The sequence below is a fragment of the Pogona vitticeps genome, chromosome 2 (assembly GCF_051106095.1).
Source record: "Pogona vitticeps strain Pit_001003342236 chromosome 2, PviZW2.1, whole genome shotgun sequence".
Classification (NCBI taxonomy): Eukaryota; Metazoa; Chordata; class Lepidosauria; order Squamata; family Agamidae; genus Pogona; species Pogona vitticeps.
The window spans coordinates 150727621-150849516 of record NC_135784.1 but is presented as its reverse complement, the minus strand read 5'-3'; the positions used below and the strand labels follow the sequence as shown (position 1 = coordinate 150849516).

At 44.7% G+C, this 121896-nt stretch overlaps 4 protein-coding genes and 1 long non-coding RNA gene across 10 annotated transcripts in view; 2 read left to right on the top strand and 3 right to left on the bottom strand.

Moving 5' to 3' along the window:
• Positions 1–253: 253 nt before the first annotated feature.
• On the bottom strand, positions 254–56755 carry ESYT1 (extended synaptotagmin 1). 2 transcript variants are annotated; one of them, XM_020785511.3, is made up of 32 exons: positions 56285–56755; positions 31263–31304; positions 31036–31170; positions 28031–28104; positions 27011–27083; positions 26014–26103; positions 24102–24157; positions 23454–23577; positions 23188–23364; positions 22896–22978; positions 22531–22579; positions 22051–22140; positions 21419–21511; positions 18954–19025; positions 18239–18325; positions 18007–18156; positions 16281–16433; positions 14620–14796; positions 13101–13183; positions 12486–12534; positions 12300–12389; positions 11070–11165; positions 10392–10463; positions 9237–9323; positions 7915–8058; positions 7671–7834; positions 6852–6911; positions 6216–6314; positions 5507–5638; positions 3591–3693; positions 3435–3484; positions 637–2666 (listed from the first exon to the last, which is right to left on the bottom strand). In XM_020785511.3, the coding sequence occupies exons 1-32, from the start codon at positions 56645–56647 to the stop codon at positions 2633–2635; spliced, it is 3351 nt and encodes a 1116-aa protein (XP_020641170.3). In that variant the 5' UTR covers positions 56648–56755; the 3' UTR covers positions 637–2632. The 2 variants fall into 2 exon arrangements, with proteins under 2 accessions (XP_072846951.2, XP_020641170.3); XM_072990850.2 differs by lacking the exon at positions 6852–6911 and having other exon boundaries at positions 254–2666; positions 56285–56754.
• A 3092-nt stretch (positions 56756–59847) lies between these two features.
• Positions 59848–61834, bottom strand: LOC140704606 (uncharacterized). The gene is made up of 2 exons (XR_013541100.1): positions 61495–61834; positions 59848–61174 (listed from the first exon to the last, which is right to left on the bottom strand). It is a non-coding gene; the product is annotated as an uncharacterized LOC140704606 (long non-coding RNA).
• Positions 61835–67673: 5839 nt separating this feature from the next.
• On the bottom strand, positions 67674–81969 carry INPP1 (inositol polyphosphate-1-phosphatase). The gene is made up of 7 exons (XM_020785543.3): positions 81672–81969; positions 77937–78333; positions 75963–76169; positions 75058–75118; positions 73575–73775; positions 72868–73042; positions 67674–71108 (listed from the first exon to the last, which is right to left on the bottom strand). Exons 3-7 carry the CDS (start codon positions 76164–76166, stop codon positions 70610–70612), a joined length of 1140 nt encoding a protein of 379 aa, XP_020641202.3. The 5' UTR covers positions 76167–76169; positions 77937–78333; positions 81672–81969; the 3' UTR covers positions 67674–70609.
• Positions 81970–82005: 36 nt separating this feature from the next.
• On the top strand, positions 82006–106378 carry PRKAG1 (protein kinase AMP-activated non-catalytic subunit gamma 1). Of its 3 annotated transcripts, none has more exons than XM_020785554.3 (12): positions 82006–82129; positions 90485–90533; positions 91564–91673; positions 93580–93661; positions 93915–93973; positions 97494–97539; positions 97895–97949; positions 100438–100564; positions 100739–100904; positions 102395–102432; positions 102976–103122; positions 104737–106378. In XM_020785554.3, the coding sequence occupies exons 1-12, from the start codon at positions 82115–82117 to the stop codon at positions 104842–104844; spliced, it is 1002 nt and encodes a 333-aa protein (XP_020641213.3). In that variant the 5' UTR covers positions 82006–82114; the 3' UTR covers positions 104845–106378. The 3 variants fall into 3 exon arrangements, with proteins under 3 accessions (XP_020641213.3, XP_078240499.1, XP_078240498.1); XM_078384373.1 differs by having other exon boundaries at positions 82097–82412; XM_078384372.1 differs by having other exon boundaries at positions 82120–82318.
• A 1916-nt stretch (positions 106379–108294) lies between these two features.
• Positions 108295–121896, top strand: part of DDN (dendrin) — a 16689-nt gene continuing 3087 nt past the window's right edge. Inside the window, exons 1-2 of one of the 3 annotated variants that reach the window (XM_020786305.3) lie at positions 108295–108431; positions 115475–115558. In XM_020786305.3, coding sequence (XP_020641964.3) covers positions 115485–115558 — 74 coding nt within the window. In that variant the 5' untranslated portion in view covers positions 108295–108431; positions 115475–115484. Of the gene's footprint in view, positions 108432–109762; positions 110087–115157; positions 115559–121896 lie in introns of those variants that run through there. The other 2 variants (XM_078384371.1, XM_078384370.1) reach the window with 2 other exon arrangements.

Below are 121896 nucleotides of genomic sequence, written 5' to 3'. Positions count from 1 at the left end.
AAGACTGTGTGTTGAGTGACAGTCCTGCCTTGGTTTGCTTACATTTCAACAATTTTGAGGAAAGGAAAGAAAGAACCTTTCATTGACAGCAAGTCATCTCTTACAACAATGGACTGGGGAAAAAAATTAACACCAAATAATTGTCCCAACCGCCTTTCCTTGAGCCCCCTTCGAGCGCTGAATTCCCATCAAGCGCTATCTGGTAGCAGCGGTGATGAGTTTGTGTGTAAATAAAAACAAACACCTTATCATCTTTTTTTTTTCTCCCGTCTTTATTTGCTACAATGAGTTGCAGTGACTGCGATGAGAGGCACGGATGCAAAAAAATTGCACTCTTTACAGGAAAGCCTGCTTGAGGGAAAGCACGAGCGGGAGCCTTGCTTTGGCACAGAAGGCAGCGCGTGATCAGAGCTCTTTACGGGCATGCACCCTCTCCCTGCTGGCATCCTCTTTCTTGGGGCAGCAGGGCCTGATTCACAGAGAGAAGATGGTCTGTTTTGCCGTGTCAAACACATTCGCTACGGTCGTACATGTAGAAATACACAAAAACAACAACAACCTTCATAAACAGACTAGAAACAATGTTCTTGGCTTCTTCAGAAATGTGAGAGAGTGTGAGGAGAAAAGGAGAAGGGCTGGGGATCAGGTTTCCTCTTTCCTGGCTCTGACGGCGAGGTGTTCCTCATAAGGAAAGGGTTTGCTTAGAGGTGAGATTCATAGACTGTAGAACTTCAGATAATGCAGCAACGAAATGCCTTCCCTCTCTATTTTGGGAAGATTAGAAGCATGATCCTCTTGTTCACCCTGAGATCCTGGCCACCTGCCTTAGATTACCAGGTCTAGAAAAGCAGAATAAACCTACAGCTCAGAGGCCTCTGTGAGGATTTAGCCTCCTGAAGGCTTATCTGTGTGATATATATTTTTTTTAAATCACTAAAGCGGTATGATTCTCTCTCATAGCAACACCATACAAATAACAAACCTCCATTTAAAAACAAAAACCTCAGTGCAGCTGCCGGATAACACCCTGAGGAAAAGCCCAGGCTGCCCACTGCTGTCGGGAAGGCGCCCCTCATTAAAGCCAGCAATTAGCTCTGAGGTGCAGGCACGGGCAAAGATCTGGAGGAGCTGTTGGCATTCCAGTGTGTTGGACAAGAGGCATCAATCCATGTCCACCCAGCAATAAGCCACAGAGCACGACAAAATTACATGCCGCGATTTTTCATTATGAAAAAAAAGCCAAGAAGGAAAAAGGGGCTAAGCGCTTTTAAGTTTTTAATGTGCGAGAAAGCCTCAGACACAAATATTTAAAATTCCCTGCACTAGCAAAGAAAACAGTGTATGCTTAGAGAGCAGCCTCAGAGCATCTGTCCTATCCCAAGGCCACCTTTTGCTCCTCTCCTCACAAACTTCGTTGTCTTTCTTTCTCTTCACCTTTCGAAGTATATTCCAAGTCAGTCAAAATGCAAATATGGCAGGCTCATTCGGTAGGTAAATTCTGCCTATCTGCACATCTGATCTGGAGCATGTAATTAATATACCCTAGCTATAGGGTGCCAACAGCCCTGGAAGCCGGTGAAGGAAGAGTGAGGATTGGAGTGTATAAGAAGGCACCAAACAACATTCATTTGTAAAACGTAACAGAAAAGTGATGTCCGGGCGTACGCACAAACAAATACTGCAAGAAAGCTGCCTGTCCTTTTGGATTAGACGCACAATATGATGCAAGACAAAAAGGGGGGAAAAACACATGAAATGATTCCATTAAAAGTAGCCAGGATCAGAAAGAATGGGTTATGCGTTTGCGTGTGTGTGTTAATCATAAGTTGCTGGCAGGAGAAGAGATCTGCAGGCAAGCAGGGATGGGGAAATTGTGCCCGGTGGGGCACAAGGTAAAATGCACAGAGGTCAGAGCCAGGGACTTCCCAATTAAGGAAAAGATGTATTTTGAAATGCAAATGAAAACTGCTTGGCTACTTTCACCTCCTTTCTCATGCCTGCTTTTTAACCCTTTCATTCAAGTCATCCGCAACCTGCCCCTTAGTGACAGGACTAGGGCAGCATTGCAAACACTGTTCCCACGACCATCACGAGAAAATACTTGGTCCCTCTACGTGGCCTGGTCTCCCTTTATCCTTCCTACTAATGCCCTGGCACAGGCTAGAGGCCTCCGGTCTTTTCACTCAACCTCTTGTCCCTGGGCTATGAAGCATCAGCTCACACAGCATCTGCAAGCTTGAAAGAAACATCCTCCTCCATAGAAGGATGAAAAAGGTCCATCTCTTTGGTAAGAAGAAAGGCAGCATGCGGTTTGCAATGTTGACTGAAGCACACAAGGGTGAATGCAACAGATGAGTCTCCCCTGTCCACCCCCTCTCTGACCCCTCTTCCAAAACCCACCTAAGAGTCATTTCTTCACCTCTACCAGCTTCACACAGAAAACGCAGATCCTAGGAACACAACACTACGATTGGTTAAAAACAAACAAACAAACAAAAAATACGGAAAAGGCCATCCAGCAGAGGGAGGTGAGCCTGGATCCTGCAGTGAAGGGTGGTGGCGGGGCGGCGTTCATGCCAGCTCTTTTAACTCCCTGCAGGGTTGCAATTCAAGAAAGGAGGAATAATGGAGACTAAGAGCTGGATTTGTCATCTTTTAAGTCGTACCTGCAAGACAAAGAAATCCTGGTTAAGAACAGAAGAATCCTGCTAGTTCAGATGAGAAGCCTAGGAGGTGGTCTCTCTCCGGCACTAAAGTTCCTACAGAGACTGAACAAAAGATGCCTTTGGGAAGCCCACAAGCAAGTCATGGCCGAGGCAGATCCCTATAATGATCCTGGTTTTATTCTACCTGTGGCTTTGAGACGTTTGGTATAGCAGTTCACAGAATGATTTGTCCAGAGCTTAAGAAATGCCAGGAAGGTTGGAAGACTCTGGGTGCTGTCGTTTACCGAATTAACTTATTTATGCTCTGAGAAAAATCCGTCCAGAAAGCAAAACCTGTTCTGTGGGGATCTGCAAGATGAGAGGAAGTAGGGATCTTGCAGATGAATTCTCAGGCTGGTCAGATTGCAGCAGGGAAGCCAAAGAGGCTGAAGGGAGGGGAGGCAGAATTTGAGGAAGTTGTTTGATTAGATTAGCCTCTGCCTGCCCACTGATTCTGGTATACAACTGCCAGAATCCTACCACTGATTAATACTTGTTTAAGGGAAATCACATAAGTCTTGGCAGCAAACTGCTACTCATTACCAAAATGCTGGACACATTCCCAGGGACACACTATTGTTAACGGATGGAAATTCCCCACCAAGACTTGTGCAATTTCTGTTAGGCAAGCGAAGATCAGCAATAGGATTCTGGCCCGTTAGAGGTAGAAAGGCAGATCCGTTCCGCACACTCCACTTCCCTGTTCCCATCCGTCCCTCCTGTACTCACCACTGGGCAGCACCCTGAGTGAGGTCCTTCTGTGAGAGGTCAATTTGCACCTGGGAAGCACAAAAACGGAGGAAATCATTACGGTGCTTCCTTCTCTCCCAAAGGGAGCCCACTTGCTACCAGAGCCGAAACTATGGCAGTGCCCACGCCATGTACCTTCCCAATTGGCTCTCCTCGAGACATGAAAGACACACTGTTTTTGATGTAGGCCTCCAGCTTCCTTCGCTGAGCTTCTTCCAGGGTTATATCCCATTCAAACCTGTTGCAATGTTATTGTATTGATTCAGTTATTTTTGTTTGCATAACAGTCACATAAAAATGGGCACAGCCTCAGGATCTCTCCTGGAGGCAGTGTGCTTCAGAACTTTTAGAAACAAATTAATGAAGGGTAAGTACAGTGGTGCCTCGCATAGCGAGGTTAATCCGTTCCGGATTAACCTTCGCTATAGCGAAACATCGCTGAACGGGACAGGGAAAGCCACTGATGTTTAATGCGTTCCAAAAGGCTCCTTTACTCACCGTTCAGCGAAGTTTCCTATGGCCGGCAGCTATTTTCGCGCCCTCAGTAAGTGAGGGGAGGGCGCGAAAACGCTGTGCGCGACCATTTTGGGGCTTCCGGCGGCCATTTTGTCCGCTGAACAGCTGATCGGCGGGGCTTCGTTTTGCGAAGATCGGTAAGCGAAATGCTTACCCATCTTCGCAAAGCGAGTTTCGCCTATCTAAAAGTCGTTGACCGATCGCATTAGCGATCCCAAAAAAGGGATCGCTATGCGATTTCGTCGTTGTACGGTACGCTCGTTAAGCGAGGCACCACTGTATTGGGGTCATTTAATACTAACTGCCACACAGGACTACAGTATAACACTCCAATTATTATTATTTTTGGAAGCAAACCATCACAACTTAGGGGATGCATGATTGTCCCTTACCATATCAATTCATGATTAGAGTGGAATCATGAAATTGAATGGATGCCAAGGACTTGAAGTATGGGAACAGAATTATTCCCAGCAGCTCAGTCAGTGATCACCCTTATGCTCCTCCTATTCCAACTTCTCCTTCCTTCTCTTATTCCCCAAACAAACATTCGCTTACTTTACCACTTTACACAACAGCAGAGATCTAGCAGCGTAGCTTCTGCCCATGTAGGGCTGATGATGCCATCAGCCATAGCTGCACGCTGCCTTGTTTTTCAGAAATCAAACATTCCTGATCTCCCACCCGCCCAAAGATCTGGAGACTTCCCCCTTTGTCATGGGGAAACCGCTGCAGTCGGTGGGAAGGAAACCCTTTAATTTCTAAAAGCACCACTGCCGGGATGAGTTTACCGGATGACTTTATCCGCAGTGGTGATGTTGAGAAATTAAAGACTCCCTCCCACCAGCATCCAACAGCTTTGCCACAACGAAAGGGATCCCGCAGGAGTCTCAGGACCGTCGGGGTGGGTGGGTGGGACGGAATCTGAAATTTCTAGCTTCCCCAAAACTGGTAGGCTGCTGGATTTCAGCCAGTTAAGTCTCTTGCCAAGCTCTCTGTTCCTTCCACCAGCGCAAGAGGTTCACATGTGTCTCCCCTGTGCTGTCAGATCCGATGGCGGCTAAAAATGCTCACAGCCGGTCAAGAGGGCTAGCTTTGGCTGCTGAGGATGGGGCAGGTAAAAAAGAAGAAGGAAGGGCTACCGTTTCCTGGCTCAGCCATGCAGTGCAAAAAAAGGAAGCAGCAGCAACTCTGCTGGTTGGGGAAGAAAGCCCCTGAAGGCACTCTGCTTCTCATTTCTTTATTTAATTCTCTCCACTTACACCCCTCTTTCTACTAACCTCTCTGTTGACCCATTCATTTCCCTCTTTATTTTGTTTCTCCTCTGTTTACTCTATTTTCTCCTCCCTTTCTGCTTCCCGCATTTCCCCCTTGCTTCTTTATGGCTGTCTTCCTTCTTTTATTTCTGCTCTGTTTATTCAGCCCTCTTCTGCTCCTTTTCCTCCTCCTGCACTTCTGCCCCGTCCTTTGCTTCTGCCCTTGTCTTTCCTTTCCTACAACCCATCTGTCTATGAGTAATGGCACCCCTTTCTTACTTCTCATTGAATTCAGGATTAACAGTCTTTTTCCTCACAGTCGTCTTCCTCTTGGTGACACGGGATTTGTCAGGCAGCAGGATCATGGAGACATAGGGGTCAGGAATGTCCTTGGCACTTGACTTCAGATTCCTAAAGTGGGGGGTGAAGACAAGCAAGCAAAGGGAGTGAAGTCTAGGGCATGATACACAGCTGGGCTCCCCAAATGACCCCACCAGTTAAAAAGCAAATCCCTTTTCTCCCTTACCCACTAATTTGCGTATGTGTGTGCATGTGTATTTTTTTTGGGGGGGGGAAACCTATTGGAAGCTGGTTCTTCCCATGTTGCACCACCTGAATGCAGGAGCACTCACCCAGCCCTGCAAAAGGCAGGGGTGCCTCAACATCTTGGGTTCAAAGCAGTAGCAAATATAGGGCCAAGGGAAAAACCTGCATGAATCCTCAGCAAAGCTTAACTACGCTTAATGAATTTCCACCAGTGCAGAGAGTCCAATGGGAGAGATTAAGAGGGGCATGCATCAAACAAGAAGCATTTAAAACAAAAACCTTGTGAAGAAAGAAAAATCCATCAAAGCAGAGGGAGCTATCCTGGTTTTCACTCCCTGTACCAGAAAAAAACTGAAGCACCCCATCCTGGGGTCCACATCAAAGCTGTATCTTCGTCAGCCCCCCTCCCATTTAACCCTCCTGCTAGTCTGACAGCCATTACCTGCAGGCGTGGATGATGGCAATCAGCTTGCGTGCATCCATGTTGTACCAGATGGTGAGGTGCAGCTGCCCCAACGGTGAGTCTGACAGCTCTAAATTACTGCAATGTGGGAAGACATATAATTGTACATTATTGGGTGTGTGTCTGTGTGCTTTTACAACAGCATGTGGGGCTAGGGTGAAGAAAGGGGGGCATTTTAAAATACTGCTTGGTAGCATGTGTAGGTAGGAAAGAAATGGATTGGCTTCAGAGACATTTAAGAGAAAGAGATGGGAACGAAGGCATGGTTCTGAAGAGCTGACTCAGTCGCATGGAAGAGAACTCAAGGCAGGACGGCTTGTTTTCCATGTTGCACTCGCAAATGCAAAGAGTAGTAGTTCAATGACGTGCATAACTGGTGGAGAGAATGTCGTCAGCAATGAGAAGGCGGCTGTGCAGGAACAGCTGCTTCGTCAAAATGGCAATGAGGGCAGATGGGAAACCTCCCTGCAGCTCTTATTATTGCTACCGGGGGGGGGGGAGGTGGGCAGGGGGGAAGACTTGCTGGCGTTCCCAAAGCCCAGATGAGCATCGTGCTTCAAGATGTGCCACAGCAGAGGAGTGCTCACCTTTTACAGTGTTAAATATATTACGTACATAAACAGCAAGCGTTGTCTGTCTCTTTCTGGCAAAAAGCTCCAAGACCACTCATCCGATCTGCATCAACAAGATGTTATTCAGAAGCCAGCTTCAGTGGACCAGCTTCAGTTTCACAGGCTGACCCCTGACATCTCCCTTTCCCTCACTGCAGGCTGGCAAAGCCCTCTGTGACCTCACAGAAGCTCGGCCAGTGGTCACCTGCAAGGTCTACCATGCCTCCTCCAACCACAAAAGATCATTAAGACTTCAGAACAGGTTAAGGCCAGTAGGGCAAGCAGAGAGGATAGAAGTAAAAATCAGATAAAGAGGTAAAAAAAAAAGAAATGGGCTATCAGAAAAGGGGTTTTATGACCTTCAGCCAATTATACTGACCTATCTTCTGCTCGACTGCATAAATGTTTAATATGTACAAAATTATATTGGTGGGCAGGTGGGAGTCAAGCCACTCAGCACCTTTCACATCACAGGCCACACCCAGTCAGAGGCCATCCCATTTAGTGGCCAGCACCCTTGTGCAAAAATCTTGCACTGGGCAATGAAAACACACCAGCTGCTCTGTCCACAGGAAGAAGAGATTTGCTTCCAAGACAGATGGCTGGTCTTCAAGCGCCCTCCACAGGGGCAATGTCCTTGCGGCTAGAGGCAAATATGTCAAGGAGGAGACGGGCAAATTCTTTATAGGAATTGGTTAACAATGTATCTGGTGTGCAAGAGCAGAACTGTGTGGAAGACTGCCCCTTTCCCAGCTTGCCATTTCAGGATCACATCTCTCCTGGTGACACTGGGTTCCACCTTCCAGGACAGAGCCTTTCCTACCTGTTGGCATGTGGCGTACGATGGCGAAGCTCATGCACGGAGCCAGAGTCCCCATCCTCCCGGATGTATAGCTCTGTCTCAGACCCTCTGTGAGAACCTCCCTCATTCTCTTCAGCGGTGACAGTGTGGAAAGACTCCACGCCGGAGTGCTGAGAGATCAGGAGCTGTGGGAAACAGGAGCAAAGCGCTCGGGAGCACGTTCAGGCTGGAGCCCCAAGTGGCTCGGCCCCGCAACCTCACTTACCCCAAGCTGCACCCTCATCAGGACCTGGGCAGTCGGAGCAGAGTTGCTGAGCTGGAACCACTGGTCAAGGACAAGCCCATCTGCCGCCAGCAGCTGGGAAAGCGGGAGGGACAGCGAACCCAGGCTGTGCCCATCATCTTTCACCTAGCAGGATGAGAAATGGTCAGAGATGCCTCAGCACTGGACAAGCAGAAGTGGAAATGGCAGTGGCAGGTGGAGAGCCTTAGGATCACAAGAGATCTGGCTGAGAATATTTAACAGAGCTTGGAAACACAGGAAGGGAACCTCGATAAACTTGGATAAGAAATCATAAAACTTAACATATATGCAACACACATTAAAGATTTCAAGCATGTCATCTATAACTAATCCTCACAAGAACCCTATCAGAAGGTTTTAGACTGAGAAAAGGTACTTGTTTGCTTAATGCTATTTAGGAAATCCATGCTTGAAACATGCAATTCCTCACTCATGGTATGAAGGAGTACATGCCACAAAAAGCTTTACCTTCTGACCTTCTGTTGTGCCACTCAGACCTGCCTTGAGTTCTCAACCAGTGGTACATGTAACAATTCACAACAATTACTAAAAACACACTTTCTCACTTCTTCTGTCCTCTTGCAAGCCTGATGTGCTAAAAATTTATATTTCTTAAGGCTTTGGGGAGTTACAGTTCAAGGTCACCAGGAACCCCAAAGTTAGAAAGCATTGCATCGTAAAGAACAAAGTGATTGCATCTGGTTCCACTTTTTCAGCATAACACTATAAGATGTTTTTTCTGGAAAGGTTAGGTCTGGTCAGAAGCTGGGACACAGAACTTGACAACTGGATTCCAGGCAGCTACTGAGATCATAGGCAACTTCATTTTCCTGGCACACAAATCTTGGCAACAGCACCACCTCAAAAAATACTGACTTACATCTTCATTTTTTTTCAATCTCTTTGAAAAAAAATCATATCGTTGAAAGCAAAATCACAATCTAGCAGCCTCTGCGCCAGATGGAGCTGGGATGATTTGCGTGGCCCCTTTCCTAAAGGTTTCTATCCACTGTTAGAGAACGCCCAGCTCATTGTGAAAGGCTTAGATGATCTGCTCATCACACGGATGACTGAGAATTTGACTATTTGAATGAAACACAACGTGAAATGACTGACTAATGTACATGGAAAAGTAAAAAAATACAAGTTATGATGTACAAGAAAGAACAATTTTTCACTTGCAGTCATCTGTGGTGGGATGGTCAGAAAGAGGTACTGTAGATTCAAAACAGTGAGGGAGAAAATGAGAGAGGCAGATTTGAAAATCTACAGAAGGAGCCTACCTGCAACTCCAGAGATTCTGCATGGGGTCTCTTGATCAGGAAGGAGAAAGCTTCCTCCCACACCGGCTCTACAGACTGAGGGCAGACCTGAGGGCAGAAAGAGAGGCCAGGACATAAATCTCCCAACACTTGGAAAGAACACAAGGGAACAAAGGATCACACTTGGAGGCCGGGCTCCTGTTTTCTGTCAGTCAGCCTAAGTATTTTTGAGCACAGTGTCACAATCAAGCAAAATTAAGAACAAAGTAGTTGTGCCCATCCTCAAGCATGAGTCGAGGGGGGGGGAGAAGAGTAACTTCAAGTTGTATTACTCTAGAGTAGCCATTCTCAATGGGGGCCATAGGGTCCTGTATGAGGCCCTGACAAACTCAACGGAGACCACAGACTGGAAACAATTTCTCACACACCAACTTATAAGGTTCCTTCTGCAACTTATACAGTCCTGATTCAACCTATATTTTCTTTCCTGTGGTGTTTATGGCCATAGCAAAAAAAAAGAAAAAAAAAGGTCGAGAATGGCTGCTATAAAATACATATATGTTGTGACTGAATTATGACAGTAGATTCAGGAAGCTATTTTTCTCCTTAATAATTTTTTTTACTTCACCTGTGGATCGATCTCTTTAAAGTCCAGACTCGCTTTCATTGCTACCCTTCTATAACTCCAAAAACTATTTTTAATCTTTTCTTACAATTGATGTGCTTATTAACAATTTGAGTAATGATCCAGTCATCTAACTATTGCTACTGATTGGTCCCATCTCTTGTGGGTTTAAAATGAGGATCAGTAGATATACAGGGAAGCATCATTTGGGGTGTGTGTGTGTTACAATACCATGTTACGAAAGTGATGTGTGAGATTTGTTTTCCATAGCCACAAAAAAGTCCTCACCTTATGATACTGACACACACACACACACACACACACACACACACACACACACACACACACACACAAAAGTGAACTATGCCACAATCCAGTTAACTCACTGCGGCTTCCTCTCATTCTCATGTTCCCGTGTCACCCTCTTTGCCAGTTTCCTGAGACTGCCAGGCCATCACCGCTTCTCCCCAAAAGCAGTGACCAATCGATCACCTACGGCAACTTGATCTGATCTCTCAAGACACATTTTCTTTCCCGCACTACAGTATTACCTTAGTCTTATAGGGGACATCCCGGACAGAAAGGCTGATGTAAGGACTTGGGAGTTTTGAGCCTTTTCGTAGCTGGCGAGGCAAGAAAGAGAGAACATGAGTGAAGGTTGTTGTTGTCAATAGAAGGCACTGTCACAAAGACATCAACTTGCTTTGCCCATCCATGAACGCGTGCATTCATTCTTGTGGCACGCCCTACTGCATATCACTTGGTGCTACGCAGAACTTGGAAGAGGGGGACACATCACAGAAACATTTGCATGAAGAACCATTACTGGACTGGATAACGAGGAACTGGGGAGCAAGGATCGTACTGCGAGCAAACATGTGACACAGCCAAAATAGAGGCACAATGAGATCATACTGAAAAAGGGGATGGGCTTTGCTTCTCCTCCTCAGAAAGCATGTGACAGATCACAACCCTCGCTTCTGATGCAAGCAGGGCAAACGTCAAGACTAGTTAGACTCTCAGTCTACACTTGAGTTGACACACAAAGCCTGGTTAAGGGCCGACACCATGTTCTGAGCTGGAGTTCCTGCCCTTTCACCCGCTTGAGTGGCCCTTAAGCAGCTCTGGCTCCTGGCAAATGGTGATCCAGCTCTAATGACCTCTGAAAGGAATGAAGAGGAACAGCCGGACACATCTGGCAGGGAGAAGGGATGCCGATCATCACTCACCGGCAGGTCGGCTGCCCTGTCGATGAAGACAGACAGCAGAGCAGACGACAATTCCTCACTCTTGGGTGTCTGGATCAAGCTGTTCACTTTCAGCACCTGCCAAAAGGGGAAGAGAATTAAGACTAGGCTTAAGAGGGAGCATCCCAAGATCCGTCCACCATCAAGATGCTCTCGGGAGCAAAGATATGCTGAAAGGTTTATTTATCCTTTGACTGAAATCCTGTTGTTCAGCATAGTAAGTCTCAGTAGAATAGGACCATTGACTCCGTGGGGATTTGGTGACCCAACTGCTCCATAAATGCCATCAATTCAAAGGGGCCAACTTTAGTTACAACTTATTATGGTAAGCAACAGGAATTTAGCCAATATGTCACTTTCAAAATGATGACTCACATATCATGTCATAGTCTAGGAATCGGCATTCATCGTATATTGATTAATCACACGTCTTTCTATAGTCAGAGAGGTCGCCACCTGTGGAAGGCTTGCCAGTAACGATCACATGAATCAGCTATTAAGAAGCTATTTAAATTCACCCACCGTTGCATTAAGAAGAGCAAAAAGCACACATTTCTGGGCCTTGTTCTCAGTCCTCTCCCCTGTCACATTGGCTGTTTGGAAGTCTACCATCTGCGACAGTCTTATATTTCCAACATCCTCATAGTTCGGGAAAAAAAACTATTGTTTTTCGCACTACTACTTTCAAAACTCTCCCAGAACTATAAGCAATTCTGTGATAACTGCAGGCATTGTAGTCCAAAAAGTAACTTGTCCAAGCTCTCTATCCTCTGCTGCTTCCCCAGCCACAGTGGCCCTCAGTCTGAACCTACAGCTTCCAAAAGACTGAGCGGCAGATCTCACCTTGATCACAGTCTTCCCCCCCATAGAGGCACAGACCTTTATGCCTCTACAGAGAAGTCGGAAGACCACATGGGAATTCAGTTTTCACCATGCCGTAAAAACAGTGCAACAAAATAGGATTTTTTTTTTTTTTTAAAAAACCTTCAAATGTTGCTGTTGCCTCTTACCTCTAGAGTGGAAAAATCTGGTGAGGAATCATTCGTTTCACACTGAAATCACCCAAACTGAGATTTTTTGGGAAGGGTTTATTTGGTTTCTCTATATCCATATAGGATGCGTTAGCCACTTTAGAAAGCAACAGTAATATTTCCTCCAGGCTTTCCCCAGCCCACCTGACAGGGCAACGACATTCCTAGTGGCTCCCATTACCTGCTCCAGCTCAGCTGCACTGGGGGTCGGGGCCAGACACTCCAGCTTCACATGAAGACGCCCTGACTTCACATCTTCCAGAGGGAGCCACTGAAAGAGAATGAAGGGGGTGAGGCTGGCATAATGGCAGACAGGCATCTTCTCTTTATCCTCAGTTCACACACCACTGGCTAAGATTCGTCTCACCTCGTCGACAAACTTGCTGCTCAGCACTCGTCTCAGAGGGATCTTGCACCTGAGGAGTGAGGGAAAGGAGTGACAGAGAAGGTCACTTCATGAAGCAAGCGGTTGTCCTTGTGCCACCAAACCATTTGCTGGGTCCTCTGGACGGAGGAGATATAACACTACGAGGCCTAATCCTATCCATTCCCCCTTGTGATGAGCTAGTCCAACATGCACTCTGGGGTCAGCAAGAGATAGGAGGGCTCCCTTCCCATCTAAACACTCTAGCTTTCCCTAACCTCTTCCCTGCCAGGTGTTTTTGACTACAACTCCCAACCCCAGCAAACAGGGTCAGTGGCTGGGGATCTAGTAAACAAAGATTCAATACAAGAGCTCAGGAGAGGTAGGTCTACCCTCTCTGAACAGTCGTTGGATTCTCCATCTTGCCAGTGCTCTGGCTCTCCTGCCTAGGCTCAGAGCCTACAACCCTTAGAAAGCCAGCAGCTATAAAATGGATGACACCTATGGGATGATGTGGCCTCTCCTCACATCCCGTGGGGTGGGTGTTCAGGTCATTCTCCTGTTCTCTATGTACACCTTTTTTCTGCTGCGTCCATACTTCCTCTGCTCCGAACATACCTTCCCAGGAAGTCATCTTTGTCCACATCTTTATCATATAGGTCAAACTCCACGTCTTGTCCTGGGATGTTAGTCACCAAGACCTGTAAAATTGGGGGGAAGTGGGACATATTAGACAGCAGCATGCACCCGTAGCACAAAACTACAGCCTTTATTGGGCTCCCATAGTTGTGAAAGCAAAGGTCTGTTCTGGACCAGCTCAGGAACATCATCTTGTGTGTGTGAGGGCGGCAACAGAGAAGGAAGGGTGGAGACCCTGGCCTCCTGGATCCTGCCTCACCTCTTTGAGAGAAAAAAGGGCCTAGGGAGGGTGGTTTAGACAATTCGTTGCTAAGACTAATTTATTAATTACTTTTTCAAAGATTAAAATACACCCTCTATAAGGTATTGCTCAAAGACCAAGCAAGAGACGCGCTTCAACCAAATTTTGAGGGAGTGCTCCCTGCCCCGGACATGAGTCACTTGTGCCCTTTACTAACTATTGGGCAGCGTATGTAGATAAAAACTTTTTAATGTCCTTACTGAGAGCTGAAGCCGAGGGGACTTGGTTCATAAGGTGGATGTTGACTTAAAGACAGGAAAAGGCTTTACTGATCTTGTAACTACTTTGTCTTGCTGTCTCAAGAGAATTCTCAACTGACATCTATGGTGTGTTTCTTGTGTGTATATGTGCTGATATGTTAATTTGGCTCCTTATTTTTGCTTAGCTTAATGGGGCTTAGTGGTGCATTAAAAACACCAAGTTATCTGTTTACCGGTTACATGTCTGTCTTGCCCTTTTCTCTAATGAGCTCAGGATTCCCCTCCACTGGTTCCCACTTCATTCTCTCCAACACCTCTGAAAGGCAGGTTGCTATGATGGAAAGAAAGTGACTGAACCCCAAGGTCACCCAGTGAGTTTCATGGCTCAGTGAGAGCTAGACTCTGGACCTCCCAAGTCCCCATCCAAAACTTTGAACCATAGCGTCACACTGACTCTTAACAAAACTTTATCATAGGCACAAGTGTCTGTCTGTATGTATGCATGCGCGGACATGGATATCTTTAAGATTTCTAGTGGCAGACTTAGATCATTCCAGGGATATAAATACTGAAAGACTTGTGCTTAGTATTCTGGACTTTGGTCTTTTGTGCCATAAAAAATGGACTTGACAGGTACTATTTAAATAAGATTTCACTTTGGCCACCAAGCTGCACATTGCAGATGGAAGATAAATACCTGATAATGATGATGACAATGATAATAATAACAGTAATAATAATGTATTCTCAAAGGCTTTCACGGCTGGGCAGTAATATTATATTAATATTAATATAATAATAATATTAATATAGTAGTAATAAGATTAATAACAGCCCTTTCCTGGCTTTTCTAGGTATAAAGACTCAGAAATGGTTTACAAGTCCTTTCTTCCCAGGTGCTCTGGGTCTGTGAGCTTGCCCAAGGCTGAACAGGCTGGCTGTTCTCCCAGGGCAATCTCAGGGGCTTGATAATGGGGGTGGGGAGGGATGTTCTTACCTCATAGATCTCACTCCAGCGGGGGTTGAGCTCCTCCTTGATGACACGGCTGCGAAACTTCTGGCCCCCCAAGCGTATTTTGACGTAGGGGTCCGATTTGCCCTTGATCATCCCACCCATGAAGTTATCCTTAGCAATGAGATTCTCAGCTTCCAGCAGATGAATACGGATGATGCTCTGAGAGTAAAATTGGATGACAGGTATAGAGCTTATCTGCTAAATCTGAAGGCATTATTATAGCAAGTAACAGACAGGCCTCTGTCTAAAACCATCCTGAGTTTTTACTACAGTAACACAACATTCTTCAGTCAGAAAGAGGCTGGGTGAAGAAATTGTGATATACAGTGGTGCCTTGCTTAACGAGCGCACCGTTTAACGACGAATCCGTATAGCGACGCGTTTTTTGCGATCACTAATGCGATCACATTGTGATGTTTAGATAGGCTAAACATTGCATTGCAATGATCGGTAAGCGTTTCGCTTACTAATCTTCGCATTGCGATGTTTAGAAAACAGCTGATCGGCAGTTCCAAAATGGCCGCCGGGTGCAGAAAATGGCTGCCTGCAGCGTTTTCGCGCCCTGCCCTCGCTTACCGGGCAGCGAAAATGGCGGCCGGATGGGGGAATCTTCGCTTACCAGTGAGTTTTTCCCCAATAGGAACGCATTAAATGGAGTTTAATGCGTTCCTATGGGTCCCCCCCCGCATAGCGACGAATCCGGATAGCGACGTTAATCTTGGAATGGATTAACGTCGCTATGCAGGGCACCACTGTAATTGAAACAGGAGGCTACAATGTCTGGCTTTTTCATCTCTTGAATTTTGCTGTAAATTCGTCAGAAAGCCATCAAAATAAAAAAGCCCAGCTATACATTGATGTGGATTAGGATTTCTTAAAAGGGCTAATATGATTTTATTCACTTTTTAAGAGCTATATTCCACACTTTAGTCAAAATAATAATAAGACACTGTACAATAATGGACTGCAGACCAGAGTAGATGCAAGCAGGAAAGCTAATTTTTGGACTACAATTTCCAGAGTCCCCCAGAAAGGATGGCCATGGGCCTAATCCCTGGAAGATTCTAGAAGTTATATTATATTATAAAAAGTAATATTTCCAAGTTCTGGCTAGATAGACTTTTAGTCTCAACCAAGAGTGCAAGTCAGATGCCTGTAGGAAGCTTATGTTATTTTTTCTTTTTTCATACCAGCAAACCTATTTCTGTTATTATAGCAGCTGGGGAAAGATTATTTGAGATTGGATAAGACACTGCATTAGGTCAACTCCAGTTACAACTGGAAATAAATGATGCATCTGACCAAAAGATGACCTGTTCTTTTGTAAAACATCCACTCTGAATGAATGTAAGCAAGAGATTTCAATCCATTTTTGTGATTTGTAATGGCTTTTTTGGGGGGAGTGGAGGATTGTATTGCTTTATTTTCTGGTGCCCGTGCTGGATAGATCAGAGTCATGTATTTATATCTTTCAAATCCGTGAAGCAAGGATACGAGTAATAACAAATCCTCATCTTTGCCTGACTTAGAAGGGCCCCCTTATTCTTATTTCATATGGTTTCCCCGACAGCGCTTCATTTCATCTAGCAAGGCTGCTTGGTCAAGCAACATCAGCCGCCTTCCTCTAGGGGGTGGGATCTTACCTCGGTGCCAAACTCAGCATGTGGGCTAGCTGTGGTGGGCCGAGGAGGCTGATCAACACTGCTACCAATGTTGGCACTCTCCGAGATATTCAGATTTCCTGGTGGACATGGCCGAGGGTTGATGCAGACCTCAGGGGCTTCCAAATACAAGACCTACAGAAGCATTAACATACAGCAGAGGATCAAGTTCAAACAGCAAATGAAATATGCCTTTCTTCATCAGAAGTCTCTGAAATTCACACATCTGGCTTCTCAGCCTACACAGAACTTGGCCCAAAATGATCTAGTGCAGAACAAAATTCTGAGATAGAAGCCCAACCCTTGTCCCCACACTGATCCCATGTGCTCCAAAACACTGGCTTGTTGAAGAGAACATTACAACCTGCAGAGTTGGAATGTCTTCTCTTATTTGCTGAGAGAGCCTACGATGCAAACCTACCCCCATAGCAAAAGGGGGACAAGATATTAGGTATAGATCTGACAAGCAGCTGCATGACTGCTGACTCCCATCTTCTGTTGCCCCAGTCTCCTTGCTTATCTGTCCTGTGTCTTGAATCTTAAGCCCTTCCAGAACTGCTGGGTTCTAGGCTCAGTGATTTAGGTCTCTGGCTGCAGAATCAGAGGCTGGGAGTTTGATTCTCTAACTGTGCCTCCTTGACAAGGACTGGACTTGATGATTGATAGGGTCCCTTCCAGCTCTGTAGTTTTAAGATGATGATTAAATATCCAGGGCCTTGCTTAATGCTATGTAACAACAGCTAACCTTGGTTTAACAGGATCGTTTTAACCTCTGGTTTCCAGATTTGTGTGTTAGCAAACTATGGTCTTCAACTGGTTCCTACTCTGGACCCATCTGGTTACTATAGATAAGGGACTGCAGAACGTTCACCTTCTTGCTCCAGGGACTGACTGATCATGGATGGAGGTGGATGGGTTGTCAAGTGTCAGGAGGATTGTTGTGGAACTGAGTGCTGTATTCTACCTTCTCCACCACCCCCAAAGTATTTTCCACAAGATTGCAAGGAATCCCAGGACAAAGTTTTATTTTGGAAGTACAGTTTGACCACATGTATGGCCAGCCTGAAGATGGGAAAAGTTACTCTGTTGCACTACAAGTCCCAGAAGCCTCCAGGTGGGAGAGTATTTAGAAGACCTAGCATGAAAATAAGAGCCCAAAGTACAAAGTGCAGAGACTGTAGTTGTAGAAGGGGTAGCAATGTTAGTCTGTGCAAGTGTTACAGGGAAAAACAAAATAGAAATAAAAAGTAAATGTGATTCAATTGTTTTAAGCTATTTACATTTTTGGTCCTAAGAGAGGGGTGTAAAAATTGCAAACCATACTGCTTGAGACCGCATCCCCAGAGGATTTGCATCAGCCCTCGTGGACATGTACCATCAACTTTTGGACTCTTGTCTACAATTTTTCTGCGCTATCATGAAGGGGTGGTGCTAAGCCTGAAGAAGTGGAGTTTTCTATATGAAAGCTTGCAACTTGTTTGATTTTCCTAGTAGCCCAATAAAAGATAATCACTCACATTTGTGTAAACTTGGGGATCACCTGGCCTTTTCCTTTTTCTTTCTAAATTCTTTCTAAATTGTATTTGCACTTAATTGATTATACCCTGCCTTGAGATTTGTGGGTATAAGTCACGTTAGATATAGTTCACTAATGAATAAATAAATAAGAAATAAACATGAAGTCCCCCCCCCACTCCATGTTTTTTACCCGCATAACAAGTTTCATATAGATGCGGCTGTTGGGCCCTGAGTTCTCGAGCTGAAACCACTGGTCAAGGGTCAGATTGTCAGCATTCAAGAGGCGGGACAAGCGGATTGTGAGGGAGCCCAGGGTCGTCTGTCGGTTATCGTCTTTGACCTGCAGGATAAAAGAAGAGTTTGCTACTGGCTGCGTCACAGGAAGCTGGAAAGCAAACTGAAGAAAGGCAGCCAAACCTTACCTGTATATCAATGTCTTCAGCAGTTGGGTCCTGCAGGAAGAAACGGAAGGCATCATCCCAGACAGGAGAGACTGTGCTGTTGACCACCTGGTCGGAAAAGGAAAAAAATATAATGACAATAGAGCCCTGCACCCTCTGCAATCAGGGACAGAAGTAACATCTGCCTCTGTAAGCCATTCATTCGACCATCAGGCCTATTGTAGCTGCAATGGTTAAAGACAGAGGAGAGAGCAGCCGGGAAGACCTCCATCATCCCCACCTCCATCAAGCAAATGTAATTCTTAAGCTTCTGCATTAAGGAAGGCATAAAGGCTAACGGTCAGTATAACCACCACGCATGCATCCTGCCTGGGATACAGTTCTCCATGGGGCAAAAAAAAAAAAAAGGCAAATATATGCTCTGAATATCAGATATGCCACTTACCCACCGAATGTTTACAAGTCAAAGGCCAGAATCCTATTATAGATTTACACCGCTGTAAGTGTAATTGTGGAAACTGTGGCAGCAAATTGCTCACATTCCAGACTACAAGCCAAGCTGCCTGACTGGCCCATGATCCAGAACACAAGTAGGAGATTGTTAATTAACAGCAATTCACTGCTGTGGTTTATACAGAAATACTTAATGTAGCATCAATCTCCCATAGGATCCGGGCTAAGATGTTCGGTGAAGCAAATATTTTCAAGAGTAGCATTATTTAAACAGACTCCTTACCTTGCTCTCCCGGGTAACATCATGGATGGAGAGCTGTACCATAGGATTGGGCTCCTTACTTGATTTCTTCAACTGAAGTAAAATATTTATTCATTATTTAGTTACATTTATGTCAGAGATTATTTGTTCAGTAAGATCAAAATGATTCACATCCTCCCTATTTTACCCCTAAAAATGGTCCGTGAGGATGATCAGGCTAAAAATGAGTGACTGATCCAAGGTCACCGACCCCTGAGTTTCATTGCCCAATGGGGACTTGCACCTGGACCCCCAAAATCCCAGTTAAACCTCCCTCTCTCTCACTCTGATAAATTAATATGACCTCTAACGAACTGAATAAAATTTTCACATATACTGACTAAATGACAATGAGCAACACAGTCTTTAAGAAAATCAACTCAACCAAAGATAGACACCACTTCCTCCTTTTCTGAATTCTGGAGGAAGGAGGGAATTAATTTAATTGAAATGGGTCGAAGATGAATCAAGGGCTCGAGAGCCAGCCACACCCACTCCATTCTCCAGCACAAGCTGACACTCCTCTTCGTGGAGTTGAGCAAGAGGTGGCCAAGCAGCTGCCACAGCTAACTTGGCAAGCGAGACTTGGTGGGCCTGCAGCTTTCACCCCTCCTGTCTGCATTTGCCACCTGCAGCACAGCAGTAGGCATTTGCCACTCTGCCTATTTTCACAGTTGGCTCTGATGTGTGAATACAGCCTATCTGCTTTTTTCTTAGTCAGAAAAAAGCAGATAAGGTGCAAAACTCAAAGCCATGATATTAGGCAAATTAAGAAATTTAAATGCATGCCCAAAGGTTTGATTCACCCTACCAGCCCTGGCGAAAAGAAAAGGTTATGAAACGGCTCACTGGTATAATCAAGAAATTCTTCCTTATTTAAAAATGTTATATGCCAACCCCCTCTGTCCCCAAAATAATTTCAAGACAGTGCATATAAACATTTAAATGTCAGTACAATAAAGCAGCTTAAAATCCAAGCATAAACAATAAGGGGATTAAAACTTTTATCAAACAGCACCAAATACAGCGAGGTCTCGACCTACGGAATTAATCCATATCGGAATGGGGTTCGTAGGTCGAAAAGTCCTCAAGTCAAAAATGCATTCCCCATAGGAATGCATTGAAAACACATTAATCCGTAACCCGCCCACGAAACACCCCCCACACAAAAATAAAATAAAATATTTTAAAAATGAACCTTACCTTTTTGAAGTCTTAAGGGGTTCCCCACCGCAGCCATGGCCACTGCCGGAGGACTCTGAGGGCTTCGGTGTCCCTGTCGGAGGCCTCTCAGAGGTCCCCTGCCGCCACCGATAGTGCTTCGGAGGCACTATTGGTGGTGGTGGTGGGGACATCCAAGAGACCTCCCATGATGGTGGGGAAGGCCTCCATACATTCCCGCGCCACCGCTGCTGGGAGCCGCACCGGGTGATCCCAGCCAGGCTCGGACTCCTGGGAGTCCGAGTATGGCGGGGATTGCCCGGCGCTGCTCGGCTCGGAGCAGTGGTGGCAGTGGTGGGGGACCTCCCGATGCTTTCCCGATGCTGGGAGCCTTCGGAGCTCTCAAAGGCCTGCCTCCAATGTCGGGGGGGGGGGGAAAGCCCTTCGAAACCTCCAAAGGCAAACTCCAAATTCAAATTTCCCAGCCTTTCTCCCTGCCTGTTTGCCTTCCGAGCTCCCAAAGGGCTCCCTCCAATGTTGGGGTGGGGGGAAGCCCATTGAGACCTTGGAAGACTCCCAGCAGCCACTGCAGCTGTGCCGCGCTGCGCAATCTCGGCCATGCTCGGGCTCCTGGAAGTCCGAGCATGGCTGGGATTGTCTGGCATGGCGTGACTCCCAGCAGCGGCGGCGGGGGACCTCTGGATGCCTTCCAGGGCTTCTCCGCCCCCGTGGGAGCCATCTCGGGAGGTTCCCCCCCCCACTGCCGATAGTGCTTCGGAGGCACTATTGGCGGTGGGGGAGGTCCTCCGAGATGCCTCCCATGGCGGCGGAGAAGCCCTGGAAGGCACCCAGAGGCAGATCCGCGGCCTTCAGACTGGAAGGGGGAGGCGGTGAGAGTGCCAAATTTGAATTTGCCGCGTTTCCCGCCTCCCTCTTCTGGTCCCTAGGTCGATTCTCCGGCCGCAAGTCGAAGTAAAACTTTGCGGCCGGAGAAGTACGGATCTCGAAAAGTTCGTAAGTCGAGACTCCACTGTATAAGTTTCATTTACATTTTTTTTAAAAAGTCCATGATAACAAGGTTTTGACCTGACACCAAAAACATTACCATGTTGGCACTGGACCCATGGAAAGGCATATTCGAGTCAAGGCCCCACTCTAGAGAAGGCCTGGCTCTCCTTTAGTGATTGTAAGCATACTTCACTTCTCCTCAGAGAGCAAAAGAGCTGCCTCTGATGAGTTGACCATGCTTCTTATTGATGGCAGGTGGGTTTCTTCTGACTGCTTACCGGGAGTTCTTGTGCTCTGTCCAGATAGACAACCAAGATGGCTGCAGATGGAGGTTCCGGTTTGGAGGAGATTGTTTTGTTCCACTGAAGAACCTTCGGGCGGCAGACAATATGTAAAACCAGCATTACAACAGATCTAATATTTACTCCCAAGGAATCCATCCATTTGCCCGATCCCCACCCCACTCCAATATCTCCTCACTGTGGGTCACAATTCACTCTCATTGGAATGGCAGATTTTTCCAAACTGTATCTCTTCTTTCTGTCTTCCTCCTACTGATCTGTTCATCTCTCTCAAGAAATGCTGGGTCGCTCAGTGGTTTAGGCAGCGCCAGAGGCTGGGAGTTCAATTCCCCACTGCGCCTCCTTGATGGGCTGGACTCCTCTACAATGCATGGCTCTAGACACACCAACCGATCCTTGATTTCTCCCATTGAAAAGAGTCTTGAAGGACATGGGAGGAGGGGAATTTCTATGCCTCAGAATTTGGAGAGCTGCTGGCTGCCATTCTTAGGAGACCATGCTGGGCATGATTATCGTATATGAAGAGTAATGGCTCATAGGCAGCCAACTCTAAAATAAAAAAAACATCCCTGAACAACATAAGCATCTATCTCAGGCGTCGAACTCACTTGATCCAGCTTGGAGGCCTCTGACATAAGTGTGTGCCACTCCAGGCGCAAACGCACACGAGCCCGGCCACCATCTTGCAAGGGGAACCACTGCCAGGAAGACAAAAGAGGAGGAAGAGAATTGAGGAGCCTTTACGGCCAGTCTATGAACCCGAAAAGGGTTGTGTGCAGCTCCTGTACAACTACATCTGCTTTTGGACCCTGCCTCTCCATCTCAGAACAGGGTTTAATCCCATAGTTCCTGTTTCAATACATCCCATGGACATCCAGCCCAGTCTAAGGCCTCTTTGCCACCCTTCTCCATCCCACAAGATCTTTAAACGCCAATGGTTTGCCCACAATGAGGACTTCCTCTTCTTCGCTGTCCCACAGAAGTCACGGATACTTGCTTCATTGCTTTACAGTTGGAAACCAAATTCCAATCCCCTCCTGTTGTCTGGCTCAAAACCAGGTGGCGGCCCAACCCTCTCCAGCACTCACCTCCTCTAGCACACGGGCCTGCATCACCTCCCCAAAGTCCAGCTTCATCCTAGAAAAGAAAGAAGGTAGTGACTTTTGCATATCCACTGCTTCCACGATGACAGGTAATAACCCTCAGGGACAGCAGAGGAAGTGACTCCCGTCCATCAGATCATCCCTCACTATAGAAATCCAACTTGCAGAGCTGGGGATGAAGCTGTTGACTCTTGGATGAGCTCAAATTCCCTGCCTTCCTCTCCCTTGTTAGCTTCGCCCCACCCTCAGCCTTGGAAAAAGAGCAGCAAAGCTCCATCTTTGCTTCATCTCTTCAGCGCCTCTCTCGACTGGGCCTCAGTCCCTCGTTACAGCTTGTCGCAGCCGCTCACCTGCCCAAGAAGTCATCCTGATCGGGGTCCTTGTCAAACAGCTCCACCTCCAGTTCCTGCCCCGGGACCTCGTGTACAATGAACTGTGGGGATAGTGAGGTGGGGGGTCAGAGCAGACACCGCCTATTGTGCAGGCCGGAGGGGCCCTCTTCAGATAGAGAAAGGATAGGAGTGACAGTTGCATTTGTGAAGGAGGTAAAGCTAAGCCAGGAGGGAAGGACAGAAAAGAGTCTGAGCATCCGCCTAAATACTTCTACGCAGACAATATTGCCACAGTTGGGTAGCCAATTACCTCATACATCTCATTCCACTTGGGGTTGAGGTCTTCATCCAAGACTTTGCTGGTGAAGACCTGGGTTCCCACACGCACAACGGCGTATGGGTCTGATTTGCCCTCAATCATCCCTTTGATGTACTTATCCTTGGACTGCAGGTCCTTGGCCTCCATCAGATAGACACGGACGACACCCTGGAAGGAAGAAGGCAGACGTTGGCCAGGGACGGGGCTCCGAGGAATGTGCGAACCACAGCTGCCCCTGAACAGAGTGTCTCTCTTACCCTAGGAATTGGGGAGCGGAGCTCGGCGGCTTCATGGAGATCGGGAACCAATGGGATGAGCAAGCGGTTGGGGAGGACCAGGAAAGAGGCAATGGAGTCCATGATCATGGTGTCAGACATTGAACTGCAGAGGGAAGCATCGAGACAGTGCCGTGTCGTGACAGTGTCTTCCACAACCATTTCCTCTCTGCCAACATGGTGTGGCAGTCACACATCTCCCTAAACTCTCCCACTGCATCCTACGAAATTCCCTCTGAGCAGTCTTCAGTTCCTCCCAACAGGTTTCATTCCAGGGTTCTCTTTCTGCTTTACTCTACAAAATTCTGCATTCTTGACTCTTTCACATACTCAGAAAACCTGTCAACCCTCTTCTAGTGATAAAAACAGAGGGGGCATAGACATCTCCCTGCTACTGAATAGTCTTCGCTCCAGAGTTTGGGATAGCTATTTTGGGACTACAACTGCCAGAATTCCACACTAGTTTATGAAAACTGTAAACAAAAATAAATATTTTTTCCAAGCTCATCGTAGCAAACATCCCCATCCTCATCAGAGAAGGACTGAGGACGTGCATAAGGCAACAAATTGCTTACCTGCTCTTGTCTAAGAGCCTTACAAAATGGTCAAGCCACAAAATGCATAATTTACCTCAGTCCAGGGATGTCCAGAAGGTTGGTCATGCCAGTCCAATTAATGTCCAGAGTCTAGGAACGAAGAAATATGATTCAGAAGTAAGGAACTACCAAAGAAATACTGGATGGGATAAAGAATGGAGCTTGAGAAGATTGGAAATAATGAAGGTTGAAAATATATTTTATTCATCAGAATTTGGGACAGGTTTCAATAGGATTTGTCAAAATTACTTGGGAGACCATGCAGCTAAGGTTTTTTTTTTTTAACAAAATGGAGGTACTTTTCCTTTGTCTGCTTTTAATAAGGGGCAGCTGCAAATCAAAGCTTCTATGAACAGCTTCACATGTGCACGAGCATAGATTTAATTTATTTATTTATTTATTTTTATTTTATTTATTTTTGGACTTATATACCGCCCCATAGTGCTACAAGCACTCTCCGGGCGGTTTACAATTTCATTATACAGGCTACACATTGCCCCCCCAGCAAGCTGGGTACTCATTTTACCGACCTCGGAAGGATGGAAGGCTGAGTCAACCTTGAGCCGGCTACCTGGGATTTGAACCCCAGGTCGTGAGCACAGTTTTAGCTGCAGTACAGCGTTTTAACCACTGCGCCATGAGGCTCATATAGCACCTGACAGTGTGAATTGACCCCACTGAAAAAGCCCTGGCAATAAGGTGATGCACAAGACAGATATTCTGTCTGTGGCAGTCTGTCTAGGACTGCCCATTTACACATCAGTCCCACAAATGGAGTTTAGTGTTTGTGAATCTTAAGAAACTGGCCAATATTCTGTCATCTGCTGACAGCGTCGTCGGATCATCAACGCAACAGAGATATAAGCGGGAAGGGAGTGGGCTGCATTTCAGCTGGTTTGGAGCAGTTGCTTGGGGCTGCCTTACTGTTTCTGCAATTTCTTTGGCTAGTTTAGAAGGGGACAGGCAAGGGGAGGGCATGAATTGAATAAAACTGAAAGGAGTCTACAGGTGAAAATGTCATTAATATTCTCTCTCCGTACAACTGAGCACTGGCTTGGAGTCTCCCAGTGACAATGCTGATCACAACAGAGTAGCTCAAACCTCTCTCCAAGCAAGCGTGATGAGCCATAGTCTTGGTCCCCTAACCTTTCTAGGCCTGCAATACACTGAGGGCAACAAGGAAGGGACAGCCAACACCTGATGCTTATGGGATCTCACAGCACTGCAAGAAACCACCAGGGGGCACTCAGCAGCAAGAATTCAGCAGCTGCCACCAATTTTGACACCATCACAATTCAGTGGTAACTAAGGTGCTTTTCTTGTGGTGCACAAGCCTGGCAGAGCACATTCCTGCACCACAGTGCACTGCCAGTGTATGGGGCAGAGTATCTCCTTCCCTCCTGGAAGGGAAGAGAAGGGAATAGAGGGAAGGAGAAATTATTTTAAGAGATGGAACATGAGTTTTCAGCGACGTTGTTTGCGAGTGGTAGCAGTGAATGGGAGGCACCAGTGGCTGTGGGCCAAGGGCTACCCCATCTGGCTTAATGAACCTGTAAACCTTTTAAGAGTTTGTCTTCCATCTTCTCTACCTGTCACCTAAGCTTGCTTTGGTCTCAGATTTCGCAGGAAGAGGATTAGACCATGAGAACTCACATTAAAATATGGCGATTAGTCTTTAAGGTACCACAATTTTTTTTAGCTTCTTTAATTTTTGTGTCGTTTCTGCCCGATATGCTAGCACACACTAACACACCCGACATCTTCTAAGATTTCACAGGGTATCTCACTGGGGTAAGATAGCACTGCAAAAGTAAAAAAATGAGGCTTGCATGCCTATAAGAGACCAGTTCATGCACGTCACTGCAGTGTCAACAGCTACAGCCCGACAGGTGGGCTGTCTGGCTCGGCTGGAAGGAGAGACACATGGGATGCTGAAGAACACTTACTGGCCGGCGGATGAAGAACATGGTGAGCGCCCCCACAATTGGGACATTGCCAATGAGGGGTTCCAGGATGACTCGCAGCATACCATGGAGCTGAGAGGAAAAAAGGAGATGGTTATTCCCAAGTTTCCAACCCATGCCGTTTTCCTTCCTTTGCTGCAAGCAAGCACGGGTCTTCATAGAATGGGATCTGCCCAGGCCCTATTCCTACCATGTGACCAGCTCCCATTGACAAACAGGAGGGAGGCCACTCCACTCCACTCCACCCTGCAGAGCACGGACTTCCTGGCTTGTGCCTCCGTTTAGGAGCTGTGGGAAGGTGAGGGGATTTGGCTTGAGAGATGATATATTCTGAAGAAGAGGACACCAATCCATGTCTTCTTTCAGCTATCACTCTGGTCTTTGAAATGTAGCGCATAAATACTATGCTGCTGCTATCATGACCTGTACCAATGGTCACCATTTTTTTGGTGACTTTAAAAAGAATAGACAAACTCGTGGAGGTAATTGAACTGCTGGATAGTTCAGTGGTTTAGGAATCTGGCTGCGAAGTCAGAGGCTGTGAGTTCAATTCAAAGGGTAGGTTAAAAAAAAAGAGAGAGAGAAATGTTCAGGAAAGTGATACCCTTCCAAAGACATTCAAAAGAAGGAAAGACCAGATAAAATTCCTTAGAATTTGGAGTGATGCATTGCATTGGGTGAGCAGAAATCTACTGAGTCAAACACCAAGTGTGCCAGGATGTGGAGTGGAAGCTTGCTCCAAATAAAGCAGTTGGCAAAATTTCATTTCCAGAAGCCAGATCAGCATTTGAGATGATCTGTATAATCCTGTACACCTGCAGTGGGATCCCATTTTCAGATCAGCTCTGACCAGTCTAGACCAGCCACTGGCTATGCTGGTTGGGGATGATGGAAGTTGCAAAGTTGCAACCCGACACACTGGGGGCAGGAGATCTGGGCTAGAGCACTATTTCAGCCTCAGTCCTGACAGCCTTCTTACCTGCATGCCTTTCACACCAGCCTTGCAGAAAAATTTCTTCACCTCTACATCAATCTGAACATCACCCACGTAGCTATTAGGGAGAGAGAGAGAGAGAGAGAAAGGCATCAGCATGATATTCCCAGAGCCATAAACAACAAACTAAACCAAAATCTGCAAGACAGAACAACAACAACCAAAAAACAAAACAAAACCCTACCAAAGGCCTGAAGGAAAAGCCACTCCTTTTTTGGGCAGTTTTTTCAAGTGCTGCTGTTGTTTTCTGCTCTCTGGTCCTCTCCCCTCCATCCTGGGAGAATCCAAACTCTGGTCTGGTTATACCAGATGTCTGCTGTATCACTGCCCACCCCATCCTGGAAACACTGGCTTTTGGGTGGCAGGCTGTAGTTCCCAGAATCTCCCAGCTTGCACAGCCAGCTCTGGATAAGTGGAAGTCCCAGAAAGTTGCTTTTCTAATCTTGGGTGGTGGTGTTCTGCACAGCAGTCCACTTCTGGATAGCACCATGGTTTAGGCCTCTGGCTGCGGAGCCAGAGGTGGGGAGTTTGATTCTCCCCCCCCCCCGGTGTCTCCTTGAGAGGGGCTGGGCTCCATGATCTATAGGGTCCCTTCCAGCTCTGCCGTTCTAAGATGATTATCCTGACCACCAAAGCGTAGGAGCAATGTTTGCACCAAGCGTGAAAAGCTCAGTGGTCAGCACTGTCTCTTCTTAGAGGTAACACTTAGTGTCTCTTCAGTGGAAAGCCCGTCAATCAAGGGCCAGGCTGGGCTCTACCAGAGGCAGAGAAAATGGCCTTTTCCTTGGCAGTGCCGCTCAGCCTCCCTGGGCGCAGGACAAAACCTGCCCTCAGGATGTGTGCTCTTCCAGGAAAGAGAGCAGCACACGCCCAGCAGTCGAAGGAACAGCTTTGGCAACCTGACAAGTACTTTGCCACTTACTCAGCAGAGAAGAATCTGTTCTCACCTCCTGGAGGCTAATTAACGGAACGAGCACAACAGCGCGACAAAAGCTTAACATTCACCTGATGTTTAGGTCCAGCAAGATTTGCTTCTTGTTGAGGCCAGTGTGGACCTTCACTCCAATGACTTTGAGGGGCTGCAAGTGGAAGAAACGTCACTACTTTAAAACATATACAAATTGTGCCATCCCATTTCCCACATTTGGGGAAACCGCAAGGGTCTGCACGCCCAGAGTGTAATGGATGAGCCTCATAAACCACCCTTCACTGTCATGGCTGTTTTGGGAGCTGGACTCTCCCAAGCTGGAGTCTCCTCAGCACCTCTCAGAGGACATCAACAGCACACCAGAACAAGTTGGTTTATCTTCTGGAAGGCTGGGTGAGAGAGGTGCACAGGGAGCTTCGGAAAAGAAGGGTTTCCAAGATGTTGGTGTTGCGGATGAAAAGGCCCTATCTCCCACATTCACCAAACACATGCCAAATGATGGTGGAATATGGATCAAAAACTCCCAGAATGGTGAATGATGGTATTCGTAGCCCTCCCAAAAAGGTGAGAACCCCACTCCTAACGAAACCCTGAAGATAATGTGGATTCAGATCTTCACCTCAATGGTGAAAAAATAATGTTGAATAAGCCTTGAATAATCACAACTGTTTGATTTTTTAAAATCTCTTCTCCACCGCCCAAAATAGGAAAAACTGAAGAAGCTGAAGGTATACAGACTGTTAACAAGTAGGCTAAAGACCAGAACAAAGAAATCATAACAAAGATGGAGAAACACAGAATCAAGTTTGAGTCACATAACTCTAGCAAAGGAAAATTTGAATTTTCAGAATATTATTCATGCTCTGTAATCAACCACAGAAGACGACAGATCAAAAGTAAAATATGAACTGCATTAGAAGAAAGCCGCTATATAAAGGTAGTAACTTAATAAACAGAATACTGATTTTGCTCTGGAAGCTAAGCTTGACCACAAAACTGCAGATATGCAAGATATAATGTGACTAATGGGAAAGCCATAAATGAGATAGTGATTGTGTCTAGAATGAAAGTACAGGATGTGAGATTACAGCTCTTGGTGCATTAGTAAGGAATCATCACCAGCTGCGGAATAAGAGTATTCCTTATGCAACAAAAATGCAGGATTCAATTCTGTTTTGCCCAGTGTATAAGACTATAAAATGTTCCAGCCTGATAGAAAGGCAAAGGGTATCAAAACATGGTGAAAAGCTGTAGGACCTCATTCTCGTCCCCGCTGCTCCAAATTACAAGTAATGTCCAAAAATGGGGAAACTGTAATTCACCTGCAATCCATGAAAATGTCTCCACTGCTAGTGATAAATATTAAATCAAAACTGAAGTAGCTGCATTTGGTAGTCAATTCAAGAGATCTTTACTTATGCTTTAATACAGACAGAAACCTGTTACTACTTACCCAGATGTAAGAACTGCTGAGCACCTGAATGTTTATAATAATGTTTACTATTGTTTTTAATTAAATCTTTGTACAGAAGGACCCCCATACGTATCTGTAAAGGAACAATTCCACTATCCACCATAGATGCCTGAAACTGTGGATATGAAGCTCTAAATACAAACAAGAGGGAGAGGGACAAAGACCATAAGGCCTGCCTCCTCGTATGCTGTACACAGGGCGGTGGTAACCACAGAGGAGTGAAACTGCGGATACAAGTCCCACAGATATGAGGGTCCTACTGTATGCATGATCTGTGTATGTTTTACTAGCTAAAGGTCTGTGAAAATGTTGCACCTTAACCTATTCTACGGATTTGTTGTTTGGAAACCATGGTTTGAACCCAGACTAAGTTAGATTAACCGACTCCTAATGAAATCAATGGGACAAGTTTTGTTATGAAAGGTTGATTTCAATGAGATCTAATCTCAGCTGACCTAGTCTGGCTCCACTCCCATAGTTCTTTCCCCTTCTGGATGATCATGTTTTGAGATGGGCATGAATCAGAAAAATGGCGACTCATTTCTATTCTTCATTCATCAAGGTTGACTAATCACAAATAACCATTTTTCCTGACGAATTGATTTGTTGATCCCTTTTGCCTTTAAAACCCTATAAAATGGCCCTCCATGCACCTAGAGAACCAAAATAACAGAGAAGCTGGAATTCTACTTTGCAAACCCTCCAAGTGCGGTGAAGATTGGGTTTTGGACATCAGAGTTATATACCCATGAAATGGGTCCCCCCAGGAAAGTGCCCTTTAGCAGCTGGCTTGGAGAAACCTAACCTTCACCACTTGAAGGGATTGTAGAGGAGAGTCAGGGGAAGCTTCTCTATGATTTTGGTGTCTCTAAGTGCCTGGGGGGTAGGCACTTTATAGCCTCATGAATCAAGAAATTAAAAAATGCAAAAAATTCATTGATTCATATTCACTGGCGGCCATCAATTTGGACAAATATGAATCAACGAATTAGCAATTTTTGACAAATTTTGCAATTCATTTTTTTTATTTGTGCCCATCTCTAATCATATTGTATAGCACAATCTTCTACATGTCCACTCAGAAGTACAGGGCCAGCCCAAGATCTTTTGCTGCCTGAGGCAAGGAACAAAATGACATCTCATCCATTTCTTGTACAGAAATTGACTAGCCTGGGCCTTCCCATCAGCCCTGGCCATCCACCACTACACCACGTGCTAGTTTAGTGTAATGACAGACTGTGTGGAACACATAGTTTAGTGCTCCAAAGAGGAGAACAGCTGGGAGGCTGAGGAAGTACAGTTGGGGAGATGGACACTGCTACCTCCAATCATCTGCTGCCTGATGCCACTGTCTGACTCTGTCTAATGGCAGGGCAGGGCTGTTACCGACTGAGACCAGTGGAAGCTTAATTCTAAGTTCAGCGTGATTATTACTGAACTCCTTTACATACTGTTGGGCTTTATTTACATTTGTTGTTTTATAAACTGTATTTACACAAGAAGAGCCCTGCTGGATGCATGATTTTTGCTACTGCAGGCTACTGCTCTGGGCTTGTCCTCTGGGTAAGGGTAAGGTTTTGACTGATCATTCTTTTGCTGATCTTTTACCTTCTCTCCCAGGTCAACCTTGGTGAAAGTGAAGGTCTGGAGGTGGGTGTTGGAGGCCCGGATGCTTGGAGCGATATTCTCTACCAGCAGCTTCTCCATGTACTGACCAAAGAAGGGCCAAGCCTGGGCCAGAATCTACCACACAGCAAATAAGAGAGAAAGTTATGTTAGTTATGTTGCACAACAATCACACCTGGAAAGAACCAGTGAAGTGCCCTGCTTCTCACCTTATTGAGCCACTCTGCTTTCTCGACATCTGGGAAACTGACCTACATAATGGGGGAAAAAAAGACAAGAAAATAAATATAAATTAGCTAGTGATATGGGGCCTACAACTGTGAACATCTGGACATGCACGCACACACACAGTCCTCTACCAATCCTGTCAAATGTGTTCAGTAAAAGTGACCACCATGTTCTACAATTCTGTAACAGAAAAGTGGTACTATTTTTAAGTATGTGCCTCATGTCTCCCCAATATTAACAGCGCGCTGAGCAATATTCACTGACTGCTTGGCAAATCACTGACCAAAGTCTAAACCCATTAAGAGAAAAGAAGGGAAATGACACTGAAGATTGGAAACCTAAATGGTTTTACTTGGGACAAAACTCCCCTTAAATTCCATGGAGCCAACCTCATGCCTTAGTGACCTTGAACCCATATAGCCCATGAGGTTCCCCTTAAGCACCCACACCCAAAATCACACACCGTAGGTGCAAAGGGCTGGTCCTGCTTAGACTGGAAGCCATTCTACACAAACACCCGGGATTTCATGATCCTGAAACAAGCGGCAGGGTTATCAGGGGAAGATAAAGCTGATTACAGGCCCTGAATGGAAGGCAGATTCCAAGGGGACCAGGAGTCCGGCTCATATCCTTGGAGCACAGAGACTGGGCTGCTTCGTCATTGTCCATCGGCACATCAGCTGTCTGGTGAAGCAATTCTCTCTCTGTCTGTACTTTCTTCATCTGCTGATTGAGAGCAGAGGTAAGGGGGCCAAGGGGAGGCTGTCAACGATGTAGCTGGGGGATGACTGGGTGACATGAGAAAAGCAGCTGATCTTCAACAGCATAAGCCACGAGTTAGCAAGAGCACCACACCCTTCCTGTTCTCCAAAAAAAGCACGCCACCGGTAGGTTGAGCAGAGCTGCCAGTTTCACAGAGAAGATACAGCTCTCTCCTAGATCTAGCTAAGAAGCTGTTACGTGCACATGCACGGGGAGGTGGCAGCAAGGAGGAGAGCATCTATCTGGCAGGACTTCAGATTTGTCCTAGTTTCCATTGATTGCTCCTTTCACCAATGAATACACATACACAAACACACAAATGTATGTGCGTCTATGAGAGACGGGGGATCAAGTGTACACATATATGAGCAAATTATTTGAGAATTAATTAATTGAGAATCCATTTAGGCTAGATCTCCTATCCACTGTATAGTATACCCGGGAGGAAGTCCTGCTGAAGGTTATCTCTGAGTTGGCATGCAGAGGACTTGGTTATTATCCACCAAACTGCCACCCCCTCCAAACCCAAAATGCAGCGTTAAGTAAAACGATGATTCCTAAAGTCTCAGTGGTCCACGCAGAAGCCAACATGTTGACACTTTTTATGAAAATGAGTATTTTTTTGTTGGCGGCTTCTGTAACTGAAGTATCAGACAAGGACAAAATGTACCCCCTTTCATGGAAGCGGATGTCAGTTCAGTTCTGATAACACAACTTTCTGAGGAAAGATACAGATACCAATGAGATGGGCTGACAGGAGGAAGAGTCAAGGTTTCAGTCTGAGTCAGCAGCAGGAGGACTTGCCAGAGCAAAACTATACATATTCATAAAAGCAGACGACATGATGTTTTAGATATACATGCTAAGGAGAGGTTTTACAGAGATGCCCCTTGGTCCAAAGCCTACGAGGTACAACTGTGTGTCTTGTGTGGGGGAATATCTATAACCCAAGGGATGAGTCTTGGTACCAAAAGAAGACTCCAGCTCCCCTGTCGGGATTTTGGAGTTTAGAGCTCCATCTTGTGGTTGTTTAGGGATACATCAGTGATGTTTAACATAATCATTATTTTAGTATAATCATGCATTCTCCTGTGATTCTCCTTATAATCATCCCATTGTTATGTGATTCTCGTTGTGCGCAAGCGTGGAATGCCTTAAGACTGATAACCACACGACACCTCTATGGCCAAATTCTTATCTTATGCTAATTTTGCTTGTTTTGCATGCTTAATAAAAGCGTCTGGGGTGAAGAAGGGAGCCATATTCATATTCTTCTTCTTCACTACCGGTACCTGAATACTAACAAGATAAAGTCTGCAGTGTCTTTTTTCTCAGAGAGTTTTCTCATCAACTGTTGCTGGGCAGGCCTGGTAACAGTTCCCTGGTTATTTCCCACACTCCCCCTTTAATGGCCTCCACAAAATATTACTCTTTCCCTCATTTTGCAAAGCATTAGGAGTTTAGCCGTCTCTCTGGCCAGTATGCTCCCTACAGGGTGCTTCTCAGGAAACTACAGTGCCCCTAATCCTTTGCAGTGCCACACAGATTAGCTCTGCCCAGCCAGTTCGTCCCTCATTAGATAGCCTCAAAAACTTAGAAATAGAGGGATCTTTTATCATTTATGCAGCAGCTGTAAGTTACATTGAACACACAAAAGGACTTCTTTTTTGTGGGTGGGTGGGGGAACAAACCCCTCAGCATTCTGGTGAAGGCCATTCCAGCAGACCTCTGGGTGCAGTGGTCCAAAAAAAAAAGTCCCAACAAAAGTCCCATCCCTAGTTTAGGCACATGGGAGCAATGATCCTATGTGATCAAATTTCAAGATGCCAGAGAGATCAATAGGACTTGCAGTGTGTATGTGCTTAAAAAGAGAATATGCAGTCTTAACTCTTTAAAGACAAAGGAAGATTGAAAAGCCTGTTTTGTCTTACCTTCTGTTCCCACAGTTGCCTGCCAAAATACTACTGACAGCTTAGAAATGGGGCAACAGCACCCTCCTGTTCTTTCCCAGCTACCTAGGATCAATCATAACCGGGAGCCTTTTTAAACTGTGCAAGGTGGTGGCCATCGCTTACTGCTATTCCAGGATGCCTGTCTTTTTGTGTTTGACCTTCACTCCTCCCTCCCTTCTCTATCTCTCCACATAGTCACTCATTTTTAAAAGTCTGTTTTAAAAAAACAAACAAACAGCTGGCCCATGGGAGCAGAAAAGATTCCTTGGCACAGACTGTGGGTCACCTTGGAGAAGAAATTGGGATGAGGATGGTTTCGGCTCAGGAAGCACAAATCTCTATCTAGTGCTGTAATTCAAGTAAGAATAGTTTCAGGAAAAGAAAATCAAGCAGACCGATGTCAACTTTTCCTTCCTGCAATGGAAAGAGCAGAACTTGGAAAGGTTACTTTTTGGAATCATCGTTCCCATAATGCCCAGGCACCACTATGGCTTGTAGGTTCTAAGAGTTTGGTATGGTTTTTTTTAAAAATGTTTTTTCAAAAACACACCCTGTTAAATGACAAAGATGGAAATGTCTTGTCAGTAGCCACAGAGAAATAAAGATGTACAAGCCTAACACTTGAAAAACGTTAAGATTTTTGTAACTATTTTGTACCTATTATAACAATGGCCAAAATCCTGTTGCTTAGTGTAGTAAATTACACTAGAGTGGACTCATTGAATCAATGGAGCCTATGGAGGATTTGACTCACCAAATCCCCACTGTTTCAATGGGACTACTCCAGTGCAATTTACTACATTAAGCAACAGGATTTTGCCCAATAGTTGGCCACTGAGAGAACGCAGAACTTCCCTGCCTGCAAGGGAATAGACTGGAGTTAAATAGATTTTTAAAACCAAGTACAGTATACGGCAAAGCTCCTTCAGACAAATTATGAAATGCACAGAGACACAAGGAACTGAAATTTCAGGGGCAGAAAGATAACATTAGTGAGTATCGGTGTAATAGGGAAACTTTGAAATACAGATGCTCATCATGACTCTCCCCACACCACATCAAAGCCCTAAAATGCAGCTGGATTGAATCTTATCAAGCAATAAATTCTAGCGGTTTCAGGTTCTACTGGGACCAGTGTTTTCTAAGGTTAATGCTTCTTAAGTACCTGTTCAAGACTAATCCACCCTCAAGCACTGTGCACTACAACATGGTAGCTTAACAAAATACACTGGTCTTGGAAAAATCAGTTTCTCTACCATGTACTACGAAGTTTGCAGCTAAGTTGCCGAGGGAAAAAAAGCCTGAAAAGTGTGGCAGACAAAGCCATTGTCGCTGTTACTCAGAAAGTCTCAGGGCTTCAGCTTGATGAGCCAGGCTCCACTACCGCTGGCAGAAGATAAACCCTGAAGCCACACAGCTGCTTTTCTGCAGCCACCTGCCCCCTGCTTCCACACAAGCAGGCTATCCATGCCTGCATTGCACCTGGTCCACTGCAGCTGGCTTCCTGCGGTTAAACTGTCATGGTAACAAATACACACAAGACTGAGCAACAACTGGTAAGGCCCCACAATCCTCACCGCCTCAGCTAAAAAACCTACAGCTCATTCAAATGAAAGTGGCCAGGTTTTCCTCTTCTAGTTAGGTCTCTTGTCCCGCCCTAAATTTTGGCTTATATACTAAAATCCAAATGAAGGTGATACATTTGTTAGGCAGGTTTTTAAAAGGGATTTTTTTAAAAAGCGCAAACGCCCAGAAATCCTGTGCAAGCTTTCAAGAAAATTACCTCTTCATCAGGAGAGACACAAAAAACTCACAGGGTGGGACTTAAGTCCTTCTTTCCTACCTATTTTTTCAAGAAGTAAAGCCAGAGGGAAACTGTAGACAAAGAAATGGGTCTCATCCAGTGATCGCTGTTCTAATGTGGGCTAGCTCACAGCCTCTCTCTGAGGTGGGAGGTTAGAAACTCTGCACCTTTATCTTGGACAATATAAGTCAAAGCTGCATCTATTTTGTTAGGGCACACTCTGCTCACTTTTCATAACAGAAATATTATTTTTTGACAGCTTGTAGAGTGCTTTGGCACACCTTGTTTACCTTCTTTTTTGTTGTTGTTGGCCTAACAGAGTTATCACTCAATATGGATTTTAGATTTTTTTTTCCTTCATGAACACAGCTATTCCCGCTTTTATTAAGATTGTACACTAGATAATCTAGGGCTCATGGCCAACACTGTGTGTTGAAGGCAGCAGAACTCTCATCCTCAGGTAACCTGCAACAGACATCAAAAATTTCTGACACACAGTGCTCAAGCCAATTACCACAATAAACCAATGTCCTTGCCCTACACCACTGGTTCCCAACCTTGGGTAACCAAGGTGTTCTTGGACTGCAACTTCCAGAAACCTCGGACACCACAGCTGGTGGTGAAGGCTCCTGGGAACTGCAGTCCCAGAACATCTGGATTACCCACTGCCTGACACCTTAATGGAAAGAGGTGGGTGCAGAAAGGAGAAGATCTTTTGAAGGCGGATTATGAACCACGTTCAGTTTTGTATGTGGCAGAGAAACAAATTTCCTGGACTCAAAGGTAATACATCGCTTGGTGCTACTGGCCAAGTTCACAACAATCATAAACCCAGGATTCTTCTAGTCTACTGTGTAAAAGCAAGTGTGCCGAGCAAAATCAGATGTTACAATTAGCATTTCTGCTCTGGTTACGTTCTGTGTTAGTTTAGCCACTTGCACGAGGAGTCTGGTGGCTTCCATGAGCATATTCTTCCATAGGAATGCTGAGCCAAAATTCTGACTTAGCATTTAGTGCTAAATCAACAGCTTGGGCCCAACATACAGTATTCTTTGCCCTGAGATCTTATAACATATACTTAGATGGATGAGAGACATAAATAACAGAGCAGGGAGTAAGAACGTAGTGCAAAGGATGTATGTTATCATTCTGTTTAAATCACATTCATAAAAACTCCTGATTTGCTTTCTGACCAAAGAGAACTTTAAAAATACAGTTTGAGGGGTTGACGAGAAGGGATCGGGTGCCTTACAAAATTCAGGAATAGGGGAATCACATGTATGTATGCCTTGCTTTCCTATATGTAACCAGGAATGGCTGTGGCTCGAGGGTCCCCAGCCAGGTTCTAACTTCTGTTCCCCTGAGACATCGAAGGGAAAAGCAGGATGCTAACTTTCAGAATCTATCAGTCAGTTGACAACTGCTGCACACAAAAGCAGCCAATAGCGCGCTAGACAAATTACTGGAGTGACTCCATGTAAAGTAACTTTGTGCATGCCCTTCTTTTCTCTTTGGGCCAGTTCAGTTTGGTCGACTGGTGTCAGCTCAGGAGCAGGCAATACGTGGCTCTTCAGTTCTTGTTCCATTTTTGGCAGCCAAGTATAGCCAAGGATGAAGGAGTCAGAAGCTGTAACCCAACCACATGTGACAGGCCACATGTCCATTCCTGATTTAGCCCCGTGGTGGGTAACTGGTGGATCCTCTAGATCAGTGGCTCCCAACTTTGGGTCCCCTGGTGTTCTTGCACTAAACTGGTACCAAGGGTCAGAAGAAAAAACAAACAAACAAAAAAACCTGAAATCCTCCCCACTTGGCTACGGAAGGGGAAAATGTGTGCAAACGTAAGGCTCATGATGGCCACCTCTGTTGATACTCATCCCATTGAGGAGGAGGGGGAAGAACATGCGGCCTTTAATATATTGCCGGACCACAATTCCCATCATCTCTAGGATGATGAATGGTCAGAAATGTAGGCCTCCAATATCTAGAGGCCTCCAATATCTAGAGGTTCCTCATCCTTATACTAAGCCTCACAAAATAGGCACACGAGAAGATGGTAGCAATGTTTTAGAGAAGCAAATTCTTTTTTTTCTTTCCTGGCAGAGGCCTCTGCCATTTCTCCACGATGGAGAAGAGACTCTTGATGTGCTCATAGGCCTGCTCCGCAGACAACCGATTCCTGTATGTACAACGGGCACTTCACAGCTTGTTTTCTATAATGAGGTGAGAGGCCATCTAGAGCAAAAGCAGTCAACGGACTCCTTTATCCTTGTGGAACAAAAGAATCTGTGTTGCACTGAGTGGGGATGAGGCTGTGGGTGGCACACAAGGCAAGAGCCACTGCCAAACATCAGGAGGAGGCATCAGCTGCCCCAGTTGGGCCGTGCGTTTCCAGCTGTGGCTGTAGCTGGGGAATTCCGATTTGTGAGGATGCCATCCATTTCCCGGCAGTCGTTTCACGGTTCCTTAGAGTGATGAAAGCAATGGAAGAAAAGAACACAGACTTCTTAAGACCAGGGAAGACCCAGCAATCCTGGCGTCTCTTAAGCCACAGCTGACCTTCCCTTTGCAGCAGTTTTGTTTCTTCTCTTCTCTGGAAAACAGTCAAAATGGCCAGAAAGGAGCCAGGCGGGGCAAGAAAGACCAAAGACTGATAAGCTTTTCACAGCACTACTTGCTAAAAGATAGCTGTTCTTATGCTGTTGACATCCAAGGACAGATGAGACAGCTTTAGGTAAAGTCAGCATCACTGTTCAAGGCCTTGTAACATAATTCTGTGCATGCCTTTTCAAAAACAAGTCCCATTGGACTCAGATTTTGAATTTCTTCCTCTCTTAATAAGTAGGACTGTTTATCCTTGGGAGAACCACTTACTCTTTTGTTTTTTAAAGGCACCAAATTGCCATAAAACCACTCTGCAATACAGATAAGTAGACAGGACACATAAATGGTTAAAAAATTATGTGACTTTACGGGCAATTGCAAAATAGGCATTAGAAGCACTAGAGTAGCTGTGGAAACGCTGAGGGCCCAAGGATTGCAAAATATTTATTTATAAAGAAATGTTCAAATACTGATAAAAGTAGGAAAAGAAGGCAATGGGTTGGAGTTGAAGCAACAGCAAGATATTTGCACCAATGATCCTTGAAAACACTAGTACTGTGTTTTCCCGAAAATAAGACAGGGTCTTATATAAATTTTTGCTCCAAAATGCATTAGGGCTTATTTTCAAGGTTTTTGTTTGTTTGTTTTCATGTACGACAATCTACAAATACTGTATGGTCATGTCATTTTCTTCTGGTTGCTGCACAATGGTGGAGGGCAGGTTTTCACTTAAATGGGGCTTATTTTGGGGGTAGGTCTTATATTAGGAGCATCCTGAAAAATCATACTAGGGCTTATTTTCAGTTTAGGTCTTATTTTTGGGGAAACAGGGTAGGTTTATTTTGTCACTAAGATTGGTACTTTGCACATAATCCAGTGCAAACCTCAGTGAAATTGGGTGGGTGGGGGGTCAGGACCAAGGTCATTCTTCTTGCTTAAGTCCCACTCATTTAAAGAGGTTCTTGTCCCCTGTGAGCCACTGAAAACTCACTTGGTTGACCTTGTCTCAGCTGCTTTTTTCAGCCTGAGGAAACCTCCTAGGATTGTTGTTGACAAAGCAGAGGTGGAGGGGCAACCCGTTTTGCCACCCTGGTGCCATTTCCCTGGAAAGAAGGCAGGATAAAAACATAACTAATAAAAACAGTACTGCCTAGCAGGGATCCTTGGGAGCTTTCACTGCAAAAATAAGCTTGCCTGAGCTCTGCTCATGGGCAGACCCTCCCATTATCTCCCCTATTAGAGCTTGGGGAGGGGTAGCTGTGGCTGAAGGTCCTTCCACTGGGTCCCTGTCAAGGTCCACACAGATGGAGGAGACAAATGCGAAAGAGAAAAGAGAGGTCAAGGGGCTCTGATGGTTGGCAACAGAGACCCTTCCACAGGCATAGATCCAATGAATGCCCACCCTTCATGCCAGCTCCATGCCTTCCTAAATATTTCCAGATCTAAAGTAGGAGGAGGCACAGATCCAGTTACAACCCTGTACACACTCCTTGAAAAATTCTGCTTTTAAAAGAAGGAGTATAAGCTCTCTTAATGGCTTCAATATAAAATTGTTACTCATACAAAGGCTGCCATGTATGTGTGCAACACCCACCAGCCTAATTTAAGAGGGAGGAAGGGAGGGAGGGAGAGAGAGAGAGAGAGAGAGAGAGAGGGAGGGGGAGGGAGAGAGAAGAAATGAACTTTCCAGTCATTTCAGGGACCTGATCAATAAATGCACAATTCCGATTAGACATGAGGCTGTGCGTCCAGAAAAGCAGAGACAAAGAATGAGGGGAGGAAAGGCCATATATTCCTGAGAAGTGAAACAAAGCAACAGTCAAGCACAATGAAAGCAAGCCAGATGGGGTGGGGTGGGGCAGCAAGGAGAGGGGCCAGACCCCTTTGCACTGGTGCAAAGACCCCTTTGCACTGGTGCAAAGAGACAGCATGCCCTCTGCTTAAATCCCTGTCGGTGCACACCGCAGAGGAACACAACAGCTGGGGAGAAGCTGTTTTGCAAGAAAGCTTGTTCAGCACTGGTCTCCCTCCATGAAACCCACAATTAGCTTCCAAAAAACCTCAGCCATTTCCAAAGAGATGGTCATATTGATCTGCTCTCACAACAACAAAGCAGAAGTCTTGTGGTACCTTTAAAACTAATACATTTCATTTGAACTTGCTCTTCTGTGGTTTGAACACTACTGCTACAGGCACATGAAATGAAACCTTAAGGCTTCCTTGAAGAGGGCTTTGAACAAAAAACTCACAAAAAAATGATTTCGCAGTTCTCAAGCAAGGGGGAAGATTCTCGTGCATCAACTTCTTTTTAACACCCCACCAAATGGAATACTCCCAAACTTTCTGATGAGACTGAGGGTTGGCACCCCTTAGTTCAGGGGAGGGCTTTTGAACACACAGCGATCTCTGGTAGTGAAAAAGGGGACATTTTAGCTGATCCCTGTGCCTAACTTTCAAGCTGGATTCTGAAAAGGAAGAGGCACTTGAGATCACATTGCAAATATCTGCTAGCGACTAGAGCACACCAAAGAATTTCAGAAAAAGATCAAATTAATGGGTTGTTCTGAAAGAAACAGGTGTGCCTCAAATACTTTATTGTCTTAATACATAATTTGTGTTGTGGACAAAAAAACGACTGTTAGGACTGAACATGGAGAAGCAAAGCTGTTTCCTATAGGCAAAGGTGTCAGACAAGGGTGAGCCTTATCCCCTTATCTGTTCAGTCTGTACGCAGAATATATCGTCTGGAAAGCCAGACTAGATTCAGATGAAGGAGGAATGCAAATTGGTGGAAGACACATCAATAATTTAAAATATGCAGATGATATCCTCTTACTGGCAGAAAGCAGCAATAACTTCAAACAACTGTTAAGAAAAGTGAAAGAAGAAAGTGTCAAAGCAGGACTACAGCTGAACGTTAAGAATGCAAAAATCATGACTACAGAAGAACTACACAACTTGAACACTGACAATGAAGAAATTGAAATAAGAGATTTTGTACAATTTGGTTCAGTTATCAATTCTAATGGAGACAACAGCCAAGAAATCAGAAGTCTGAGACTTGGAAGGAATGAGGGATTTAGAAAATATCAGCAAATATAAGGATGTGTCACTGGAGATCAAGACCATACATACTCTTGTATTCCTCATCACCATGTACGGATGCGAGAGTGAAAGAAAGTTAATCAGGAAAAAAAAACACAATTTGTTTGAAATATGGTGCTGGATAAGACCTTTGCAGATGCCACCGACTGACAAAATGACAAACAAATGGATCCTAGAGCAAATCAAGCCTGAATTATCTCTGGAGGTAAAAATGATGAAACTGAGACTGTTGCACTTAGGGGATGTCATGAGAATGCAAGATTCTCTGGAAAAGCCAATAATGCTGGAAAAGGTTGAAGGCAGCAGGAAAAGAAGACCAAATATGAGATGGATTGACTCCTTAAAGAAAGTCACAGGCTTGTGCTTGCAAGAGCTGAGCAGGGCAGCCTGAAGATGGGACATTTTGGAGATGGCTCATTCATAGGGTCACCGTAAGTCGGAGGTAACTTGATGGGATGTAACAACAACAGCAGAGCCGTTTCCATGCTGCTTGGACAGGTCTCCCAAACCTATACAGTAAGTTTTCGGAGGTACAGAGACTGCAATGGAAAAGAGGCATTTACTTACTTCCACCCGCCCACCCTTCTCTAGGGATGGAGCTCAAGATGGCTCACAATGAAATTAACAACTCCAAAGAAAACAAAAAATAAATGACTGCAAGAAGATAATGACCCTCTCAAAGTTTTCTAAGTATAAATAAGTACTCAGAAATGTTTTGTTTGTTACCAGTCTCTCCTTCTGGTAATGCACTAGGTCTGTGCAGCTTGCCCAAGGCTACACAGGTAACAGGGGGACATAATAATATCTCAACCAGCCATGCCTGTTCCCCATAATCTCAACTGGTCCCTCTCCCAGACATCCAATGCAAGAACAAAAGATTCAAATCACAGCAACAGAAGTAGTACAGGACCCCTCCTTTTAAAGTCCACCCCACAGCAAACAAGGTAGAAAACCAAATACTGTACAGTGGGGTCTTGACTTAAGAACGGCTCGAGTTAAGAACATTTTGACTTAAGAACCGCTCTCATAGGAAAATATTGACTTGACTTAAGTACTTAGATTTGAGTTACGAACTGAAAAAAACCCACGTGGGAGGCAGGGAAAGTGCAAAATTTGAACTTTCAGTTAACTGTTGGCCGGTGAAAAGGGTGCCTGTCTGCTTCCTCACTCCTCCCAGCGTTTAGAGAGTGGACTGGGAGACAGTCTTCGGACTGCCTGGTACTGTCCTGCCTGGACTGTATTTTCCCTGCCTTCCCTGAACCTTTCTTGACCTAAGGAAAAAAGAAACAAAATATCCCCCTCTAGTGGTCGAAGGCGGAATAGCAGCTTCCCATTAGTTTCTATGGACGGAAAAGATCAGATACGGATCAAATGGTTTTCAATGCATTCCTATGGGAAATGCAGATTTGACTTGAGAACTTTTTGACTTGAGAACCGCCTTCCAATATGGATTAAGTTCTCAAGTCAAGACCCCACTGTATGATATTTGCTGCCAGTGAACAGGGAGGCAGACAGGATGACAGGCATTTTAACCTCCTTAGGAAGGGAGTTCCAAGTGCTGGCAAAATTGGGCTCCCTCTTGCTGTTGGTGGAGGTCTCTGCTAGGAGAGAAACTGTTCCATAGGCAAAGGCATCCCTCAGATGCAATATGATGGAATCGGTGGATCCACTGAGTGCAGGTAACTAACTCAGGGAAGCGATGAAATAATCAAATGTAAACATACTGACATTCAACCCATACTGCAGAGCACTGAGGAGTCAGTCGGGCAGCTTACAAAAGGGCACTCCCCCTTTGACTGTTCGACAAGCTTAGGTAGGTAAAGAAGAGACGGAAAATTAGCACTGCCCAGTTCTCTTTAGAAACCTGCTGGGCTTGTTTGGGGATTGCAGAAGTTGTCCAAATGTTTGCCTTCCCAAATTAAGAAAACAAGCTAAACACATAGGCAATTTTAGACAGATTGTCAAAAACTGGCTGGAATTCAGGACCACAAACTTCCAGTTCTCCGCTCCCGAATAAAATACTGCTGGCCAGCTTTTTCCAGACTGTCCTAGGCTGGCATCCTGGAACACGACAGGAACACAAAGCTAGAAGTCACACAAGGATCTACTTCCTCGTTTTGCAGGCTCCCTTGTATACGTTCAATGCTCACTGCCACAAATACTGCGGACCCACACATGCACCAGAAGCATATGTCCCCCTGCTATGATACAGCAGCAAGGAAGCCATTTTCCCTCCGCCAAAGGCTTCCGCTTCAAGGCAAGCCCAGGATATTAAGTTAAGGGCCAGATAACTGGCATGAGTGGGTGGATCTGGCTGGTGAATGAAATCGAGAGACTGCCTTGCTCATCCAGCCACCTCTCAAAAGGAAAAGGGGGAAATACCAAGAACTCTGCAAACAGTTCCTTTCTCAAAATAAGGAATTCAAATGACCTGATGTGGTTTTTTTTTCTGGCACTGGCAGGGACCTAGGAGCTCCCAACAGCACTTTGCTGTACGTAGCTGCAAACAGGATCTTTTAGCCTGTACGTATTTTAATCCTTATATGGTATTTTTTGCTGCTGTAGCAAAGCAGCCGGGGGGGGGTGTGCTCTGGCTTTCTGCAGCAGTTTCGTGATTGTGATTCAACACTGTGGGGCAAAATGGCAGATTAGATGTTGCCATAGCAAAAGCTAGAAGGCGACAGGTGGGTGTACCGTGAAGAGGAGTGGGGTGAAGGTAGCATTCGCTGGTCCACCTCAGGTGGCAGGAAGTCTGGAGTCAGCTCTCCATCCATTGACCTAGTCTGAACTAGGCCAGAAGAACACCACACATTCACCAAGCAAGTTTACCTCTCCTCTTCCAGGCCAAATCAAAACAAACAAAATACCTCCTCCCCAAAATACAACAGTGAAGTGGACAGCCTTACATTTAAGGGCTTTGAGACACACTTTGTCAAGGAATCTCTTTGCTATTTATCAGAGTTTGGGGGTGGGGGAGGCAGAATATTTTTGGACTAAAACTGCTAATAGCCCCCCATCAGGATGGCCAGTGCCTGTGCTTAGAGATTCTGGGAACTACAGTTTGAAAAAAAAATGTTTCCAGGCTCTGAAATTCATTCACTTCCAGATTAATGGAAGCAAGGACCATACCCAAACTGTACTTTACTGAAAAGGCAGATCTAACAATTGATCCTTTAAAGATCAAATTTATGGAGACATCCACACAAGGCTGCAGTTGCTAGCTATGCCAGCTATCTGTACTTCAGACAGATGTACAGGTACATTTAAGCAACTTTCTGTAGAAATACTATTCAAGGGCCTGCCTCAGCCAAAACCTACAATCAATCATAATGCTATCAAAAGTGTTTTTTTTTCTCTTTTTCTTTTTAAGGGAAGAGTTTTGTATGTTTTGATATAGCAGATTGTATTATTAGATCCTTTCCCTCAGATTACAAGGTTTATGTCATTTTTTAAATGTTTTCTGTGGTTTGCATATTAGAGTGAATTACACTTTGTATGCAATTTTGCTGTGCCCCTTTTGACACCCAATGCATACATTAAATATGTAAGCAATGAAACTCATCTGGATCCACGGGTGCAGGGAGACTCTTCACCCACGGAGAGAGCACTTGTCTTTCAACAGGAAGCCTTTCAGGAGAAGCGATCGGGTACTGCATGTTGCACATGGTGCAGCTGCACCCAAGAAGAGGAATGTGGGATGAATCATTCTCCAGATACCATTGGACTAAAATTCCCATCAGCCCTAGACAGTATAGCCAAAGGCTCAGGGCAATTGTGGTCCACCTTTGCCCAGGAAAATAGCAGACACTGTCCCAGGCCAAATCATTCCAAGGTCCCACACAACTGGATGTGGGTTCCGCAATTCCATAAGTGTGAGTCTGAGGGTACAGCAATTCCCCTAAATCCTAACTCACACTAACCCAGGAGTGGCATTTCTTTTTAAAACTCAGCATTTGGCTCAAGGTTTGTGTGTGTGTGTGTGTGTGTGTGTGTGTGTGTGTGTGTGTGTGTGTGTGTGTGTGTGTGTGTGTGTGTGTGTGTGTGTGTGAGAGAGAGAGAGAGAGAGAGAGAGAGAGAGAGAGAGAGAGAGAGAGAGAGAGAGAGAGAGAGAGAGAAAGAGAGAGCAGGAAGATGTAAGCTCCCTTTTATGGCCTATCCTCAATGTTACATCCATAGATCTTAATCATGCGGCTGCGAAAAGAACAGAAGCAACAGCATTTCCTGTGCAAGAGAAAACAGAGTGGGCAGCAAGTAATGACTCAGACAGAAGCATTCCCCAAATACCGTTGCTGTGAGGCCTAACAAAAGTAAAGGCTGTGGCCTACAGAAGCGGCCTGCGGGCCCTTCTTTTTCCAGTATGTTGATGCCGTAACACAGCAAAGTTTTTGGCCCACATATAGACTCATCCAACAGGATTTAAAGTGTTAGTGTTGCCAAATCACAGCTACAAAGCTGGTGCGGTTTGGAAAGAATAGTCCTTTTAGACATTTCAGACATTCAGCTGACAAGTTATATTCTTAATGGTAGGATTGGGTGGGTGGGGTTGTTATTATTATTGTTGTTATTGTTGTTATTGTTGTTATTGTTGTTATTGTTATTATTATTATTATTATTATTATTATTATTATTATTATTATTATTATTATTACACAGTAGCTTCTTATCAGGGACAATACAGTGGTGCCTTGCATTGCGATGTTAATTCGTTCCAGCGAAATCGCTGTAGAACGAAAACATCATAAAGCAAAATTAAAAAGCCCATAGAAACACATTAAAACCTGTTTAATGCATTCCTATGGGCTTGAAACTCACCGTCCAGCGAAGATCCTCCATAGCATGGCCATTTTCGCTGCCCGTGCAGTGAGGAATCCGTCCCAAAAAACAGAGGGGGGCCGTTCTGTTTACCCGGCGGCCATTTTGAAACCGCCGATCAGCTGTTTTCAAATTGTTGTTTTGCGAGAATTGGTTCCCGAAGCAGGGAACCGATCATCGCAAAGCGAAAAAAAACCATTCAGACCATCGTTTTGCAATCGCAATTGCGACTGGGCGCCCGTCTTGAGAGGCACCACTGTATTTCATCCTATTTTGTGAGACTAGCTTCTGTTTTGGAACCTGAGAATATGGACAAGATACATGCTTTAGATTTGTTTTAATACTGTATTCTATGTGTATTTAATCTCAAATACAGTACTTGGAGATTTTCTGTATCATGTATGAGATAACTATTATGAATATAATAAATGAGCAATTATTCTGAAAAGAACGTAAGCAGGTGATAAACTCAAATTTAACCTTAAAATGTCCAATTTTTATACTCTGGCTGTTGGGGAAATAACTTCCTAAATTTCTGATTAACTGCGAGTGATTATTTTTTTCCAGAACTAAAATTGGAAGCACGCTACACGTTCACAGCTGATAAAGTTGACTTTTATGCTGCAAAAAGGGTAAGCAGTACCTCTGTAGAGAGATGTGAATCCCATGGGGGAGCTAGTAGCCTGAATATGTCCCAGCACCAGCAGAAAACAACATTCCCAAGGCAGTGACTCATACAGATAAATGACCACCTTTTCAGGAGGTGGGAACAGATGAGTAACAACCGTTGCACTGGATCATCACACAGTCATATTCCTTGCAAATAAATGGCAGAACTACTCATCAGTCTTCAGACAATGCAGAGTGGAAACAAACCGAGATGGCTGATATGCAAGGGGGTGTCAGGGCAAAATCTGGCCTCAGAGCCACATGTAGCCCCCTCCACTCCAACACCATTTTTGCAACTCTTGGATGTTTCCTCAAAGGAAAAATAACTCTGCAGAGAAAGCTCATTTTCCACCACCAGAAGCCTTCAGGAGCGAGTTTTGCAATAACAGCAAGCACAGGGCCCCAATTCTCCTCTCCCCTTACCATGCGCAGAGCCATGAAAATAAACTGAGGAGTTCCAACAACATTAGCTTGTTTATACTTTTTCCTCATGGGGGGGGGCTCATTTCAGTGAACAGCGTGTGGCTTCAGCTCTTTCACTGTTACAAGAGATAAAGAGTGTCCCCATCTCACGGCCACCAGGCTGCCTGGCCCTGAATCAGGGAGGCAGAGGCACCTCCTCACATTTCTTGCATGCTGCTGCTGCTGCCGCTAGAGAAGAATGTAGCAAGCAGCAACCGGGTGGCAATTGGTCCTCATTGGAACTGACTTGTTGTCGCTGCCGCTGCTTTTTGCCTCACTCCTAGAGGTCCTGCTGGAACCAAGGCAGGACATCCAGAAAAACGGCCTGAAATCAACAGCAGAGCATATTCCTCTGGACATTCCTCTTGCCTGACACAGCTCCAACAGGACCCCAGGAGTTACTCCAACCTTCACCTCTACCACCACGCCCAAAGCCAGCTCTCACAGAGCTACTTGCCCCACGGCCCCATCTGCCTCCTCCTCCTGGGGCGGCATGCAGGGGAGTGTGTGGAGGTGCTGCTGCCTCCAACAGCAGGCGGCCAAGTGCTTCCTTCTCTAGAACTGGGCAACACGGATGGACAGGCGATGCTCCTGGGGCGTTAATGATCAAGACATCAGTCACCCCCGGCCCTCCGAGATGAATGTTTCAGTGCAGCAGTTAATGGCATGGAAGACGCTGCATGTGAATCAGGAGGCAAAAAAAGTCTAATGTTGTCCATCCACACTTGAGGTATTCAAATTAAATTTATTTCTTAAATGCATGCTACAAGATCTTACACAGCACATATTTTTGGAAGGACTGCTCTCGAGATTCTATCTAGTCATATACAGTATAGTAACATGTATTACCCTACCATCTTTGTCCTGGGCTGTTGAGATTTACACAGTTTTTAGCTAAATGGGTTATCTTGGACAAACCATTTTAATCCCAGCTCAGAAGAAAAATACGTCAGAGAAAGGATGCAGTCATTTCTGCAGAGAAACCTGCTGCCGGCCCAGATGGACCACAGATGCAGAAAACTTTGTGTATGGTTGCTGTAGCAGCAGCCTGTTTTCTGGACAATCTTATTTTTGAAATCCAACAACTCTCTACACGCATCTCCAGCAAAATAAATTATGATCTGGTGCTTTTAAATTCAGATGCCCAGGATCTTAGCTGGCTGTTTCCTTTTTGCAGTAAAGCTTCATTCATATGAGACCTAATTATCTCCCTGCTCCTGTTCGAAAACATTGCAGAGAAAAGCTGAAGCTCATCGGCTTTAACATGCACGGTTCATTATGCAGGTCATTTCAGCAAGACACCTGACAGCGGAGCATTAAAAGCTTCTCGTACTGTGGACTTCAATTTCTCTAGGTTTGTTGACTAAATAGCTGGGAGGTCATCAGAGCCATCCTGTTTCAGGGACCTCAGGCTGGAGTGGCATAAAGAAGGTGGCGTATGAGGCAGGAGACTGTGACCACGTGTAGGTTAAGTCAAGAAGGAAATAGCTAAGCAAAGCAAGGGACAGATAGAGAATATCCTTTCCTATTCAGGTACTCTGGACTACAGTGTGTGAGACAGAAGGTGAGAGGGATGCCCCACTTTGCTGGAGAGCCGTCCGTCCCCCACAACAAGGAGGAGAGTTCCCAGCCAGCACCAGGACCCACGGCAGAAGCTCAGCAAGGGACAGAAATACTGTAGAGGAGTTGACTGAGAACTTGCAGGGTGTGATAACGAGAGAGGTCTAGGAGGAAAAGGCGGGAAAAGAGAGGAAGAAGAGGGTGGAGTTTGAGGCAGGAACAGGGGAGGTAAAAAGCAAGGAGAGGCAGCTGCTGTCAGGCTGGGAATGGATGTAGATGGAGGACCCCAGGACAGGATTATGGGAGAGGCGGAGAGTGCCTAAAGAGGAGGCGGATTACAGAAGAAGAAGAAGGGAGATTTCCCCCCCAGACCCTCTTATTGGGGGGAAGCCGAGGCGAGAGAGTGGAGGAGGTGGTTGAGAGAAGAGAAGGACAGAGTAGAGAGAGAGAAAGGAGAGGCTAGAATGGAGAATATGAGGAAGAAGAACTACTACAGGGAGGACCCTGGGAGGATCGAGACCCCGAGAGACGAACCCTGTGGAATGACGAGACCGTGCCCCTGCTGGAAGATTCGAAGGGGCAGACCATGAAAGACTGGGTCCCTGCCAATTTACGGGGACCCTGGAACAATAGTTATGGCAACCCCTTCCTCTTAGAAGACTGGAGACCCCTTCCGGAACCATTGGCAGAAGGAAAAAAAGACTCATAAGCATGTCACAGACACTTGTTTATTGTTAAATGCACCAATAAATCTTTCACCTGTTTTGAAGCAACAAAAATCTACTAATTTCTTTGAACCGAAAGAGAAGCCTAAAGCTGAACCCTCAGTGCTAATCATTCATAAGCCACACCAAACAGTCTGGGACAAAGCAATGCCTCCACTGGCTAGGAAGGATGGGACTTACGAAGAATGTGGAAGCCTAATTCATGTACAAATTAAGCCAACAGGAACAAAAGAGATTAAGAACCCAGCAAAGGGTCAAACTAGGCAAAACTTTACTCAGCATTTAGAAGCAGATTGTCTCTAACTGGTCAAAGACGCCTATCTGTCCCAACATTGAGCTTTTACCAGCTCAGTGTTACAACAAACATGTGTCTTTGACTTTTAAATTCCTTTATTTTCTAATCAGCCATTGGCAGGACAACACAGCTGTTTATGCACGTACCTCTGAATATCCTATCTAGTTTGAAACTAAGAAACATGGTGTTCTTCCATCAAATTTGAGTGATGTCATGTTTCGGTACAATGAAGGAGAAGTGGGTCCCATCCCATGGGAATCAGGGGATTTACTGTATTTCCAAAAGGCTTGGGCAGTACAGCACCATCATCTTGAATCATAAGCTATGACAGAGCACCTCCTTTGCATGAAGAAAGTGCTGGTTCAGTCCCAGAAATCTTCAGTCAAAAGGATTACAGAACAGATTGGAAAGATGACTATTTTCTGCCTCACAACCCAGGAGAACTAGTCAAGGCAAATAATCTTGGGCTATATGGACAAAACACCAGACAAAACCTAAGACAGTTTCCTCTGTTCCTAAAGAAAGTGAAGCTGCAATCAGACCCCTTCTGGGAGTAAATCTGATTTATTTTTAGACTGTGTGATTTTAAATGTGAGAATTGCAACCAAAAGGCCTCACAGAAAATGAAGCTGATCCAGAGCAGTGGTTCAAGATCTGGTAATCTGTGTGCAGATTCAAGAGTCTGATTTCATCAGGGCACTAAATAAGCAAAGGAAAACTCTCCATTTCTAGCATGCAATGAATCCTTCATTTCCCACAGTTAAGTATATGCATGTGCTCTAAACGGTCTCTTCAGTGCACGCAAGCCGGCCTTCCATGGTATGATGGGCAAAATATGTTTTCCTTTGTTCTCCACTTTACTCAGTGAAAAATATGTGCCCACATATGCGTAAGCTTGTTTGTGTGTTTGCTTAAAGGGAGTTTAAGCCCTTTCATTTCATATTTCCTTGGTTTAAGCCAAATAGATTGCATTAACATTTTAAAAACTGCAGCTGAGTTACCTTGTGTGTTGTTTATAACATACAGTAAATATCTTCTCTGTTTCAGTGCTAGATCTTTTCTGATGCCTTTGTACATACTGACATCTTTACTGTTGTCGCTGTCTGAGCTGTTTTTATCTAATAAACTGAAATCACAGGATTTCATGCCCTAAGAATGCACTGACAATCAGTTAGATAATCAATGTCAAGGACAACAACAGCCAAGGTACCTTGAACACAGCCTTCCTGTCTAATAAAAGCCACCATATTAGTGGACAGATCTATTCCATCCGTTAACATTCTGCATCCTCAGCAAGATGTTAAAATAGATTTCTACAGGCATCGTGGCTTTAAAGTTTCAAAGTCAGCAAGCCAAACTGACCTGTCCTTTTTGGCACTTGGGGTTGTATATTTTATACTTTTTGTCCCAAGGATCACTCTGTAAAAGAACCCGAGTCCCACTGTGAAGAAACAAAAAGTTCAGTTTCTTGAGAGAAGGATATGCATATGTTTACAGTCATTCTGTGTTATTACATGTATAATAAAAGAAAAAAGTTTATGGCACCTTTAAGACTAGTAGATTTATTTCAATTTGAAGTTTCATGGATTGCTGTCCACTTCTTTAGACACACAGAGTTCAGCAACAAACACCATCAGTTTATCTACCCAAAAAGTGCGCACAACTGCAGGGGTGGGCATGACATGAAATGGAATACGCGTGTGTTATTAATACTGACAATGAAGTTTTGAAGTGTTGATGAGATAAATATTTTGCCAAGTGGTAGTTATTAGCTAATGCAAAATATTTATACACTAATCCACAATGGTTAGGGCTTCTGTCTTTGATGTACTAAATAAAAAATGAGTTCTGCTCCCATGAAAAAGTTGTGCTTACTGAGGTCAGAGTTTTGCCAGAGAAACCACACTTCAGGCTACACATTAGTCTACAATTAAGATCATTTTCTTTATACACAGTATATTATAAAGCCCTGGCCTATGTTTAACTCTCTACATTGGAATTTATAGATCTAACCTACTTGAATTGCCTCACTCTGAAATCTCTCTTTGAAATTCTTATTTTCTATAACAACAACTTTAGGATCAATAACAGGGCTTCCTGGAAGATTTTTACAATCATATTTATTATATTTCTCTGTTACTGTGCTATCATTTACAGTAAAGCTTTTATGAACAGTATCATTAGGACTTTACACTAACAAAGAAAAATAACAATTCCACTAGTACAATGCCATTAGTTCATTTAAGGACTGAGAGAGTACACGTTCTAATGGTTATGAACACCCGGTGTTCCATCTCAACTATTTCTATTTATCAGCCATTGGTTGAGAACCACCGTCAAAGAGTGGCTTGCAGTCTACAAGTTGCAATAGAACTCAGATGACTTTGGCAGAGAGGCTGACTTATAATGATAATAATAACCACTACCATCACCATCATCTTAGAAGGGATCCTATAGGTCATTGAGTCCAGATCCTGTCAAAGAGGCACAGTGAGGAATCAAATTCCAGCCTCTGGTTCTGCAACCAAATGGCCTAATTACTGAGCTATCCAGCAGTTCATTTCCAAGCACAAGATATGCTCTACCCCTGCACCAGCTTCAATAAGAAAGGAGAGTCTTCACTTTACCTATCTTTGACCAAGGGAATCCAAGCAGCTGTTAGAAGCTCATTTGTGTCATCTAGACCTTGGAACAAGGAGTGTTTGCTTATATCCCGTAACGCACACAGATTATTTCATCTCTAAAGAATCAGGGTCTCTGTTACTACTAAACAGATTGATACTTATTCTACTGGCGTGTGCAAAGGATTTCACCTTTCCACATATTCCTGTTGCTTTAAGAGTGCTGTAGGACCTTGTAAGAACACAACAAGAATGCTATCCTGTGCAAAGTAATTTCCCTCTAATTTAGGGCACATGACTTTTTATCAGTAAGTTGATGCTTGAGTGAGGAGGGGAACAGGACAACCCCCCATTATCTATTCTGCCTACAACAAACCTACAGGTGACAACATCTACTCTAGTCTACATCTGCTCTACCTCTCAAACAGAGATCCAGTGTGGTATATAGTGAACACAGTGACAGTCTGGGACTCAGGAGACCTGAGGTCCAACCCCCACTTACCATGGAAAACCAGTTAGGGAATGCCAATGATAAACCAGGCTTCCAAAATCATCAAGTCACATCACCCAATGCGCAATAGGAAATGACTTCTTGACCTGCAGATGTTTGCTGTTTAAATGTGTGCTGACTTGAGGCATAACTGTTACCAGTAAGAATAACTGATAGAATTCTGGTCCCTGTTTCATAGCAAGCACAGAATTTAGCTGCTTGCCTTGCTCCTCCATTGTTTCCCATCCTTAGTTACCAGTTTATACTATAAGATATTCAAGAGATCTAAAACATCAACCTATCATGTCCCAATTACCACAAAATAGCAGCAATAATCACTCAGAACACTAGTAATCTGAAAGGATAAACCTGGAGCTGAACAATACTATTCTGAGTTCTGAAATACTCAAATCATTTGAAAATAAAGCAGCAGCATGTCAGTGTTCTCTGGAAGGTTGCTTAAGACAATAATAATAGCCATACTTTTGGGCTATCAAGTCAATTCCCATTTATGGCAACTCTTGTGAGGTTTTTCTAGGCACAGAAATGGTTTCCCATTCCCTTCTTCCAGGGTCACCCAGGGACTCTGCAGCTTGCTCAAGACTACACAGGTTGGCTCTTCTCCAGGAGACACAGTGAGGAACCAAACTACATACCCCTGGCTCTGCAATTAGATATCCTACTGAATGAACAAGGAACTTATGAAAAAAAGGAATGGCCCCATCTGCACACATGCTGACAAACAGTTTTTGAAGACTACCATCAGTCCCCTGCAGTAATTTGTTTTGGAGCCACGGACACAGAGATCAGGTTATGGTTATATGATTGTATCCCAGCCAGTTCTAGATAAAATGACTAACAGGTGATAAGAGATGCATTTCTTCTTAAGTATCCATCAGATACCAACAACTGGGAGAACATGGAATGAGGACATATGTCTTGCAAAAGCTGCATCCCTAGTGTTCTACTCCTGTTTACTATTCCCCTTCATCTGCTCCTTTTTTCCACAGGGAAGTCTTGTCCCTTTCTAGATTTCTGTTCAGCAATTCTCCTATACATCAACAGAGGGAGAGCAGAGAAAACACCGAGAGCAGGCAATTAAAAAAAAAAATTATATGACTGTTGTATTTTTGTGTAACAAATAGACTAACAAGACTACCTCTCCAGAAACGAATAGGAAATACAGAAAAGGATGCCAAAAACGATCCAAAAGATACTAATGGAAGACGGAGTTGGCTGGGAAATACCACACTAAATTCAGGAAGGGCAGCCGCACACACTCCCATGATACTGCAGCGAAAGAAAAGGGACATAAGAAGCAGGAAAACCAAAGGGATTCCCCCCACAAGAGAAACACCGAGTTGTTGTTAATAATAATAATAATAATAATAATAATAATAATAATAATAATAATAATAATAATAATGAGGGAGAAGAAAATATGGACACAGAATGTAAAATCTTGGATTAGGAACTGTGGATGTAAAAGAAAGATTTGAGAGATGGAAGACAAGAAAGCATACTGAAAGGATCCCAAGGTATGTACCTATATGTGCTTGCACAAAACACAGCAACTGCCGGCAAGCAGGAATACACACGGAGAAGCCACAGAAAAGAGCAAGATGATGCTAGCTTCTTTCTTTCTCCCAGATGTAGCTACCTTTTCTTCTTCTTCCGTCAGAGCAGTAAAGCATAGGATGTCGGAGCCTAATGGCTCCCAGCTCCCTTCTAGGAAAACAACCCGAGTAACATTAGTGGAAGGTGTGTGGGGGGGGATTTAAAGCCAGAAGAAGACGAAGCCCGCCAAAGTTGTTCCGACTGAAAGCCCAAGAGTTACTGTTATTGCTGGATCTACTGCAGATATATTGTGCAGAACATCTCCTTAATTTAACCCTGTAATGCATGTATTGCAGATGAGGTAAGCTGAAGAGAAAGGCGTGGCTCTTTAATTTGCAAAAAAAAGGAAGATAAGGAGGAACACAGAAAATTTGGGCGGCTCACACACACCTTATTTCATCCCCACATTCCAGATCCTAGAAGCACAGAAGCCCCTGAGGACAAGAATGAGGCAGAGTAAGGCTCCTGTGGAATCAGTGCAATGCTGTGCACAGTCAAGATCACACTGCTGGCTTAACAGATGCTTGCCTGATCATCGACGACAAGCCAAAAAGGTCTCAGGACACGGTCTGAGGATTCATGATGTACACCTCTTCTCCCACTAAAGGGTAAGCAAACTCTGGCCAAAGCCTAGATGGGGGAAAAACCCCGTGGAGAGACTCCCATGTATACTGCAGTGATTTCCATTATGGGGAAAGACGGGACACAAGCCTGTTAAATGCACAGCCTCCAAATGCCTGGGTAAGGAAACATTAGCATGTGGGTTTCAATGAATGTATAGTCACAAATCAGTGCGGTAGGGCAGCTCCACCTTTGTAGGATGCATGCAAGCAGTCTGGCAGAAGGAGAATGCCCTGCACTTTTCCACAACATCCCTTCCACCACACAGAAAATGCTGCACGGAGTGTCAAGGGATGCTGCTGAATACCGTGAACCATGGTGTGTGTCTGTGGGGGAGGCACCCCTAAAAATCCGACAGAAGTATGTTCTGTGAGCAGAAGACAAATGCTGGCTCCAGTCCACCGACAAGTGAAGGCAGGGAGTAAGAGAGCCAAATTAACGGAGAAGCAACTTTCGTATTGCTTTTCTTCGGCTGATCTGGATCATCAGCCCGCCTTGATCAGGTTTAAAGAACAGCCAGAAGTTTTGGTTTTCCTGCCCCGCTTTCGAAGAAGGGTTTGTAGGACAACTTGGAAATCCACGTAAGCAGCCATGCATGTGAAACCAGGAATGGAGAGCATCCCGAGGCATCTCAGGGGGCCGAGCCTGCCTGCCTATGCGGCGCGTTACAAAACCTTTTGTCTCCTCTTAGTGGACTGCAACGCACTCCCCCCCCGCCCCAACACGCACACCCGTCCGCATCCACACACACACACACACACACTTCCTGGGTTGCTTTTGACCCAGGCCGTAGGCAGGAAGGAAGGGCATCGTGGAAAAGAAAGCCTCCAACCCGAGCGGGAGTTCCCTCCTCTCGGATTAAAACTTGGGGGGGGGGGGGAAGGAAGCGCGGCGCTCTTCTTACCCAGGCGGGCAGCTCTTGCTGGCCCAGGCTTCGGCCCAAATGGGTGGCGCTCACCGTCGCCTCTTCGTCGCCCAGGAGCAACCCCGCCGCCCGCAGCGATCGCTCTTTGCTCAGCCGCCGACTCCGCCAGCCCATGTAAAGAGCCACGCCGGCCACCACGAAGCCCAGGCTCAGCCCGGCCCGGCCCGCCAGATACACGGGGAGCAGCCAAAGCAACCGCCGCCCGATCGCGCCAAGCGCTGCCAGGGCTTCTGCGGAACCGATGCCTCCCGGCAAACGGGAGCCAGATCCGGTGCTGGGGCCAGCGGGGACCTCCGGGCCCGGATCCGGGGCCGCAGTGTCCTGCTCGCGGTCCGGCTCCATAGCTCTCCCAGGAGTCGCCCGGACAAGAGCCTCCAGGAGCCCCCCGAACTGCGGCGAAGCCAGCTACTCCCGAGCGCCTGCAGTCAGGGAACCCGGAGGCGCGGCGGGCTTGAAACAACGTTGCTGCCCCGCCAGCTGATTGGAGGAGGAGGTTCCAAGGGCGGGGCTAGGGTGGGAAACAAGAGTCACCGCTAGAACCTCTGATTGGATAAGAGCCAGGGAGGGAGGAGCCGGAAGGACATCAAAACCGCGCCTCTCCAGTTCTGACTGGGCAGCCAGCCTTCCAACTTTCCCTGAAACTAAGCAACGGCTCAAGCTTTTCTTTCGTTTCCTTTTCGTTCCGTTCTTTCTGGCCTGGCCCAGAAGCCAAGTAAGGCGGAGGAGCCCCGCTGGCTAATAACGGACCACAACTAGGGCCACAACTTTATTAACTACATACATACATACATACATACATACATACATACATACATACATACATACATACATACATACATACATACATACATACATACATACCTTTATTGGTACAGAATGCTTAGATCAATAGAAAAGCTGTGGAGAGTAATAAAACCATGACCAAATTAAGTTGGGAAAAGTGGTGCAACTATGGACTATGCCTGGGAGATAGCCTCTCTGATTTTTTTTTTAAATAACAGGCCTCCTTCGTTCTTTGAAAGGTCAACGGGTTCTTGAAGGGGGCGGGGGCCTTCTTTGCCCCCCAGCAATAATTAGAAGGGAGGGTCAGTGATGCTTTCCCCCTTTAAAATATTTAAAGTCAATCTTTAAGGCGCCAAAATATTCTTCCCCGCCCAACCCCTTATATTTCCCAACATGTGGAGACAGACCATCAGTCCTAGCGTGTGGTGCTGATTTATTTAGAGCAGCCCAGAGTCGTCGCTCAGCCACTTAGATGGACGGGGGTAAAAATTCAACGAGATCGATAGAGCCAACAATCAATCGGTCTCTGGAGATTCGTCACATACCGGGCTTCTCCGTGGCCATTCCTCTTCCAGAGCCCAGCAAGGGCCCATGGATTTTTCCAAGTACTGTACATACTCTTCGTACGAACAGCATGGAAAATGTAGCAGGGAAACACGAGAGTTCTCAAGTCCTTCTTCATAGCCCTCGTGCCACAAGTGGTGTGAAGTGGTCAATCCTGCCTGAGCGGCAGCTGCTGATCAAGACTCACCCGTCAGTACTGTATGACCAGATGGATGCTGCAGACATGCGAGCAGCCCTCCTGATCCATATCCACCCAGTCTGTGTTTTGCAGAAGCATTATTTACTGGTCACATTTCTGTTTTGCTTTTTCCTCCTGAAAGCTGCTGCTGGAATGCCTGGTCCTCAACCTCCTCATAACAACACTGTCGTGGTCGGTCAGGCAGGCTGAGAGAAGGTGAGCACATCTACTCACTACACACAGTAATAGCAGATTGACACCTCTTTCACAGCCATGGCTTCAGCGTAAGGAATTCTGAGATGTGTAGTTCAGGGAAGTAGCAGAACATGCTGAGCAATTAGCCAAACTACCTACTGTATTGGTTATTGTGGGTTTTTCGGGCTCTTTGGCCGTGTTCTGAAGGTTGTTCTTCCTAATGTTTTGCCAGTCTCTGTGGCCGGCATCTTCAGAGTGCTGTCGGGAAGAACAACCTTCAGAACACAGCCAAAGAGCCCGAAAAACCCACAACAACCATTAGATCCCGGCTGTGAATGCCTTCGTGAATACCTACTGTATTGTAGGATTAGGTCAAGTGGAGCCATGACAGTGGAATCAGACTGATACTCCAAACTGTGTCGTATGTATAGATACACCCAGAGGTGGGATTCAGCAGGTTTGCACCTATTCTATAGAACCGATTTCTTAGAACCGTTTGCTGGCCTGAGATGAATGAAGGAGGAGGGGCCAGGTGACCAGCGACGAGCGGGGGGAGGGGGGCGCAATTAGCTGCCTCCCTTCCTGTGCCACACTGAGCCGTCTGAGGTGGGGTGTGGGTGAGAGAGATAAAGCCCTGGAAAGAGCAGAGGCGTCAATGGGGGAAAGAGGGGGAGGATGAGTCCTTGACGTCACTGGAGGAAAGCTCATGGCCTCGAGGCAGAGGGGGGGTGATTGACAAGGCATGAGGGCAGGACACAGAGGGAAAAAGTTTTGGGGTGAGACCGCTTCAGTCAAACACCCAACCGTCCTCATTTTACTATGATTTTTTTCAAGTTAAAGGTACCACATAAGACTGTTGCTTATGTGGTACCTTTTTTTTTAAATGTCCTGGGCATGTATGTATGTATGTATGTATGTATGTATGTATGTATGTATGTATGTATGTATGTATGTATGTATTTATTTATTTATTTATTTATTTATTTATTTATTTATTTATTTATTTATTTATTTATCATTAGGACATAGAACCTGTTGTTAATTTATTTGAATCCCACCACTGGATACACCCTGTTGCGTATCTCAGTGTTTCCTATTGAGTTTCATGCCTCAGCGGGCATTTAAATCCAGTTTTCCCAAGTCCCAGACTGAGAGTGTGTGTGAGAGAGATGCACATAGCACATCTAATGTATTAAAATAATCCGATAGTCATAGAATAGTGAGCTGACCCACTCAAACTTCAGAATACTTCACTGTAGCACAGGTACTTAGTTTTCTAGCAATGTATTGGCTAGAATCCTGTTGCCAAGTTACCCTGACATAAAGGAACAACTCCTGGCAGAAAATTGCTGTTCATTAAGAAGCTGTTGGTTGCATTCCTGGAGTGTCTCCAGTCATACAGTTTAGCGCACATCCAAGAATGAGCTGGTTCAGGTTAAACACCATTTGCCAGTCTAAAAAAAAAAAAAAAAAGACACGTTTTCTTTTCTTCAGAGTGAAAATAGATTGGAAGTTCTATCATTTAGGAACTAGGGTTAAATAAAGGAAACGTCCAAATAGAATGTTAGACTATTTGATCTAGTAACAGTATAATAAAATTGAGGGGGAAAATGCACAAGTAAATACATATATGGGAACAATTCACAAAGTATCACTTATTTTTAGTGGCCTTTTATAACTTTTTTACTTGTCATATTTTGCCTCATTTTAATCAATGGTCAGTCATTCTTAGGTTTGTCTCACCTTTGTTGCATCCTTTGGATTAACTATCTTTTATATATAAAATATGGATCATGGCTATTTAACACACGTATAAAGTCCTATATGTTAATAGATACTACAGTGGGGTCTCGATTTACGAACTTAATCCGTATTGGAAGGCAGTTCTCAGGTCGAAAAGTTCTTAAGTCGAATCTGCATTTCCCGTAGGAATGCACTGAAAACCATTTAATCCGTATCTGCTCTTTTTGTCCATAGAAACTAATGGGAAGCTGCTATTCCACCTTCTGCCACTAGAGGGTGATATTTTTTTCTTTTTTCCTTTTAACCTAAGATGATTTAGCTTTAAAAAAAAGGGAAAAAAAGAGTTCGTAACTCGAATCTAAGTTCGTAAGTCGAGTCCATATATTCCTATGAGAGCAGTTCGTAAGTCGAAACGTTCGTATGTCGGGGTGTTCGTAAGTCGAGACCCCATTGTATAGCAGTGTCTTTTAATTGATGTAAAGATGCACATCTGTTTTACGTGCATAATACTTATATCATTCTCATTCAGTTTTTGGATTAAAAGAGTGGCCAAAATCCTATTGTTCAGTATAGCAAACTGCACTAGAGTGGGCCTATTTAATTCATAGAAATTTGGCAAGTCAACTCATAAGTTCCATTGAGTCAAAGGCTCAAACTGCAACTTATTATACTAAGGCACTTTAACATGGAAACTTGCAGTTAAAGTAGGCCCATTTGAATCAGTGGAACTTAAGGAGGAGATGACTTACTAAATCCCCATGGATTCAATGGGACTATTCCAGTGCAATTTACTATAATTAAGCAACAGGGTTTTGGCCACTCAAGAATATCCCTACTGCAAACTAAACTAGAGAATCACTCTTACTGTGTGACTTGTTGAAACTAGTGGAAACTTAATGAGATAAAATTTTTCGTTGGGTTAAGAGATTTAACAGCTTGATTTAAAATGGGATTCATTATTTAAAATGGAATAAACATATTTTAAATGACCAGAACTATCCATAGCAACACATATTTTGTGTTAATCTTGTGTTGCTATATTTGATTTAATTCACTCCACCTCCTTTGGAGTGACATCCAAACTTTCCTCTGTCTGCTTTGGTACTAACATGTCTACTGATATCCTTGATTCTGGGGAAGTCTCTTAATGGGTTCTGCAGACTGGCTGCAAATCCGAGGGCAAAGTGGGAATGAAACTGCAAAAAGGTAGTAACAATTTAGCCTTTATTAAGCCAGGAGATTTGGTTTATCCTATTTGTGCATCTGGCTACATTTACCCTCTTTCCCACAACACCCACACATCAGCCACAGGGTCACTTCCCCGTGGAGGTCCTTCTTACTGAAACAAATATATCTACCCACATAACTTCCCGACAGCTGATTTCTCAAGGCCACAGATTCCATTCCTATTTAAAAAAAATGATACCGACATCAGCAACAGTCTTCACTGTTTTTTGGGGGCGGGGGGCAAGATTGTATCCCCCTCTTTCTTCTGCTCTTCCTACCAGCCTTTAACATATGCCCAATTAGTCAGACTCAGACCCCATCAATAAAAATAAACTCTCCTTCCCAAGCATGTTAAAAAGGTTGCTTTCCTCTGAAGTTGAAACAGGCAGGCTGCAAGCATTTGAGAAAAAGCCATCCAAAGCAAATTTTCTAATTTTCACTTTTTCTAATTTTTTTCTGTCTTGAACCTGTGCACCTTTCTTCTTAGAAATTACCGTACCTTCCACTGCCACCAGCTATGTTGTGGTACATTCTGAAGTACTGGTGCTGATCATGCTAGATGCCACAGCCATGTCCCCCTCAGTACAGGCAGTTAGTTGTGTTGATCCATATGTCTGTGTGTACCTGTATAAAGAGAGAGCGAGAGTGAGAAGCTCAAGATTTCCTAGGATTTTCTTTTCTCAAGGGGAAACACTTCCTCCATCTGTCAATGTGTTAACATCGCAGCTAAATTGAGGAGGAAACAGGGAAACCCAAGATGACATCACCATTCCTACTACTGGTCAGACAGCCCAACAAGGACTTAGGAGACAAGAATTCAAATTTCCACCCCACCACAAAACTCAGTGGGTAGCTTAACTCACTAACCTAACTCACAGGATTGTTGCCAGAATACAGGAGAGGGAGGACAGCTGTGTAATTTGCTTCAACATCACTGGTGAAAAATCAATATATAAATGCAAATAATATAAATAGACATTGAGGAGTACATCATAATAAAGAATTTAAAAGTCACAATCCTTTGTGAGCCCCAACTCCACTACACCACGGATTGTTATTTTTAAAACAGGACCAGGCAAGCAGGAGCAACTATTTCGATCTTAGGAGATGGGCACACTTCAAGGGCGAGTGTCATTTGATGACATTTCCTCCTGGGTGTTTCTCTGCTGGTCAGTCTCCACCCTTCCTGTGGGAAGCTAGGCTGAGCAGAGAAGGGATGTGAGAGTGAAGCAGGCAGGAAAAACGTGTAGAAAAGAGGCAAAAGGGAGAGAAAACCCGTGTTAGTGTAGGACCTCAGAGAGCCAGCTACAAATACCCTCATCCCCAGATATCAAATCTTCAACCAAAACAAAATAAAAACAAACAGACCAACCTGGACTTATTCCAGAGTAACCAAAGACAATCCCAACTGTGTGGATGTGTCTTCACTCACCGCACAACTGCATTGTCCTTGCTTTGGGAAGACAAGTTCAACTGAATTAAAAGAATATGTATCCCAAGGTAGTCCAGTGTCAAGTGTTGAATAGAATGGCCAGATCTGAGAGCATCAGCGGAGATCTCAGAGAGCTGAACAGCAAATTCCCTGGGAAGACACACGCCAGGGTGAATAATGCCTGAGAAGAAAGGTTGGTGGGATTTTTTTTTTACTGTGAGAAATCTTTAAACCAGGGGTGTCCAACCTTTCACCTTCCCTGGGCCACATTAGTAGACCAAGGACCTGGTCTCAATTTTTGACTCTGAATCCTTGGGAAATGCAATGTTATTGACTTGACAAAGGTAGTACAGTGGACTCAGGAAATGAAAGGTTCAAATTGCATCTCAGTCATGACACCCACTGGGTAGCTTTGGGCCACACACATCCACTCAGCTTCCACACACATTTGCTAAGATAATAATGTGGGGCTGGGGGAAGCCTTGTTTGTTTGTTGTCCTGAGCTCACTGGATGTAAGAGAGGGGACATAAAAGTGTCAGATAGCTATACTGTACTGTATAAGCAATCCTGTCCATCAGGAAATCTGGCAGCCTGATCCAGGTATTATCATCTTAGAATGGAAAAGCTGAAAAGGACCCTATGGATAATTGAATCCAGCCTGTTAGAGGCAGAGTGGGGGAATCCAGCAGTTCCTTCCTATACAGAACAAGGAGTTGCCAGTTCCATTAAAATCAATGGGCTTAGGTGGGGATTCCAACCCTATGCAGGATCAGGCTGGCAAATAAATCTAGCTTTATCGGTTTCTCATACTCAGGACATACATATTTTCTTTTTTCTTTTTTCTTTTTTGTTCATTCTCTGTCCTTTTTCTGTTAATTGATCTAGTGGATTTATCATGAGCTTATTTTGTTAGAAGTTAGAAGCATTTTGTTAACCAAAGATGTGTGACAGGACCTGCCCTTCCTTTGCTGGGCAGATACCATCTTATGAGCAAACGGACATTTTAAAACATAGCAGACGATGGGAGAGGGCATGTTGGCATAGCTGTTTTAGTGGCACTGGTTACCTTACTCTCTCACTTGTGTATCAGATAAGGCCCGTTTATGGAGTAAGGCGGGGTAAATTATTTTAAATAAATAAGTATTCTACGTGCAGAAATTTTGTTCAAAACCTTTGCTACTGGAAATGTAAGGGCTGTGAATTCTGTATATATTTTGTTAAAATAATACTGGCCTATGGATTTTAAATTTTTTTAAAAAATGTTGCTACCTTGCACCACTTCTGAAAATTTAACAGAGAACATGTGGGTAGCTTCTATTTCTTGCTAATATGAAGGGAGGTAAGACTTGGCACTGTACATTACGACCACAAACTAAACAAACAAACACCAAACATGGAAATAATCAAACTTTTAAACCTCTCTGAGTAGGTTTTAAAAGTGATTAGATCACTTTTTAAACAAATGCAGCCTTTTTAATAAGAAGTGTCTGCAGTACATGATCTTGATATTATTGCACAAATCTCTGTGCTGCGCCACCCACTGAGAAAAGTGTGCATTTTGTCTCAATGTTCAGTTCATGCTGGTTTGTGTCTCTTGCCTCTCTAGAACAGCAGCCAAAATCCTGTTACATAGTGTAGTAAATTGCTCCAGAGTAGGTCTATTTAATCCATGAGGTTTTGGTGACTCCCCTCTTCTATATGTCCCATGGATTAAAATTAGTCTTCTCAAACTGCAATTTATTCTAAGTATAAGCTTGCAGCAAGGACTGCCTTGTTTTTATGGACTATGTGTAAATGCATCTAAGAGCCCTTTCAGCGGAAAGACAAGCTGCCAGCTCTTGAGATTTCCCACGCACATCGCCTGTCTCGCACACAGCCACAAAAACTAGACACTTGCTCCTTTGAATACATTTACAAGAATAAGAAGCTGAGATTCTCAAGATGCATTACTGGAGTGTGTCCTTGCCCAGAATATGGCAAATCTTTGAGTCTGAGTCCCAAGTCTGAGTCCAAGTCTTTGGTACCAAGTCCGAGTCCCAATTAAAAGCAATATTTCCTCCTCCCCCAGAAGACAGGGAGGGGGTGCGTGGGTGGGTTCCGAGTCATGGGTTGAGTCTGAGTCATTGAAAAACCAAACCAAACCGAGTCAAATCACCAGTGCTACTTATGCCTGACTTGACTGCGACTCTTAAGTCCCCATCCCTGCCATCTTCACAGCAATATTGGTTCGTTTAGAAAGAAAACAACAGGTTGCTCCTGATCACACAACCTATGAGTTTTAAAGGTCTGTACTGTATTTCCTGTAGAAGAAGCATATGGCTGATTGGATTATACTCAGCTTTCTACTAATAGCCTCCCAGTTTAAACAGAAAACACAACAGGATAACTTGGTAGCAAGCCAGCTTTTGAATATTAAATACAGTACTCAAGTCATGAGTGAAAGCTCATGCCTCCAGGCAAGGCCTCAAGTGGGGTTGCTGACACCATCCACAAGTTGGAACAGCTTTGGTGCCATCTAGTGACGAACCATTAGAGCCAATTCTTAAAAAAAAAAAAAAAGCACCTCCAGTTTATGAATGTGGGATATCATGCTTCTGTATCCATGATTCAAAACGTCAAGAAATGGCCCAATATTGGTGCATAATATTGTGCCTGTATTGCCAACAGGAAAAAAAGATGCCAAGGTTTACATAGCAAAGGGTGGACAGAATGTTGACAACACCACTGGCAGCAGTCAAGATGGTCCACAGGATACCCTCTTGTGCTCATAGCTATTCACAAAGTGACAAGAAAAAGAAAAATATCAGAAACTGACTCTTTTTAAAATATCACTTAAACACTCCTCACACAAGCACAAAGCGATTGTCAGGGCTGTTTTTCTGGCAAGTATGAATGGTAGTGAGCACAAGACAGAATCAAAAGTTCAGATTGATCCAGGCCTAAAACTGATTTCTCCTTTGAAGACTTGTCTCAAGAGCCTGGGTTCAGAAATCCAGAGAGAAAGTTTACTGAAAGCACTCTGGGCTGGGACAAACACAACTGCTCTGTGTTTTTGTAATGCAAAAATATGTTGAATATACAAGATTGTATGGTTAATTCCCTGGAGATACATGGTGACATGGACCCCTTCCTGGAGGATTATGTCTCCATTCTTTTTTAAAAAACAAGTCTTTTAAAAAATTATTCAAAGAAAGCCTCTCTTTTGATTGTTTCTTTGACCTTAAATTGCCATTTAAACATCTCCTTTCTCTGCTCGTGAAGATGTAGTAATGTATCTAGTATGCAAAGCTCTTGCTGGTAAGCGTACTCCATGTATGCTCAATTTATAACCAAGTAACTGTTTTACCCTTTGAAAGGCCCTTTTTGAAGATCAATATTTCAGCCCCTGCAACCTGGATTCCTTCCAAATGTAATGCAGAAATACCTTGAATATGCCTTACAAAATTGTGTGCTGACTTCGTAGAGATATATGGCAAAATGTCCCTCTGGAGCACTGTCACTCTTTTAGAGCAAGCCTCGGTTGGTGTTTTTTTTTTTTACTCTTCAAAGAAAATCTGTCTTTTGACGGCTTCTGTGACCTTTTATTGTCCTCCAAACATTTCTCTTCCTGACCACAAAGCTACAACAATGTACTGTATATACTTTTGCTCAGTCTTATAACAAAGGAGATGTTTATCCCTTTTGAAACTTTTTTTGAAGATCAATATTTCAGCCCCTGCAATCTTGATTCTTTCCAAATTAAAAAAAATGGTTGGGGCCAACCATTCTCTTTCAGGTTAAGGTCTTTTAAATTTGTTTGAGCTCCTTTAAATCTGGGAATATTTGTTTGCTTGTTTCCACATGGGGGAAATGGTTTTGCTCTTTAGAAAAATTATACTTCAAAAACCCTTTGCTCAAACGTCCACACATTTAACAAAGAGCAAGATCAGACTGTCTGCTACATCTGTGCCCAATCTGGGGGTGATCTGATGTCCAGTTTCAAAGTTAGCATCTTTTGTTCTCACAGACCCTATTTAGAATTGCCTTGAAGAACGTTGATTTATTCCGTTGCACAGTAACATCACCAGCTAATGTGCCTCCCATTTATATGAGAAGGAGGAGCATTTACATTGGTGGCCCTAGGTTGGAGTAATTAATTAGGATTTTTTAACTAACTCATTTCTTATCATCAGGTAGGGTGATAATAATGGCATGTCTGCTATGTCATGTTTTGCTTTACTGCCATGGGTGTGTTAAAAGTAAGCATGTTTTCCACATTCGCTGTGACTGGAGTAGGAAAGAATTTAGCAGTGAATTTCATTGGACAATGATTCTGAAGGTTGCTTTTAAGGTCACATATCAATGCATGATACGTGTGCATTCAGAGGCTTCACCCACACAATTATGCTTGCGATTAAACTAGAAAGATCAACCATTATTTTTGGTTGAGTGTTGGGCAACGTACATTGTCTGTTTTTATCAGATTGTGATTGCAATATATACCATTACACTGAAAGGCACTTACTTCTGAATAAACATATGCAGGACTGTACTGTTACATTTTTTAATGCTTGATTTTCAAAGTGCCTCCGTTTTCTATGAAAAAGAATATTCCTTCTCACCACAAAGTCCTTTCTAAGCTGCCTCTCAGTTTGAACATCAGTAGGATGTACCAATCAGATAATGTATGATGATAATGCTGCCATGCGGGTAGCACGGATCGAGTTACTGAACTCATAACCTTGAAGACACTCCTCAACATACATCCCTAGGTGAAGGTGATCATCAACATGGGTATACTGTCCTCTGTGTTCTTTCCCCCTTGTTAATAATTTATTTCAATTGATGCAAATCTACTGTGTCAGATATGGGGGCTAATGATCCTGCACTGGTGGCATAGCTGATGTCTGAAGAAGCACAGGATGTGGTATAGGTTCAACCCACAGCTTCACCCTCTGTTGCTACACCTTCACCAGCAGAACAGCTCCACCAGTGATTGTCACTCTTCCATTTTCATGACATTTGGCAGGACTTATGCCAAATCATAAAGCCTTTCTGTTGGTCTTAACTGAACACAGGACAGCATCTAAAACGGCTTGGCCACAGAGTTCTCCACAGACGGTTTTAACAGTCTCAGTTTTTCCAAGGCTTCTGTTGCTGCTTAAACCAGCCTGTTGCTTTAGTTTCGTTTCTGATTTGATGTCTCAAATCTTCAAAATGATTTCAGAATGGGTGGAAATAAAAATTACCTTGAGCATTTTGGGGAAATGTGACAAATAAATTTACTGTAAATCAGATTGCAAACTAGAGGGAAACGGGCACATATTTTTTTCCAAATATACAGCTGTTAGTCAATAGGATATAATATTACGTTTAATATTTCAGATATACTAATGAAAAACAAAATAAAATCTGATAATGATGTAAGCAGTTCTAATCTTGGGTTCATGCTATTATTTGCCACAATCTTACAGATCTGTTTTAAATCTGGGGATGTTTAAGGTTGCTTGTTTCCACGAAGGAAAATGGCTTAAGTTTTTCCTCAAACTTCCCCAAATTTGGCAAAGAGCAAGAACAGACTGTGTACTATATCTGTGCCAAATCTGGTGCTGATTTATTGAGAAAAAACTTTTACATTAAAGCATTTGAAGAGTGTTTCTCCATCCTCCCTCCAGCAGGCTCTGTCCTCTAAACTAGATGTGGACCCAGTCTCACGACCAGTGTGAGAGCCAGCTTGTGAAGGAGCATCTGCTGGAGTAGGGAAGTGCTTACGCAACTGCCTTTCCACTCTAGGTTTTCTTCAACAGGATTCTGGCCACTATTTACTGGTATGAAAAAGCAAGCTTAAAAAAAACCCATTTTTTTCTGCCCCAAGATAACACATATACTATGTCCAAAGTATCATGGAAACGGTATTAAATACATCTGTATAAAACAGAACTTCCATTTTCTAATTTTTGATCCCATATATTTGAATTTGACAATTTAAGGTTTTGTTTGCTTTTGTTGAGAGCAGCCTAAACCAAAACCCGTAGATCTGGATCTGCCAGTAGACTGCTGTGTGGTTTGTAGTATATTTGCATAAGGTTCTCTGATCCCCACAACTAACAGACAGGAAAAAAATATATCTTCCTTCTTTTTAAATTCAGATGTGATCAGATAGTGAGAAAAGGTCTGACAGGAAAAGTTTCCTTTGCAGGGAGCAACCTCCCTTAAAGCAACCCTTCTGAATAAAGGTTGTTGTGGGTTTTTCGGGCTCTTTGGCCGTGTTCTGAAGATTGTTCTTCCTAATGTTTTGCCAGTCTCTGTGGCCGGCATCTTCAGACGACAGCACTCTGTGTTCTGGTGAGCAGAGTGCCGTCCTCTGAAGATGTCGGCCACAGAGACTGGTGAAACGTCAGGAAGAACAACCTTCAGAGCACGGCCAAAGAGCCCGAAAAACCCACAACAACCATTAGATCCCAGCCATGAAAGCCTTCATGAATACTTCTGAATAAACATATGCAGGACCATATTTCCAGGCAGGAATCACTCTAGCTTCTCCCCTCCTTCCCCAAAACAAACCCAGTAGCCCTGCCACTGGACCAAAAAGCTTCATCATGGGCATGGGTTGAGGTCAGGACGGATGGCTATGGTCCATACATTGTGTGATTGCCAGGGAAGGCTTTCACTAGATGGCAGCACAGGTGGCCCCACATACGGGGCATTGCCTCACCTGATCACAGTGTAAGACGGCTTGGGAGAGAAATTAGATTCAGGCGTACAGTGCATGCATACATGCGTGTGTCTGAGTGAGTGAGTGAGTCAGGACTGAGGAATCAGTTCTGCCACTGAAAACAAATTCCTGAGCTGAGCCGACAACCTGTTCTCTACTTCTAACAGCATATGGCTTCCTCCCTGCACTTCAGACCCGCTGTTTGGCACCTAGCCCTGCTAGGACTTAGGGGGTTCTAATAATAAAATAACGAATTAAATCCTACAAAGCTGATGTCTGCCCACGCCTTTGCTGGAACCATGAGATCTCAGCAGCTGCGGAGCAAGGACTGGACGGCAGATGGCCATGCCTTCTTTTCTGCTCTCTGAACTCTTGCTGAGCGACGCCTGCCTGTTTTGCAGATAGAATTCAAAAGTCATGAAGGGCTGCTGCTTTGGAAATAAAAGACATTCTAGGGAATCTGCTTCATTGAGTGTGCACAAAATTCTGGACCTACAAAATCACAAAACATCAACCCCAACTTGATAGGGAAGGGAAGCTCTGGGATTCCCAGAACACAGATTAAATTCCCACCACCTACCTATGTCGATGTTACATTTGTTCGATTCCTATGACTCCTTCCAAAGAATCTGAAGGAATTTTCCATAAGCCATTCCCATCCTAGCACTCACCTTATCTACCACAGAACTACTCCGTCAAAGGGGTATGTCCTCAAAGACAGGCAAGTAAAGGTCTGGTATGGACACTCCTCAAGGAAACAGAAGGGATCTGAGTACTGCCTAGTCTTTAGTGACCTCATTGTAACTGACCTTATTTTCTTACAGAATATCTTGAGAGAGGGTGGGCTCTCCTTTCCCATCCATATTTTAAGCAGAGGCTCAAGGGTGCTACTGGCCTATCTTGCATTGTATTAAATATAAAGCTCCATAAGCCAGATATTGTGCATCAGGTAGAGAGGCAGAAGCCCCCACGAATGTCTGGCTGCGCAGCAAATGGCTTGAGGAGACAAAGATGAGACGGGCACCTCACACTCTGTGAGATGCTGGAGGCAGTAAAGGTCAGAGCAACAATGAATGGAAATGATGCAACACTCTTAACGGATCTCTCCTGTGCTTCCCACAATGCTTATTACCCGTGCAAGAGGACCAACACACCAGGAAAGACGGGGGCAATTTAGGACACGCACCCCGTCTTCAGTGCCCCCTCTACACTGGAGGTACAGTTTTCATTGATTCCTCAGAGAAAAGGCAAATGGCACAGGTCCAGCATTCATGACAATCATATCCCATTCTGCCATATTGCCTCTACTGTACCAATAACCTAAACTGATTGGTCCCCACAGGAATCAAAGAAATGGGAGTCATAAAGTCCCTTGCCTAGTGACTGGTTCATTTTTCTCCTACGAGAGTGAGAGTGAGACTGAGAGAGAGAGAGAGAGAGAAATGCCCTGGCCAAGCCACACGCCCCCACCCTTCAGGGCAGGAGTTTCAGAAGGTATCATCTGCTGACGCTGCCAGAGTGGCCAGCACAGCCTCTAGATGCTCATGGTAGACGTAGGCCACAAGGCCCCCTTGGTTGGCCCAGCGCTCAGCACCCAGAGAGCCTTCGATGGGCTTGTTGTAGGTCAGTTCAGGCAGCTGCTTGCGTTGCCCAGCCCGCCAGGCTTGCAAGGCCCCCGAAAGATCCACCATCCCTCCACCGAGGGCCCGCAGGATGGCATGGGGCCCGCAGGAGTCCCACTTGAAGGTGCTGCCCTCTGAGAGCACGTAGGCGTCAGCCAGGCCCAAGGCTACGCACAGCATCTTGTAGCCAGCCCCCGAGGCGAAGCAGAGCCTCTCCCCATAGAGAGCAGCCAAGGTCTTCTGCAGGGCCTCTTTCTCGTTGCTGCTCAGCACCACACGCGGGGAAGGCTGCAGTGGGGGCCGGCTGAGCGAGCACAAGTTGGTGCTGCCGTAGGAGAGGCCCCAGTGGTATCTGCTTTGCCACCTGCAAAACAGAGAAGGAGTCAAACCAAGCTGGTGAGGAAGAACACCTGCAACTAACTGTTTTGAGGCATCAGCAGGGGTTTCCATTTGCCCTGTCCCCTAAAAATGGTTTGCTGCATCAAGGTTGCACAAATAGCCAGCAAGTATCTACGATGGCAATTCAATGTTGCCTGCATTTAGAAGATAAAGTACCTCTTGGAAAAGGGGATGGGATAGGATGGATAAGGAGGAGGACTTCATTTTTGGAGAAAGGGGGAGGAACTGTACCCTATGAAACTACTACTGGAATCAGCATATTTGAGAGCTAGCCTCTTGATCTATGGCCATGAGCGAGATGTAGCATATTCTTAGCCTGTGGTGCAAATGTGTGCACAGGGACAGGTGGTGTGATCAGATCCATAAACTGGGAAAATAACCACTGGCCGTGCTTGCCGGTGGCTCCCTCATAGTTCTTCTGATCTGCTCTGAATGACCTCCGAGGGCTGACGTGGGCTAGATTTGGATTACTGTAACACACTCTGTGTGGGGCTGCCTTTGAAGATGGTTCAGAAACTTCAGCTGGTGCAAAACTCTGGAGCCAGTGTTATAAGAAGTACACTGGCTACCAGTCCATTTCTGGGCCCAATTTAGCTGGTCATTACCTATAAAGCCCTACACAGCTTGAGTCCAGGCTACCTGAAGGATCGTATCTCCCTATATGCGCCTTCTCGGCAATTAAGATCAGCAGAGGAGGTCCTCCTCTTGGTCCCATTGCCAGCACAAGCACAGCTGATGGGGACACGGGAGAGGGCCTTCTCTGTGGCTGCTCCCAGGCTATGGACTGCTCTCCCTTTGGAGATTAGGATGGCCCTTTCCCTTTTATCCTATTGAGAAAAGCCAAAGACAGGCTTTTAACAAATATGACTGAATCCCTGAATCCCATTTTAGCAGATAATTTTAATTTTTTTCATGATTCTATGTTTTAATCTTTTAATTTTATTTTAAACCACATATTATTTAACTAATTGTGTTTTAATTGCGTGAATTTTAATGCTGTGAGCCGCCTTGGGTCCCTTTGTTGGGAGAAATGCGGCATACAAATAGAACTGATAATAACGATAACAGATCAAGGCTTCTGCATTAGGCTGAGTAGCTACAAAAAGGAACAGCTATATCAGAGCAAAGGGCCTCATGGGGGGGGGGGTAAGCCCAGATGCAGACCAAGGCATTTTGCAGCCTGAGACAAAGGATAAGAGAGCACTGCCCTCCCCCCAATGCACATACAGAAGCAAACGGAGCTGGCAGCTAGACTCTCACTTCAACAGTGTCATCTCTATGGCACACACATAAGCCTTGTACTTCCAGACAGAAGACTGGCCAGGGGACCTATGGACCCCTCAAGCAAGACCACATGGACATTTGTAGAGTAAAATGTGTGCCCTTTTCACAATTAAAACAAGTGAAGGATGTAGGGACACAGAAAAAAAATGGGCCTGGTGCTGGATGTAAGCTGTAGGCAACCCTTTGGCCGGCCGGCCCTCCTTTACAAGGCAGCTAAGCAACCGGTGACTTGGTTCAGTGGCCAAACTAGCCCTCCAGTGCAGGAGCATCAAACAGCTGGACTGCTCAACGGTTCAGGTCTCTGGTTGCAGAGCCAGAGGCTGGGAGTTCAATTCCCCCACTGTAACTCCTTGGGCAAAGGCCCGACTGGATGATCCGTAGGGTCCCTTCCTGCTCTGCAGATCTAAGATTGCTGTTGTTATCCGACACTGTCATTTTACCTGTGTGTTGGCAGCTCTTCTTGGAAGAAGGGCTCATTAATGATGCCTAGGACCGGTTGGCCCGACTGCCGGTCGTATACCCCAATCAACACCAATGCGGAGCGCAGTCCTGATGGAAAGATGCCGTCCACGGGCTGCACATTGCCACGCCCACGAATGTATTGATTGGTGGAATCTGAAGTGAGAGAACTCGTGAAAGGGAATGCCTTTTGCCAGGCTCAGCCTCATGAGGAGCACAGCAGGTTCAGAGCGCTACCTCCTGGGGGACCCTTTCCCTACCTGTTGGCAGTACCTGCTGCCCATGGAGGGGTGGGGGGGATATGGACGAGGCACTCCATGGCACTGGGAATGGTTTGAAAACCTGGGTGATCCCTAGGTGTCACCAGTGGCACTTTCCCTATAACTGGACTAGAAGGGCAGCCTATGTCTTCTGTGTAAAGAAGGTCCCCGATTGAAACACAGCTACCTCTGATTTTATGAAAAGGTTTGAGGAATGAGGAAGGGAAAAGATCCTCACCTGAGAGCCACTGCCAGTCAGAAGATATAATACTGGGGAATATGGACAGACAGGCGGACTCATGTGTGCTGGGGGGTTTCTGATGTTTAGCTAGAGAAGCCTGGGAAGGTATTCAACTCCCATCAATAACCATTGGGCCAACAGAGAGGGAGAAAAAACCAGACACGCCCTTTCCTACCTGCTGACTTACCTATGGGATCAATCCACACTGCCAGGTTCTCTGGGGAGACCATCACAGACACCTCCTCCAGGGACGGGTCTGAAAGCACCACCTCCTGATGCACGGTGGCAGCCAGGAGCTCGGCGGCTGTCTGCTTCCGATCCAGGACCTTCTGCAGGAGGGCAGCTGTTCCTTCTTGGGTCGGGCAAACCTGCACCACCACCGTCTCCCCTACAAAGCACACAAGGTTCAGGCAGGCTAGAAGGTTCCTCCCTTCTTTCCCCTGTTGGGGAAAGAAGACGGCTCCCTCTTCTCCTGGGCAAAAGGAAGTAACTAGAGTCGGCACCGAGCATTTTGACAGCTCTGTGGCCCCCACCGTTATGGAAAAGGGAGCAACAGTTCCTCTCAGGATACCCATGGTTTGAATATTGACAACATGCATTTTAGAAAGGCAGAGAAACACTACCAACCGGCCATTTGATGCTATTTAACATCTACTTGAAGATGCCAAGTAGGTGGTGGCATTGTTCCACAATATACTGTTCATTCATCTGAGGACGACATGGAATTCCATTTCTCCCTTCATTCAGTAGGTGAGGCTCTGGATGTGCTGAATTAGTGCCTGGCTGCAACCATGGCCCCAATTAAGACCAATAAACTGACAAGGCTAGGATATTGCTCATGGGTGCTTCTTCTGACCACAGACGTCATATTCACTCCATTCTGGATGGGGTGGTTTGGCTGTTCTTCTACATTATTTAAGGCATGGAGGGATAATTCACTATCAGGACATGGATCACCTAGCTATCATGAGCTACGCCTTGGTAACCCCCAGATTAGACTACTGCGGTGTGCTGCACATGGGACTGCCTTTGAAGACAGTTTGGAAACTGCAACGTGTGTACAATATAGGTGTCAGCCTGATGATAGGAACCAGATGGATATGATATCTGTTCTGTTCTAGCCTTACTGGTCGCAGATACCTTTCTGGACCAAATTCAAAACACTGGTTTTAATTTACACAGCCTTATACCACCTGGGAACCCAAGGCCTGACCAAATAAAGTGGGCCATATTTCAGGAGTGACACTTCCGGTTTCCTATAGCATCTCTGCCAAGAGAGGCTCAGAGGAAAGCAACCGAAGGTGTTGCCAGCCTTGTTGCCCGATACCTTCCGAATGCTCTCCTCAGTGAGACCCGCCGGGCCTTATCCTTTCAGCACCATGTTAAGATTTTGTTCTGCTCCTGGGGGTCTGATGGGATATGTATGGCCAGTTTGGGAAAAGCAGCATTTAGGCCAATAGATTATTCCTTTGGAGGGTGAGGGAGGTGGGGAAAAGAAGTGGTTCGATGGATAAAACAGGCAGCCCGTTTCAAACACAAAGAACCATCAGGCTGTGTGGAGGTAGAGGACGGCAGAACCGGTCATGGTCCAATAGGTTAGTTTGCAAGGATTTATTGGGGACGGATGAATCCTTCGCCCTCTTTCGTCACTCAAGGGCACCTTCACTCACCAAGGCCGTTTTCAAATTTGTTGGACTCCTCCCCACGAATATGATCTTGCAGTTCTGGAAACTGACAGATGACCAGAAAGAGAAAGACAGCAAAACAGAAATGGAATTGAGTGGGGCACACAGAGAGAAAAATGAATACTGCTTAGTCACACAAATAAGTCAGGATCGCTACCCGGCAATGCCTCTCCTGAACTCTGTTATTTCAGCAGGCTGGCAGGCAGCAGAATATGTGGAGACCTGCATAGCTGCCTAGGAAATTCTGAGAGCTGTAGTCCAAAAACACACATCCATCACTGGGGGAATTCTCAGATTTGTAACCCCAAAAAACATGAATCTGTTGCCTGGGGAATTCTGGGAGTTCTAGTCCAAAAAACACAAATACTCTTCTGCCTAGGGAATTCGGGGCGTTGTGATCCAAAAAACACAAATAATCTACAGTAGTTGGCTGGACTATTCTGGGACTCGCATTCTAAAAATAAAAAAATCTATACACCTCTAGCAACATGTAAGCAAGAGAAAGCAGCAACAGCTCCTATCTCTCCTATCTCTTGCTCAGCAGCACAGCAGGGATGACATGGCTCACAGTGCTGTCTATACAGGAAATACTAGCAGGCACCCCTCTTGTGTGCTTTCCACACCTTAGAAGTATTCTTTTTAGCTACTGCTCCCATAATTCCCAGTCAGTCTGGCCCATGGCTATGCTGGTTGGCCAATTCTGCATGGTTCATTCCCAGTGGTCTGCTCGAGTGGTGGAAGAGGGTGAAACTTGGGAACATATGTTAACATAAAGAGGCAGACCAGAAGGCATTAATTCCTCTCCCTCTAGTATCTGGTAAATCCCTGACCCAGAACTGCTGTGGGACACATTCCGTCCAGGGACAAGGGGCTCGTTGCCCAGCATGTACCTTCTTTCCCACATCATGCTTGATGACTTCTTGGATCAGCACATCTGCCAAAGTCTTGAAGTCCTGCAGAAACTTCTTGTTCTTGTCCACACCTGTCTTCTCCTCAATGAGCAAGCTAAAGAGGGCTTCTTCTTGACGACATAGCTGGGCAATCCTGGCTGCCTTCTCTGAGGCTGCAAGCAGGCTCTTCAGAAGAGCTGCCATGGTCTAGGGCAGGGAAAGGAAGAAAGGGGGGAAAGTGTGACAGATGTTGCAAGACAGAAAGGTTCCAGATGCAATGGCCACCTTAAACCTCACCTTGGCCAATAAACTATGAAATCGGGATCCCAGAGAGTGAGTATTGCTAGGCAGGTGGGTTCCTCCCATCTATGGGGATATCTTGACAGTCGCTATGGTGTAATCTCCAGCACTTTCTGCCACAAAGACAGTAAAATCTCCAGTGATTCCACCAGGAAACATGATACATAGAGAGCAAATATCTTGTTTCTCAGAAGAATTATATTCCCAGAGGGCTTTCAGGAGCACAGTTCTGCTGGAAATAAAGTGGAACTAAGTTGTCCACTTCTTGTGTGCCATGCATCCCAACACAATGGATAGAATCTGGGCCACAGTAGCAGTTTCATTCACCACGGGGTCACGAAGAGTCGGACACGACTAAATGACTAGACGACGATGAGCAATTTCATTGGCTGTTGTTGGGTGTGGTCCCTCTGGAGCCCCCCCCCCCAACTCTGGCAAGTTGTCTGCCTTGCCTGAGAAAGTACACAGAATTAAATGAAATCTAGTGATCAATAGCAAAGGCACAAAGATTTTGAATAGAATTGTATACTTAGTGCAAATTATAACATAATGGTTTGCTAGCGGCCATGTTTTGTGAGTTCTTCAAAGCCTGCCACTGGAGCTTCTTAAAACTGGCACCTCAGGTCTACGGATGTGTACCAAGGCAGTGGCAGGAAATTCCCTTGTGTCAACCATGCCCAGTATCCTGGCACATCTAATTACCTATGATAATAAAAAAGGTACACTGTCAAACATAGCTAGGGGGGAAGTAGAGGATTAAACATAACACGAAGGAGTACAACCTTGTCAATCCTTTCTTTGGTGTTTTAGCTACAAACACAAGACAGTGTAGGAGGGAGATTTCCATCAGAAGGTGAGACTGGTCCATTTTGATGGTGGAAGGAAAAGAGGGGGAGGGGGAAACACAACTGAAGGAAGTGGGGTGGGATTTGCCTTCCAACTAGCTGCTAAAATTGTTGTCTAATGTGCAAGTGTGTAAGAGAAGATGGAGATTCTATAGAACCTTCAGCATTTTTGAATCAGGCATTTCATAGCCCCTGTTATTCCCTGAAAGTCTCCTAAAAATGTTGACATGTATAGGCAACCTCCCCTGTTCTGAATTCAAGGCCATGCATCCCCCGCCTCTTTCCCCCTATATTCCCAACACCCTTGCAAGGATGGCTAGGCTGAGAGGCAATAACTGGTCAAAGGCCACCTGGGGCATTTAATGGCCCCCGTGAGACTCGCGTCAGCCTGTGCAGGGCATCAACTCTAACCAGGGCGCCACCCCGTCTCTCAAGCATCACCCTTTTCCTCTTCAACGGGGGGGGGGGGGAGGCTGTTCAGCGTGGGACAGCCACGTAAGCTACCCCTTCACTCTCCACGCCCGACGGAGCCCCGCATAAGCATCCTCTCCCACAAGAGGATCAGTCCTCCCCTGTGCCACGTCACATTAACGCCATCGCTGCCGGATCAGAAACTTTGCAATCGCTCCTTTTGCCGCTGCTGCCGCCGGGCCCCCCATTTCTACTCTCCCAGGCTGGGCAGGGCAGCAGGATTTCAATTCATCCGCGATTTTAAGGTGAGTCGCCGCCCTGAGACAACCTGAGCAATACCCCTGCCTGAGCTTCGATCAGTTGGCCGGCGGCCGGAAAGGGAGAACCCCGTTCCCTATTATTGCGGCTTCTCACTTACCGGTTGGTCTCCCGTCGGAGGCTGGCGGGCGTGAGTCCAGCGACGCCACAGCCCCCTCTGGATCTCAGCTGGCCGCTCATTGATTGACGGCGCGCCCCCCTTCCTTCAACCTTCCTAGGGAAAGAGGCGGGTTCTCCTCTCGGTCCGCCTGACCTGAAACATGTGATGCTCTGCCCGGCCCTTCGCCTGGGCGGGGAAACAGCCGGGGACGCAGCGCGGCTTGAGTTTGAAGTTTGATCTCTGAAGGCAACGCTCGGAAAGCGTGTCCAAGAACAGGGAATGGGAAGATCTCACCGCTCGTGATTCTGGCTGATTCTTGGCCAAGGTCTCCTAAATCTTATAAGAGGATGTTCTGGAGCAGGGGTTCCCCGCAGAGTTGCAACAGGCAGTTAGTTCCCTGCGTTTGCAGTGAATGAGTGAGTGAAGCACCCAGGCATCGCAAAAACAAAACAATAAAAAACAAATATAATGTGGCTTTTGAAAAGCTAAAAGAAATTTTTTTTAAAAAAACTGTTATTTTCGTTATACAAGCTGAAACAGATCAGCATGGCTGCCTGCTCTTATACCTCCTCTTTAAATGTTTTTACTAAATGTTTCTAAAAATATTTTTAATGGCGGTTTTAATATCGATAGATGTTTCGTTTTTAGAATGCTTTGCAATGATACTTTTAACTCTGATTGTTGTGCAGTTTTAATTGTGTATGAGCTGCCTTGGGTCCTTAGTAGGAAGAAATGTGGCATAGAAATAAGAGAGATGAAATAAATTAAAATAAAGGAGCCTCATGGCACAGTGGTTAAACTCCAGTACTGCAGTGAAGACTGCACTCATGCCCCAGGTATGATCCCAGGCTCAGGTAGCTGGCTCAAGGTTGACTCAGCCTTCCATCCTTCCAGGGTTGGTAAACTGAGTACCCAGCTGGCCGGGGGGTGGGTGGGTGTTGAAATGTGTAGCCTGCATAATTGAATTGTAAACCACCCAGACAGTGCTTTAAGTACTATAAGGTAGTATATTAGCACACTTTGCTTTGTTTTTAAATGATTAAGAGATGAAATAAATAATGCTATAATGAAAAACAGTATCCACACACACACTATTAACCACCCCTCCCCTCAAATGGCAGATAGGAAGGCAGCTCATGCAGTACGTGATAAGGGGACACCATGGGCAGGACTTGGTAGGGGTGGGAAATACACTTTAAAACCACAAGCAACTCATGAACAGAGCTCCCCCCAAATTCTGGTATTAGGTATCCTTGCTCAGCCCACAAGATGCCCCTTGTCCAAAAAACCTTTTGATAACTCAGTTTCTTGCTTTGTAAGAGTAGGCCATTTGCAAATTACTGGCACGCAGGCCAGAAAAAGCCCCATTGTCTTCAACAAAGCCTTTGTGCCAAGGAAGAGATTGCAGCTGCCACAATGGCGATATGGATACAAATGGCATGATTACTATACTGGTGGAACTTTCTGCTTGGTAGAAGTTCAACTGGACAACAGCTTTGGTTTCTGACAGAAGCGCTGCCAGATTTCAAACCTCTCTCCAAGTTGTTCCTTATAATGAGAAAGCTTTTTGATGTTGTAGTTATTACCACCACTGCTTCTAAAATTTCTTGGTGTCCTAGATGAGTAAGAGCACAACTGTGTTCAGTGGGGGCTTTATCACTGTTATGTGTTATCATGTCACTTTGAAGTTATGGTGACCGTATGAATGACTGACCTCCAGAATGTCCTATCAATAACAGCTCAACTTAGCTCTTGCAAACGGATGTCTGTGCCTTTATGGAGTCAATCCATCCCATGTTTAGTCTTCCTCTTTTTCTGCTTCCTTCAGGAAGCTTAGTAAGGTAAAGGTTCCCCTTGACATTTAGTCCAGCCGTGTCTGACTCTAGGGCGTGGTGCTCATCCCTGTTTCCAAGCCGTAGAGCCAGTATTTGTCTGAAGATAGTTTCCGTGGTCACGTGGCCAGCACCACTAGACACAGAGCACTGTTTACCTTCCCACCGAGATGGTACCTATTTATCTACTCGCATTTACATGCTTTCGAACTGCTAGGTTGGCAGAAGCTGGGACAAATGACAGGCGCTCACTCCGTCGGGTGGATTCGATCTTACGACTGCAGGTCTTCTGACCCTGCAGTACAGAGGCTTCTGCGGTTTAACCCACAGCGCCACCACATCTCTTCCTTCAGGAAGCCTATATCTTATTAATTATGTTCAGGAGTTTAGCCATCCCATTCTGCTCCACACCCACCCCCCAGGAAGAAAAAAAATCAACACAGCCTTTGCCTACAACAGGTTAGTATATCCCAATCCAGTTGGGGGCAGAATTACGGTATGTAATGTTGCCAAAAGGATTTTCTGCAGATTTGGGTTTTCCAATTTGAAACCTCCCTTGGTGTTCGCCACATTCCCTGCTCAAATAGTCACTGTCATCTCCCTACACCTGTCTATATATTATAAGTGGACTAATCCATGAGAGTTTATACTGAAATATAAAATTTAGTGTTCAAGGTGTTACCATGTTCTTGCTTTTTATTTTTAATTTGGCTTTGTCTGATTACGGTGGGATATAGACCATAAAAGCTGAGGTAGAGTAAATCTGTTTGCCTTTAAATACCGCATGCCTCATTCTTGGCTTTGCTGCAGGGCCATACCTGTAGAAATTACCTATAACAGGTTGCTCATGAATGTCTAATTTTAAAAGGAACTGTTTATTTAGGGCCATCCTTATTCTGAAGTCAGACCAGAGTTATAATACCTAGCCTGGTGCAGTGGATAGTGACCAACTAGGACAGGGGTGGGCAACTAATTTCTATAGGGGGGGCACATGAAAAATCTGAACTGTGTTCGGGGGCTGAACCAACTTTACTTAAAAATAAAATGAAACAGTGATGTTATAATTGTTTTTATTTTAAACTTGTTAATCTTCACAAATACTAAAGAGGTTTTCTGCGGTATGTTAAAGATAAGCAACTGATCAACTTTAGACAAAAAGGTATAAATGGTTTTGATGTTAAAAACTGTCCACGGGCCGGACAGGAGTGGCTCGCGGGCCATATGTGGCCCTCGGACCGCACTTTGCCCAGGTCTGAACTAGGAGGCTTGCATTTAAGTTCCCCTTTAAAAACAGAAACTCATGTGAGAGAGTATGGAACTATTAAAACCATTCCTTTAATGCCCTTGTTAGGGTCACTAAAAGTTGGTTCAAACTTGAGGGGACACAACATAACAGTAGTAAATTTAATCATGGTTTATTGAATACCAATAGCACTTTCAGGCAAAATTCCAAGAAACAAAATAAAAAGGACAAAAGCACATGGTACCTTAAAGACTATTATATTTTAATATGAGCTTTCGTGGACAAGTCCAGTTTGTCAGACATGGGGGTGGGGAGAAAGCCAATGGATGTTTACTTGTGAATGGTATTTCATCCAGTATTTCACTTTTATCACATATATCCGATGAAGTGGATTTGTCCGCGAAAGCTCACATTAAAATACAATAGTTAGTCTTTGGATTTTGCCTGGTAAGCTTGCACAGACTAACACGGCTACCTCTTCTCAAACCACAACCGGTATTACTTTATCGCTGCTGTGGTTTGGGTTAGAGGTTGGACGTTTGATTCCCCGCTGCACCTTCCTGGGCAAGAGCGGGACTCTCGTATAACCCCAAAAAAGGTCCCTTCCAGCTCTCCAGTTCTAAGATACTGATGGTTGTTAAGATACGACCTCCTGCTTACTTTTGGCGCCATTCCACGTCCCAACAGCGATGCAAAAGAGACAACAACCGGTAGGAAGCCCCGGAGAAACCGAGAATAATGTCTTCTTCGTGCTAAATGTCACATTTAACCGCACAAAACAAACGCTCCAATCCTATACACAAGCAAGAAAAATGGAAACTAGTTTCCCCTTCAGAAAATCTGGAAGGCTTGTAATGTTTCCTTAGCTAAATCGGCCTCCGTGCGATGGGGATAGGGGGCAATCCAAGCACTCGAAACTCGCTCTTATTCGGAGCTGCGTGGTGTAAAGCGTCACTTTAAAAAAAAAACCACTTCCGCCCACGTGTCCTTCCGTACTGGCGGAAGTGAGGGCAGGGATGCCTCCAGGCGGAAATTCTGGCCGGCCCCCGGGGCGGCCACTCTAGCGGGAGCTGCCTCCCCTTCTCGGAGAGCGGCCGGCGGAGATGATCATGGAGGCGGTAAGTGGAGGGCCGGTCTTTTGCACCCGCTGCCTCAGGTGTCAGGAGGAGGAGGAGGAGGAGGAGGAGGACTGCCTTCAACTTTCCGCTTCGGATTTCTCTTTCCGTTAAAGATCTTAAAACGGGATTAATGGAGGGGGAGGGGATATTTTAGGGGTCGGTGGGTCATCGGTGATTGGGCCCCACCCGGTATGTGATCCTGGGGGGGGGGGGTTGTATGTACCGTATGCCTGTGGTTTAGTATTGTACGGCGCAGTCGAGTAGCAGGCCCGTGCGATCAACGGTAAGGCAACTTCTCCATAATTTCCCTTGATTCAAATGGGCTTCCTCTAACGGTGACTTGCTTTCGCGTAGTAAGTTGCCGTGAGAAAAGATCCACGGAACTGACAAGAGTTGACCCGCTGAATTCTCATTGATTCAGTGGGTCTACTCTACTGCAATTTACTACACTCAGCAAAAAATAAAAATTTGCCCATAGGGTTGATGTGTCATTTTTAGAGTGCCCCAAATGGTCCGTTTACATTATTTTACTAGTCTTTCCAACAGTGCTTGCTCACTGGAAGGTAGGCTAGTTGTTAATCATCCCATGTATTGCAGACGGTGGCACTGGGGTGCCCTGACTGGGTGGCTCCATCATGGCACTTACTGTAACAGCTGTTCCTGTGTCTTGGAAAAATCTTTCTCTGTCGTACTACAGAACTGCTGAGATCTGGAGACTTTCTGATTTCACAGCAAACTTGCTTAAACCGTAATATGTGCTAGCATTTCTTTTTAAAATACTGGATGGCTAATTATATGCCACCTATCTCACTGAAAAAGCATGATACACTCTGCTAATCACTTAATTATCCTGATGTGTTGGTGTAAACTTTATACAGTACTATAATATAAAGGGTGGTAATAGGGCAATTAAATTTGCTTGCAGTGCTATGATCTTGATTATGCTCTATAAGGTTGTGAAGGTGACAGGCAGGTCAGTGTGATTTCTAGGGTCTCCTTTAAAGAGTTCTTGTGAGGTGTTGTTTGTGTTATTACACAGCCTGTTTTCCCCTGCAGGAGTGATTGACTGGTCCAAAATTGCTAGTGAGGACTTGAACCCAGGTCTCTGTAGGAGAGGACTTACGGTTGCCTTCTTTTGGAAATCCCTTCCCCACCTTTTTCTAGAGTGATTGACAGATTCTAGTGTTCTGTTTTTGGCTAGCAAATGTTTGCTATTGGGAGTTCACAAACCAGAGACATTTTGAGGCACTGTATGTGTCCTGAGTTTCTTTAGGGTGATCATGATGGGCACCAGTTATAGTATCCAGATAATTATTTTAAAAAGAGATGCACAGTCTTTCCAGTAGTGCTGTCCATAAAAGCACTGTGTGGTGAATGCACAGGAATATTTGTGTACAGACACACACATGCGTAGCTATGACCATTTGTACAACAGTCTTCCTGAGCACTGGAAGAACTTCATATTCACCACTCTAATTCTTATGACAAGAAAAGTAGGTCAACATTTCCATCTCCTCATTACAGACGGGGGAGGCAGAAGCTGAGGGATTTGCTTGAGGTTGCCAGCTAAATTCATGGCTGAAATGACATTTGAACTTTGAACTTCCTGGCAGAAATTATGCACAGGTTAGCCCTTGTGTATCATTTCTCTTTGCTCATTTCACTGCAGGTCACTCTGTAGCGTGATGCCATGTTTTTAGGGTTAATCCCAAGTCTAATTTCATCCTAATGTTTATTAAAATAAGCCGTGTTTAACCACCTGAAGAAAGTGGGACTTCTGTTTGTAAAGATGCCCTCTTAAATGAAAACAATTGCTTTGCTTTTTCTGGTTACCTCGTTCTTTTAGTTGCTGTGGAAATACCGTAAGTAGCGCTAGTTTCTGTACCAAAGTAATTCGAAATTCCATGCCATGACGTTTCTAAATCTATTATTTATTGTAGGAAGGATTTTGTAAAAAATCAAATTGAATTAAATCACAATTTAAATTTTAAAAAAATCAATATTTAAGATTTAAATTGTCATTTAAATCAAATCCACCCTGATTTTTTTAATGGGTTAGGTGTAGGGATAGGGGAAAGGGGGCATGGGATAAAAACCCTGCTTTATTGATTGAATGCTCATAATGTTTACTACCCATTTGGATGCCTTTATACAGCCCTTTCAGTGTGAAAACTAGTCATCTGATACCTACATCAATGGGTCTTACATTCTTAGACTTTTTGGGGTGTTTTGGACTTCACCTCCCAGAAGCCTCGGCCACCACAGACATTGGCAGGGAATTGTGAGAGTTGGAGGGCAAGACATCAGAAGGGCCAGATACTGTATTGAAAACCATTTGTCTACAGGAAAGAGTCTGTGAGGTGTGCTGGAATTCAGTCATCCACTAGGTCACAGTATTTCTCTATCAATCCACAGTATTCTAGGCAGTGATAGGAGTCTGGCTGTCATGGCAGTCCCAAAATGGAATGGTGTCAAGGCAAGTTTACTCCCTTTTTAACTACACGTATGCCCAATTACAGGACATGCTACCTTTGTCTCATCTGAGGATAAGGGGAAACAAGGAGTCCTTGCTACTCTGTCTCCCTCTCCCCTGCTTTGATCCTAAGAGGCTGTGGTAGTTTGGAAAAACAAAACAAAAAACACACCAAAAAATAAGCCTTCCTGGCCTACATGGAACTTACTTCTGAGTAACCATGCATGGGCTATGATCAGCGCTCGAATTCCCCGTGTCCTCTTTTGTTTGTTGTTGGTTTTTGCTTCCTCCCTGCCTCCTATAATTAGTTGAATGTCCTCATTTTAAGGCTTTGGGATTTCTGATAGAAAGTCATTTGATAGATTACATAATGACAAGTTTAGGAGCAGTTTTTGGAACTGTCATTGAATATCTGGTGCAAAGTCACCTGAATCAGGCAGACCAACATTTGTCTTGCAAGGCTGTGGGTTTTTTTAACCTCTTCCCTTTCCTTTTTAAAAATCTAAAACTCAAAAGCCAACCATTCCTGGCCATTTGGGAAGAGGAATGAAGGGGGTCAGTGTGCTCTTGCAATAATGGAACAAAGGTGTACTTCCCAGCAGTGCTTTCATTAACATAACTGAATTTCTAGTCCTGTCACATATCCTCTTTTTCTCTTCTAAACTTCAGTCTGTTTCAGGAGCTTCATGTACAAGGAGCATGTTGATGGGCAGAAACCAGTGGGGTGCAGTAGATACCCTGTTTTCCCGAAAATAAGACCTAACCTGAAAATAAGCCCTAGTATGATTTTTCAGGATGCTTGTAATATAAGCCCTACCACAAAACTAAGTCCCAGTTAAGTGAAACCCTGCCCTCCACCCTTGTGCAGCAACCAGAAGATGACATGACTGTATTTGAATACATGTAGATTGTTGTACATGAAAAAATAAAACATCCCCTGAAAATAACTCCTAATGCATTTTTGGAGCAAAAATTAATATAAGACCCTGTCTTATTTTTGGGGAAACCCGGTAGAATGATGGACTAGGAGTCTGGAGACCTACGTTTGAATCCTTGCTCAGCTATTTAAATTCACAGAGGGGGGTGGAACTGTTTAAAAACCATTCCTTAAATATGTAATTTACTTTGAAAACTCTATAAGTCAGATGCAGTTTGATGGCACATAACACACATACGCATGTATGTTGATGGGCATGAGCTTTTTTTCCTTAACACCGGGAATCAGAAACACTTACTGAACTACCGCAAATCAACTAGAGATCTACCGGAAGACAAATACTTTCTGTGCCTCTCTGGCCGTGATGCTGTGGTGTCATAAAATACTCTGCTTGCATATTTAACCTTCCAATCATGTGCTGCTCATAGCAGAGCTTTACTGCTACAAGCATCATTGTAATCATATGCCATCAAGTCAGTTCTGACATATGGTGACCCTTTTCTAGGTAGAGAAGACGCAGAAGTGGTTTACCCTTCCCCTCTCCTGGGGCCACCCTGGGATTGTGCAAATTGCCCCCAAGGCCACACCGAGTGGCATGATACAATGTGAGATAAAGATCGTTTTGATCTTTTTTAATCTACCAGAAGTTTTAAAATTCAGTTGATCTAGCCGGTTAATTACTCCTCTCAGCTGGCTTATTTTGGATAATGCTGGTTGCAGGATGCACCTTGCCGTATTGTAGAATGGGTGGAAAACAATGGGAGCAGTTAGGTTCTCCCCACCCTTGCTCTTGGTGTGCTTAGGCTTGCTTGAAAAAAGAAGGCCCTTTGAAGCTGGCTTGACTTGTTTTCTGCTCTGTGAAGCAGTAGCTACAGGCATTTCCTGGAAATACGACACACTTCACTCTATGGTGAAGTGACTTTTGGAACATGTTTTTCCCTCTCTTATGTTGGAGTTCAAAGCCTTAAAATTCAACTTGTACATTGGAGCCAGTCTCCCGTCTGATACTTTTTGCTGTTCTAGAGCAGTAGCTGTTACCTCTAATGCCTGTGACCTTCCCCGTTCTTAATCTCCATTATTATTTATATCTCCTGTGTTGGCTTCATCCTTCCTTGCATGATGCTTGGTTTATGAAGCTGGATTAAGAGTGACAGCTAAACAGTCCTGGACATTAGGAGACAGTAAACACAGGAAATATTGATTCATCTGTTGATGATAGCACGGCAGACAGAGATTTGAAAACTTGACAACTTGGCTGTGTGGCTAGCTGGTGGAGTTGTAGTGGAACTGATGAAACAGGGAGAGGTCTCTCATCACCCCTCACCTTTGGCGATGCTGGTAGAAGCTGCAGGTTAAAAGCATTTGGAGTACTACAATTGCCCACCTCCCTGCTAAAAAGAAGGAACGAGGTTACCTGTGCTGCTGATAGTGTGTGAAATTGTGAGGCTAACTGCTGTTTTTAAAGCCTGTGTTGCAAATAAAGCCAGAGATGGGGAATATATAATAATAATCATAGAATTGCAGAGCTGGGAGAGACCCTGTAGATCATTGTGTTCCGTGCAGGCAGCTGCTTATGCAGAGCATATCGTCAGTTAAAGCAGAAGCTTCTTTGTGCAAATGTGCCCAGGGAATCTGAGAGGAGCTTTTTCCAGAGGGATGTTTGAATTTAGATGAGATCTGGAGAGCTAAAAACAGTAATTGTTTTTTTTTAATTTGCAGTTACATATACCTCTTATGCATGGGATAGTGAACATCTTTATTTTGGGGGGTGACAGGTATTCAGTCAGAAGAGCCTGTGAGCCAACGTAGATGGTCCTAAAAGTTAGCCGATTCTTGTTTTCCAGCCTGCATCTTAAAGTGGGTGTCAACTAACTTATGAAGAACCCATGGGAGCTTTAAAAAACATTGAAGAGAGACCTAATGTAGAATCTCTCACTTTCATACATCCCTTATTTTCATGTGACACTGCAGGCAACCATTTTAACACACCTTGATTAACCTTAGATAGTGTGCCGGTGGCTGAATAAATAATGGTTTCAGCATGCCCTGCAGGCTGCAAGTTGATCAACCCTGTCCTACAGTATGTATGTTGAGAAAATGTTTTGGAGCTGGAATGAATGTCATGACATTCGAATGCTTCTATAAAGGTTACACATTTTCAGGGCATGCTGGTCCTGTCTCATGTTTTGGCTTTTGCTTTATTCCCCCCCCCCCCCCAAGTTCTTAAGGTGGCATATGTGGAAGGATTTTGTGCACTTCAGATTATTGTGATCATTTTGTTCAATACTAAATACGCATTCTAAATACATGGCACGTCTCTTTGTTTTTTGAGAGGCCTGGATGGCTGTAATTTCAGCTGGTACAATCTACCATATTTTTCCGTTTATAAAACAGCACTTTTTCCTAAAATAATTAAAGGAAAAATTGAGGGTTGAAGTAAGGAGGGGGGAGGGATGAAAGTGCTTTGATCCCTGTTTCCCCCTCCATGTTTTGCAAAGAAAATGGAGGGGGAACGCGATTACTACTTTCCCCCTACATTTTCATTGCAAAATGTTTGCAATGAAAATGTAGAGGGAAAGTAGAAATTGCTTTCCCCCTGCATTTTCTTTGTGAAACATGGAGGGGGAAAGCTGCTTTTTGCAATGAAAATGTAGGGGGAAAGCTCCTGCTTTGCCCCGCCACTTTCTTGCAAAGAAAGACATTTTGATTTAGAAAAGTGGGGTGTGTTTTATACATGGGGGCATCTTATACACAGAAAAATATGGTATTTAGGGATCCTGCACTTCTGGTTTACCTGTGTGTTTCCTGGTGACAGAATCATCACAGTCTATATTCATATGAGATAACCCAGCTTCTTTATGGGCTACCAGTTAGGGTGCAATAAGCTTCAGAGTCTGGTTGCTTTGAATTTAGCTTTTTCCAAGTGTCTCCTTAGCTGCGGCTCCTGTGTTCAATGAGATCAACCTCTTCAGGCAAGTGTATGTACCGTAGTGAGCTTCTCCTCAGCTTGGAATCATTGACAGCTGTTTTTTTTCATGCCCTGGTAAGACACAGACCATGGTGGGAACACAATAAAATTTTCGTGGGAGAGGAGAAAGAAGCCAAAGAGGGCCGAATTGCATCCTTCCAGCTGCTGGGAAGCAGCCGGCAGAAGTGCTGTGCTCAGCATTTCCCAGTGCTGAGCTGAGGTGCCCTGGCTATGAGGCTTTTCTACATTGGAGGTTCCTAATTAGACAGAGAAGGGCCACCGAGAAGCCTTGCCCTGGGTCAGCTCTTTCAGCCTAGCATGGGATGTGTAGCTGTACCACAGATGTAAAGGAGAGCCATCCCGTCCATCACACACAGGCTCTCTGAGGGCAGCCTGTCTGCTACCCTTCTGTTCTTCCACGAAACCTGGGGCTTAATCCAGTTTTGGTCTCATCTAGAGTAGCTTGGAGAGCCAGTATGGTACAGCACTGAGTCCTGGACCCTTTGTGCAGGGCAGGAGAGGAAACTGAACACATTCCATATGCGTTGTCTCCAACGCATTTTTGGCATCACCTGGCAGGAGTAGTTCTGGAACAAGCTGGAATTTTTAGCATGTATACATTACTGGAACAGCATCGTCTACGTTGGCTTGGGCATGTTGTGAGAATGGCTGATTCCAAAAGATTTTCTGTATGGAGAATTAGTGCAGGGAAATCGCCTCAGAGGGAGACCACAGCTGCGATACAAGGATATCTGCAAGTGGGATCTGAAGGCCTTAGGAATGGACCTCAACAGATGGGAAACCTTGACATCGGAGCGTGAAGCCTGGAGGCAGGCGTTGCGTCACGGCCTCTCCCAATTTGAAGAGACCCTTGTTCAGCAGGCCGAGGCAAAGAGGAAGTCACAAAAGCAGCAAAACCAGGGAGCTGGACAGGGAACAGATTGGATTTGTCTTCAGTGTGGAAAGGATTGTCACTCTTGAATTGGCCTTCTCAGCCCCACTAGACGCTGTTTCAAGTCCTCCATGCAGAGCACGTTACCATAGTTTCTCGAGACTGAAGGATGCCTAATCTAATCTAAATGGTCCAGGTAGAATGTTGGACTAGGACTCAGGAGACGTGGGTTCAAATTTTCACTTGACCATGGAAGCTCCTGGGGGTGGCGGGGGTGGCATGAGTAACACCACTCCTTAAAAATCTCAGAGATCTTTAAAACTTTGTTAGGTTTGCTATAACTTGGATGCTACTTGACAGTACATAACAGGCACAGGTTGATTAAAACAAATGGTAGTTGTTAGCCAGCAGTAATATTGTTCCTAGTGGATCCATTGCAATTGTGGAAAATTGTATTTGTCCTTTATAGTGTGCATACACATGTGATTCTGCTGTGTTGTCATCATAACAAACTTGTCATGTTGAATAGAGTGAGCAACAGTGATAAGGTGAGCTTCCTGGGTGATGGGAGTGAGAGCCATGCCTGTGCATCTAAAGGGGGCAGCAGATTTTTTTGTAATTTTAAAGATACTTTTTTCTTAAGAGATATCAGTTTTAAAAGGCATTCCTCATTCCTTTTCAAATCCCTGCTCAGACATCATATTTTATGTAAAAAAACAACTATATTTCTCTCTCGAAATTTACAACTTTGCTTACGTTATGCAACATAATTTTGGCAAAGATCTGTAATGAACCCAGATAGTTTTATTAGTTGACAACCTTAGTTTCCACTCATTACATTCAAGGAAGTGTTGTCCAAGATAACGTTTCCTCATCAAGGCTTGCAGGTTCTATTGCTGTTACCTCTGATCAATGTGATCAGAGATTAAAAGCTGTTTAAACCTGAGGAATTGAAGAACTGACTATATTTTGGTTTGCAGTCCAGGAAGGTGTTGGATATATAAAATAAAAGAATCTCTCTTGTTGTAGCCAGGCATCTCCCTTATCTTTCTTTTTCATCCCCCACCTCCGCCTCTCCCCTGCAGGGCACCGTTCCTGAGAGTGGGTTGGAGAAAGCCCTCCTCACAACAGAAGGTAAGGCAAGCGGAATGATCTGTGGAAGACGTCCGTAAGACTGGAAGACCCGGGTTTATTTTAGGCTCCACCTATCATCTCTGATCATTGGCCAAACTGGCTAGGATTAACGGAAGGTTTAGTCCAGCATTTCCAGAGGACACCAAATTAGGAAAAGCTGCTCTGTGTGGTTTTTGACTAAGATTGGTCGACGTGTGTTTAGTGTGTGCATGCATGTGTGTGCAAGTAAGGAAGTAAGTTTCAAGTACATTTTGGACTTCCACTGCCATCAGCCCTTGCCAGCATGGCCAATAGTCAAGCATGCTGGGATTTGTAGTCCTAGAATTCGTTGGAGTCAGAAGTATCTGGAAGTGGATGTAAACCATACATAACAATCAGGGGTGTGATCCCTGATGTGGATAGAGATTTTCTTTGTCACATAGCCCTACTTGCAGGGTAAGCCAGAGCAACTTATTCCCATCCATGGTGAGTATCCGACCACTTCAAAGTAGAAATAAAGGATACTTTGGGATACAAATCCTATCCGTCCCATAGTCCAGCCCCTTCAACACAGTTGTTAATACGGTTGTAAGGTCCCTGGGACAGGAATCTTTTTCCTTCTCACCTAAGTGATTCTGCAGTGTGTGATGCATACTGATTGTGCACTATATATATGTATAGTGCACCATCACTGATAGATAGATAGATAGATAGATAGATAGATAGATAGATAGATAGATAGATAGATAGATAGATAGATAGATAGATAGATAGATAGATAGATAGATAGATAGATAGATAGATAGATAGATAGATACTGTATATAAAATTATATATATAAATAATTTAAAACTCTATACTAGTTTTGAATTACAGTGGAGCCTGAAATTCTAATTCTCAGATTTGTTCTTGCCCTGAAGAGTTTTGTTTTGTGCCTGTTAATGCTTATACCTTAAAAATTCTAATGTACATACTTTGCCCACCATGCACTTTGGGAGTTGCCTGTTGGCAATCTGTGTTTATGTTTTCACTCCCCTTTTGTTTCATTTAGGGGATGGAGATTCCAACAGTGGCATCTACACCTGCTTCATGAAGTCCCATCGCTGCTATGACCTCATCCCGACAAGCTCTAAGCTGGTTGTGTTCGATACTTCTCTGCAGGTGGGTAGCAAACAGCTTTTGAAGAGTAGAGTCTTCTGGTGGACCAGAATTCCAGTATTTAACCTGCTCCCCTTTTAAAACAGTATGGCAATAAAACAGAGGCTGCCTATAGACCCCCTGCACTGCTCTGATGCTGCCAGTCTCTCGTGCAGAGTTCTCAGCAGGAGTTGTTTGTGGGTTAATTTAGTGATTTTCAATTTTGGACCCTTCAGAGATTTTGAATGTCCACCTCCTAGAATGCATTACTGGGATTTCTGGGAGCTCAAGTCCAAAATCTCTAGAGGGCCCAAAATGGAGAACCACTGTGTTTGATAAGTGAGCGTCCTGCCTCAATCTAGTGCTTAACATGGGAATAAGACCTCATTTTGAAGAAGACCTGTTTCATACATACCTCCTGTGAGTCTAGCTCTTTCCCTCAAATCCAGGTTTGTGTTTCCCAGGACTGCAAGTGGGCTGAGCTACTTAGAGCAAGGGGAGATATTCTTCAGCTGTTGTTGGACTATAACTCCCATCAAGCCTTTTCACTGATGATGTTGGCTGGGGCTGATGGAAGGTGGATCTCAACAGTACCTGGAGGGACCGAGTATTTCTGACTTGCGGCTTAGTATCTACAAAGAGAGGTGGAAAACGGTGCACATCATCTGTCCATAATTCTTCAATTCCCCTGTCATTAAGGATTCTTTAACTGTACGCACAAGGCTGGGCCTCTTGTAACCCTCTAGATCAGAGGTCCCCAACCCCCGGTCCATGGCCCAGTGTTGGTCCATGGCCTGTACTGGACCGAGTCGTGGAGACAGACCTCCCACCCCCGCCTGCATTCCCCTCTGCACAGCTCCTTTGTGCCTGCGCGAGCACTCACCCACCCCTTTGCACATGTGCATGAGTGCCCCCAAGCACCATGCTGACCTTCGTGCATGTGCCCGAGTGCCCGCATGAGCACCCTTTTGCTCCTTTGTGCATGCGCACAAGTGTGGAAAGTGCCCCATCTTCCTCAACTAGTCCATGGGGTTAAAAAGGTTGGGGTCCACTGCTCTATATGTTTCTGAACTCAAATTCCAGTGATCTTTCACCACTGGCTGTGCTGGCTAGGGGCTCATGGAATTTGCTGTGAGTTGTCCATCCTTGCTAAAAGATCTGCTTACATTGGTGTTTCCCCTCATTCCAGTTTTTATTTGCAAGGTTTCCTTAAATATGAGGGATGCAAAGTACTATACACTATTAAAGTGTTGTTGAATGTGGAATCTACCAGCCTCCACCTCCCCCTTAACTATTCCATGTAGTAGAGGTAATAGGAAGGTAAAAAATGCTCCCTTTCCTGCATCACTTCAACCTGGTTGGCCATCTTCCACGAGAGGGTTTAAGAATGTTGAGCACTGTTACACGGTTATGACAACCCTTTTCTTACTTAGTGGCAATATGGTACGATAGAAGATTATGGAAGTTGGTGGTAATATGCTATATGAGATTTTTCACTCACAGTTGATAACCAGGTCTTTTATTTACATTGCTTTAATATATCCTCTAAACGTATGAGGCCCTCTTCTTCACATATAAATAATAACAAAGAAGAAAAGCAAATTATTGGATGGTTAAGACAAAGAAGTAAAGTGGCTAAAGAAAGTTTGAGAACTGCCAGACTTGGCAAATTTTAAAAATATAGTGTCAGGTATTTTTCTTTTTTTAAAAAAACTCTGACATGTTTGAAGTCAGCAGAATGTTTTTAATGGGCTGGTTCTAAATTTAATCTTGTTTAGTCAAAAGCAGCCATGCCACTGCTCCTTCCTCAAGTACGTCTTGGCTAGAAAAGGAGTCCCATTAAGGGAGATGTTAAGCAGAAGTAATGTTGTTGTTATTGTCTCCTGGTCCCATTGTGTGATTGTCCTTTTCTTGCTTATCTGGCTTATAGGTAAAGAAGGCCTTTTTTGCGCTGGTGACCAATGGTGTGCGAGCTGCTCCCCTCTGGGACAGCAAAACACAAAGCTTTGTGGGTGAGTGTCTTGCACTGCACTGGATTCCCACATAACGTAAATAAACTAGAAGTTATGGCCTCGGATTATGAGGCGTTTGCATAATAGAGTGGTAATCTTGAGAGTAAGGCTGTGAGATTTCTTCTCCTTGACATAGCCAGGGGGCCTCAGTGTGCATCCATCTGACTTTGGTGTTTCATTCTTGGTATCGCCCCCCCCCCCAATTGCCTATTGGCTGGAATGAATAGTTTTCTGTTTCTTTTCTGCCCCATAGGAATGCTCACAATCACAGACTTCATCAACATTCTGCATCGCTACTATAAATCAGCCATGGTAAGCTTACTTAGAGATATTTGGTGTGGTGTAGTGAATAGAGTGAACTCAGGAGGCCTGCGTTCAAATCAGCCATGGAAACGTGCTGGGCGTGTGACGCTAGTAAAATTGCTCCTTAAATATCTCACCATATTTTTCTGTACATAAGACACACACACACTCATTTTTTTAACCCAAAATTTCTTTAATTGCAAAAAGTGGAGGGGGAAAACAGCTTTTTGCAACGAAAGTGTAGGGGGAAAGCAGTGTGGTGCACTGAACCCCCTAAGGGGCAAGTTGCACTTGGTCAGAGAGTCCGACAGGCCGCTTACCTACCACCTTTGTGCTGGAGCAAGTCCCAGGACCTCAGCTGTGCATAGCGTAAGCCCTTTGAACAAGTCTGACCTAAAAACAACACTTTACTCTTAAACAGTACTTTGCAGGTACAAACACATGGGTTTTGTGATTCCTTAGAACTCACTAAAGCTCAGTTAAGCAGTTAGTTAGGACTCTTAAAAGATAGCTAGTTTGTGGCCCTCTGCACCTCTTGGATTTAGCCAGACCCTGCTGTTCAAGAGACCAGTGCTTTTGTAGAATTTTTATAATTAATTTTTATTAGAAAAATATAGTTTCGTTAGAATAAGTTTATATTGCACAAGCTTTAGCATCAAGAACATATTCAAAGATCACTGCAGGTAAATAAAATAACTTACCATTTAAAATAGTAAACACTAATAAGCTAACTAAGGTGGGCTATAGTGGGCTAGCCCCACCTTCTTCTTTCTCCTTTACTTACATCCTCTCTCCTTCATGGAATCGAATCCAGATCAGAACAACACTCGAATTGCCATTCAGCATTCAGTATTAGATTGAATCAAATAATCCATCTCTCTCACATAACCCATCATCCATTTTCTACCTCCTCTAACTCCTCCCTTCTTCTTGAAAATTCTGGCTGTTAACCAATTAGTCTCAAGAGGCTGTACCACCTTCCTCCTCCCCTTATTCCCATGAGAGTTCAGGTGTTGGTTATCTCTTCTCCAATTAGCTCGGAATGTTGAGTCTTCCACAGGCCTCTCAATTTGGCCTTCATTGCTATCTCGAACCAGGCTGTAACGATCTTTGGGAAAACACTCTCATGGCACTTAGAAAAACACATTCCAATGTCTCTCAAATCATCTTCACACAGAACTTGTCTGACTCCATTTTACATTTCTCTGACTACATATCCCATCATCATGACAAGCAGGAATTGCTTTTCCCCTCCACTTTCGTGCGAGGAAAATGTAGGGGGAAGGCCAGGATCAAAGTGCTTTGATCCCTCCCCCCTTACTTCCGTGTATAAAATGACCCTCAATTTTTACTCTATTTTAGGGAAAAGTATCACTTTATACATGGAAAAAAATGTACTTTGAAAGTCGTGTCATGGTAGCTATTTGCCACTTCCAACTTGGCCACACATAATACAGTGGTGCCCCGCTTGGCGATTACCTCATTATACAATGAAATCGCTTCACAACGATGTTTTTGTGATCGCTATTGCAATTGCAAAACAATGTTTCAAAGGGCTTTTTTCACTTGACGATCGGTTCCTTGCTTTGGGAGCTGATTTTTCACTTAACGACAATCAGAAAACAGCTGATCGTCAGGTTTCAAAATGGCCAACCGCTGTGCAAAATGGCTCCCCGCTGTATTTAGGACGGTTTTTTCACTTTACAGGCACCGGAAAATGGCCGCCCTATGGAGGATCTTCGCTGGACGATTAGGTATTTTGCCCATTGGAACGCATTAACCAGGTTTTAATGTGTTTCAATGGGGTTTTTTCCCCTGCTTGACGATGATTTCGGTCTACAGCGGTTTTGCTGGAACGGATTATCATCATCAAGCGGGGCACCACTGTACTTAAAGCATTTACTTCACCACCCTCATGCCTGGGACTTTAATCAAACCTGTGGAGGTATATGACTGTGTCTAGAATGGGGTATCCCATCCAGATTTGTCAGCTGCCGTGGATTTGTGACCAATCTCAGAGCCCGTTTCTGCCCTTACTTGTTGTAGAAGAAAAGTTCAACATTTATGAATGACACATACAGGTTAGAGAATAAGAATTTTGTTTGAGGCTCTCAGATGAGTAGCAGTGATAACAGCATTTTGCAACCAGTAAGAGAATAACAGTAAAAAAATGCATACACTTAATGAAAATACAATACAGTGGTGCCCCGCATAGCAACGTTAATCTGTTCCGGATTAATCGTCGCTATCCGGAAACATTGCAATGTGGGGGGGGGGAACCCCATAGAAACGCATTAAACTTCATTTAATGCGTTCCTATGGAGCAAAAACTCACCGTTATGCAAAGATCCTCCATAGCGCCACCATTTTTGTTGCCTCGGTAAGCGAGGAAATCGTGCGAAAATGGTTGCGGCGGCCATTTTGGGCACCCGACGGCCATTTTGGAACCGCCGATCAGCTGTTCCGCAAACATCGTAATGCGAAGATCGGTAAGCGAAAAGCTTACCGATCATCGCAATGCAATGTTTAGGCTATTAAAACATCGCAATGCGATCGCATTAGCGATCCCAAAAAATAGATAGCTATGCGGATTCGTAGTTAAACGGTGCGCTCGTTATGCGAGGCACCACTGTAATGGGGCCACAATAGGGATCTGCCATTTGGGTTGCTTGGTCTCCCAACTCTCAGAATTCTTTAAGAATTTCCCAGGTAGAATTTTGGGAGTTCCAGCCCAAAAACCACACCTTTAGACACACCTACATTTCACTTACAATGCCTGGAGAAGGACCTAATGTGAAGGCTCCATGACCTAGCTCTAGCTTAGCTTCTTGATGAAAAGGAAGGCCCCTGGGTTGTGCAGTCTCACTGCCCATTAGGCTGTATAGAAGGTGTCTCCTAATGAACGACACCACTCAGAAAGCTTAGGACTCCCAGGTAGCACGGGGGGGGGGGTGCTTCCTGGTTTTTGAAGGCATAAAGAGGCCAAAAATATCCGTGACAGAGGCAAATACAGCTTGTCTGTAGACTTACGTTTCTGGCCTCCACCTTGCAGAATTTTGCCTGAGGATTTCTGGGAAACTCTGCAAGTTGCAGACACCACCCCCAAATGAAAGAAAGGAAATTGCACCCTGGGGACAACAGCAGTGAATTCTTTATCATAGTTCTCGGCTTTTCAAAGTCAGAAATAAAGGTCAAAGTTTGGTGGTGGTGGTATAAGAATATCTTTATAGAACCCTGCTAACTGTACCAATGTGGGGGGGGGGGGGAAACTTGAAATGAAAAGGATCGGGTGCCTCATTTCCCACCTGTTGGCATTCTTAAGAAGGTAGACTTTCCCCTTTGGAACCCGAGACCTATTCAACTGGAACTGTGTCCCTGATATTGCTAGGCCGGTATCATCATGTGGGAATTAAATGCCGCCTGGCTGGTTGGAGTCAGTTGGGAGTCTACCCAGTCATAGGCATGGTGATTGAGGTGCAAGATGGTTTTTGTTGCACTGATGCCTGTGGCCTGTTCCTTGGGTCTGTAGGTGCAGATTTATGAACTGGAGGAGCACAAGATCGAAACATGGAGAGGTAAGGAGGCGGCACCTTCGAGTGAAAAGAACACAGCAGGGGTGATGATGAGAGTTGCAGACCAGCAACATAGGGAAGGCAACGTTTTCCCCATCCCTGAAATATGGGATCCTCCTGGTGAAGCTAAATCAGAAGAAGGTGTTGGGTATTTCCAGCGGTGAAGAAATTGCGAAGCATTTGGCAAAGCCCTCTTTTTCCTTGTCTCTGAGCGCATCTCCTGTCTTGTGTCTCTTGGCTCCAAGCCAGCAGGAGGAGCTGCAAGCTTCCCATTCACCCCCCCCACCCAAATCTGCATGCTTTCTTTTCCCTTCCCCCAATCTGCACAGTCTAACTAATTTCCTCCTATCCCATGCAGAGGTCTACCTGCAAGATTCCTTCAAGCCATTGGTCTACATTTCACCAAGTGCCAGGTAGGAAACCTGTTCCTGCTCGGGAATTGTCTGCCAGTTTGTGTCAACATTTGAAGCACTGTTGACCTCCTGCCTCCTTGCCAACCATTCCCTCTGGCAGGTGCCTCGTTTTCCCCACACCAAAACCATTGTCAGGGCCGTTGAGTTCTTCAGTCTCCTGCACTTCAATAGTCTCTGGTGCCAGACCGTTCTGAACTTTCCTTGCTGTAACTCATCTGAGCTGGTGCTGGAATTTTTAAAAAAAAGTCTGCCAGTGTTCTGAATGCACAGAAGAGTTTTTTTAAGGGTTATATGTAGTGTAAGCATCCATGTGAAATTCAGAAGCTTACATCCTGAGAAGCTTGGCTTTTCTTGAAAAATCAAGGACCTAGCCCTCTTGGCATATGGGGAAGGGCTTAGAAGTAAGTACTGTAGATGATTTCTAGGAAGGGCTTCTTACCTAGATAACAATTCCCTAACCGATCACCACAATAGCTCTCAAAGCCCACATTCATCCTTTTGTCTTTCTCCTTTCCTTGGCAAAATTCTTGGAAAGCCTAAGGAACTAGTCCCTATAAAATTAAATAAAATAGCACCTAATTCTGAATGCATAATTGTTGCCGATTTACATTTAATATTTGTTTTCCCGTCACAACGGTTACGTGAAAGGGGCTCCGCTATGACTTCTTGCTTCACAGATGAGGAACTGGGACTAAGAGATGGGGACTTGCCTTAGGTTTTAAAAAAAGTAGCCAAGTGGTGGCCACCAAGCAACATTCAGGATATCCTGAAACAATGTTATCTGGATTCTGATGGTCAGATAGTACCAGGCATGGTATAGCAAATGGACAACATTTTGAGTTTAAATAATAGGAGAAAATGTTTTCCATGTTGCATATTCAACATTAACTTTTCTGTTTGGGATGTTGTATTGAGTGCCACAGCTATGCTTAAGCTTAAAAAGGTAAAGGTTCCCCTTGACAATTTTTGTCCAGTCGTGTCCGACTCTAGGGGATGGTGCTCATCCCCGTTTCCAAGCCATAGAGCCAGCGTTTGTCACATGGCCAGTGCAACTTAGACACGGAACACTGTTACCTTCCCACTGAGGTGGTCCCTATTTATCTACTTGCATTTGCATGCTTTCGAACTGCTAGGTTGGCGGGAGCTGAGACAAACGACGGGAGCTCACTCCATCGCGTGGATTCGATCTTACGACTGCTTGGTCTTCTGACCCTGCAGCACAGGCTTCTGCGTTTTAGCCCACAGCGCCACCACATCCCTATGCTTAAGCTTAGGTGGTCCCTAATTGTGAATGCCTCCTTCCTGCTATACTGCCAGTGAAAAACAGACCAATTAAAAAGCAAGACAACAGAATGCAATGCAAGCGAAGAATTCTAGCCGCTTTGTACAAAAGCTGAATAATTCTACTGACTTGGGGATTAACACAGAGGCTTTAAATGCCTGGAGGAGCAAAAATAACCTAAAGCGAGCACCTGAAATAATTTGTTGGATCCAGAAGAACTTCCCAGGGATGACTGTCAGATAATAGGAAAGCCCAACACCATGAAAGCATGATTAGTGGCCACCCTCCAGAGAGAGGGCATGCAGAGTGTGGGCAGGTGCTTCAGGGCATAGATTGACAGTAAGGAAGAAGGTATAACAGTGGCTCATGGAGTGAGTGTTTCCCAGGTTCATACTTAAGCTCAGTCATGAATTGACTAGGCAGAGGTTAGACTAGAAACTGAACTGGCAATGCCACTGGCACAAACCACCAATGACATGTGGAAACACCGCTCTCGTTGGGTTTCCGTAGAAAACAAAGTAATATAGATGTGTACTCTCAGAATGCAGAGGGCAGGGTGTTACTCGCAGTGACATAACATTTGAAAATATCCACAACATAACCTAAAAGCCAGACAGAAGCAGGAGGGGGCTGTGAGGTTTCCACAACTGCCTGCTTAGTTCCCCATTTCAAGATCAGGAAGGGTCTTTAGCTAGAAGAGAAACACCCTGCCACAGTCCAGTGCTGGAAATGCATTGGTTGCAAAAGTACCTTGAGAGAGAGTTGTTAATAGAATGAATGGTTTATGATGATTCTCAGGCAAAATTCTGCAAGGTGCAAGCCAGTTCACAGAGTCATGTCCTTAAGACAAAGTGGAGCCAAAATTCAGTTCTGTCATCTGTCCCTGTAAAATCAGGAGGTGCTGTTGTTTGGTAATGAAATAGTTATTTTTATTTCCTCAGACATGCAGCTAGTTTTTACATGTCTTGAATCCTTGAAATAGAATAAACTCTAGTTTTAGTAAATAGAACTGAACCTGGAAATCTTTGCCCAGTGCCATTGGATCTGACCCCCTTGTCCTCCAGAAGCCCAAGCTTCTCCCTCTTCTCTAATCCCTCAGAAGCTTTAGACCCGTCCCTTGGGGAGCTGGTCAGAAAATTCTGGTGTCTGAGTGTCCCTATTGTCTCTCAGTGGTGCTGTGCTCCTTTCCTCTCTTGTGATTTTCAGCCTGTACGATGCCGTGACTTCTTTGATCCGGAACAAGATCCATCGGCTGCCTGTCATTGATCCTGACTCAGGGAACACGCTGTACATCCTGACACACAAACGCATCCTCAAGTTTCTCAAGCTGTTTGTGAGTGCCCCACTACCCAAGCCCCTTTGACCATCTCTGCTTGGCAGGGCTGAACGCTTTCCTCCCTGTCCTTCTGACCCAGGGTCATTTGGCATAGTTGTAAGGTGCCATCTTATTCGCTTTGTCCGAAGAACTTCCAGTTGCTTTACGAGATCCTCTCTTATTGTTCTGCAGATTGCAGAGTTCCCTAAGCCAGAGTTCATGTCCAAAACCCTGGAGGAGTTGAAGATTGGTACCTATGAAAACATTGCGAAGGTCCACACCAGCACCCCTATCTATGTTGCTCTGGGCATTTTTGTACAACATCGAGTCTCAGCATTGCCCGTGGTGGATGATTCAGGTGAGTACTGTGGAGTTTTAGAAAGAATGGAGCAAATGCAAGAACTCAATGAAAAGTTGTTTTTTTTCATTGGTGGTCTGTGCTATATAGAGGCCACTGGCGTAGGCAGGAGGTAGATTTGCATCTACTGGTAGACTTCTGCGTAATTTTCATTAGATTGACAAAGACTTCCTGACTTCTTCCTGTTTAGCAATAACAGCAGCAAAATTATCTCCTCCCCCACAGTCAAATATTGGAGGAACTTTTAAAAAATCTTGGGGTGATCAGGAGTGGATCTGCACAGAAGGATTGCGAGCTGAGTTATTTCCCTCAGCACAGCTTTCTGGTTTTGGAACTCTTCACTCTTGCATCTGTCTACAGACGCTGGTTCAGGATTCCAGTTTGTGGCTTATGAGCCTGGGATCTTGGCCATCCCTGCTGTAGATGACACTCCTGAAACAGCTGTGTGAGCAAGGAGCCTTGGTACCCTCAAAACAGCTGGATAAAACAAGACAGATATTACTGTCATTTCTATTCCAATATTTCCTGCAGGCTAGGAAGACTTTGTTTTATTTGTATATCTAACTATGACTTTTTTCCCCTCTGGAGACTATCACACTCGCACTTTTCTCCTGTGGCTTCATTGTCCACTAAAGTCTTCTATTAGGATATTATTCCAAGTGCCTCATTTATCTGAGGTGAAATCAGCTTATTCTAAGGCAACATAGAGAACATTTTTGGGTGTTGCCCTACAACTCCCATCATCCCTAGGAAGCATAAACAATGATGAGACTTCATGGGATGTGCAGCCCTCTGACATTTTGAAGGCCCCGTGTTCTTCATTCCTGGGCTGAGGTCAAGGCTTTTGGGCGATGGGGAAGGCTCACATAGCTCCTTCTGTGCTGGCCCCCAAAAAGCATGTGGACACTTTTGTATTCCACCATGCAAGTAGTGGAGTAGATTTGTGAACTGCAGTACTGTGTTCTATGCAGCTAGACTTTGAAATCTCAAGAGCTGTGTTGGTATTTTTTAATCTATTGTATTGATGTTCCAGAGCTGTTTGTGTGTTTCTTTTTTCTTGGCTGTTTCCAGGTGATTTGCTTTTATTACTGTAAACCAGATGCTATACCCATTTTGGTAAGGTTAAGTACAAAAGTCAGTTAAGTACCCATCACGGGTTTACTGCCACAGATAAGACAGGAAAAGAAGTGCCTCAGTTCTCCCTGTGTTGCCCCTACCTTTTTCTGTTGTGTGTCGCTTGGCATACATACAAGAACCATCTTAAGCCATTCATCCTGCAAGCAACTTTTTGCCATGCCAAACTTTTGCTTGTGAAATGTTGTAGCCCTTGGTGTGTGGACTGATGAAACCTGTGCATTTATACTACTGTGCATTTATACTACTGGGCACATGTCTTCTAGCTAAGGACCTCTCCTGATCTTGAAATAGGGATCTAAGCAGCACCATTAGAGGCACGTCACAGATTCTTGCTGTTTCTGTTTGCCTTTTAGGTCGGGTTGTGGATATTTACTCCAAATTTGATGTCATTGTGAGTATCTCCTTGATCCAGATAACACCCTGCCTTCTGCATTTTGAGAGTGTGTCTACATTCCTTTGTTTTCTATTAAACTCAAAGACAAGACTGTTTCCACAAGTCATCAGTGGTTGTTTCATTAGCACTGCTACGTAGTTCAGTTTCTAGCCAATCACTGTGTTATAACTGCTTCTAAGTAAACAAGGAAGGAGAAGGTACACAACCTAGCCTACAAACATAAATTCTGGACCTGAAGATGTTGGGTACAGAAACTGTGTCTCTTTCAAGCCCCCTCTGTTGTTACTACACTAGAGTGCCTCTGTTCTCTGGCTTGTGCTAACTCCACGTAACCCTGCTCCATGTCTTGAGGGTGGGAATGACCAGATAAGGGGTTTCTCCAGATGGCTTCTGTAACTGTGGTGCAGACACCCTCAGGGACTGGCGAGATCCCAGTTTTAATAGGCTGAGGGAGACATATGCTCCCCCCAGGGCAAGCAAATGCAAGGACAACCAAGAGGGCCGTTTATCCCACCAGCTCCTCTCCTTTCTTAAAACCAGAACCTGGCGGCAGAGAAGACCTACAATAACTTGGATGTGACCGTGACCAAAGCACTGCAGCATCGCTCCCAGTACTTTGAGGGTGTGCTCAAGTGCTATAAACATGAAACGTTAGAGACGATCATCAACCGGCTGGTGGAGGCTGAGGTAATAACCCTTTCTGCTCTTAATGGTTTCCTGGGTACAAAAGTAAGTCCTGGATGATTCCAAAAAAAGGAAAGAAGGCAAGACGGAATAAGGGAAACCCGTCCAAAGACCAAATTTGCGTACAGGTCAACTTTTATCCAGGTCAGTTAATAGCAGGAAATATCAAAGGTGACATTGAAAATTAAATAGACCTTTTGGCCTCTTTTATGGAAAAAAATAACATTTACTAAACAAGCAAGGATAGCAGTGATTCAGTAGAGAGATAGAGGGATGCTAGAGTCTTTATATATTGTTTTATAGTCAAAAAAAGTTTTATGGGTTTAAAAATTAAAGCACTTCTATAGTGAGCGAGGTCTTACGGCTGTTTGCTAGGTTTGTCTTTGGGACTGTGACTTCAGTCTTGATTCAACGTATGTACAAAGGAAAAGGGAAAACCCCACAGTCATTAAGCCAGCCAAGACCAAGGAAAGTTCTCTTCCCTGGGACCATTTTAGAACAAAAGAAAGCACGATGATCTCTGGATGTGAAAGAGGGAAGGGTTTGGGGCTTTTCCTGTGTTTTCACTTTAATAATCCATGGATTCAGGAGTAGTGGCAGCCAGGAACATATGTATCTGTGGTGCAGGCAAATATTAGCACTGCCAACTGTTTGGCCATAATATATGCTGTTTCAGCTGACTTTGGATCTGCTTGAACCTGAACCTTTTCAAACAGGAGCCATTTGCTTTATTACTCAGGTGTAAGCCCTGCTATAATAAGGACTTTGCACCAAGTTGTAACAGTAAAATAGGAGGGGTAGGACACACGTCATGTTCCTGTGAGAAATGACAGTGGTGAAGACTTTGTGCCTTGTCTTCTAGGCATTCTCATTGACTTTCTCCCTTGCCTTTCCAGGGCAACATGTGTCTGTTGGTTAGTGAAGCACAGAAATTGAGACATGGCACAAGATGTGGCCTCCACACCCCAAAATTTTGCAAAATGTTGTGTAATCATATATTTCGCTTGGAATGTCCCTTTGTGCCCTCCAGGAAGTCCAAGTGGCCATTTTGCAATGTTTTTTGGGGGGTTGGACAGCACCCTTGGGCAACCCTACGTATATCCTGAAATTTTTAAAGCAATGTTTAGGGTTGAAAAACATGGGGGGGGGGGAGAGTGTAGATGGGTACTGTAGGAAGGAGAGTCCCATCCCCCCCCCCCCAGGAAAAGAAATCCAGCCCTTTTTGTAAGAAAAGTTTGCTTGGAGGCTTATAGGAACAGGGATTAGTCCTCATCCATCTAGTGAAGAGTGTGTTCAGCCTCTGGATCTCTGGAGACTGCCCACCTTGTTTTTGATTGGGGAGTAAAAAATCCCAGTCCATGCCAGCGTCCTTCACCTGCCACTCTAGTAGTGGGGTGTCCAGCAGCATAGAGGTTCTCTCTGAAAGATGGGATTCTCACTTCCATAAAGGAATTTCGGAGGCATTTGAATGGCTCAAGAGACCGTTAGAAAGGACTAGTTAGCAAACTACTGTAACACTTAATTTCCTTCTTGTCACATGAGGGTGACATCTTAGGACAGTCATTGCTGAATCTCTGTGTAAAACAAGCTCTCACAAATATCTGCTGTAACCAACAGGTTCATCGGCTGGTGGTGGTGGACGAAAATAATGTGGTGAAGGGCATTGTGTCGCTCTCAGATATTCTTCAGGCCCTGGTCCTGCCTGGAGGTCAGAGCCTTGACTGAAAGAGGGCTGAACCTACGTCGTGGACTTGAAGCACGCCACAGCTATCCTTTCTGCGTCACTCTTTTGGCCAACCGGTTGCAGTATGAAGGCAACAGTGTGGTGCGATTATAAGCCAAGCCAACACACACACACCAGACTTTATTCCCTTGGTTCTTCCCATCAAACCAAGGTGTGGGTTCTCCCTCCCCCTTCCCCACTTTTGGTTCCAGAGGCTCTCTGAGGCTGGCTGTTAGTTGGCGATCAGTATCGAGGTGTGCAGGTTCCAAGTCATTCTGGCTGTTCCTGGATGGGGAGGGAAGGTAGGGGCAAGCTTTTTGGTGGAGTGCAAAGTCTCGTCTATAGGCATGTGGAAGAGGCCATATTTGAAGCCCAAGATGTGGAGCTCTGGGACTGCTGACCTCCAACACAGCTTAGGAGCAGAAAGTGAGGCACCTGCCTGCTCTCCAGTGGGGGACCTGGGCATAATCCTGTGCTTTTCCATGCCACTCTCTCACATACCAGCAACAGTGTGTGAGAAATTGGTAGGATCACTCGGATCTTTCATTAGGCCATATCTTCACAGCCCCCCAGGTGGGGGGATCTTACCTGTTCTGGCAGCCTTTCCCAAAGTGATACCCTTCGGATGAGTTGGACCCCAACTCCCCAAATTGAGACTGTAGTCTGTTTGGTTTGATGGCATCACCCATAAATCCAGATTGTGGAAGTCGCAGTTCAAACCCGTGTGGAGGGCACCAGCTTGGAGAATGTGCTGGTTGTGGGAGTTGTAGTCCAACCCCAATCTGGAGGGTATTAGATTGAAGAAGATCACCTTCTCTGGTCCTTAACAGAACAAACATGATCCCTCCAGGAATTTGAAATCCATTGGGGGGAGAGTTGCCCTGACGGAATCACATTCCACTTGCCAGAGCACCTGACCTCCTCTTGATCTGTATGGGGGTGGGGGAGTCTCAGTGGTTCCTTCACTCCTTCCTTGGTCTGAATTACTGTGGTCCTTCATACCATCTCTACCTTGGGGGATGTGCAAAAGAATGTTGCTGGGCAGAATGGCCATGAAAAAACGCTATGTATGAATAAACAAACAAACTTAACAGTGGGAGGACTGTGAGGTTGGCCTGTGTCCCAGTGAAAATAATGCACTTGCCAGTGACTGCTTTGTTCTCACCTTTGGAACAGAAATATTGGTGTGTTTGGAAATCTGCATCTCGTTCCCCATTACCAACCCTGGGTCAGAAGTGTTCACCCTCCCCTCCTTCCACAAGCATCCCACCTCTTTTGCACATTCCTACCATACATTGTACAACATGTATTTTTGTAAAGCTGCATTTCCTATCTCTGATGCTCCGTCCAAGCTCTTTCCATTTGGGGTTGGGAGCTTGGTTTCCATGCTCCACCTCAATTGGAAGAGAAAGAGAGAGAACAACTTTTTTTAAATTATTTTAAACTCAAACAGGGAACCCCTTCCTCTGTGTGGTATCAATTGCTACTTGTTTTGTTAAGATTCTGTACTTAATTAAAAGAAGAAGAAAAAGCTGATTCTCTGTCTTGCTCTGTCTTAGCAGTGAGTGAACTTGGTAAGCAATAGTACACGGGACTCCTGCAGAAGATTATTGCTGTTCTGTGATCCAGCAGCATCCCAGCTGGAGGTTGTGGTTCTGCTGTAGTCTCAGCTGAACCTGGAACAAAAACCAGTTTGTTGTGCTATTTTTCTTTTGAAAGTTGAAAGAAGCAACAGTGTCCCCCCCTTCCCTTGGATTTTTGGGTTTGGCTGCATGGTTTTGATTCCAACAGGCCAGCCTGTACCTCCTTCTCATTGCCACCATGGTGCCCATTTTGCTACATAGAAGGATTTTTTTTTCATATAAGGAGATACTTCAAGCCATGTATTTATTATTTGCTTCCTCTTCAATACAGTATATACTTCAGCTGGTGAACTGCTTTTTATTAGAGAATTTGGATAATTCGTTTTAAAGTTAGCAGAGTATCAGATATAAGTTGTTGCTTTAAAAGTAATTAATCAAATTCTCCAATAAAAAGCAGTTCACCAGCTGAAGTATATACTGTATATAGAGTATCAGGTGTAAGCAACAACTGAACAGAGAAAGTGTGGGAACAGCTGGTCTCAGTAGCCCACCCCTTTTCACATGGACTAGCACATTATATGTTAAAAATCACTCTGGAAGCATTTAAAATGGAAAATAAAGCTATATTTACTTACAGTTGCTATCTATAGTTACAGTCAGTAGAAAAACGGAGTTTCCACATATGTGAGAGACCATGCTTCATGCATACTTGGAGTTCAGGAACAGAGAAAGAGACTTAAATGAAGTGAAGCAAACAAACAGAGAGGGGAGGGGTTACCAGAGGTGGGGAAAAGAACTTTACCAATAGGGAAAGTTAGCATGGGAGACTGTTATTACTTCAACACTTTTCTGTAACGCCTTTCCCATGGTTTCACTTTCCCTCCCTGTCTTCTACACTGGTGTTTCTCATACACTTCAGGAAACATGAATTTATCATGGGCCTCTTTAGTGTGAGAAGTCCAGGAGTAGTGGCTAAGCTTTACTGAAAGGGGGTCTGTTTGCCATATCTGCCCTGCCTTGCCTTGCACTGTATAGCCATAATTTTGATATTTCAAAATCTGCTTTTGAGGCCTGGCTGTTTCCCCTTGCCAGCTGTGTGCTTTAACACCAAAAATTCCCCCTGAAACCACATATAAGTCTCTGTGGAAAGGGTTGCTGAGCACAAGGCTTTGAAAGCTACCATTCTGTGCAACCACCTCTTCTCCGACATGCATTGCCTTTATCCAGGTACGGGTATTCATTCTTTACCTTCACTTACATGTATATGCTGGGTAAAATGTGCAAGTCTTTCAGGCACCACATGATTCTTTGTTGATAAAGCTCTGCCCTGGAAATTTCAGTAAGTGGTATCTTTGCAAACAAAGCGCCAGTTCTTCCCTGGATTAAAGCACCATATATAGGAAGGGACAGCATCATGCGCTTAGTGGCAAAATGGATCTAACAGCACTTCACCCCTTCTAAATGCTCTGCCAACTCTGTTCTGAAGGGCTGGGTGAGGCCCCCTTCCCGCCTACTACTCCAGCTAGCAATTTCTGGAAGTCTCAGGCTATGAGACTTTCCTGACTAGAGTGGCTCACCCCCTCTGGAGTCCAGATCTTTCCAAGGCTCGCCACGGACCAAGGTTGCCAGTCCTGCTGGCACTTTGCCTGCACACCTTATCTCCAGGTTCTGCATCTCTGTCCACGAAGCAGCCACCCTCCGGCTCCCTCCGCCATTACCCTCAGGGCCAGGAATGTGCTGAGCTAGCACCACTGCCCAGACGGCAAATCCTTGTTTGTTCTGGTTGTGGCTTTTTCAAAAAGGCGGAAATCCCCCAGGCACTCGGTTGGAGCCACGGACAGCGATGAGGGCATCTCCTCTGAGCAAAAGGGGATTGTGGCGGCAACAAGGCAGCGGTTCAGGAATGGGGCACCCCACCGAACGAGCCAGAGGGCAACCGAGTGAGCGGCGGGCGAGTGGCACAATGAGGAGGTGGTGGCGCTTGGAGCTGCTAGCAGCGTCTTGGGGTAATGCTCGACTCGGGGCTTACAGGTGGTTTTCTTGGGCATGAGAAGGGAAGGGCTGGGGTCAAGTTGTGGGTGACAATTTTAATTTCTGCCTGTGAGGAAGAAAGTGGTTCTTAAAGGGGTTGTCGTGGGTAATGTGTGAGCAGGGCCAACCTTACCAATGGGCAGAATGAAGCAGCTGCCTTGGGCAACCTACATGGAGTGTCATACAAGGGTTGCAAATGGTTAGTTAGTTTACATCATTCTTACATCTTTACCGCCAGTCATGGGGAAGAGAGGTGCTCAAGGGATTAGCTCGTTTATGTCCAAGAATAATTTGTCTGCCTGTGGCTAGGTTGTACCTTGGCTTAAGTGAGGCTGCCTTGCCTCAAGCTGGCTCTGGCTTTGCAGTGCTCTACTTTGTGTGCCAATAAGCGCCTTCTGCTGAGTGTACGAGAATCCCCGTGGCCTGAAATGGCTGGCAACAACTTGAGCAGTCAGTTCCCCTCTTTGTGTAAGGGCACCCTCTTCGTTTTAACACTTGGTGAAGCAAGCCCATTCAGAGCCATAATAAGCAGTGGGGGCAAGATCTGCTACATCCATAACATTGTGTGCCCTCTGTAAAATGCCAGAGAAATGCAGGCTTAAATCCAATTCCTAGCTCCGATTGGAGTAAACCCATTGGATCAGTTGCCAAATGGTGCATCAACATTTATGTACATACATTTTTTTCCCAATAGATTTACTTTAACTGGAAGTACCAACTGGATTCAAGCGACATGTTTTATAGGGTACAAAAACATTTGAGGCAAAGTTTACGGTTTGGAGAAGAATATGAGCTAGTAGTACAAGGTAGGATAGGAGGCAGTTAAATAACTAGAGTTTTGAAGGAAGAATAGTGGTAATGATGTTTCAAAAGGTCGTAAGCATGGCTGGCTACAAGGATTAGACCAGAGGTACATAACTTGTGGTCCTCAAAATCTTATTGGACTGCAAGCTCCATCATCCCTAACTCACATACCTAATGGTAAAGGATGATGGAAGACCACACATTCTTTGTCCCTGGATCAGAGAGCTATTTAGAAGGGCGGGGGTGTTGCTACAGTAATTCTAGCTCAATGGGCCTGGGATATAGTGTTCCATAATGGAATGTGGAAGCTGCTCACCTAAAAGCTTTGTTGCTACCATACAGCCAATTCTGTGAGGGTGACCCTCCTACACCATAGAGGTGCATTGGTATCCCATCTCTCTGATTCTGACCATAATGCTGTGTAGCTGCCACCAAGTCCTGCTGCCCCGTCCCTCCACTCACCTCCTCCTCTTGTTGACACAGCACATTCCCTGATGGGTAGGAGTGGGACAAGCAGGCCATGGTTAAGGCTGTGCCCATCATCTGAGGTTCCTTGGGCTTTATATGCCACGTGTCCGAGGCTGCCTGAGGGCAGAACTGAGATGATATGTGAAGCAAGTAGATAGATGTCGGACTCTGTTGACTGCCAGTCCTGTTCTGTGTCAGGGAACACAGGAGACCTGGGACATCGGTGACCATGGAAAGAAAGAGCAGATCTGTCAACAGATTTGGAACTGATGAAATTGAGTGTTCAGGATTGTGATACTGGGTGTGACAAGGCTGGACTTCAACATCATAGACGCAAAGACCTGGTGCAGTTTAATAGGTATGCTTACAGGATTTCTGTGGTGCTGGTTCTGTTTTCTATACAAAGAAATGAATGTTGCTTGTGGCAAAATCTTCGTTTCAATCACCTAGGCCAGTGCAGCGAAGGTCCTTCGCTACATTTGGTCTGCCAGCTGTCCACTCTTTAAAGAGCCAGCTATTGCCACAAACTCCCTGTCAAACACTTGCTTTTTGCAGATGCTGGGGGGTGGTAAAAGGGTGGGTAAATCTAAATCCAGACATACACTTTTCTTCAGAAGATGGGGGTCAGTGTGATCAGATTGTTGGTGCCTAGAAGGAGCTTCAACTCCCAGAAGCCCCAGCCAGCAGAGTGAAAAGTATGGGATCCTGGAAGCTGCAGTCAAAAAAAGAGCTATTCCAAATTCTTCATCTAGTCCAAATCATCTGGTGAGTCCTACCCCTGGTTTCCTATGAAATATACATCTTCTCATGTGGCCCCTATTTGGCTAATAGGCTGGTGTTTCTGAACTGGCTCTTTTACATAAAATGTTTTGATTTCTGTAAACTGTGTCTGGAGTATAGACTTACGACAGGTGTAAAAACTTCCTAGCTCTACTGTAGGGAAATGTAGACATGATTCTTGGATGGAGGATGCTGCTAGTCCTCATGCAAACAGCTGGAGGAGCTCATCTCTTTGGTTTGTTTGCTTTCACCCTTGTAAATTTCTTTTCCCACCACTGTCACTGTGCAAAGCCTCATGTGTTTATTCTTCTCTTCTTCATCTTACTTCCATATTTTGAGAGTCCGCTGCCCAGAGGCTTTCAGATTGGGCTGTGAGCACCAATATTTTTCACAGTGGAATAGCGGGACCAATACTGGTATATAGACACTATTTGCTCACCCACAGGAGTCTTAGTCTAGGGCTCCTCCAGATGGGGCATTTGTTCTGATAATTACTGTTTTTTTTTCCTGCTTTCTCGTCATCAGTAATTTCAATGGCTTGCATCCTGATGTGTGATGGTTGGCATTAATTGTTCCCCTTGTTCCTTTATCCCTGTGTAATCATTATATGACACCTCTCTGTGCTGCCACTGCCTCTGAGATGCACTATATCCTCCTTTTTTGTTTTTGTTTTTATTTTGGAAGAGCCATTTTGGAAGAGCCATAATGAAACATTAATGCCAACCATCACCATAGCCTATAAGTGCTGGGAGATAGGTGGGATATAAATCGAATAAACAAACAAACAAACAAAGAAACAACAACAAAAACAGTGGACAGATTTTGAGAAGGGAGAAAATGTCAGGGAAACTGGCCGAAACTCTCCACCTAATTCCTGTTAATACTGGTGTAAGGCAGTGGTTCTTAACCTTTTTGAAAGAAACTACCCCCTTAAGCCATTGAGGAAGTTATCATCGCCCCCCTCCCCGCGGTGATTTATTTATTTATTTATTTATTTATTTATTTATTTATTTATTTATTTATTTATTTATTTATTTATTTATTTATTTATTTATTTATTTAAGACACTTAAATCCAATGACCCCTGAAAACAAAATTAAATTCCAAGAAAATGAAATGCCCCCCAAAAAGTAACATTTAATAATTTAGTTGCAAGTGAATTTTAAGACGCAAAAAGAAATATAAAAAGGGCATAAAAACAAATGCAGGAACTAAAAATTTCAAGACAAAAAGTCTGAAACTAAATTAAAATGGGAGGAAAATATATATTCATGCACACTGTAAAAAGGCTACAGCCATCTGCACAGGTTTGGCTTGCTCCAGCGCCTCCCTACCGCCCCCTTCTGCTCCAGCGCCCCCACGCCGCCCCTTTTCGTTCTACTGCCCCCCTGAAAAATGAAATTGCCCCCTGGGGGGCATTATCGCCCACGTTAAGAACCACTGGTGTAAGGTACAGTCTGGATGAAGGGAGGAAACCTGGAAACTTCGGGAGTCAATCAGGTAAGTGTCACAGAACAAATGTTTCATCTGAATGAGCCCTTCGGTGTCAGAAAGAGCTGTACTTAATGTGAACCAGAACACTGAAGGGGGTTTAATCCTTGGGTAAGCCATTGGTGAAATAACAAAGTGGTGTGCCTTTCAGAATTGTTGTGGGAGTGATTTCAGTGGAATTCTGAAAGCCCTGTGTATACAAAAGTGAGGTTATGTGCCATTAAGCCACTTCAGACTGTTGGTGACCCTGCAAATTAATGACCTATGAAAGGTCCCATCATCAACAGATCATGTGAACTTGTGGTTTCCTATATTGAGTCGATCCATTTTATGTTCGGTCTTTCTCTTTTCAGACTGACTTTTATTTTTCCTAACATTGTTGCTATTTCTGGGGAATCCTGTTTTCTCATGATACGACCAAAGTACAATTTCACCTGTTTAGTCATCTTATAATATACATCCGCTTATTAATAACCTAGAGCGCTTCTGCTTTTGATTTTTATGTGCTGGCCTTCCGCAACCCAGGCCAGGGCTGTATCAGGAGGAATGGGGTAGGAACAAAAGGTTGCAAAATCTCATCTCTCTTGTTTCCCACCCTCCCCCAAATAATAAATCAGGGTTGTGTCACAGGCAACTCTGCGAACCACCCCCATTGTTGCCATCGGTTGCCAATGCAGTTGCCATGCTTGCATTCAGTTGCTAGGTTTCACTTAGAGTTAGCGTGGGAGTTGTACTGAACTCTCTCATTTACTGAGAAACTTGGTTGGGGGGGTGACGCAAAGAGAGGAGGGTGAGCTTGCATTTATCTGGTGCGTTTTCTGGAGAATAAGCTTCAGCATAATAGATGGAGGAAGTGGAAGAGATCCGTGGTCTCCAACATGAAGATGGGGCTGGGCGTCGGAGGAATGGAGGCTGTGGAATTCCTCCAGTCCCATTAAGAACATGTCTGAGCTGCTTCGTGGTCCTCCTCCAGCCCTTTCAGCTCACTTCACAACCCACTCTAGGTTTCCAGCTTCTCTCTCAAGACTGTTGGGTCTCCTCAACCAACGTGGTCTGAGCAGGTGCATGTATCAATATTTCTCCCTCAATGCCACTATCAAAAGTATTGAAGCCCACAACTGGCTTTGAAAACCCTGAGGAACTATACTCTTAAGGCCTCCCTCCTCCTCCTCCTCCTTGCTATTGTTGCCTGTTCACTTTCCCACTTTGAGTTCACTTTCCTCCTTTGAGTTCACTTTCCGCCTTTGAGTTCACTCTCCACTGCTTCTCAGGGGGAGGGGGAGGGTGCAAGGAAGTCAAAAGTGGGTTATATGGAAATCACTGATCCTTCTCCTTGCTCTTGTCATTGGTTGACAGAGTTCAGAGAGGTTCATGGCCAGGAAAAGACACAGCAGAGCAAGACAGCTGTAGGGACTGGGGGTTGGCTTCCTGTTGTGATAGCGGGTACTGGCAGATGACTCACTCATGATGTTGGCCCTTCTAGTGCCTTGCTGTCCTCTGAACTGAAAACCTTCAAAGCTTGGAAAAGTTACTTTCAGGGGCTACAACTCCTATAGCCTTCCAGCTATTGTGAATATTGACCCAAATATCTTAGTGTTTTGGGGAGCTGTAGTCCAAAAATAAGTTTTCCAAGCTCTTTTAATCCTATCCTCCTTAGATATTGGGTTTTTCAGTCTTCTGCAAAAAAATTGGCTTTTGAACCTCACTAATCAGAGGTAGATCAATATATTTTGATACTTTGTGCAGAAGCCCCAAAGGCTGATTAGAAATATAAGGATGAGCTAAATCCTCAACTATTTGCTGTGTTCAATAGTTATTAAAATTCTTTTTAAAGTTTGTGTTACTAGAATGGGTGTACCTCCTTCTCCTGCTACACCGGATCAATAACTAAGAAGGAACATAGGAAGCTGCCAGTGCCTTAAACCAGGCCAAAGTGCTCTTTCACGTAGTTCTGCTTTGCCTACATTTACTGGCACCAGGGTATAGCATGCTGCTTATATACTGCTCCATGGTCCTTAAAGCTCTTTTGGGAGGTGATTTTTAATTTAATTATGCAGGCCACACATTTCAACCTCTCCCTTGGTGAGCTGGGTATTCAGTTTACTGACCCTGGAAGGATGGAAGGCTGAGTCAACCTTGAGCCAGCTACCTGAGCCTCAGGTCATGAGCAGAGTCTTCACTGCAGTACTGCAGTTTAACCACTGTGCCATGAGGCTCTTTGTTTCAGTCAAGAGCATTTTCCCAGCTCTACCTGGACATGCCAGGTATCTAACCTGCATCCTTTTGCATGCAAATCTTACAATTATTAACTAAACGATAGCCTTTCCCAAAGAGCTGACAAGACATGCTGCAGCTCATGGTTAGTGGCAGTTGAATTTTGCACAATACTTTATACAGACGTAGGGCTCATGACTCAGTACAACAAACTCCTGGGAGAACGCTGAGTATGGTGAGTGGCACACAGACTTGTATCTCTGTGACACCTAGCAGTACGGCTAGGCCTGAGAGCAAAGGAACCTCCCCTTATCTAATTATCGCCCAATTTTGTACATTTATTTTATCTGAGATACTGCCTTTATAAAGATGTATTACAAGGCAGGTTACAGGGGGCGCAGAGGGGAAAAACAACAGAACAATTCAATAAAACAAATGACAATAAAATCTTTGTTAAAACAGCAAATTGAAAAATGGCATGTCCAGTGTCTAATAATCAACTTCTGAAGCTACCACGACTTGCTAAAATGGCTAAGAGAACAGCACAACACCTACAAAACTATAAAATGGAAGCAAGAAACATTTAAGAGTTAAAACACTTGGTGTTCTCTTTCCCATAATTTGTCACGGGAAGGAAAGTGGCTTCATGGGAAAAATACGAAGGAGGCAGAGTCAGGGTTAAGATGGGTTCTGTCCTGTGCGCGAGGTGGTGAGTGAAAGCCACACATGCATGTTCCGTGTGTACAACACTGAGACCAGGCAGCATTTCTCTGTGTGCACGCGCATGCACATGCACACCACACACACGCATATGTTTCTGTGTCTGCTTGGGTGCTGTGTCGTGTCTTGTGTAGCTATTGCTGCGTGACTGTTCTTGCAGAAGCTGGTGGCGGCAAGGATACTATGCACGGGGGGTGGGCTCTGTATATAGAACAGAGTGCTGTCCTCAAACAGCCTGTTCCACTGAATGACCCTCACCCTCAGTTGTGCTGCTGGGAATTCTCTCCCTCTTCCTCACTACCTGCACAAAGAACCAGGCTGTCTTCTGCTGCATGTGGTGTGTGGGTGTAACACACTCCCAGGCTGTCTCTCTCTCTCCCCCCCCCACCCCGATCTAATGCAGTGGGCTCTGGCGGCTGCTAGATGTCCCGGCAACCAAGACAATGTTTGAATGTTTGAGTCCAGGAGATTCTAGGCAGCTTCGTGTCTGCAAGAAAACGAACCTACCCCTTGTTGAATTTAACACCGTCTCTTGTTCCAGCCGAAGCACCATGGAAGCAGGGCTGTGGACTGGACAAGGCTACAGTGCCCCCTGGATGTACCACGGTGCGGCTGGGCATTACACGTGAGTCCTGCACAAATTTGAAGGGATGACGAACAGCTGGGAGGGGGAGTAGTTCTGGGCAAAAACTACACTCCTGGCACTGTCAAACCAGCAGGGTGGGTTGGGGAGGGGAGGGGAGTGGGATCCTGAAGCTTTTTGGTGCTGTGTTGAGTGAAAGGTCAGGTCTAGGCTTGGGGAGGAAGGTCTCTGATTTAGAATGTGGATGCATTGTTGTAAATAGAGTATGGCCCTAGGACCCAAAAATCATTACATGCAGTTCAGTAACATTTCTTCAGATGCTTTATCTAAGGGCTAGAAAAAGAAAAAGAGATTTTTAAAATCTGTGGATACATTATCTCAGTCATACGTAGAACAACCATGAAAGGCTTGCGAGTGTAGTAATAGCCCCACTATACAGACAGAGTTTGAGTCTGAATTTGCTCACATCTGAGGATACCTGAACAAGGGTCTTGGTGATTCACTCAAGGCACATGCTCTGAACTGCTATACTGTACATATGACAGCTGTTTGGGGGGTAGCTGCATCTCCCTAGCAAATTTGGCTTGGACTAGCCTTTGGGTTTCTCAGAGGATAAACACGAAGGCTGAAAGGTATTTGGGAGTCCTATGTGCAAACCTAGAAATCCTAAAACTCACAGGAGTGGTGAATGAATTTACACAGTGCACAAAACATTATTCTGCACATGGCCAGATGCATTCTTCTTTACTACCTCATAAAAACTGAGGATAAGCCCATGCTTTGGGCTCAGGGACTATTACGTGGAGGTTCAAAAGTTGTTCAGTTAGGTGACTTGGAAGACATGTTGTTAGTGTTACCGCATGCCCGCTGAATCCATGCATTCAGGTTTTAACTGAATGATTTTGTACCGTGAAGCAGTTCTGCAAAGTAGTGAATCAGCCAGAGGGATTTTCCCTACCAGTCCCTAACTGGGTCTATGCCGTTTAAATTTGAATCACAGTATATTCATGGGAGTTAAAACTGGCTGGATAATTGTAGATACGTTAAGTATCTGGATGCAGAGCCAGAGGTTGGGAGTTCAATTCCCCCACTGTGCATCCCAGAAAAACTGTGTGGCCTTAGACAAGCTGCACAGTCCCGGGAAAACCCTTCTTCTGGGGGTGCCCTGAAAAGGGTCTCCATGTGTCAGACTTGATTTGATGGTACATAAATAATAATAAGGGGAGTTAAAACAGGGCCCATGTCAGACTGTAACAGGGATGGTGCCTCTTAATATCCTGCTACCCATGCCCCTCCTGAAGAGAGAAAGAGAAAGAGAGAACCATTTATGAACCTGCCTTAATTCAGTAACAAAATTTATCTATACATTCCACCTGCTTCAACAAGTCTGATTCTTTAGCTGACTCCTCTCAAATTCTGTTCTCCCCTCCTCCCAAAAAACAACTCTTTTAATCCTTTTAAATATTTTCAAAACTTGTGCAAAGGTTTTTGCATGCTCCATTTTCAAGGCCTCTCCCCAGCGCATGACATGCATCACAAGTTCCCCAATTCCATTTCCCCCCTCAATGGCACACAGGGTGGACAATGGCAGACGAGGATCCCAAACTCCCAGGATGCTAGAGGAGGTTTCAGGGAGTTGTTATGCTGCTACGAGTGTCCACACAAAGAGACAAATCCTGGAGCAAGTGGCACTGGAGGAGAAGGAGGCGGCGGAGGAGGCGGAGGAGAGTAGTTTTATTTTATTTTATTTTTTTATTTTTTTATTTTTATTTATTTATTTATTTATTTATTTATTTATTTATTTATTTATTTATTTATTTATTTATTTATTTATTTATTTATTTGATTTTTACCCCACCCCTCTAGACAGCGTCTACTCGGGGCGGCTTACATAGGCTAAAACAAATTAAAAGAACATATAAATAACATATATAATACAATAATTATAAGCAATATTATTCAAGATGGCTAAAACTCAAATAACAGAAGAAAAGGAAAGAAAAAATAACTTAGTTGACTGGGGGGAAGGCCTGTTTGAATAACCAGGTTTTTAGTTGGCTTTTAAAAGCACCCAGTGAGGGTGCCAGCCGAATTTCAGTGGGGAGTGTGTTCCACAGCCGAGGGGCGACCGCCAAGAAGGCCCGGTTTCTTGTTTTCTCCTTCCGGGCCTCCCTCGGCGTCAAACCCCTCAGCTGACCCCGCTGGCTATATCGGGTGATTCGGGTAGATCTGGGCCAGAGGAGGCGATCTGCCAAATATTGAGGTCCCAAACCGTTAAGGGCTTTATATGTGATCATTAGCACTTTGAAGTCAATGCGGAAACGAATAGGTAACCAGTGCAGTGCAACCAGAGTGGGAGAGATATGCTGAAATTTTCTCACCCCACTAATAAGCCTGGCTGCTGCATTCTGGACCGTCTGAAGTTTCCGCATGAGCCTCAAAGGCAGCCCCACGTAGAGTGCATTACAATGGTCTAATCTCGAGATTACGAGCGCATGGACTAGAGTAATGAGGGCCCCCCGATCAAGATATGGACGCAGCTGGGCAATCCGCCATAGATGAAAATAGGTGGAGCGGACCACGGACGCCACCTGGGTTTCCATGGTAAGCGCCGGGTCCAGATGTATCCCCAAGCTGCGGACCTCGCTCTTTGCGGCAAGGGTCGTCCCTCCAAAAGAGAGGGAGTCGCCTATGCCGCTGACGGGAGGGCCACCCACCCTCAAGACGTCTGTCTTGTCCGGGTTCAGCCTCAATCCATTTGACTGCATCCATTCCAGTACAGTCTCCAGGCAGCACTGAAGGGACTGGACGACATCCACTGAAGTTGGAGTAAAGGAGATGTAGAGCTGTGTGTCATCAGCGTACTGGTGACACGATGCCCCACACCCCCTGATGACCCCACCCAGCGGCCTCATGTAGATGTTAAACAGCATTGGGGAGATGATCGACCCCTGTGGAACCCCACAATTGAGACTCCACGGGGCCGAGACATTCTCCCCAAGCTGTACTCTCTGAGGGCGGTCCTCCAAGAAGGAGCGGAGCCAGGCAAGTGCAAGGCCGCCAACTCCCACCTCGGAGAGCCTCCTCAGGAGGATACCGTGGTCGACGGTATCAAAGGCGGCTGAGATGTCGAGGAGGACCAACAAGGACACATTGCCCCCATCAGCCTCCCTCAACAGGTCATCCATCAGTGCAACCAGTGCCGTCTCTGTACCATAGCGCGGCCTGAAGCCCAACTGAAATGGGTCCAGGGCATTGGTTCCATCTAAGAGCGCCTGAAGCTGATCTGCCACCACTCTCTCAACCACTTTTAGTGGATGAGATGTTGCTTAAGATCTGAACACCCATTGCTTGCACTCCTGGTTGTCACCACAGCATTTTTAAATCATTCTAGGTTCTATATAGCTTCTGTGGTTTGCCCAGATTCTGAGTTCATTCACTGAAACCTGCCTTGAGACTATTTGTCTGCCGTCAGTTGACTCAGAAGCAGTTCTTGCCAGCCTAGAATATCACAAGGAGGCACAATCAGCTCTTGACCCAGAAATCTCAGAAAATGGGATGCTCCTGAGCTGGTGATCCTAAAACACATGTTAAAGACACACACAAACCCCCTCCAAAACACTCTGTTGTAAAAAAAAGGAGAGATATGCACTGGTGCGGCAACTGATATATCAAATGTTGATGATGAAAGCCAGGAAGGTGCTGGTTCATATTTTACCAGTCTGATTCAGTAAATGACTTACGGCACTACTGCAGCCTTCTCCAAACCTCCAGGTATGTTGTTGTTATTATTATTATTATTATTATTATTATTATTATTATTATTATTATTATTATTATTATTATTATTATTATTATTATTATTATTATTATTATTATTATTATTAATTTATTTATTTATTTATTTATTTATTTATTTATTTATTTATTTATTTATTTATTTATTTATTTATTTATTTATTTATTTATTTATTTAATTTATATCCCGCCTATCTAGTCATGGTGGACTACTCTAGGCAACATATTCCAATATGGACAACACCAGCATTTCCACTCTGCTTGGCCTGCTACTGCCTCACTCCCATCTCATCCCTTGCTATCACAGGAACACACTGAATAATAATAAATACAGTGTATAGAGTAGTTGCAAAAATTACAGGGAGACAGAGGTACGAAGTGCTTTGAAGAGTAACAAGCGGCACATACACTTGCCAAGCGCATGAACAGAAGCTGAGTGGGCTGAACTCTCCTTCAGGACTGATTATGAAATAGTATCCTCCACCATACCTAAGCCAATTTAGGAAGCCCCAAGGAGTGTGTGGTGTATACAGCTCTGTCTTCTAAGAGAGGGGAACAGAGAAAAGAGTCTATTGATATCATGAAGTCTTCTTGAAACTTCATGAGGAACAGCCAGGAGGCTGTCATTGACACTTCCCAGCATTTGCAGTCTGAGGGAGATGGTTCACTTTGCCTAATGGTAGTGCAGGCTCTGGATTCTGCCCAGCATGTGGCTACTGCCCCTTCCATTAACATCATTAAGGGGAAAGTAAGTTGAATGGTACAGTTAGCTAATTCTGGTCTCTGAAATCTAGTACAGTATTTGAGAAATTTAGGTTCTTACTATGCTGACGGACAGAAAAGTACTGATCCGTTGTCGGTCAGACAGGATGGAGACTATACAGTTTAGATTATATATTTCTCACCATTTCATACTCTTCCTGCTGTGCTCCCCTTGACAAGCCTTAGAGCAACAACAATGCTGGTTAACATCTAGAGACAGATCTCCTGTCCCCACTGTGTGCCACTTAAGCAATGCTCAGGTCATTTCAGTGCACTTTGAATGAAAGCAAGGTGGGGTATTAATGGCTTTGGAGAGAGTGAAGATTTATCTACTAGAAAGCCTTAATGCTGCCACATAAAAAGAGGTATGGAATACAGGGGAGAAACTGTGGAACTTGAATATGGTTCTTTTAAAAGGCAGCTGGGGAAGTGCATCCAGTATACATAATTATTTTGCAGGAAGGAGATAGAGGAAGAACCTGTGGAAGAACCTGAGGAAGAGACATAGTTTATGGCCTAATGGGGCACACAATTCAGCATTGCACCACTGATTGTTTAATAAATAAACAGCTACTACAGGCACACACACCCTCAGCCCAAGCTGGATCAGGACCATGATATGCAGAGTGTATGTGTGTGGTCCCTGACATAGTCCTCATCGGAAGATGACTACCTGCCTACCGGCTGGCACGAGTAGAAACCTTCCACCTTTTAAAATGTTTCAGTAACAATTATAAATTGAAAGCTAAAGGGGTGAATACATAGACAAATAGCTAAAAGAAGAAGAAGAAAAAGAAAGATGAGCTTTTATTGGAATATGAATAGATTATATGTCTATATACTTAATATGAAAAGATTGAATGATTATATATCTGATGTTCTCTTACACTCAAAACCCTTTTTCCACCCTTTCCTTTGCCCCTTACCTTCTGTATCCCTTCCCCATTTCCTAATAGTTTTGAAAATAAATAAATTATTTTAAAAAAATGTTTCAGTAACAAGATGGTCAGGAACATGGATGACTGACCTGATTTCCCACAGTCCCAGGCTATCTTGGGTATATCATCATCATCATCATCATCATCATCATCATCATCATCATCATCATCATCATCATCTTGACTTGTATACCACCCCCATAGTGCTCTGAGCAGTTTACAAAATAGCTATGCAAGCAACATTCTTGCCCCCCCCCCCAGTCAGTCAGCTGGGTACTCATTTTACAGACCTCAGAAGAATGGAAGACTGAGTCATTCACAAGCTGGCTACCTGAACCCATCAGAATTGAACTCAGATTGTGAACAGAGGCTTGAAAGTGCAGTTTAACCATTGCACCACAGGGCTCAAATAGTTTTGTTTTGTCAGTATTTTATTTATTTATTTATTTATTTATTTATTTATTTATTTATTTATTTATTTATTTATTTATTTATTTATTTAACATATATGCCATACACTTTACCCAAAGGCCTCTGGGCAGCTTACAACAATTAAAATGCAATAAAAAGATAAAACAATTAAAATACAATTCAAATCGTATGCAACACCAAACCGCATCCAAACACTGCCTTCAGTGGCAGAGCACATACTTTGGAAGCAGAAGTTCCCGAGTTCAACCCTTGTGTCTCCAGGAAGATAGTAGGAGTTTAAAAGAGAGAGAGAGAGAGAGAGAGAGAGAGAGAAATCTTGTCTGAAATCCTTAGAAGTCACTGCCCATCAGTGCCAGCGATACTGATCTAGGTGGACATGGAAAATGACAGCTTCCTCATTGGTTGTTGTGGGTTTTTCGGGCTTCTTGGCCGTGTTCTGAAGGTGGTTCT

Excerpts from the sequence above, each read along its gene's own strand:
- ESYT1 (XM_020785511.3), bottom strand. The coding sequence starts at position 56,647 with ATGGAGCCGGACCGCGAGCAGGACACTGCGGCCCCGGATCCGGGCCCG. Across the intron at positions 24,158-26,013 it reads TGTTCTTCATCCGCCGGCCA|ACTCTGGACATTAATTGGAC; the intron begins GTAAGTGTTCTT and ends CTTCGTTCCTAG. Across the intron at positions 8,059-9,236 it reads CAGAATCTCTGGAGTTGCAG|GTGAAAGATGATGGGCACAG; the intron begins GTAGGCTCCTTC and ends TCATCCTGCTAG.
- INPP1 (XM_020785543.3), bottom strand. The coding sequence starts at position 76,166 with ATGGCAGCTCTTCTGAAGAGCCTGCTTGCAGCCTCAGAGAAGGCAGCC. Across the intron at positions 75,119-75,962 it reads AGCATGATGTGGGAAAGAAG|TTTCCAGAACTGCAAGATCA; the intron begins GTACATGCTGGG and ends GTCATCTGTCAG. Across the intron at positions 73,043-73,574 it reads AGTGTGGATTGATCCCATAG|ATTCCACCAATCAATACATT; the intron begins GTAAGTCAGCAG and ends CTCTCACTTCAG.
- PRKAG1 (XM_020785554.3), top strand. Across the intron at positions 93,974-97,493 it reads GCTACTATAAATCAGCCATG|GTGCAGATTTATGAACTGGA; the intron begins GTAAGCTTACTT and ends TTGGGTCTGTAG. Across the intron at positions 97,950-100,437 it reads TACATTTCACCAAGTGCCAG|CCTGTACGATGCCGTGACTT; the intron begins GTAGGAAACCTG and ends TGTGATTTTCAG.